This window comes from Podarcis filfolensis (genome assembly GCF_964270895.1).
Source record: "Podarcis filfolensis genome assembly, chromosome: 14".
Taxonomy (NCBI): Eukaryota; Metazoa; Chordata; class Lepidosauria; order Squamata; family Lacertidae; genus Podarcis; species Podarcis filfolensis.
In genome coordinates, this window is record NC_139616.1 from 31,125,034 (window position 1) to 31,269,212 (window position 144,179).

The 144,179-nt window shown below is 43.3% G+C and overlaps 3 protein-coding genes and 1 long non-coding RNA gene across 14 annotated transcripts in view; 2 read left to right on the top strand and 2 right to left on the bottom strand.

The window, feature by feature from the left end:
• The first annotated feature begins 4,859 nt into the window (after positions 1-4,859).
• Positions 4,860-89,625, top strand: USP7 (ubiquitin specific peptidase 7). Of its 9 annotated transcripts, XM_083584799.1 has the most exons (34): positions 4,860-5,005; positions 8,040-8,140; positions 44,338-44,489; positions 50,833-50,937; positions 56,149-56,347; positions 57,756-57,894; positions 58,430-58,518; positions 58,956-59,064; positions 64,877-65,007; positions 66,349-66,403; positions 67,944-68,024; positions 68,126-68,216; positions 68,900-68,982; positions 69,141-69,250; positions 70,951-71,107; positions 72,451-72,595; positions 72,833-72,963; positions 74,232-74,366; positions 74,483-74,584; positions 75,825-75,930; positions 76,862-76,960; positions 77,411-77,503; positions 77,727-77,794; positions 78,482-78,582; positions 79,950-80,103; positions 80,841-80,908; positions 82,159-82,267; positions 82,358-82,435; positions 83,041-83,141; positions 84,295-84,394; positions 85,000-85,119; positions 85,520-85,591; positions 87,427-87,517; positions 88,046-89,625. In XM_083584799.1, the coding sequence occupies exons 3-34, from the start codon at positions 44,456-44,458 to the stop codon at positions 88,150-88,152; spliced, it is 3,363 nt and encodes a 1,120-aa protein (XP_083440925.1). In that variant the 5' UTR covers positions 4,860-5,005; positions 8,040-8,140; positions 44,338-44,455; the 3' UTR covers positions 88,153-89,625. The 9 variants fall into 9 exon arrangements, with proteins under 9 accessions (XP_083440925.1, XP_083440929.1, XP_083440922.1 ...); XM_083584803.1 differs by lacking the exon at positions 76,862-76,960; XM_083584796.1 differs by lacking the exon at positions 44,338-44,489.
• Positions 89,626-96,481: 6,856 nt separating this feature from the next.
• On the bottom strand, positions 96,482-106,757 carry LOC310748754 (lipopolysaccharide-induced tumor necrosis factor-alpha factor homolog). 3 transcript variants are annotated; one of them, XM_083584607.1, is made up of 5 exons: positions 106,571-106,757; positions 99,358-99,549; positions 98,810-98,905; positions 97,710-97,869; positions 96,482-96,738 (listed from the first exon to the last, which is right to left on the bottom strand). In XM_083584607.1, the coding sequence occupies exons 2-5, from the start codon at positions 99,533-99,535 to the stop codon at positions 96,630-96,632; spliced, it is 543 nt and encodes a 180-aa protein (XP_083440733.1). In that variant the 5' UTR covers positions 99,536-99,549; positions 106,571-106,757; the 3' UTR covers positions 96,482-96,629. The 3 variants fall into 3 exon arrangements, with proteins under 3 accessions (XP_083440733.1, XP_083440732.1, XP_083440734.1); XM_083584606.1 differs by lacking the exon at positions 106,571-106,757 and adding an exon at positions 106,262-106,371; XM_083584608.1 differs by lacking the exon at positions 106,571-106,757 and adding an exon at positions 102,745-102,766.
• A 24,206-nt stretch (positions 106,758-130,963) lies between these two features.
• CARHSP1 (calcium regulated heat stable protein 1) overlaps positions 130,964-144,179 on the top strand; it is a 19,263-nt gene continuing 6,047 nt past the window's right edge. Inside the window, exons 1-2 of the mRNA XM_083585443.1 lie at positions 130,964-131,122; positions 142,925-143,091. Of these exons, the coding sequence (XP_083441569.1) occupies positions 142,934-143,091 (158 nt within the window). The 5' untranslated portion in view covers positions 130,964-131,122; positions 142,925-142,933. The remainder of the gene's footprint in view (positions 131,123-142,924; positions 143,092-144,179) is intronic.
• LOC310749030 overlaps positions 140,286-144,179 on the bottom strand; it is a 4,138-nt gene continuing 244 nt past the window's right edge. Inside the window, exons 1-2 of the long non-coding RNA XR_014541442.1 lie at positions 143,912-144,179; positions 140,286-141,806 (exon numbers count right to left, since the gene is read on the bottom strand). The exon at positions 143,912-144,179 is cut by the window's right edge and continues 244 nt beyond it. This is a non-coding gene — a long non-coding RNA (uncharacterized lncRNA). The remainder of the gene's footprint in view (positions 141,807-143,911) is intronic.

Here is a 144,179-nt window from a genome sequence, read left to right on the forward strand (position 1 = left end):
GTGGGGGGAACTGAGAAACAAGTGATTTGTCTAAAGGAACCGATGGAACCCATTGCAAGTTCTAACTCAGCACTTCCTGGGTCACACCGTGATCTCTTAAGACACTATGGCACCCCAGCTCCCATAGACAGCACTAATTTTTGGAGTGGGCGTGGTTACATAGGAAACTGCCTTATCCAGAATCAGACCATTGTTCCATCAAACTCAGTACTGTCTACACCGACTGGCAGCAGCTCTTGAGTTTTGCAGCTGAGGAATAATCCTATACTTGGAGAGGGCAGGGATTGAAGCTGGGACCTTTGCATGTAAATCACACACGCTACTTACAGAGCTGCAGCCCTCACTTGGCTTGGGGAAGGTCCTTCAGTGGCTCCCCCTTAATCCAGAAGATGCAGGGCTTGGAACTGAGAATTCTGCTGCCCTGCCTTTGACCTCGCTGGGTGCCTCTGGCAAAGTAAGAACAGAAGTGTTAGGGCACGGGATTTGTGCATGGGTCAGCAAACCTTTTTAGCAGGGGGCCAGTCCACTGTTCCTCAGACCTTGTGGGGGGCCGGACTATATTTTTTTGGGGTGGAATGAACGAATTCCTATGCCCCACAAACAACCCAGAGATGCATTTTAAATAAAAGCACACATTCTACTCAAGTAAAAACGCCAGGCAGGCCCCACAAATAACCCAGAGATGCATTTTAAATAAAAGGACACATTCTACTCATGTAAAAACATGCTGATTCCCAGACCGTCCACGGGCCGGATTGAGAAGGCGATTGGGCCTGATCCAGCCCCCGGGCCTTAGTTTGCCTACCTATGCTTTAGGGTGTGTTACCACCCAGCCATCCCTTGGCAGACTTACCAAGAGGTAAAGTGCCAAGTGCAAGCAAGTCCTTAAAATGGAAATAGGGAAAAGGAAGAGGGAGGTTCTGCCATATATCCACCAGAGGGCATCCTTATATCCCCAAGTAAAAACTACACTGGCAAATCACAAATTGTTAAATATTGATATAGGCGCTGGCAGGCTGGGGAGGCTGGGTGTGTACAAAACACATTTCACGTGTCACTCACCTTGAACACATGTGCATGCATTTGGGGGCCATAAAGTGGGAGTGCTGAGCTGCTCCTGACATCTAATGCAACTTGTGCATACAGGTAAGGTATTCAGTATATCATACCCTCCACCAATTCTCAGATGAAAATAGGGGTGTCTTATTCCATAATAACAACATTAATATCAACAATTTTACTATTTATACCCTGCCCATCTGACTGGGTTGCCCCAGCAACTCAGGGTGGCTTTCAACATACATAAAAACATAATAAAACATTCAATGTTTAAAAAAAAAACCTTCCCTATAAAGGGCTGCCTTCAAATGTCTTCTAAAGGTTGTATAGTTACTTATCTCCTTGGTTCGGAGGTCACATAACCCCATACCTCCCAACATTTCTCTGATGAAAATAGGGACATCTTAAGGAGAAGTGGTACATTCCGGCATCAAATCAGAAACTGGGACAGCTTCTGTAAATCTGGGACTGTACCTGGAAAATATGGACACTTGAAGGGTCTGGTATATTCCTGGGGGCAAGGAATGTTTTTAGGCAGAGGGAAACATTCCCTGACAGGCAATTTTTTGGACTGTGTGGCAGTGGTGGGTGTGGCCAGTGGTAAAGGTGGGTGGAGCAACAGAGGTCACTTTTACTTTAAAAAAACAAACAATGGGCTACATTTCAGTTGCTTAAAAGCCAGAGATTTCTACATCCACCCAATCCTCACACCCATCCAGGGAAGCAAGAGGCATTATTACAGTTCAACGACAAATTCCAGTCAGGCAAAAGCACTTGCGGAGCATGAGGAGCAGGGCTTGTGAGGGGCATGGCCTAAAAGAGTATCAGGGGCCAGATAGAGTCCGCAAGGGCCACATTCAGCCCACAAGAGCAAACAACTGTACACTCTTTATTAGAAGCGATGGATTTCCAAATACAGAGAAAATTATGCATATTTTTATTTCATAAAATTTATGTACGGCTTAATTGGTTTTTTTATATTTAAAAAACCCTCCAAGTGGTTAAAAAAAATAAAACGCTGAGCTCATCAGTTAAAAAATGGTTTTAAAAGTGAAAGATTTATACGCTCTGAAGAGAAACCAGGAGGCAGAGTTGTGGGAAGTCCTAAAGAAATAAGGTATCAATTCGTGAGTTTTTTTAGAGAATTATATCAAGGGAAATGGGGTAATTTAGATGAAATGCAAAAATATGTAGAGGGCAGTGGACTATCTGATATACCAATAGATAAAATGACAATTTTGAATGCACCAGTGACAGCGATGGAATTACAGCAAGCAATTTCACAGGCAAAACTTTTGAAAGTACCAGGACCTGATGGCCTTTCAGCAATATAGTGTAAGAAGTTGCAGGATTCTCTAATACAACCATTATGAATATGATTTTAAATACAGGTGAGCTGCCAGAATCCTGGAACACTTCTTATATAACTTTGATTTCTAAACAAGACAGGGATCCTGAGCAGCTAAAAAATTATCAACCTATATCTTTGTTGAACAATGATTATAAACTTTTTGCAAACATATTAGCAAATAAGTTGAAACTGGTATTAAAAGAGGTAATCTACCATGACCAGGCCAGATTTTTGCCAAGAAGACAAATGAAAGATAATATTAGAAATGTAATTGAGATATTAGAATACTTACAAGTGAGAAACCAAAAACAAGCGGCTTTAATGTTTTTAGACACTGAGAAAGCATTTGATAACGTTTCCTGGGATTTTTTATTTACAGTTTTAGAATATATGAGTTGTGGAGACACTTTTATAAAAGGAGTCAAGGCGACATGTGCTGACCAGTCAGCTAAGTTGATAGTAAATAATGTCCTGGTTGAGAATTGTAAAATAACTAAAGGAACAATATAAGGCTGTGCATTGTCACCTTTGTTAATAATAGTTTTAGAAGTATTGGTGCAAAGAATAATATGTAATCAAGATATTAAAGGCATATGAGTGGGACAAAGACAATATAAATTAAAAGCATTTGTAGACAACGTGGTGATAGAGTCAATTCCAAAGAACCAATAGAGTCAATTCCAAAAGTATTACAAGATACAAAAAAAATTGGTGAGGTAGCAGGTCTTAAGATTAGTAAATATAAAACCAAACTCTTGGTTAAAAATATAAATGATGAGAGTAAAAATAAATTTCAAGATGTATCTGCATTAAAGATCAAAGGAAAGGTTAAGTATTTAGCTGTATGGGTAACTACAAACAATATAAATTTGCATAAAGATAATTATTTTTAAAAAGTGGGAAGATATTAAAGGAAATTTGGAACAGAATGAATTGACTATAAAACAGAGTATCGACTATAAAAATGAATGCATTACCAAGAATATTATTTCTGTTTAAATCAATTCTGGTGATTGGCAAGACAGATTGTTTAAACACACGGCAGGCAAAAAGATATTTCTAAATATATTTGGTTGACACGCTTATTGATGGTATGAAAAGGTAAAAGTACATAAAGGATTTACCAATCATATAATTAGGAAAAAATTGTATAGCATATGGGATAAATAAATAAAAAAATAGAGGTAAAACAATCACTTAGGCTCTCACCGTTGGAAGCTATAGCAGTAAAGAAAAAGTATATGATAGAATGGTGAACAACTTATAGAAATTTGTTAAAACAAGAGAGAGGAGAGTATAAATTAGAAGAATTTAAGGAATTATCAGGAGAATTAACCACATGGATACAATATCATCATTTGAATGATTTAAGAAATATAGGATATGAGGGTTTGGGGAACAAATATCACAACTGGAGAAAGACCTGCTGGAATGTGATGTAAAAGTGCTGTCTAAAATGTATAAAATATTATTGGAATCGGAGACAAAGGATGAGCAAGTTAGATCCTCAATGATACATTGGGCAATAGATATTAGTCATAATATAGACATGGAAGCATGGGAACGATTGTGGAATATGGATATAAAATTTACAGCATGTTATGCTCTAAGAGAAAATTACAGCATATGAAAATGATATATCGATGGTATCTAACACTGAGTAAATTAGCAAAAATGTATTAATCTAAATAAAATAAGTGTTGGAAATGTAAAGAGAAAGAAGGTTATTTTTATCATATGTGGTGGTCTTGTAGTAAGGTTAACGCTTACTGGGAAATGATATATAATGAATTGAAAAGGATGTTTACAATAATGTTTGTAAAAAAACCCCAGAAACTTTCCTTTTTGGAATTACAGGGACAGAACTACCCAACAGTGGTTCAGCAGTAAATACCTCGTCACAGAGACCTGTAAGAACTGTAGTTCTCTGAGAGGGATGGGGTCCCCTAACAACTCTCAGCACCCTCAGCAAAACTACAGTTCCCAAGGACTCTTTGGGGGAAGCCTTGGCTGTTTATAGTGGTACGATACTGCTTTAAGCGTACAGTGCCGATGCGACCTAGGACTCAACAGCCAGTCTGGTTGGATTCCACATGCAGAATCTGGGGATGCCACCTTATCCTTCATTTCAGGCAGCAAAATGTGCTGGAGTGGCCCCATGAATGTATGTTGGACACAGGGCAAGTATTCAGTGAATAATGGCCGGGAAATATCTAGCAAATTTTAGACTTCACAGTTTGCAAGGGAGAATTCTAAGGAGGAAGGTTTCATGAGCCATTTCTTCCTATTCTGACCCCCTGGATGCTACAGTACATGCATGCATGCACACACACACACACATGCACATATCCACCCTATTGTCTGTTGCCATGCTCAGCATTCTGTTTACCACACTTTCCCTTTCTTAGCTGTGCCACAGCCAATGGGGAGGCAGGGCTGTGCGCTGAACATTCCGCCACATTTGTGCAGATTCCAATTTCAGAACACTGGTGGCTCACTCACCTGGGTACCTTTTCCAACTCACTTCAGCCAGCACCGAGACAGCAGTTGTAGAGGATCCTTGGCCCCACAGCCTCCCAAGTCTTTATATTCCAGGTACATGTAGACCATCAAGTCAAAGCTCTAGGGCAGGGATGGGAAACTCCAGCTCCCATCAGCCAGAGCAAGAATGGTCCATGGTCTGGGATGGTGGGAGTTGTAGTCCAACAGTGATTGGAGGCTAAGCATCCAGGCATTACACAAATTGAAATGTACAGGGCTGAGGAGCCTTTTTTCAGCATGAAGGCCACATCTTCTGAGCAGACTTCTGGGGGCCACATGCTGGTGGTGGGTAGGACCAGAGGCAAAAGTGGAAGTGGCAATGGATCTAAAATTTTACTTTTGTTCAGTAGGCTAGTTTCTATGCATTACGCATCCCTCTCTACCCTTCATCCAGTTTCAGTGGTGGCTGGTCTAATAATAATAATAATAATAATAATAATAATAATAATAATAATATATTATTTGTACTCCACCAATCTGGCTGGGTTTCCCCAGCCACTCTGGGTGGCTTCCAACAAAGATTAAAAAACATTAAAATGTCACACATTAAAAACTTTTGTTTTTTCTCTATTTTTTTAAAACTTCAATAAATATCTTAAAAAAAAAAAAAACAACTTCCCTGAACAGGGCTGCCTTAAGATGTCTTCTGAATGTCAGGTAGTTGTTTATCGCTTTGACATCTGATGGGAGGGCGTTCCACAGGGTGGGTGCCACTACTGAAAAGGCCCTCTGCCTGGTTCCCTGTAGCTTTGCTTCTTGCAGTGAGGGAACCGCCAGAAGGCCCTCAGCGCTGGACCTCAGTGTCTGGGCAGAACGATGGGGATGGAGACGCTCCTTCAGGTACACTGGGCCGAGGCCGTTTAGGGCTTTAAAGGTCAACACCAACACTTTGAATTGTGCTCGGAAATGTACTGGGAGCCAATGTAGGTCTTTCAGGACCGGTGTTATATTGTCTCGGCAGCTGCCCCTAGTCACTAGTCTAGCTGCCTCGTTCTGGACTAGTTGTAGTTTCCAGGTCACCTTCAAAGGTAGCCCCACGTAGAGCGCATTGCAGTAGTCCAAGCGGGAGATAACCAGAGCATGCATTAGGGTAAACTGGGCACAGGAGGAACAGCCTGCCTTCAGTCCTCACTTTCCTTCTTGCTCACAATTAGTCCCAGGAGTGGCTGCCTGTGTCAGCTTCCTCCTTCTTACAATCCCTCTGCACCATAAATTTAAAGCAATATTATACCACTTTAAACAGTCACAACTTTCCCCAAAGATTCCTGGGAACTGTAGTTTGGTTAGGGTACTGAGAGTCGCTAGGGGATCCCCTATTCTCTGCACAGAATTTCCAGAGTGCTTTAATTGTCAATTCCTTTCTCTCAAGGAACTCTGAGAATTGTAACTCTGTGGGTGAAATAGGGGTCTCCTAAGGCCTCTCTGCACCCCTGAAAATACTACAGTGCCTGGCATTCTTTACAAGAAGCCATGACTTACTGAAGTTGATTCTGTTCTAAATGCATAGTGTAGATGAGGCCTTAGTCTCAGTGCCATCCTGATAGAATTGAGCAGGGAGGAAGATGGGGACAAAGCTAGATTTAGCTGGTCCTGCTTGCAATTGGCTCTGGGTCTACTTGCTGTTGGGTTCCTTGCCTTCGGCCCCACCAGCCGCAACTGCCAAGTTTAGCAATTTTATGCCAGAGTCCCCTTTTAAAGATGCTGTCTGATCAAAGGACAGTAGAAACAAGAGCGTATTTCTGGACATAAATACTTTTAACACCATAACACCATGTGACGTCAACCCAGAAAGATAAACTGTATCTCTGATAACACTCAACTACATATTCCATCCTCAGTGTTCTGTAACTGCCACCTTGGCTAGAATGCCCTTTGATTCACATCCACATGGCTGAATAAGGCAAAAGCCAAAACATTTTACTTTAAGACTTCAATCTCTTTCTTAATTTATTTAATTTAATCTATTTATATTACACACAAAAAATTCCTGTCAAGATGAAATTGGTTAAGGTTAACCATAAAAGTCAGAGTAAAAACTCGCTTAGAATGCCTGCTGAATAATAATTACTTTTATCACAAATGAGACCAGGCAAATACTTTCCTTTCCTAAATTTTAAATGGGTCTTTGAGACTTCAAGGAAAATTGGATGGAGGCTAGTTTAGATTGTTGTTGTTGTTGATGATGTTGATGATGATGCGCTGGCTTTTATGTTTCTTGGATGGAATTGGATATTTTGTGTTGGGTTTATGGACTGATATTCATACATGGTTGTAAACTTTGAGGGACAACCTAAAAGCCAAAAGCAAACCAACAAAGCGCTTCAAAGTTGGAGCCAGCTTGGTTACTATTCCTTCGGCCTTTTTTTTTTTTAATGGTTTCTCAAACATGTATTAAATATAAAGTTTCAGCTTTCAAATACAGAAGACCCTAAAGATTGGCTGTAGCTTATTGGCATGCAGAAGGTCTCAGTGTTCTATCCCTCGAATCTCCAGGTGGGACTGGAAAAGCCTCCTGAAAGTCCATGTCAGTCTGTGTAGACCAGGCATAGGCAAACTCGGCCCTCCAGATGTTTTGGGACTACAATTCCCATCATCCCTGACCACTGGTCCTGCTAGCTAGGGATCATGGGAGTTATAGGCCAAAAACACCTGGAGGGCCGAGTTTGCCTATGCCTGGTGTAGACAATATTGAGCTAGATGGACTGACTCAGTTGAAGGTAGCTTCCCATGTATCTACTTTAGGGAATATAGCTGTGGATGCTCTGACACCTGAGGCCAGTCTGATAGAAAAGTATAATTTGTTTTATATCCTGCCTTTCCTCCAAAAGGAGCCCAAGGCAGCAGTATTTGGTACTGGATTATCAAGTTTATCAAATCTGAAATATTCCACCAACATCAGAAAGGTACATTTCAAACACCACCATCTCCTCCTCCTCATGCTCTGCAAAGCATCAGGGACATCAAAGGTGCTATGTGAATAAGACCTTGACAGTAATTCATACTGGGGGAAATTGAGAAGAAGGAACTCCATTTTAGTATATGTTCTTAATACATGTCATGCCCTGTATTTTGTTTTTAAATATTGCAGGGGAATTTGTGGAGGACAAGGTTATTACATACTCATGTTTGGGAAGTTAATCCATTCAGCCCTTTCTGCAGACGACTGGGACCTTAGGAGGCTATTCTCAAGTAAGTCATGCATGATGAAAGACTTCCACAAAGAATCCTGGGAACTGTAGTTTGGTGAAGGTATGGGAGATCACTAGGCTCCCATTCCAAAATAAGGGAAGAGAAGCAATGACTGTTAAACCAGCTCAATTATTATTGTTATTGTTTATTATATAGTTTAAATCTACGGAATAGAGATATACCCTCACAGTCCCAAGAAATTAAGAAAATGAAGACTGGTTTCCAAGACCCAGTGCCTTTTCTTTCTAAAAAAAATGTTTAGGGGTACTCTCATTTTCCTACTCATATTGAAATGCTGCTCCTCAATGAGGCCAAACTTAGATTCACAAAATGTTTTGGAATATGCGTCCCCCTGCGTCCCCCCAGAAAAAAGCACTGCCAAGACCCATGGGGGAAAAGCCAGATTTTGAAGGTTTATAAAACATTCATTCCATCCCTCTGGTTCTATTGTGTTACGATAATAAGCAAGGTGTAAATTTATTTCAGTTTAAACAATTTCATTTAAAAAACAGAATAGTAATAAACAAAAAGCCCTTGAGTACTAGATTAGCTTAGAAATATGCTATGACTAGGTTGCCCACAAAGGCAAAAAAATTCAGGCGACATATTTATGGTGACATAAAGTGAGGCAAATTGCACTTTTGGCTTCACAAGAGCTATCAGTGAAATAATGTAACATCTGCCTTTCAATCAAGTCTAATGTAAACAAATCTGCATACTGACAAAACCAAAGCATAGCCAGCTTTTTAAGATACCGAGGACTGTAGAATTCAATCTACAGTTACCACATATATTTTTGGAAAGATAAATATATTAAGTACTGTATGCAATGACACACCAGAATCCGTGCAATTTCGCTCCTTGAAACCGATCACCAGTTACTCAGTTACAGAGCAATCCTTACACGCAGTTACTTGAAAGTTACTCACATTGAACTCAGTAAAACACTTTCCAGCAATCCCAGTTAGGATCGGATTGATTAATCTACCAGTTAACACTTGCAGCCCTAATCCTCACGACAATAAAAAGCAGCAGGAATATGCTAAAGTGCTCTTTTTAAATTACATTTTCCCCATGAGTTGAAAAAAATTGTCATTAAGTAATTAAAAAACACAGATTTGCCTATAGCTTGGATAATTCCAGGTTGATTTTAGGGAGAAATTTCATTGGTTTCAAAAAGTGTAAATTTTAGGTGCAAAATTATGTAAGAATTTGAGAGTCCATATTAACAACTCATATTTCAGAAGTTGTTCCTTGCTGTAACTATTCTGTATTAATGGATTTTAATGCAACACTTCAGCATTTGTAAAATTCAAATTCTAGTGAAAAGAAAAATAATTTTGAAGGTCTTTGGGTTCTGGACAATCATTATTTTCAGAATGCACAATGTTGGCTGCCCTTGTAAATCTTTGCAATGAAACTGAAATTCTGGAATAATCTACAATCTGTTTATCAATGTGAATAAGGTATTTATAACAGAGTGTGACAGAAGTGCTCAAAGGCTATATTTGTAGAGGGAAATGGGGGGGTCAAAACCAGAATAACTGGGGAGAAATCACTTTAGACCAAACAGCATTCTTTGGGGAACAGGAGGCACCAGAATCAGGAAGAAGCAGCCCCAAGCCTTGTTATTTCCAGCAAGTGGAAGGCACCTTATATACAGTGGCCTTCTAGACCAAACCCTAACCACAACCTGCAGAAGTGATGGAGTTTCAGGGATTGCTTACTCATCAGCTGCACAATGTGTCTAGGGGGATGCAGAATCATATTATGTTGTTGCTCTTTGGTCTGGACCCAGATTTTTGGCACCATTGTTTTTAAGGACTGAGGTGCATCCATGTCCTTTTCTGAGAGCTCCATGGGTTGTTCAGCAAGTCTCCTCTTTGAAGGCTTCTCAAGAGGATCCTCAATACTAGTACCGGAGGGCACTGCTTGTTCCTCAAGGTCCTTGACCTGGTGTGTGTGTGTGTCTGGGTCATCCTCTGTGGACTCCTGTGTATGGTACCAGGTCAGGACTAGGGCATGCCAAACATCCCCATTAAACCCTTGATAAATATTTGCATTAAAACAAAAAATACCTTTGTTAAGATTATCTTCTTCCCATGGCAATGCTGAATGCTTAATCTCAAATGACACCTTGCTAGGAACAATAAGACTTCAGATGCAAACAGCTAGCCAGAAGAAAGGGGTTGGATCCAGTGTTACGTCATACCCAGAGTAGACTCCTTGAAATTAGTAGATATGAATAACCTATTCCTATCAATGTCAGTGGGTTTACTTTGAGTAAAACTTAGTTGGATATGTCCTACTGGGAGTATCCAAGTAGATGCATAAAGGCCCCAATCCACTTTCTCCCCTCTGAATCTGTCAAGTGAGAGCTGTGTGTTCCCAAAATTCCGAAGTAAGGTGTGTGGCTACCACAGAATCTTTTCCAGAGAGGCATGAACTATTTAACTCTTTTCTTGGGAATATTTACTGACTCTTACATTGCTATCCTTTAGGCACCAGGAATTGTCCCCAACCAATTTCTACTCAGAGCCCATAGAAACTACTAGGCTTAAATTAGTCATGTCCATTCATTTAAATGGGTCTTCTTTGAGTAGAACTTAGCTGGAGACAACTTCATGTAAAGTCTAGAGTATCTGCATTTAAAAATAATAATTCTTGGTTCTAGGTGTTGTTTTAAGCTTGCTGCTGCTGCTGCTTGTTTTGCCTTTTGTAGTTTTTACTGTATTCTAGTTTTTATTCTGCTTTTGCTATGTAAACTGTATTGTGGGTACTTGTCAAAAAGCTTGACAAATAAAGCTTGTAAATAAGAGAAGCATCAAAGCTGGAGTGCCACCACCAAGAAGGATCTCCCCAGACTGATGCTAATGGGTGGACTTGTCTATAGCAGCGTAGGTGTCCTCTTAGGTGATCAGACCCCAAGCTGTTTAGGCTTTGTACACCAGTACAAGTACCTTGAGATGGTCCCCGATAATCACCTACCTGCAGCATTTTGTGCTAGCTGCAGCTTCCACACTTACCAATGTTGTTCAGGTGTAGGGCACCTTTGGCCCTCCAGATGTTGCTGAACCACAGCCCCCCACAGCTGCACCACACATGGTCAATGGCCAGGGGTGATTGGAGCCATAGTTCAGCGGTATCTGGAGCTTTGTTCTAGAGAAACTTTGATTAATCCAACACAGAATGTCTTATGCAGAAGTATATACTCAGAATCACTTAATTGAGATTAGTTGACTGTTAAGAGATCCTGAGTATGCATTATTGCGTTGTAAACTGAAGACACATCAGTATGCTATGGGGATTCCAATAAAATGAGAGAACTGATTCTACAAGGCTGAAGGCACAATCTCAGTTCAAGTAGTACCCTACCACAGTCCCCAGAAGTATAGTCAATGCATAAGCAGGCTGATGCCAACTAAGATTCCTTCTCTATGGCAATGTCCCATTTATGGAATGTCCTCTCTTCTGATATATGGATGACACCAACATTTATTAGTTTCTATCGCCAGCCAAAGACGTATTTATTTGACATTCCCAATAGCTGGTTTTTCCAATTTTGTCATTGCTGTACCAGTTGCTGTTCTGTTACTGCCCTTGCTTTATGGCATTACCATTGAATGTTGTTGTTGATAAGGTTTTAGATTGCTTTACTGTACCCCATCCTGAGAGCACTTGCATTGAAAGGCAGGTTAAAAATATCTGTAAATAAAAATAAATTCACCGAAGGCAGTAAGAAAAAAATGACGATTTGGAAATGGCTCTTGGTGTTTAACCTCAAACTCAAGTATTTTAATTCATTGGCTCATCAGTGTCTATTCCATGACCATCAAGGTTTACAGGAGCAGCTGTAAAGGTGCTGTAAATTTAAAAAAAATGAAAATGGGGAGGAGAGTATGCTGGAAGCTGTGGGGTAGAAACTGCAACTCTCTGCAGCTGTTCCTTTGCCCAAGATCATCAACGTCACCTTCTCACAAGTACTGGCTTTTTGCCATAGGGTTCTTTTAGATTTTAGCAAAGCTATCACTTTGGGGGTTTTGTGTGTGAGGGGTTGCACAACCTTTCATGACACAGAAGTCTGTGGCTGTATCGCCATCAAATCTATAGTAAAACGTATGCATGAATGCTAGGGGTCTACAAATCTTAGCTTAACTTCGTAACCAGCCAAATTTGTTTGTGCCATGATCCTACCCTCCCTTTCAAGAAGGAGAGAACGGGGGGGTCTTCTGGCATTCCCCTGAGCTCAAGACCCAGCACAACTGTCAATAGCAAGCTCCTTCCCTTCATTTGCAAAAAAAAAAGAGGAGGAGGGGAATTCCCATAAGGCTAAAGCTCAGATATTAAAAGTAAAGCATGAAGTCTTCCAACAGCTCTCCAAGTAACTCTGAGATTCAACGCGGCATCAGGGGAAAGGTCCTTGCATTTCTCTTGTGCTTCTGAAGCAAGCCTGGTATTGCAAAGTTCTCATGTTCTTCCAGGCCTAAGAGGCCAGGGGCTCTCCTTGAAGTGGGATGTGGTAGGGTTGGCCTGTGGTCTAAGGCACTGGATTTAAGCTCATCATTCTGACTGCATATGGATGGTGTTAGTGGTAGAAAACATGCTCTACACTCATTAAAGTCCCAGGTTCAATCCCTGGTGTCTCCACAGAAGGCTGGAAAAGACTCCTGTCTGAAATCCTGACAAGCTGTTGCCAGCTAGTATAGACAATAGATGGACAAATGGTCTGACTCTCTATAAAGCAGCTTCTTTTCTATTTGTGCAAAAGTTGTCCTCACCAGCAGTGACGTTGCAAGTGTATTTGTGAATCCTTGCTAAAGGGTTAGGGCTATTTCTTCCCATGAGCTCTCTGGAACTACATTAGATGTTAAATTCTGTTGTGAGATTTCTGAGACCTGTTCCACAGAATTATGAAGCTGAAGATTATAAATTATCTGTGGCACTTTTATAGCGCATATCTACTCAGAAGGAAGCTGGGGCTTACCTAACAGTTAAGCCTCATTCAACCAGTGGAGGTTTCGTCTGAGTTGGAATGCAAACCATTGAATTGTTAAAATGAGCTGTCATCTCTGCTTGCTGCAATCCCTATCTATAATATCTCATTTTGTTCAACCTCTCTTTTTCCTTACTTCCCCAGTTCTCCTTACTCTTCCCTGTTCTGCCTGATAAAAAAAAAAATAGGGGGCAGCACATGTGCTGTTTTTTCATATGTTTCTTAGTCTTGAGCACCATAAAGATCAACAAATTTATAATGACATCAGTTTCCCCATCCAGAATTCACTCCGTCCACTCTAGTCCATGCGTTTTTTGCAATAATTATTAAGAGTTTAACTTTAAGGCAGATAGAAGTCTGTGACCCTCCAAACCAAATCTTTTTCCATATCAACCTGACTTTGTTTTGACATCAGATGAGGTCTCTACATGTGATGACATACCTGGTGTGAGGGGCCAGGAAGGTTTTCAGTGGTGGCTCTTTGCATGTGGAATTCTCTTCCTATTGAGGTGCAACAAACCTCATCTCTTTATAGCTTCAGGCAAATAGTCATGATGCATCTTAGAAAGAGGAAAGGCTGCTGCTATTAGTAATTGTGATTCAGTGATTTGTTGTGTTTTTTAATGCTGTTTTTATTGTTGTTATGCATTCTTATCTCCCTGGTTTTATTGCAAACTGCCATGTGGCCGGTTCAAAGGGTGATACATAAATTATCCAAACAAATAAATAATCTCTGGAGTTGAAGGGAGTCCCACAACATCCGCAGGGAAGCAGATTCCCAATTTTAAGATGCTAGAAGCCTCTGAGATGTTTTTGCTGCAGAAGAGGGACTTGGCTTGCTCTCTGGAAACAGCACTTAAGAGCAACATCTTAGAGAAAGCACTCCCCTGCTGTGAAAGAGACTCCAAGATAAATCTCTGGTGTGACTGGGAAAGATCCATCTGAAACTCTGGAGAGCTTCTTGGAGTAATGCTCTGACTTCTTATGTTTCTCCTTCTCCACATAATAGCTTGCCACCGCAAGCCATCTCCCACTCCCGCCTCTTCAAAGAGGACCTTGGGGCTATTGTCCTGCTCTTCACATATCCCACAAAGTTTTCCTTCATTTTTACCTATCTTCAGTTTCTTTCATTACAACCTCCTTAAATCTCCTGATGGTGGCGCTCTCTTCCCACCTCCCCAACACTATCCTCTCTATGCTTTTTCCCACACTAGAGTCTCATAGTTCCCCTTCTTAACTCCCGAATCAACTTCCCCAGTCCCTGTTTGAACCACACCACTCCACTATTTCCTGGTACCTTCACCAGCCCCCAGCTTCCTTTTTTACAACTCCTTCCACTTGGTTCTGCTTATCAAGATTGCCCTAAGTGGGTGAAGGCCGCATTCACACCATACATTTAAAGCGCTATGATACCACTTTAAACAGTCATGGCCTTCCCCCAAAGAATTCTGGGAGCTGTGGTTTGTTAAGGGCACAGTTTCATGTGACTGATTGTTAAACCACTCTGAAAAGTGTAGCCCCATCTGGGGAATACTCACTCTCAGCACTCTTAACAAACTACAGCTCCTAGAATTCTTGGGAGGGGGGGGGACCACGACTGTTTAAAGTGGTATTATTGAGCTTTAAATGTATGGTGTGAATGTGAACTACCTCCTCCAAACAGGAAGACCTTCCTTTTACACCTCTCCCACAACTGACTTCCCCTCCTTTCACATTCCAAACATTTCATCAGTCTTACACTGCTTCAACAGAACCCCCACCTTACCATTCTTCTCTATCCTCTGGCATGCTTTCTGCCCTGGCCATCTTCCACATCCCTCCAGCTTCTCACCCCTGACTGTTGCCCCTTTCTTCAAGGATCTCTCATTTGCATCTCTCTGTGCTCTATTTTTCTCACATCCCCCCACCCAGCCACTTCCCATTCTTCCGCTCCCCCAGGTACGCCCCTACCAGTCCTCCCTGCTCTCCCCACCCTTACCTCCCATTTCAATTTTGCCCATCGCCAGGCACCCCTGCCCCCAACCCTCCATATAAACCCCAATTCCTTCCGCTCTCCTTCATTCCTCCAAGACACCCACACCTCCCTCCCCATCCCCTCCCTGCTGTTCCCATTGCCATCTCCTCACCCCTCCACTAAGCACACCCCCAAGTACATCCCTAATGCCCCGTCGTAATATTTCCAGGGTCCCCTTTGTTTTCATCTTACAGCTCCCCAACTTTTCGCATCCCCTCCCCTCCTTCTCCGAATTACACCCTTCCTACTCCCCTCCCCCCGCCGTAGGACCCTCTGCCTTTCATCTCTCGCCTCTAACCCAACTTTCACATTCCCTCCATCTCCCTCCTCTTCCAGTCTCACCCACCGCCAGCACCCTCTAAGTGCACCTCTCTTCCTTCCCACCTTCCCTAGTTTACCTCTACCCCCCTTGTTCCCACCCCCTCTTTCAATCTCACCCACAACCACGCACCCCTCCTTCCCCCATACACCCCTCTTCCTTCCCAATCTCTCCGCCCTCCCCCATATTCTGCTCTCACTCTTTCCTTCCGACCCTCCCCCCGGGACAGCGTGTGGGTCTGTGCGTGTTGGGGGGGGTGGCGTTCCGCGCCCCGGCCGGCCGGCCTTCGCCTCAGTGGCTCCTCCTCCTCCTCTTCCCTTTCGCTGTGGCGGCGGTGGCTGCTGTTCCCGGGGCTGCCGCGGCGCTGCTCTCTCTCTCTCCCTCCCGCTTCCTTCTTTCCTTCCTTCCTTCCGTCGTCCTGAGCTCGTCCCTCGCTCCCTCCCACTCTCTCGCTCACTCTCCTCCTCCTCCTCCCGGCCGTTGCAGGCCGAGCTGAAGCAGGCGAGGCGGAGCATCTCGTCCTCCGCTGCTGCTGTTGCCGCCGCCGCGGCCACCTCCTCCTCCTCTTGCCCTCCCTGGCTAGCTCGCCAGCCACCCGGCCGGCCTTCTCTCTCTCCCTCCTCACGCCGCCGCGACACTCCGGCGGAGCCCCCATCCTCCATGCGGATGTGACATTTCGCGGCCGCCATTTTGAGAGGCAGCGAAGGCGGCGGAGGAGGAGCAGGCCCGACTCGCTCCCAACGCCGCCTGTCGCCGTCGAAGGAGCCCGCCCGCCTTGGCGCTGCCCGCGCCGCCGGGCCTCCCTCCTCACCGGAGCCGGCCCAGCCCGGGGGGAGGAGGAGGAGACCCAGCAGCAGCAGCAGCAGGGCCTAGACGTCGCCCTCCTCCTCCGCAGCCACCGCCGGACCGGGACTTTGCCTCAGCCTGCACCCGCTCTGAGGCGAGCTCGGCCCTCCATCCTCCTCCTTCCTCACTCCTCCTCCCACTCCCACCCCCGCCGCCATTGGGCGAATAGCCAGTAAATACGTGCGCGTCTCGCTGCCTCCCCCGGCGGCCGCCCGCTCCCTGCCCGCCGCCGGAGTCCAGCAGCAGCAGCAGCCCGAAGCCCAACAGCAGCAGCAGCAATTGCAGCCTCACCAGCTCCAGGCCGCGGAGCCGCCCCGCCGCCAGCCGACTCAGCCCCAGTCTCTGCCTCAGCAGCTCCTGCCTTTCCAGCGCTCATCGCCGCTCGACGCGGGGCCTCCGCAGCAGCAGCTCCTGCCGCCGCCGCCTCCTCGCCCTCCTCCCTCAGCCAAGGCCCAGGCCGCCGAGCCTGAGCTCCCGCAGCCCGACATGAACCACCACCAGCAACAGCAACAACAGCAGCAGCAGAAGCCCGGGGAGCAGCAGCTGAGCGAGCCCGAGGACATGGAGATGGAAGGTAAGGGGCAGGGGGTTTTGCGCTGTGTGTGTGTGTGTGTGTGTGTGTGTGTGTGTGTGGAGGCTGCAGCCTCCCCTGCTTCGCGGATTGCAGTCTGTATTTACTCCACCTCCCACTTTCTTTCTGCGCCCCCATTTCTCCCTCCTTTCAGCATCCTCCCCCAACCCCCTCATCTCAAGTGTCTTTTGCAATCCATTCCACTCTCCTCCCTCCCCCCAGGACGGTGACTGCTCTGATTTGGTTCTGCAGTTCCTCCAGAGACACAAACACCCGCCCCCCTCAACATCCTGGATGGCACTGGACGGTGGTAGTCCCTCTCCCCTCCTCTTGTTTTTTAAACCTTCTTTGAAATAAATAATGAGCATACACCCCTGTTCTTCCCCTTATGATTTCTCCTTCTCCAACTATGTTCCCATCCTGGCACTTACTGCCTCCTGCACCCCTACTGCAGTCCCTCCCGCATGTTGTATCTGGCTATCTTTTGCTTCTCTTGCTGACCTTAGGGGCCTCACACTTTTTTCTCAGCTTTTGTATCTTACATTTTAAGTTTCTCTGCTTTCTTCAGCATCTCCCCCTATGCACCCTCTTCTCATACACTTAGATCCATGACCTCAGTTCCAAAGCCCCCAGATTCTGTGTTTCCCCCATACATTCACTTTTCCCAAACACTTTCCCCCTTTGCATACCTTGACTCTTTTCCATATTTTCTTCTCCCTTGGCCCCTAATACTATGTAGGCTTTTGATTTCCTAACTTTATAGTACCCCCTCCCACAGTTTTCCCCTTCCTGGCATTATCTCAACTTTGTGGGAACTCCAGTCACTTTATCTTTCAAGTCTGCAGCTATCTTATCACTTTACTCTGCATGTGCCTCCACAGAGTCTTAACACGATACTCCTGCAGCACCATATCCATGTTCTTATCCATGCCATATCCGTGTAGTCATATTTTGATTCCTTTCAACTCTGTGCCTAAACTGCGCCTTCAGATCTTGCTTTCCAATTTCTCTTCCTTAGGCATATAAAAAAGCTTATACCTCTCTCTTCCAACTCAGTTGAATGCTGAAAGAGACACATAATGCACTCTGTCTCATCTCTGTATTCCATAGTTCTGCACCCATTTTACCCACCAACCTTTGGATTGCCTTGACCTTTACAGGTCTCCTGGTTCTGTGCTCTCTCCATTCTCAGTAATCCCTGCACAAGGCACTGCTTGGTCTTCTGGAAATACACCCTTAATTCCTCTCTATTCCTCATCCACTACAGGGACACGTATCTTAGTTCTGTGGCCAGCATCCTTTCCCTGTAGCCTTCCTTCCCCTTTAGGGCTGGGGCCTCCTTTTTGCCTCCTGCCCCACCGGCCATGCCTGCTTTTCCTTGAAGATACCGGCCAGATAAGGCTGCTGCTCCAGGTCCTATCCCACCAGCCAACTTGGAAAGACCTTTGGGAAATATAAGGGTTGGCTTTCTCCAGATCGGAGAGCCGCCTTTCATTTGACTCTTGTGTGCGCTGTGAGGCCGAAGTTGAAAAGTTTTAGGAAGCCGGTGAAGAAGTGGGGGTGGCGGCTCTGCTTGTTTTCCAGGCTGGGGAACGGGGTGCGCGCGCCTCTGTGTATGCGAGCTGGTTTGGCGCTCTTGGGGCGGGGCGCGGGGCGGTGTCCCGGAGGCTTGTAAATTGGGGGTGGGGAGAGAAAAGAGGTGTTTCCCATAAAGAGAAAACCCGGGGGGGGGGGGAGTTTGTCCCTGACTTCCGTGGAAGTTGGGAGTTCACTTCTTGTGGAGAGCTCTGGCGTGAACATTATGAGCAAAGCATCTTTCTCTAGATGCAAAGCTTGAGAAAGCGGCGGACACTTCGGGTGCCCCAATATTGCTTCTTTGCAGGGCTCCGAGATCGGTTGACCTCGAGCAGGAGGTGCTTCTTTGCAGTGTATTTTCGGGCTCGGGGGTTGGAGAAGGAACGGTGTCGAACTGGTTCTGGCAATGGGGGGCCTCGGTGATATCCCTTTTCTTGGGACAGATCGCTGCGCTCAGGAATGCTGCTTTTTCCCCAATCTCCCCCTCCCCTTGACTGTTGATTCCGGCAGCCGCTCGGCGTTTGGGTTTTTTTCTTTCTTTCTAAAAGCTTCCAGCCCCCTTCTATTGTATCCTGCACACAGCCAGCCACGCGAGATGCTCGCCATTTTTAATTGGGCCACTGCTCTGCTCGTACTAGGGGTTATTTACAGAAAATGCATTGAGATGGGGAAGGGCTTTCGATGCGGGATGAATCCTCTCTCTGGGTAATGCTCTTAAATATGTAGTCATAGGGCACTGACCCTGCTCAGTCATCCCAGGGTGGGGGAAGGAAGAAAACACTCCCAGGGATCATGCTCCAGGTCTTAAAGGTGCAGTCCTGTGCAGGTCTACTTGGGGCTCACTCCCATGTAATTGTGTATAAGATTGTAGCCATAGTGGTTTAAAATAAGGAAGGCTGCATCATATTTAGATATAAAAACAACAAAAAAGATTTCTTTTCTTCTATGCAGAAAGTGCTGATAACTTCTTAGAAACATTATTAAAACCCACCATCTATTCTCTCTATATCTTGATCAGAAACAAGATTAAAGACTTTGGTGATCAGAAAATCAAAAGCATCCCTGCAGAAAGGTGATCAAGATGTTGCTATCCTTAAGAATAATAAAAATATTCAGACAGGCTTTGGTGTTAGCCTAAAAGGTGATTAATCCATAAAAGTGCAGGGTGATTGGTTAAAATAGAGCTTAAATGTTGTCACTTTTGCTACTTATGGTAGAATTAAGATGGGATTGCCATGGGCACTGTGATAATAGCATGCTGAATTAGATGGGCCTTTGCGCTGATCCAGCTGGGTCTTCTGATATGAATGTACATGAAAACAAATATGTGATATGATTGTGTGTGTGTGGAGATTTTTGTGTTTCATATGCAGGAACTTCTTATTACTGTATCTTGAGAGACTTCACCTAATATCTGAAATGGTACAACCCACCTAGAGGTTTACCAATAGAGTGAGAACTAGTCATGTGTTACTTTGTGGCAAGTTAAGAGACATGTACAAATTTATTGTTGAAAGAGCTGTTTCTGTATCTGCTTGGTATCAAGGCACAGGCTCAGAGTATGTATTCTAGTTCCCTACATCAACCAGAGCATTAATAATAATAATAATAATTTTTTATTTATACCCCGCCCTCCCCAGCCAAGGCCGGGCTCAGAGCGGCTTACAAGCAATAATAAAAACAAGATGAATGATTACAACTTAAAAACAAAAATAAAATACAACATTAAAATAATGGAACATTAAAATATTAAAATGTAGCCTCATCGCAGGAGGAGAAGGAAAAGAAAAAAGAAAGAGAGGGAGTTCATTAGCTGAACTTTAATGGGTCATTCTCCTCCCCTTTCAGTGGGACTTAAGGATTGAGTATCTTGAAATGTACTGGTTAACCTTTTGCTAGCTGAAAAGTACAGAGCATATTGCAAATTCAGGTCTGGACCTTGGTTACAATGGTCAATTTGATCTTGCTTCATGCTTGAAGGTCCTGTGTCCTCTACGTACTTAGTTTTGATATTGTTGTAAAGTAAAACACCACTTTATTCATTCATTTGCCAAATTTTTACATTGCCAACATTAAAAAAAAATTCTTTGTTATTTACAACTAAGTTTGACCCCTCCCACATCAGTATGTATGAACTTAGACCTTTTTCACTTGAGCTCTATTACTGATATTTGAGAGATTTCTGATAAGTTTCCAAAGAATCCTGGAGTATTCCACCACAATGCAGTTGCTCTTATGAACATTTTCTGTTCGTAAAAGAAAAGAGGGCTGCATCTCTTTACCACAGTCAAGCTGCAGAAGAGAAGAGGAGAAAATGCACTTGACCATATGGGGATGAAGAGAGAATGTTTTGGGTTAAAAAGGTTGAACTGCCATCCACATAAAGGTGGTGCTCAAATCCATATGAGATGATCCACACATGAGGAGCCCCAGACTCCGGAGAAGCAAAGCACAGGAAGGACTTCCCCAAATGGGAATACTGAATGAAACTTAGAAAACTAGGAAGAGAACCAACTGAAGAAAAGAAGCACAGAGAAAGGGGGTCAAACAAGAGAGGGTTTTCAACTGTAGCCAAGGCACCAGGGATGTCTTGGGAGATGAGTGCTGTGTAAAGAGACCTTTGGACTTGACATGAGATCTTGGTTTCTATACCTTACTAAGGATGCTGCTCCAAGTAATAATCAGTACTGATTATATATGGGAATGGGGTCCTAGACAAAGGTTGTGAATAGATTGTCTTGGTATTTACATAAAGCTTTACTGTAAGGAAGAAGGCTGACAACATTTTCTTAGAATGTTCTAAAGCTGATGCAGACCTATTCTCTTTCTCCTCTTGACTTCTGGAAATACTGCTAAATTTTTCTTAGAATTATTCAGAAGCTTTCTCTTTTATTGCAGCAAACATGTTTTTCTTTTTGTTGTTAATGCTCTTGTGTTTAGACTCTGATATTGCCTTCAAGTCATTTATAAGTCAATTCTTTTATTGCTTCCATTGTTCTTAATTACTTTCCCTTTCTCAGTAATACCCAGTTTAAAAAACTCCAATCAATGTATTGTTGATTTTGCAATTTGATTTTACAGCACTGCAAAATAGCACACCACCACAAAAGATTATCTGTATACAGAAGAAATGTGATCAAATGCTGAACTTGTAACATCAGGCAATAGCTTATAACAAAGCTTCAGATTTTTCATTTTTTACCATACTTATTTGAGGCAGAATAAAAACAGTGAATTCAGTTCACTGTGAAGAATTTAGTAAAAATAGTTGTTGTTGTGACAGGAGCAGTTTTCATCTATTAAGCAGTCTACAATACTGTAGAGTGGATGCTGTTTCTGCCTTTTGGGTTGTTATTTACCATTATCATAATTAGTTTATTAATCAGCTTCTACACAGTTGTCTCAAGGCAATGTACAGTAATGCTGCCAGCAGCTCAGAGACATGTATGAGAGAGTCCACAGGCCTCTAATTGTACTGTGAGGGGATCAAAAACTTCTAGCTGTTTGTGAACATTAAGATATCCTAGTGCTGTTTAGGAGAAAGGAGTTTCCCCTTCTTTTCAAAGAAGCATTTCACATGACTATTTCAACTCACTTTTGGTAATTGGCTGGGTGAATGCTCCAAAATGAATCCACTGACTACCTGGATCTTGGCTTGGTGAGCCTGTATATGTCTGGGAGATGTCCAACCCTTCACAAGCCTTGTTGCCATAAAAATAGAATCCTAGTCTACCTTTGAAGCAAAATGCACTTGGTTTTGCTTGTGCTGCTGTTGCTTGTTTTAAACATGCTTTAAGCAAGATGGATTTTGATGTTGTACGCTGCTTTGATTGCCTTGTGGCAGAAATTCAGTTAACATATTTTATAAATATTTGAATATAAATTATATTTAAAGAATCAGAAACTTTTGTTTCAGACTTCTCTATAGTTTTAAGGCTTGAGAGGATGACATAGAAATGTAGGAGGACGGGGAAAGGAAGACATCCATTTATACCAAAGGGTCAATGCAAAGCTTTCTCCCTTTCCTTTCTCTTTTGAAACACTTATTTCTGTCATTAGTGCTTCTAGTAAATGCTGGACCTATATAACACTTGAGAATCAGAAGTGCTGTAAACTTTCAGGAGGGAGGTTGGTTGAAAGAGGTAAATGGTAAGCTGGCATCACTTTGGTCTTTGACAGACACACAATTTAATAGATAACAGCAATTTTATAGTAAATTGTATTAAAATATGATAATAAATAAATCTGATGTCAAACCAAATCAGTCTTGTTAACTAGGTATGCTTCATACACACTAGTTATGATGTTGGTCATTATAGTGATGCATAAGGTTTCTAGGAGAATATATTTTGGACTAGCATAAATCTCATTTCCAAGGGGAATAGTTGTCAAGATTTCTAGTGTTGTAATTGCCCCTTTGTCAGTGTGGTAAATATACATTGGATTGTATTCAGAGTTACTCATACTCAGAGTAGACCCTCTGAAATGAACTGACATGATTACTTGGGTTCATTAATTTCAGTGGGTCTTCCCTGTGTTGAATACAACCCATTGCTTGATCTTTGAAGAATGGTGGTGTGCACTTGAGGACACAGTAAATAAAAATATCATGTATAGTTTAGAAATGCATGCTGAAGTCCATAGGGATGTTTGCCTGTTTCATGCATATTGCTAAACCAAAGTTTAGTATTCCGTAGATGCAGGAGCCTTGCGTTTATGTGCTGTTTTTTCCTGTGTGACCAGAAGGAGATTAAAAGGCTCCTCCTGCTCAACTGGTTTGCTGTGTCTGAACCTGGATAAAGTGAAGTTTGTGTTAACTATGGGTTATTGAAATTAGCCAGCTTCAAACCATTGTTAATGATCTGGAACCTAGGAGTTGTCATTGGACGTAATTATGACTTGTGAAGCCTCAGCTGTTAAGATTTGTGCTTCTTCCTTGTTCTGTCAGGAAGAGTCACTAAAGATGAGCTAGTGTCTTACTGCATATGTAGTTCATCAGGAAGCACACAGGCTTTTCTTAGGTGATCATATACTTTCATTTGCAGAACTGAAACACTTGTTAAACATATTTCCACCAATTGTCTATTGCTAGACATATCCTGGCTGCTGTTGATTTTGCTCATGCCCAGTGGCAGTTTGATGTTAAATTGGAAGACCAAGCAGTAATTTCTTGTTGCTTCTTTGTATACACCCCCTCCCCCAAACCAGGCTACTTTGGAGCAGAATATTTGATTTTGGCCCTTCACTTTCTGTTCTCAAGTTGGCATCTTCCATAGACTTTACTAAGTATAAAGGAGTATAGGATAGCTACTAACTTTCTTAGCAAAACTGCTGAAGCTGTGTGTGTATATGTATCTACCTATCTGTTTTATCATGTTGTGTAGCACTTTGAGACTTTTTAAAAAAAATTAAGCAAACTATAAAGGTGGTATCCCATGAAATGTTTCCACTTAGTGTAAGGACTTCTGGCTTTGTGGTGGAACTTCTCCTTCCTTTGCCTACCTGTGTCCTAAATCTGTTCTGGATTTTTCCCCAACCTTCTGGAGCATATTTGAGAAGGGAGAGAGGAAGCTCCATTGCACAAGTGGAAATCCTTGCAGTAGTAGAAGCACTTCCGTGAATACCACCTCCCTAAGGGATTTCTAAAAATATATATGTGTGGAGTGTGTGTGTGATGGGGGGTGGAAACCCCACACATAAGTTTGGGAAAGGCAGGACCACGGCAGAAAGTCCGAAGTTACATTCTCCTCTCATTTCACTGGAAAATATTGTGAGTGTGACTTAAACTTAGCTATATACTGTTATGACTCAGGAAGGGGGACAAAGCTGTATTTTTAAACTGCTATAACCCACCCTTGGACCTTGTAGTGAAGGGAAGATAAGAAATCATGTTATACTGAAGAATAATAACAGTGATTATAAATTAAAAAATTGTCCAGTAGCACCTTAAAAGGTAAAGGACCCCTGACAGTTAAATCCAGTTGCGAACGACTTTGGGATTGCGGCACTCATCTTGCTTTACTGGCTGAGGGAGCCGACGTTTGTCCGCAGACACTTTTCCCGGGTCATGTGGTGAGCATGACTAAGCCGCTTCTGGCGAAACCAGAGCAGCACACAGAAACGCCATTTTCCTTCCTGCCGGAGTGGTACCTATTTATCTACTTGCACTTTGACGTACCCAGAACAAACTTAGGTGGTCTCTAAGGTGCTACTGGACAGTTATTTGATTAATTTTGACTGCATCAGACCAACATGGCCACCTACCTGAACAGTGATTATGTTGCTGTTTGGTCCAACAGGTCAGCCTGTACACAGTAGAAAATGGCACATCACGGCAAACATTCTGAAGCTGTGTTTATAGTTTAAAAAAAATTAAAAGCACCAACTTTCTCCAGAGCCTTCAAGGTATCTTGAAAGAATGACAGCAAAACAGGAATTTGACTTTGTTTAATTTTTTTTTGTTTAAACAGATTTTGACACTTAAGATCATGTAAGTTCATTTAAACATGAATACATTGTTCTATTTGGAAAATTAAGAAATACAATTACATAGTGTTGTGAGTTTGGTTGGGGTGGGGATGGAAGGATGTATGCCCAAGTGCCTTCCAATTCCTGGATCCAACAGGGATTCAATTCCTGTAATAGCTAGACAAGTTTCTTTGTAATGGCCACCTAAGTATGGATAGTTAAAAGGAAGTGACTGTGTGCCAGAGGACAAATGGCTATGCCCCCTCCCTCAACTGTCTGGTAGTTAGAAATACAAAAAGCCAGAGTCAGGTGTGTTAGCTGAGGTAGCTAAGAGACAGAGCCATGCCTGATTTTAGCTGGAATACAAGACTGGCTATGGGAGAAGCAAGACCTTCCTGCTTTTGGGGTGCTAATGCTATAAGCCCCTCTATCATATGCTCAGGTTTTTGTGTGTGTGTGTGTGTGTGTGTGTGTGTGAGAGAGAGAGAGAGAGAGAGAGAGAGAGAGAGAGAGAGAGAGAATAAACCATATAACATAAAGACACCACAGTCTCTACTACCCCTCATTTTGAGAAAATCAAACCTGGGTAAGTGCTTGGAACCCCTGCAATCTCACACTGCTGTGAGGTTGGTGTGGCATGCAACCATACTGTTTCCAAATGGTTCCTATAGTGGCTTAGTAACTTAGTTCATTTATATATTGTGTGTACCGGGAACACACATTACTTTATTGTAAAATAATGTTCTTCTTGAGACTGGCTTAACTTAGTACAGGGAATTAACTTACTCAAGTGAAATTGTGCTGTGCATCTAAACTGTAGCAGTTAAAGCAGTCTAGCCAGTACCTTAAATGACACAACAGGGTGTTTGGAATTGGCAGTGAAGGTGCAGAGGCAGGAGTAGACTGGTGATGAGCTGCAACTTGCCCCAACTCTCTCAAAGAGTTATTTATTAATATGCATTATTACTAGAAAAACTGGAACAATGACACAGCACTGTTCTGAAGTCCTGCAGATTGTATGTGGATGCAAAATATGTCTTGTAGAATAGAATCGAAGGATGGAACCAAATCATCCTCTTTCCTTTTCCCCAAGGAAGATCTCTTCCCTTGTTATAACATTTGCAGATTAATTCAATTTTTTACCGAGCAGAGTTAATTCTTAACATTTGTATTTATTCTTTGTATTGTATACAGTTAACCAACTTGTGTATTTGTATCAACCTTGCAAATAAATTCACAGCAGTTGCTAACTTGCTCGTCTGCACACTGCTATGTTTGTCATTGACAGTTTTGAGGAGGAGGAAATAACTCGTATCCAGTTTATGAAAAATGTTTAATCACCTGGGGGTGACTTTTACTCAGCGAGTGGATATTTACAACCTCACATGCACACATGTAGATGAGGCTTGTATCCTGCAAGTAGAGCATATGGGGCGTCTCTTGGGTCTGGTTCAGAAACTCCAGCTGGTGCAGAATGCTGCAGCCAGGTTGCTGATGGGAGCTTCTGGTCAAAAACATGTGACGGGGTTAAAACAGCTGCACGGGCTGCCCATCTACTACTGAACCAGGTTCAAGGTTCTTGTATTGATTTACAAAGCCTTGACCAACCAGGGTCCAGGATATCCCAGTGATCACCTGAACCCTTATATTCCAGCTTGATCACTGAGATCATCTGCAGGAGTGTCTTTGTTCATTCCCCAAGTTGGTGAGGTTCCATGGACAATAATGAGAGATCATCAGTCCTGTCCTGTGGAACACCCTGCCAATAGAAATTCAGCAGCCCCCTTCTGTGCCAACCTTTAAAAGCATGCTGAAAACTTTTATTCTGCCAGGCCTATGCAGACAATTAAGAATACATCCCCCACAATGGTCTGTTGAGGTTTGTTTTTAATTTATTTTTGCTTTCAACTTGTTTTTAACTTTTTATGATGTTTGGTTTTTTCTGTGGTATTTAAATATTTTTTTCTAAATAATTATGACATATGTTTTCTTGGCTGCTACTGGAAGTCCAGTTACTCCCTCCCAAACCAAGCCTGAAAAGGCAATGACATTCCACCCCATGTACTAACACAACACCCTGTACAGTACTACTCTTTATACAGTTTGACTTGCTCTGTTATTGGACTCTGTTATGAGGTAAATTGTAAAGTGTAATTTAAAAAAAACCATCCTGTTTAAGTCATATGGTGCTCAGGATTATTATTACTGTTGTTACTAATTATCCTCCCTTCACACTAAGGTGCCGGGTGGGTTACACAGTTTAAAATACAGCATTTAAAACAGTTTAAAAACCTTCTAATTACTGTCCAATAAATCCCCTGCAATCACAAAACATAGGGTGACTCCAGGGATCAAATGCATTGTGCAACTGTGATAGAATACATCTCATTGTTTTTAAGTTGGAAATTAAATTCATTCCCTCCCCCCCCCCTTTTTAAAAATAAACAACCTAGTTTTAAAGGAAAACTGAATTTATTGCAAACATACAATTTCTAACACTGAATTACGGTATTTTATCAAACGCATTGTGTCAGAAGCTGCTTTTCTATGTGAGAGAATATATTACATCAAACTTAGAAGCTTTAAGTGTTATAAAGTCTGTTGTGCATTGCGTATTTATTATGGTAACAACATTGATGTCTGAAGATTTTAGATAAGCAGATGATTAGAAAGGACCGTGAACAGTAAGACCCTTGCACAAGGTTGATTGTAAATGTGCTCCAAGGGCAGAGGCTGGTTGTGAATGTCCTTCCTCATGACTTCCTGAATGTTCATTTGAGACCATTAATCAGCATCTTAATAATCTTTATAGAAGGGAGATGGAGCAAGATTCAGATCCAGCGCTTTACTGCTGTGTAGCAGGCTACCATGCAGTACTTTTACTCTTTATTGACCATAAAGCCAGGAGGCACGGAAGCTGGTGGGGAAATTGTGTCTTTCTGTGAGCTTGCAGCAGGTCCTGGGAGTTATAAGCTGCTATGCAGTCTGTCTGTTTCAACCAAATTCATGCTACAACACTCCCTATCCATGTGCGTAAGAAACTGAATGTAAATGGTTCAGAGCAGATCTGACCTGGAAGCAGAGGTGGCTTCAATGTGTTACCAGCCCCTGTGTAAATTTTTGTGACAGCAAAAGTGATGACAACATCTTAAGCCAGCTGGGTTTCTTCATAAAATCTTGTTCACCATGCAAAGGGCCATGATAATTTTTGGGCTGTATCTTCCCCCTCCTGCTGCTTAATACTTAGCACAAATAGCATGTTAGCCACTGTTAATGTGATAAATTTAACACATTGTGTAGGACCATTGTGCTGTGAAGCATAAAATGTTGATTTTCATACAATCCTGTTGATTTTTGTAAATGCTTTTCCTATAAAACAGCCTTCACCAGCCTGGTGGCCTCCAGATGTTTTGGACTGCCAATGGTTGTCTTGACAAAAACATCTAGCGGGTGCCAGTTTTGCAAAGGTTGCTGTTAAGTTCTTCTTACTGCTATATAGTTTTATGTGCAGTCTCACCATGTAAACTGAAATGAAGACTCTTCCATAATAGAGATAGCAAGTAGAGAGTTGTGAAATATATTCATGATATAAAAGGCTGTATAGAGATATATGTGGGTTAACTTGCTTCTTTTCTAGAAAGAGACTGTTCCAGGACCTTACGGTCTACATACTCTAAGCAATGCACGTGTAGAAAAGAAAATATTTAAACTTCAGAATAATATACTGTGATTATTAGATCAACAGAATTACAGTGAAAATATTTATCTAATGAATTGGCCTCTTTGAAGTTTTTCTCTGCCCTCAATTTTTTTGTCAGCAAGAGATCCAGGTCTGTAAACAAACTCATTTGGAATTAATGTGGTAATCGATTAATTGGTGCAGTTAACCAGTTAAAAGTTCGATTGCCATCTTAAAATAGAACACAAATTGGAGTCATGCCTCTAGAGATTTTTCTATATCTCATTTGCAACACACTTCTTTGTGTTCTGCCTCTGCCTCTGCCCCCTCCCCATTTCCTTGCTACTCTGTAGGAGTCCTTGGAGTAGTTAGCAAGTGGGATCTGGGCAAGGTCATGAAAGAAATTTTGCAGAGCAATTTTCCTTCCTTTCCTGCAGGGACTTATTCCATGGCAAAAGAGAAAGGAGCGGCCCTAGGTATATTATGTGGGGTATAGCTCATGTAAAATAGGGGCCTGCTAATACATTTGCAACTCAGTGAAGTATCTACACCGAAAAAGGTTGGTTTAAGTGTCATCTTGTAGTTATATGAGCATTGAAGGACAGCCATGACAGCAGTTACAGTGGCATAAAAATAATACTAATTTGTAGGTAAGGTCTGCATGTCAGTTAAGGGCATGAGCACCTCTGAGATTCCTGATCTAGTTCTAGGATCTGGGAAGGAATTTTTCCAGATCCGTAGACTGTTATGAGTGATGGCTGGGGTTCCTAGTCTCTTCACAGTAAAGCAAATATAACACAAGGGTAGCCAATGTGGTACTCTCCAATTTCCCCCCAACTACAAATCCTGTTTTTCCTGGCTGATGGGAGTTGTAGTCCAATAACATCTATAGCAGGCATATCCAACAGGTAGATCGTGATCTACCGGTAGATCACTGGACGTCTACAGTAGATCGCTGGTAGATCATTGGCTCGCCTCAAAGAAGCTGAACAACTGTGGCTCCCCTAAAAAAAAGCTCAGCATTTTACCTCCTCCCTGAAAAAACTCAACAACTTTGACCCAAACCCCAAAAAAGGGGGTAGATCACTGCCAGTTTTTAACTCTGTGAGTAGATCACAATCTCTTGGGAGTTGGCCACCCCTGATCTATAGGATACCATGTTGACTATCCCTGATGTAAAGCGTTGCTTTGCTGTTCTCAAAAGTGTACAACTGGGCTTCAGACAGAGACGACGTTTTTGAGGGAGTATGTAGGGATGGACTCCTCACAGGTCCATAGATGATGGCACTTAAAGGACCTCAGAGGTTACGGGCACAAAGCAGTCTGAAATACAGCACCCCAAGTTATTGCCTGTGCACAGAATAGTGATTGTATCATATGCTGTCTTGGGCTACCTTACAGTTTGTCCTGAGGGTGGGCTGATTAGTTGGCCTGTCGGCCACTATGCTTCTGCTGCTTTACGCCGAAGTCTACAGAAGCAGTATGTAATAAGAACTGCGACCTTTTACAACCCAGCTTTGTTTTTGTTGTCTTCCTTTCTACCCCTGCTTGCCACTGCTGCAAACTCAACCTTAGATCTCAGACACTAGTGTTCTCCTGCAAGTACCCTCTGCACTCTGCATCAATTGTGGATGCATGAACCAACTCTGTCTATAGTATCACCAAAGAGGAACAAGCAGCTTCTTGACATTTGTAAAAAGTTTTGTCGGTTTTCAGTGTATAAACACAATTACAGAAATTCCCTCTCCATTCCAACTTGTCCCCTGCAGGACAGATCAGTCCATTAAGTTTTGCCCCAGTCCAGTTTGTAATTCCAGTGGATGCTATTCTTCAGGATTATCATTTGTCTATTTTATCAGAGGATGGCAAATTTCAGCAAAATCATCTGCATCTCTTGTATTGTTCAATGTGTGCAGTCTCTTTGTTAATTTTTTCTGATAAAGCAATTACCCATACACTCTGTTTCCAGCAAGGTGTATGCAAATATTCCATTCCTTTCCAGTTCTGTACTACTATTATGTGTGCTGCCACCAGAAGAAAAATGGTTACTGTAATTCTTTTTAATAGAGGTCAAGCTGCTCTTCTCTTAAAATGGTTAGCAGCCCCAAACTTGGGGTACTTTCCACATGTTGACCTGCAATGTGGTTTATTTCCATAAATGGACTCTGCCAGAAGGGCTGTACGTAATCACACGACCCAACATGTGGAATGTTGTTACCTATCCTGTTGCAGCCTCTCCAGCAGAGGTGGGAGTATTTTTTTTTATATAGCTACATGCCATTGATGTAGTAATTTAAATGTTTTTTAGCCCACAGATTATTCCAGTCCACCTCCTTAATTTTGATACCTGTGTCAGATTTCCATTGTTGTTATAAAGAATTGCATCGTCCAATTGTTAACTCATTATTTTTTCTATAAAGCATAGATAGAAGGTGGGGTTTTTTGCATGTCCGTTTGTGTGTAAAATTAAATTTTCAAATGGTGTCAGAGGTCTTGTGGAATGTGCATTAATTTCTGAATTTGATATAAAGTGCATTATTTGATGAACACATAGCCAATTTACATTCTGCATTCCAACTTTTTGGAAACGAGCTGCTTATGCACCATAAGGCCACTGATACTTTGAGGTTGAGGTACTTAGTCACTAAAAGTGACTAAGAGAAGCTGGTTTTGATCAGAAAGTTCAATGCTGTTGGGATTTTGTGGAATTTAAGAAGTAGGGGGGGGGTTGAGCAATAGCTTTCAGTGTGCTGTAACCTGCATTGAATCCACAGGGTAATTTCTAACTCTTTTTGATAGTATTAAGCCAGCTGGAGAATGATTGGAATTAAGGAATTTTTGTATCTTGATAACTCAAAGCATAAACAGGCCGTTAACTCCCCCCTACCTCCCGGCCTTGGATTAGTCCTCCTTATTGTATTAAATAATTCAGACACTAGACAAGGAAAAGTCAGTGCACTGTCATACCAGGTCCCCTTCACAGGACGACAAATTCTTTGATCTGAGCTGCTCATTTTTATTTTGTCAGCAATTCCTTCTCCAAGTACATTATGGCAGTGGATTTGCACTTGCCATGATCTGGGAGAGACTGCGATAAAGAGTGCTCAGCTCCCACTCTTCTCTACTTGGAAAGGATTGTGAGATCCACCTTAAAGCAAGTGCAATGGATTTTGTCAGGTGGGTGGGCATTATATATTCTTGACAGGTGGATTCTTCTACCCAGCTGTTAAAGTTAGCCTGGGAGTGGGGACAGATAAAATTTCCCCACTTATTTTAAGTTATTTCTAGCAGCAATCCTCTGGTGGGAGATTCAACATTTGCACAGTTACATTTTCAGGCTCTTCAGTATTCTGAAAGGTAGTAGCTCATGATGTTTGTGCCCAGCATTTTTATGCTGTAACTGTATTGCCGTAGCTAGTGATGAGTGTAGTCTTTAAATATGTATATTTACTGGATACAGGCTTAAGAATGGATAGGATCTCCTTGGCCCATGTTCAGTGTTCTAACTAAATTCTCAGGACTGCATTCAGATTGGGATGGGGATAGAACAAGCATGGATTGTATGCCATCATAAGCTCTTTGGAGGAAAGGCAAGGTACAAATATGACCAAAAAGAAAGATGGGGAAATGCCATCGACTGGAAAAGATCATCTGTAGCTTTTCTGATCAATAATGGTGTTGGATTTATAGCTGTCACTTTTCTTCCTGATGAATTATGCTGGTTTAGCATTCATTTCAGAGTGTACTGTATAAAGAAGGACCATAGCTCAGTGGCAGAACATCTGTGTTGCATGCAGAGTGCCCCAAGTTCAACCCTTGGCATTTCCAGGTAAGGTTGCAAGAGATGATTGTCTGAAATCCCAGAAAGCTGCTGCCAGCCAGACTCTAAGGCAGCTTTCTAGGTTCCTGTAGTTTTGACCTATTACTTTGGTGAGCAGACTAGATTTCTGTCTTCACTTGATGTTTTCAGTTGCTACATTTGGGGTGAATTCCAGAGGAATTCAGTACTTTTCAATATTTTACAGCTAAAATTAGTCTTGCTAGTCTTTAAGAGGCCACAAATGTATTTCAGGACAAACTTTCTTAGGCAGTAAGCCATTTGGTAATATGAAAGAAGTAGTCACCTGTAAGCATTTGTAACTGGATACCACAAAAACTTGTACTATAGAAAATTTACTAGACTTGAAGGTGCCATGATACAATTAAGATGAACACATATGGTCATCCAAAGCCGACTTGTGTTGAGTCAGACCTTTCATCTGTGTAGGTCAGTATGTCTTCAGTGAATCTCCAGATTTCAGACAGGAGCTTTTCACAGCCCTGCCTGCAGATACCTTCTGGTCTTTGCTCCCTAAATTCACAAAACTTCACAAAATGCAACGTGTCATTTAAGTGGGGCAAGCACTCCCTAGGACAAAGATCTCAATTCACATACAGACCACAAGCATCCATCCAACAAGAAACAATTGATAGACACACTGTACCAAGCTTATATCAAAAAGGGTACCAGTCAAGTGGTCTTATATACTAGCAGCAATGCAGTGCCACCATAAATATCCTACCCCAATAACATTCCTGTACATAGGGAGAGACAAGGGTGACAAGAAAAAGTTCTCCATAGGGATGATACCTTTAACCCAGCACCGCTCCCCAAACCCTATGGCAGGAACTTCCATCCAAGATGGAAGAAGTCTTCACCTAGGGAAGGGAATTGACATTTAGCCATTCCCATAAGAACCCAGCATCAAAAAACTATGCATCCTCAAGACCAAATGCCGGTGATATAGCCAGCCATACTGGAGCTGGTGCTACAGAGAGACCACCTGAGAGCTCTCATTTCTGACTTAGTAGACCTTAATATCCTTAATATCACCTGGAATTTGGCATGGTGGGACATCAAGAAAGGAGATTAAGATTTAACTACGTTCCTGCAGACTTTTGATATCATCTGCCTGCAAGAAACCTGGCTGCAAGATGCTGACCTCCCACATTTGCAGGGATACTCTCAGCATAGTCTCCCTGCAGTCAAGAGGCATCAAAAAGGACGAGGAAGTGGGGGACTGACCACCTTTACCTCACTGGATCTGGCTGAGGAAATTAGTGTTGTGGAGTCAGATCTCATTTATGAATATTTCTTGCTACTACAGTTTAGTGCAGTGGCAGGAGGTCCATTTTTCTGTATTAACACTTACCTCCCACCAGCACACACCCCTAGATACCAAAGAGTAGGTTTGTATTCAGTGACCAGTTGTGAGAGCAAACAACCAAGTACAGTAGTTCACTATAATTCACCTTTCCAAGATGTAGAACTATGGTTTGGAGACAGCAACTCTATCCAAGACCTTGTACTGAAGCCATATCAAAGATGGGAATTAGAACCAAGCAGGAGCTATTGGGAAGGTGCAGCTGAATTTACCTGGCCTCCTGGCACCAGCATCACTGCACATGAGTTGGAGGGGCAAGATGGTGAGAAGGTTAGTGCAGAGCAGGCACCCTAGCAGAGCCAATTGAGCACTCCTGCCAATGTATTCTCACCATGTTGACTTCCCTGTTGCCTCACTTATCTCCCTCCTGGTAGAACGATGAAAACACAGGAAGCTGTCTTATACAGAGTCAGACTAGCTCAGTATTGTCTACACTAGTGGCTTTCTAGGGTTTTAGACAGGGGTCTCTCCCAGCCTTACCTGGAAATGCCAATGGGGATTGAACCTGGACCCTTCTGGGTACAATGCGGATGCTCTGCAACAGAGCTACAGTCCTTCACCAAGTCAGTGCTGGGTGGCCAGATGTGTGCCACAATCCCTCCTTTCCAGCTATTTCCGGAACCAAGTGTTCCCAAATAAGTTTTGTCTGTTTAGGTCAGACTGGAGCAGAGGGATTTCGAGGAGTCTTTTTCCATTATTGATTTAACCCCATCAGATCCAAGGCTACTGACCATGGATGAGTATGCTGATAACATACTTGCTACCTTCAATGGAGATGGCATAAGAGAAAGGGAATTGCAGCCAAGAGATGACAAGCTGACAGGAAGGAGTAGGAAGTTTTCATACCATACGTTTCTGGCCTTTGTAGGCTCCAATAAACAAGAGGGGAAGACTAAAGAGCAACAGAAGCAGACCTCAGAACACTCTAAGCAGCCTTTGGAAGGCACAACCCGTAGAATGATTGCTACTCCCCAGAGGAGGAGGAGATGAGTGGTGGTGATAGCTGACTCCCTACTGAGGGGAATATAGGCAGTAGTGTGTGAAGAAAACAGTATGTCATGGGAGGTGTGCTGTCTTCCAGGTGCAACGATTCACGATGTGACGGAGAAGTTGCCAAGTCTTACAAAGCCCACTGACCACTACCCATTCTTTCTGATTCATGTGGGTGCAAATACAGTGGTACCTCTGGTTACGAACGTAATTCGTTCTGGAGGTCCGTTCTTAAGCCGAAACCGCTTGTAACATGAGGCGCGATTTCGCTAATGGCGCCTCCTGCTGCTGCACGACATCTGCTCGCATTCCGGGGCAAAGTTTGCAACCGGGAGCATCTACTTCCTGGTTAGCAGAGCTCAATCTGAAGCTTTCACAATGAGGATGTTACGTAACACGAGGTTCCACTGTAGCAAGGGACTATGAGACACTGGGCAGGGAGCTGAAGAGACTTGGGGCACAGGTAGTGTTTTCATCACTTCTTCCTGTTGAAGGTCGAGGCCCAAGAAGAGAGAGGAAAATACTTGAGGTAAACTACTGGCTATTGGGTGACAGAGAAAAGGCAAAACTACTCAACGTCTATTTTGCCTATTTTGCCACCCAAAAGGAAAGCGATGCCCAACCTGGTGATACCAGAGTAAATGATGTAAGGAGGAAGCTGCAGCCCAAAATAAGAAAAGAGGTAGTAATGGAACACCTAGCTACTTTAAATGAATTCAAATCTCCAGGGCCTGACGAGCTGCATCCAAGGATACTAAAGGAGCTTGTGGGTGTAATTTCAGAGCCTTTTTATTTTATCTTTGAGAATTCTTGGAGAACAGGTGAGGTCCCTACAGACTGGAGGTGGGCAAATGTTGTCCTCATCTTCCCCTCATCTTCAAAAGGGGGGGGGGGAGGAAGACCCAGGTAACTACCAACTGGTGAGGTTGACCTCGATACCAAGGAAGGTTGTAGAACAGATCATTCAGCAGTCGGTCTGTGAGCATTTAAAAAAGGATGCTGTGATTACTAAGACCCAGCATGGGTTTCTCAAAAATAAGTTATGCCAGACCAATCTGATTTCTTTTTTCTTTCTTTTTTTTGATGGAATTACAAACTTGGTGGATCAGGGAAATGCTGTGGACATCGTATATCTTAATTTCAGAAAGGCTTTTGGGAAAGTCTCCTATGATATTCTCGCAAGGAAGCTGGTAAAATGTGGGTTGAACGAGGTAACTATTAGGTGGATTTGTACCTGGTTGACCGACAGAACCCAAAGAGTACTCATTCATCATCATTCTGGAAAAAAGTGACAAGTGGGGTGCCACAAGATTCTGTCCTGGGCCCATTGTTGTTCAACATCTTTATAAATGACTTGGATGAAGGAGTTGAGGGGATGCTCATCAAACTAGCAGATGGCACCAAACTGGGAGGGGTAGCTAATGCCGCAGAAGACAGAATCAGAATTCAAAATGACCGTAACAGATTGGAGAACTGGGTGCAAGCTAACAAAATGAATTTCAATAGGGACAAATGTAAGGTTCTGCACTTAGGCAGGAAGAACCAGATGCACAAATATAGGATGCAGGAACACCTGGCTTACTAGCAGTACATATGAAAAGTATCTAGGGGTCTTGGTGAGCCACAAGCTTCATATGAGTCAACAGTGTGATTCAGCAGCAAAAAAAAAGCTAATTTTATTCTAGCCTGCATCAACAGAAGTATAGTGTCCAGATCAGTGGAAGTGATAGTACCACTCTATTCTGCCTTAGACCACACTTGAAGTCCTGTGTCCAATTCTGGGCACCACAATTTAAGAAGGATGTTGACAAGCTGGAATGTGTGCAGAGGAGGGACTGAAACTGCCTTGGTCGCGCTGGTCGATGATCCCCAGCACGCTAGGGACAAAGGTGAAAGCTATTTCCTAGTTCTGTTGGATCTCTCAGTGGCCTTTGATACCATCGACCGTAACATCCTTCTGGACCGTCTAGGGGAGCTGGGGACACTGTTATACAGTGGTTCCGCTCCTTCCTCATGGGCCGTGTCCAGAAAGTGGTGTTGGGGGATGAGTGTTCAGACGCCTGGGCTCTCACTTGTGGGGTGCCTCAGGGTTCCATCATCTCCCCCATGCTTTTTAACATCTACATGAAGCCACTGGGAGAGATCATCAGGGTGTTTGGGCTGGGTATTCATCAGTATGCGGATGATACCCAGATCTACCTCTCTTTCAAATCAGAACCAGTGAAGGTGCTGTGTGAGTGAGAGCCTGGAGGTGGTTGGAGGATAGATGGCGGCTAACGGGTTGAGGTTGAATCCTGGCAAGACAGAAGTACTGTTTTGGGGGGACAGGAGGTGGGCGGGTGTGGAGGATTCCCTGGTCCTGAATGGGGTAACTGTGCCCCTGAAGGACCTGGTGTGCAGCCTGGGAGTCATTTTGGACTCACAACTGTCCGTGGAGGTGCAGGTCAATTCTGTGTCCAGGGCAGCTGTCTACCAGCTCCATCTGGTACGCAGGCTGAGGCCCTACCTGCCCGCGGACTGTCTCGCAGGAGTAGTGCATGCTCTGGTTATCTCCCGCTTGGACTACTGCAATGCACTCTACGTGGGGCAACCTTTGAAGGTGACCTGGAAACTACAGCTAATCCAGAATGCGGCAGCTAGACTGGTGACTGGGAGCGGCCACCAAGACCACATAACACCGGTCTTGACAGACCTACATTGGCTCCCAGTATGTTTCTGAGCACAATTCAAAGTGTTGGTGTTGACCTTTAAAGCCCTAAACGGCCTTGGCCCAGTGTACCCGAAGGAGCATCTCCACCCCCATTGTTCTGCCCAGACACTGAGATCCAGTGCCGAGGGCCTTCTGGCAGTTCCCTCACTGCGAGAAGCGAAGTTACAGGGAACGAGCCAGAGGGCCTTCTCGGTATTGGTACCCACCCTGTGGAACACCCTCCCATCAGATGTCAAAGAGAAAAGCAACTACCTAATGTTAGGGAAGTTTATAATGACTGATGTTTTAATGTATTTTTAATCTTTGTTGGAAGCCGCCCAGAGTGGCTGGGGAAACCCAGCCAGATGGGTGGGATATAAATAATAAATTATTATTATGATTATGATTATTAACCAAGATAATCAAGAGTCTGGAAACTAAGCCTTGAAGGAGCTGGGCATGTTTAGCCTGGAAAAGAGGAGATATGATCGCCATCTTCAAATATCTTAAGGGCTGTCGCATGGAGGAGGGAGCATTCTTGTTTTCTTCTGCTCTGGAGGGTAGGACTCAAACCATTGGCTTCAACTACAAGAAAGGAGATTCCAATTAAACATTTGGAAGAAACTTTCTGACAGTAAGAGCTGTTCAGCAGTGGAACAGATTCCCACGAGAGGTGGTGGACTCTTCTTCCTTGGAGGGTTTTAAGCAAAGGTTGGATGGCCATCTGCCATGGATGCTTTAGCTGAGATTCCTGCATTGCAGGGAGTTGGACTAGAGGACCCTTGGGGTCACTTCCAACTCTAAGATTCTTTGATTCTATGATTCTTGTCAGGAGGAATTATGTAATAAGAGCCATAGCAGTGATGATTATGGGAGGTGCAGTGACTGTAACATATGAAAGAGGTTGGTAGGTTGTTGGTAGCATTGACAGCAGTGCTTAGAGATCACAAATTGCCACCTGTGCTACAGTGTTATTGGCATTATCTCTGGGCAAAAGAGAGCACACAGAGTGCCTCTCAATTGTTGCATGCTAAGGCTGCCAGCCAATGTAATACAGTACTGTATTTCTTTTGTCTGATTTTGAAAATTTAAACACATGTTGCAAAACCTCATTAAGGGTGGCTTTTTGAGGAGTTCACAGGAAGGCTCTCAGTCTACTTATAGTCAAATGTTAAGCAAAAGCTTTCAGTTATACTTTGAACAAGGGGTGGGAGGTTCTTGCTGTGGATGCTTATGGGCAAAGATTCATATCACCCAGGTGAGAACCTGGGTGAGGAGGACAGAGTGGGGGTGAAAGGTGTTAAATTGCTCAAAGGCCACTGAATGAGACAGTGTTGTCACAAATAGGGCCTGGGGCCTTCTTTTTGCAAGAAACAGAGGGAAAGTGAGTGGGCTTTCAAAAGTTAAAAATGTTAAAAATGAGATGGGAAGTGCTGCTAAGACCCATGGTGGTTTAAAGTCCTATGTTTATTTTTTACCAAAGTATTTGGTTAAATTGGAAACATTAGTTTTTGTCATTGTGGTTTTGCTTGTTTGCCTTATGACAGAATTGTTTATAGGATTTTGTAATTTCTATATATTGATGTCCCCCCAGTTTATTTTTACTAGTTTTTTTCTAAAAAAACTCTTATCCTGTTTATTAAAGAAATCAATGAGAGCAGACCAAATTCCATAAAATGACTATTTCCTTTTGTTGTCTTTATGCCCAAACTTTACTAGTTCAATTTTTTTGCCATCATAATTGTCTATACTTTATTATGCCATGCTTCTGACAATAAATGGTTCAAGTTCTTCCAGCATTTTGCAACTGTAAATGCACCCCTACAAATAATAATATTAAGATTTACCTTATCTCTGGGATGTCAACATTTTGCTCACTATTTTTTTAAAAAATCCATCTGTGTTTCCTTTTACCATAAGACTATATTGTTTTATTTTTATTTGTATTGTTTTGTTCCCCTGTGAATAAAATAAATAAGATGAAAAACCATCTTTTAATGTTTCCTTCATCATCAATAGTAGAGAAATAATATGGAGTGTTCTGTTATTTCCTAAAACAGTAGTCTTCAGCTTTTCAAACCTGCGATCCACCTTTAACTCAAACATGCATTTGGGGAACCCATTTCTTACCATATGTTTATATGGTGGTAGTGCTGCTGTTACTATCCACCTTAGATCAGGCCTTTGACCTGGTAATAGATTCTGACCCACCAGGTGTAGACCAGTGTGCTAACACATTGGAGTTAAAATAACTTCAAGTCCATCAATCCTGTGGAAGATCCAGGTTTAAAAGACAGAATAATGTTTATTTCAGTTATTGTGAATCCATTGATTAAATTGATTGATGCTTGTAGACTTAGATACAACTTAAGCTGCACTGAGGGGAGAGTCATTAAAAGTTCATCTTCATTAATAGTTTATATTTGTGTACTTTTAGTGTTTGAGTTTGAAGATACAGCATCTTGGTTATAACCATACTCCCAAATAGGCAGTAAGTTGTGCTGAAATTAATGAAAGTCATGTATGAATGAATGAGGGAGGGAGCGAGGGAGCGAGCTGCATCTAACTTAATTGCTCCAAAGCACCTTGAACAAAGTTCTAACTGCAAATGACAAAATTAGGAACTGCAAATGAAAGAATACAACAAATAAGTTGTTTTGTCCAGAGGCAGGACTAGGTGGGGTTGAGGTAGACTGTAAATGCATCTCTAATGTATCATAGGGTGTGTGTGCTTAAAGCAGCCATATACTTAAGCACTCACCTGGTAGCCATTGGTGGCAAGGAATCTCATCTGATAGGTGAGAGGGAGGCAGCAGTTTGGTCCCAGTGTGAAGCACATTTCGTGTTCTCCATAATAAAGTTAGGGGAGAATGGAATTGATTATAAAAAATAGTTATTTCAGTGTGATGGGTTTGTGGGTTTGTTTGTTTGTTATTTCTCACAGCCGAATTCTGTGGTACTGGTACTATATTCAGAAAGTTCAGTTTTCTACCATTGTTACTGCCAAGAGAGCACCACATAGTGCTCTGTGTAGTGCAGAGAAATGTATTTTGAGATAGGGAGACAGGCCCCAGAAAATACAATGTGTGCTTTGGCTGATCTGATTACAATTATAATTTTGTATAACTTTTTGTTATTAGAACAACTTACAAGTCTGTCCCTCTTTTTTTCTTAAAATTGAATTCAGACTTTTAATTCCAATTTCACTTTGCAGTAGGACTAATTTCCCCAGAATGGTCAACAAGGACAATATCATTTAATGCAGAAAATTACCCAGTGACCATGTTGTTTTGCTCACAAAAGGTTGTTAAAAGTAACCAAGTGATTTCCTTCCCTCTTCCAATATACACTTATGAATCAAGTGAGGATTCTTAGCCAGGTTAGCAATTATGAGGCGGTGTCTTAATTCTGGATTAATTATTGTGGGATATAATTTCCAGTTGTGTTGGAAGGGTGATTGGCAAAGCATCTCATTTTGTCTCAGCCCTATTGAACCACCACCCTAGCATGCTGACTTGTATCCAAAGAATCTGCATTGGCAGGATCCAGAACTGGTTGGAGTAGCTCTGCTTCTGCCTCTGGATGAGTTTCAGTAAAATAGATGCAGGTATGAAAGCCATGATGTAGGTCACAAGCCTTTCCTGTATTCTGTATAGTACATAAAACAATGTTACTTCATGCTCACTGCCTCCCTCACAAGAAAATGTTTTTACAGGTAATCAATGTTGCTTTTGAATAAGGTGATTCCAAAGCACCTTGAGTGAATGTAGTGTGAGGTCAAAACTTCCTTTCCAGGGAATTTGATAGCTATGGATTCTTCCCTTTATTGGCACCAAGTTCTGCTTGCTTTTCCCAGCAACCAAGCTAGATCATACTAGAATCTGATGTCTCTTACATTTTGACGCAATGCAAAACAGCATTTCCTTTTTTCACAAGCATTGCACCATTGTAGCTGTTACTACTTTATCCAGGCTCATGAGTCAATTTCAGCACCCATAGTTCATGCAGCTCATCAAAATGTGGAATAAAGGGGAGGAAATTTGTTTTGTTTTAAGCAAGTAACAATAGTAAATATTTAGCTCATGTTTTATCTGCAGAGTGTAATTACATCTGATATATAGTTTAACAACATTGTTACATTGCTTAATAGACAGAATAGTTTCTTTTTATCAGTTTCTCTGTTCCACAGTTTCATGGATTTACTAATTTTGACTTGGGTTGGAGACCTATTTTTTCAGCACCAAAACAAATCCCTATTTAGGGTGGTAAAAATGGAATTTACCCCTAACTCTTCAGTCTTGGAACTGAGTCTACAAGTTGGCCTCATTGCTGAAAGGTCAGCCTGAGTTTGTACTGTTCTCCCCTCTTTCTCCCCATACCCTGTTTGTGTTACATCTTGACTGATTAATAGCTCTGGAGAACTCAGAAGCTTCCCACACCTTTGTGGCATTTTGGGTGAGCTCCCATTGCTTGGTCCCTGCTCCTGCCAACCTAGCAGTTCGAAAGCACGTCAAAGAGCAAGTAGATAAATAGGTACCGCTCCGGCGGGAAGGTAAACAGCGTTTCCGTGCGCTGCTCTGGTTTGCCAGAAGCAGCTTAGTCATGCTAGCCGCATGACCCTGAAGCTGTACATCGGCTCCCTCGGCCAATAAAGCGAGATGAGCGCCGGAACCCCAGAGTCGGTCACGACTGGACCTAATGGTCAGGGGTTCCTTTACCTTTAATAAAGGTATTACTCAACTTTTAGGAGTGTTTTTCTTATGGATCAATGCAGCTGCATTTGCTAGATCTTTATCTACCTATCATCTATCTATCATCTATCTACTGTATTAGCAGTTGTAAGACACGTACAGAGTCAATACTCATGATCATTAACTCAGATTGGAACCTTCATTCCTTATATTCACACATTATAAAAGCTGTGGGGGTGTCCACTCTGATTGTGCATACATTAAAGAGATTAGATTATTTTTATAAGAAAGTATTATATATTAAGTAAGTATAGAAACATGCATTTGTGGACGTTCAGAATTTCATTCCTGCTCGGAGGTGGGGTTTGTTGGTATTTTTTATGTGTGAAATAAATACCACTTTTTGGTGTACTAATTAGTTTGACTCCTGGATGGCAGTACTTCATTCAGCCCTTTGCTTTAATTCACTTAGTTTTCCTGTCATTCAAACTCTGTTAATTTCTCTGAGCCTTGCAGTAAAAATCAGCTGCTGATTTGTTAGGTTGCACTCCTTCTCTCTTAAGAATGTCCTTTTTGGCTGCAATCCTATATCTTTTCCTTGGAATGATCCCTATTGAATACAGCTGAACTTCCAAGTAAACATGTATAGGATTGTGCAGCAAATGCACTGCTTCTTTGGTTTTTCCCCCATCTGGTATAGTCTGGACTTTGTATTGTGCATTTCCCTTAGAAAGTAAATGCTATGTTTAAAACACTGTTGAAGTTAGAAATATTCAGTGCTTACTCTATGAAGTTAGATGATGAGATAGTAATTCAGATTAGTTTTCCCATTAGTGTTTTGTTTCTTTGATTTGGTATGTTTTCTTACTTGTAAATTTCATTTCCATGTCTCCTGCCCTATGGGACTTTAAAACGAAAAAAGTATGTGTGGCTGGAGATAAGAGCTTTTTAGAAACTTAGCTTCCAGCCACTGGCTGAACCAGGGACAGCAACTGTCACGGAACTCTTGGGTCCAGCATTCTGACTTACCTGCTTAAGGAATAGTAGAGCAACTACCAGTTTTTTCCATTACTCTCCAGTATTCGAAAAACCAGTTGTGCTTAGCAGAGCAAGTGATTTATAAACTTTATGGTTACTGAGCCTTATCAAATCGAATCCTCCTGAACGACAATGTGCAGCCAACACCTTTGAGAAAGTGAGCCTCCCCCTGTTCCTCCATCATCAAAATCGTCTTGAGCAGCACTGGCTTGATCAAGTTGGGTGCAGTAAAACTTTGGCTATCTCCATTCATTTAGCATACTTTTCTCTCATGTTTAGTTAGTTGTTTGAATTGTTCAGAGTTTTATGGAAGCTCTCTTGCAATTATTACAGTCCCCAAATTTGGTGATTATTTACCTAGGTGGGCAAAAAGATGCAGGCCCTGTTTCTCATAACAGCAGTAATATGCTGTTGTGTAAATGTATTGGACATAACCTCTGAGGCTCTTATAGTGGTAAAAGCATGCATTTTCTTTTAAGAGCAAAAAAACAAGTGAGTCTTAACTCATCTGAGTAATACGGATTCCCCCCCCCCCCCCATTAAAAAAACACCAACTCATGTTCCTTCATTTGGTTGATTCCATCTTTGTAGAAAAGCCATACAAATTAGCAGTCATCTGGTTATCTGAAGGTAGTGATAGCTACTTCCGGGTGCTAGGAACATACCAACTGGCAGTAGAACAGCATTTGCAGCCACTTAAACAGAACAGCAGTGTTATAGAGGCTGCTTACAGGGCTTTCTTAGTTGGGCTACAGGCTACTGGCCCCTGACTAGCACAGGAGAATGAGCCAAGCATGCAGAAAATTTCATAGCATTTACCATGTTAGTGGACAGTGCAGTACAAAGTGTCTTGGATTAAAAGGGAATGGGAAATACCTTGGATTAAAAGGGGGACTGAATAGCCCCTCCTTGAAGCTTCCATAACTAGCTACAGTAGCACTCCCTGCTATACACTTTTAGAAGAGGGCACTACATTGGTTTGACCCAATTTAGCAGAGAGCTATTGGGAAGGAGTTTGTATAATTTCAGAAGCTGTTCCTGATTAGGGAACTTTATCTTGTATCTTGAGAACCACGGACGTTGTCTGGGTGGGTTAATCGCTTCTCTTGCAACTCTCTAGGTGATGTAGCTGATCATCAAGCTGGTTGGACACAATAGATAGATGTTAGGCCACTCTTTACCACTACATTTCTGCACTGGTAGGAACGATCTCCACCTGCCGTCACTTTTAAATCATCATGAGCCTACTCGAACTCTATGTCTTCAACTCAGGTGAGATCTTAATATCTGGCTTAAGCTTTGCAGAACTTTTGTTTGCAAAAGTACATAGAAAACCACATTAAGATGCTTTAGTCCTCCAATGCAATATTTGCAAACTGTGCAATTCCTGATGCCAGAGAGAATTCTGATCAATTTTTATGCAACAGATACACCCTCTCATGAGGGGGAAAATGCCCTCCCTTCTTTTGAAGTAGAGGAGCAGCAGATTTCTTTTGGAGAAACTGAAAAAAATGCAATACTACTTTTTTAGCACTCTTTTAGATGTTGAAAGCCACACTGTTACTCTAAGAATATTAAGTGCATTATGTATCACTTGGTTTACCATAAAGTTATCATGTCTGATATTTTTAAAATACAGCTTATTCAGACAGTACTTACAGATTTAATTTATTAAGGTTTTGTTGCACCTGGATGTAGAAGCTGCTACACTGTAAGGAACCTAGCATCCCTTTGGTTTTGCCAGTTTATGAGGACAAGGCAAAAACAATAAGAATAGAAACCTTCAACGTTATAGTAAAACAAATTGTTGTGTCTCCTCCAGTCCTCCTGTCAAGCAGGTAGAAAGCATGCATTTCCATAAAAAGAACTGGGAGAAAGAGGGGAAGGGAAACAAAAATCAATGAACACTACATGATATTTAGTCTTTTTCTAAGCTATCACTATCAGTTTCTCTTTTCTCATATTTGTCATCATATTTATCATGGACTTTGAAAAACTGAAAATTTGCCCAGATCGAAACTAGCTTCTACCCTTTCATATGCCAGTTTATTTCTTGATTTGGTGCATTTCCAACATACATAAATTTCTTTCACATGCTGCAGAAGATGGAGGAATTTAAAGTAGGTAAGAAGCAAGAGGAGTCAGAGACCGTATTGTGCACAGGCCTAGCCACTATGTTGCAGGAGGGATGCGTTTGGCAGAATCCCAGACTGCATCTGTTGGCCAAATACCTGAATATGTTCTGTATTCTGCAACATCTGACAGTACCTTTCCAATATCAAGCCCTCAGTATGCTGCTTGCTTTGTAATCCACTCAAAATGCAGAAGCAGTGCTATTATAACTTCAACTTTGAGAGTTATACTCTTATTGTACAGCTCAAGGCCTACTTGTCCTCAATGTACAGGAATTGTCTTCCTGTTGCACAGTTTTGGAAATCATTTTGAGTGAGCAAATATCTGAACACCTTGTCTTAAATATTTAATAATCCAATTATTCTCAATTTATTCCAATTTTTCGGAAAAACAAAAAAGGCTTTAACAAAAATGGGAATCCCCCCCCCCCCCGCCGGCCCTCACATCTCTAGGTGAAAATGTTAATTTTAACATGATTTGCTGTACTTCACTTGAGTATATCTCTGGAGGATATATTTTTATTCCCATGACAGACATTTAAATGTAAGTGACAAGACTTTGGCACACCATTGTGAAACTAAGATAATCCTTAAGTGTCCTAGGGGATGCAAGCACATATTTTGCTGTAGATGGGCTGCTATGGTGGGAAAGGGGTTGGTAGAAATGGATATATCGGGATGAGAGGTTTTAAGTAACTAGCCTCTAGGGAGCTCTTGGCCACCATCTGGTCCTAGTTGCATGCCTATAGATTTTGGATGAGGGTCCTTTTGAAGACTCTTGTCCCCTCCCCCTTTCTGCCACACCAAAAGCTCTGTTGGTAATGCATTGGTCCATTTTCACCCTATTTACGTGTGGATCTGTATTGGACTGGTTGCAGGAGAAACTCCTGTGGCAACCATCATGTTTATAAAACTTATTTTTCAATAACAAGCTTTTCTTTTAGTAGGAAGACTTGTATCTCAGTACAACTAATTTCCAGCCCTGGAAATACAGTTCAGATTTCTAAATGATCTTGAGAGTCACATACAAGCAGGTGCCTGGGATTTTACTTGAATTCCAGTGCCGCCTTTCAATTACAGTGGTACCTCGGGTTAAGAACTTAATTCGTTCCGGAGGTCCGTTCTTAACCTGAGGTACCACTTTAGCTAATGGGGCCTCCTGCTGCCGCTGCGCTGCCAGAGCATGATTTCTGTTCTCATCCTGAAGCCAACCCGAGGTACTATTTCTGGGTTATTGGAGTCTGTAACCTGAAGTGTCTGTGACCTGAAGCATCTGTAACCCAAGGTACCACTGTATTCCTGTTACATTGCTATCCCACCTTTTCTCCAAGGAGCTCAAAGTGGTATATACCGTATTGGCCTGAGTACAAGCCTCACTTTTTTACCAAATTCAGACTGTGAAAAGTTAAAGTGCGGCTTATATTCACAACCTTACAGTATGCAGCCAGGAGCGCGGGACACATAGTCTTCTGCCCCCCCCCCCCTAGTTTGGGAAGGGAGAGAACAAGGAAGGGGAAAGGTCGCTGGCAATACAGTGTGGCCCCCCCCCAAGTATGCAGCCAGGAGCAGCGAGGAATGGAGTGGCTTATATTTGGGTATTTTTTTTCCTCCCCCTCTCCATTTTTAAAGGTGTGGCTTGTATTCTGTATTCTGATGCAGCTTATTTTCGGGCCAATATGGTACATGGATAACGGGGGGGGGGGGGATAGAGAAAAGACAAAGCAAATTTATATACAAGTGTTCACACAAAAAATTGTTGTTTGGGCCAGGCATAGCTTTGTTTAGCACCGAGCGTAAACATTTCTTTGACTATATATAGTTTTCCTTTGCCGTCTGAGTTTGAATCTGTTATGCAGAAGGCTTCAAAAGAAGGAAGATCAGGGGCAGATCCAGACCAAACACTCAAAACACATCCAATTCACGTTTAAAGCACATGACGCCTACCAAAGAATCCAGGAAACTGTTTTTCCACATTACAAATTCCCAGCATGCTTAACAAATTACAGTTTCCATGATCCTTGGGAAGGGTGTGGAAGTCATGTGCTTTAAATGTGCATTGGACATCCTTTAACTATATGGTGTGGATCTGCCCCGAGTTGACAATCCACATTTGCAGGCTGGCCTGGAGAATTTATCACTTCCACAGCCATAGACATTTGGTTTCAGTGTTGGTTTTATTACATTAGTATAGATTTGAGCTTAAAAAACTCATCTTTTTTGCTTTGCTCTGCAACAACTTGAATCTGCATGAAGAAAGTAGGCAGTGTCTGTGTGGTCAGAGAATGCATGTAACAGATCTACATTATTCAAATCTCTTAAAGCAAATCATTGGACTTGAACAACTCACCCCCAACTCCCACTGGTGTTTTGAGGGGCATGCATCAGTCTATTGAAAGGGACACTTATTCTGGCATGCCACTGAATGCGATAGTGCACACATGTTCACTACCATAATTTTGTTGCATCACACTTGGATGGTAAATACCAGTTTGGCCTTCCACTCCACTTGATTCCCATCTCTGCAAAGTGTTTTGGTCTTGCATATCGTAAAATGGCTTATTCAGAGCTCTGTGGTAGAACAATATTTGGTTTGGGTCAGGGGCAGGAGATGTTTTAAATGGGAAAGTGCCTCTGGGATATGTGAGCTTAACTATCCCCCACTTCTTTCCCAAGTCTTGTTATTTAGGCTTCTGTGGTCTCCTGATATTTCAGGGATTTATGGTGGATCTTTATTAAATTGTTGCTTTCAAAGAGTTTTCAAATACCTTTTTATTCTCACAGCTAATGCTGTGAGAAAGGTGGAGCTGTAGACATTATTGGCCTTTTGTATAGGTTTGGATGCTGAAGCTGCTGACCCAGTTGTGACCCAGAAGCCAAGCTTTTTACGCATTGAGGCCCAGAAAACATGCTCAGTCTATGCATTTTAAACTGGTTCCATTTGCTTGGTACACAAATCAGGTGAATACCTCTAGTTATTTAACCAAGCATCAAGTTTCTAGGTGTTGTTTTACGGGGAGCACATCGTCTTAAAATGAAGGTGCATGCTAAGTCATTGCAGGGCATTAAACCTGGGTGGAAGAAGAGAGGAAAGTAATCTGTCTAATTGTGACAGCAGCAATAAGTGTTCTCCCACAGGCAGGACTCAGCAACACCCATTCTGTGAGGAAATATTTCTTAAGAGTATAGATCTTGGAGTTGTGCTACCAGAGAAAAACTGACTTGAAGTGGAAACTCTTAAGAAGTAAGCTTTTAGCATTGCAGACTAACCTGGAAGCCTTTCCAGAGCAGGAAGATGCAGCAGGTGGATTGTGTAATGAGTGAGGTCTAGAGCTGGTGAAGACTTAAGTGCCAGACTACCATTCATGTTAAGCATGCATTTTTAAAAGCTGTTCGCAGAAGCTGCCTTCTCTTCAGAAAAAACAGCTGGATTGGGACTGTAGCATGAGTGCAGTAGAACTTTTACCCTTTCATCCTGTGCCATTTTATCACTAAAAATAGCCATCCCAAGGACAAACCACTCTTGATGTGTTCTGGATGTAGATCAGAGGCCTCCTTGGCTGCTTTTTCCTAAAAGCCACCTATTCTAAGCATACTTAAAGGGGGAGGCAAGCACCAATGCATCTTGTGTAAAAACAACAACACTTCTCTCTCTTTTTTTTAAATAGTATTTATTAAAATTTTAAAGATTACAAAAAGAAAAAATAAATACACCATATTAAACAAAAACAAAACAACACATCACAACACAACAAGTAATAAAAAGAAAGAAAAAGAAAAAGAAGAAAACAAAAAAATAAAGATCATTAAAAAACACAGCGAATCTTCCCATAACATATCTTTCATTTGCTTGTTTCCTTGACCTCCTCACACCTCCCTTTTTTGTATTCTAGTTCAATTAACTATTTCAGCAAATCCTTTCCATCTTTTCCAATTTTTGTCCTGTAATTTATCTTAATATTAATGTAACTTTACTTTCCTTCCTTTCACCAATTAATAGTCTGTTTTTTCCTAAACCTTTATAACATTTCTGCTAAAACCACATAACTTCATTCCAACATCCTTCTAACATTCATTAATTTTACAATATTTCTGTAGATAGTCTTTAAATTTCTTCCAATCTTCCTCCACCGACTCTTCTCCCTGGTCTCGGATTCTACCAGTCATTTCCGCCAGTTCCATGTAGTCCATCACCTTCATCTGCCATTCTTCCCGGGTGTAAAAACAACAACACTTCTCTCTCTCATTCAGACGTACAAGTTACAACAAACAGTTCATGAAAAGGAAATGGTCACAGTCCATAATTAATACAGCCTAAAAGATTTTGGCAATCTTCACAGAACTTTAGCCTAATGGTTGCCATCAATTTGAGTTGAATTAATTTTATAATGACATGATTTTAGAATGTTGTACTATCTTATTGTTGTTAGCCGCCCTGAGCCCGGCTTCGGCTGGGGAGGGCGGGATATAATAAAATTTATTATTATTATTATTATTATTATTATTATTATTATTATTATTATTATTATGATGATGAATATGTGTCCTTAGCACTGTGTGTATGTTGTCTCTAAGACTTCGTGAGAGTGCTGAAGTCAGCCTTCCTTTAATCTTGAAAATCTTTACTTGAACAGGCTTTCTCTTGTGTTAGCACTGAAGGCACCATCATTGTACCATAGACCAGTGTTAACTTTGTATAGCTCTGTCCTGGGTGCTGAATAGGCTTTGAAGGCTAAATGTGTAATATGAACTGGAGAAATGCAGCTTTTGAGACTTGTTTTGCATTTGTTGCTGGATTGCATTGCTGCGAGGAAGGAAGGAAATAATAAAAATGGAACTTGACTTTAACAGTGATTCTTGATAAAATATGGAAACATTTTTGCATAAAGTTAGATAACTTTTAGTAGCATAGTATAAACAAAGTAATGGAGTCAGAAGCCTGCTAAAGGCTAGTTCTGACAGTGTTGTGGGCACAGAAGGTTGTATCTAAACAAGCTTTATTTAAAGTAGACCCATTGAGTTTAAGGGATTTAAATTAGTTACGTTCATTTGTTTCAGTGGGGCTACTCAGAATATGGTTCACATTTGATACAACCAAATGTGAAGAACCCAAAGTAAGATCTTAATTTATTTTAGAAGAAATATTAGCTTTTTACTATATTGCATAATTTTGCTATGTTTTAGATCTGCATACAGTGGTACCTCGGGTTAAGTACTTAATTCGTTCCGGAGATCCGTTCTTAACCTGAAGCTGTTCTTAACCTGAAGCACCACTTTAGCTAATGGGGTCTCCAGCTGCCGCTGTGCTGCCAGAGCACGATTTCTGTTCCCATCCTGAAGCAAAGTTCTTAACCCGAGGTAATATTTCTGGGTTAGCGGAGTCTGTAACCTGAAGCGTATGTAACCCAAGGTACCACTGTAATTTGTCAGTACTACCGTCAAGATCCAGGTTACTGATCTACTTCTGTTTTCCTTATCCCAATAAGCTGGAGATGCTGATGATCCACCAAGAATTACTCAAAACCCAGTCATCAATGGGAATGTAGCAATGGCTGATGGTCACAACAACACAGAAGAAGACATGGAAGATGGTGAGTCATCCCTTCTACTTGCTTTGATGCGGGTGGGGAGCTCGCTTGTTTTTTGCAGTGAGTAGTATATCCATTTGATGGACCTGAAAGGCTTTTGCATCCTCATGTATGTATTTGGGAGACATGGTAGAAGTTTACAAATCAACGTGTAGTGTAGGAATAATGGATATGGAGTTTTTCCTCCTTTTCTTGTAAGACAATAACTCAGGTCATCTAATGAAACAGGACAAATGAAAGATTTTCTGCACACTGTTCATTATTTTTTATGGAACTCATTGCCACAGGATGTGCTGCTGATGGCTAGTGGGTAAGAGGGCTTTAAATTATGGCAGATTCATGGAGGAGAAAAAGGCTGTCTCTGTGGTTTTGCCTGATGATGGCTACATGGGACCCCTGAATTTAGAGGAAGCATTCTTTGGAATACCAATTTCTGGGGAGCAGCGGCAGGGGTGTGTTTCTGTGTGTGGCCTTCCTGAAGACTCAGATTGGCCAGTGTGGGAACTGGGGTGCTGGACTAAATGGACATTTGCTGTGATCCAACTCACTTTATGGCCTGTTCATTCACAAGTTGTTAAAAGTATTGCTCTTTTTGCCTAAGATAGGCAAAAGGGCTTTGCCTTCCAGTAAAGTATGGCTCACTGGGCGGGGCAGGGTGGGGTGGGGTTAACTAGCCGTGGCTTATTGTCTGTTTTGTGGGCCTTAATCATGTGAGCAATACAATGCAGGAAGCCATAGCTCTGTCAATACTTTAAGCATCTGCGGGAATCTCCAGATGCCTTCCTAGATTACTTTGCAACTGCACCTATGTTTTAACTGTAACCCAGTACCATAGGAATAAGTCAGTACAGTGGTCAGACTGTCTTTTGCACCATTCAAATAAATGTATAATAACAAAGCTTCCTGTTTTCGGAAGCATTCCTTGTGGGCTGGGCCTGCCATATATGCTCTTTGTAGTCTGCATTTATTATATATATTTTGTATTAAATTTAATATTTCATCTAGCAAGACTCTGAAGTGGTTAATAGGTGGCTACATCAGTCTTGTATTAAAGCCTTTGTCTGGTAGTCATAGGTGACAAAGAATTGTATGCAGGTGAGCACACAAAATTATATGCAGGTGAGTGAGCAGGTTAGTGTAGAAACTAAGTGGGCTGCCAGAGGACAAGGCAAAGGAGCTCTCTGATCATTTTCTTCGAGTCCCCAGTAAAGTTGCCAATGTATGGGCAACCATGGCATGGCTATCCTTGTCTGGCACACCAGCTGAGGTTAGTAAAGGTCACTGAGGCTTCTTGTGACAGAAGTGGATCTAGGAGTACCCCCAAACTGTCCACCAGCTCCTTCAGATGGAGTGCAACTCCATCCAGAGGTGGTTCAAAACCCAGTTCCCAGATCTGGGAATCACCCATCCATAGGGTTTCCATCTTGTGGGGATTCAGACACATTTTTAGTCCACTTTGAACTACGTGCAGTGTAATTTTGGTCATTCCTGGCCATCCCACCATTCAGCTTAACTGAATGTCTCTAGGTTCTAGTTTTATGTGAGATGTTGCTTCTTCAAAGTATCAGACCTCTGCAAGGCTTTTAATGGGACCCTTCTAGGCTGCCTGGCTGAGAAAGTGGTCTTGATTATGTTGTTGCATGCCACCCCAATCCCCAAGAGGTGCAAGGTTCCAGGAGCACCTATGGTTTGTTTTATTTGTAATGAGGGACAGCAGAGACTGTGGTAGCTTTAGGATATATAATTTAATTACACATGGTATATACATGAACCTATGATGGAGGGACTCACAGCATTAACACCCCAAGAAGTTATTGCCCCCCCTTCCCTCTGGCTTTTGTCTTTCTACCAGACAGTTGAGGAAGGGGGCCCACCTATTTGCCCTCTGGCACAGAGCCACTTCCTTTTGCCTTAACAACCCCTACTTAGGGGGCTATTAGCAAGAAAATTGTCTGGCTATTCCAGCAGTTGAATTCCTCTTGGATCTAGGAATTGGAAGGAACTCCAGCATACAGCCTGTCCCCTCTCCCCACAAAAAACTTGCTAAGATGATGTTTAGTTGTTCTTATTTTTTTTTATTCCAGATAGAACAATGTATTCATATTTAAATGAATTCACATAAAATTAAGTACCAAAATCTGCTTTAAAAAAACCTTATAACCAATTTAAATTCTTGCTTTACTGTCCTTCCTTCAAGTTGTCTTGAAGGCTCTATGGAGAAATTTGGTGTGGGTTTTTTTTATGATAAATGCAACTTCAGGAAGTTTGCCTCTAAAGCCCGGGCTCATTGCTTGTGGTGTACAGTTTCCTAACATGGACCAGATAGCATCATAATCATAATCATTATTATTCAGTATAACTTGATTTCTTATCTTCCCTTCACCACAAGGTCCAAGGGTGGGTTACAGCAATTTTAAAATGCAATTTTAAAATCAGTTTAAAACAAATTACAGTCAACAGAATAGGAGGATTATTATTATGGGGTCAATAACATATTAAGTGGATGGGCTGTGCCCTTCCTTGAGGTCACTCTCACTGCTATGCATAGAGAATGAAAGCGAATCATATAGAGTTAAAATGATCACTAACAATCCTGGGTGAGGTATGTGCCCTTCCCCATCACTTGTGACTTGGCTTAATTTACTTGGGTCACTTGGAATGATTAGCTGCATGGGAGCTTTCAGCCAGTTCATTTCAGTTCATTCCTTGTGAAGCACATAAATAGGTTGGTCTAGACTCTAGAGCTAGTGGAATTGGGATGTATGGACTTCAACTGTTTGGCCTTTAAAATCTCCTTCTGGTTGTTATAATTTGATAACTTTTAAAATGGCTGTTGCTGCTTAATCAGAGGTTAAGCCACCATACTGAGGACAGCCATCACAAATGCCAGATGTGAATGGGCCATTACTCCCTCTGAAATAACTTATGTGAGGCTTGAGAGTACTCCTTGATCCACCACTGTGGAGGGCACTTTGCTAGTGTTGGCTGGTATACCAGCTACAACTACTCCAGTGTTGGCCACTGTGAGAACAGAATGCTGGATTAGATTCTGGGCCATTGGCCTGATCTAGCAGGCTCTTCTTAGGTTCTTATATAGTTCTGGACCAGGGTTTTATCAAAAGCCACCTCTCCCATTTCACCCTGGTCACTTTGATCTATGAATGAAGGTTGATTGATGGTGCCACACACCTCCGTGTCAAGCCTTATGACTCAAATGCATGCTTTCAGTGTTGTGGCACCTGTTCTCTGAAGTTCTTTTCCTTAGCAGTGAAGGAAGCCCCAATAAACATTATGTTTTTGACATTAGATGAAAACATTTATTTTTTCCAAAGCCTTCCAAGATCAGTCCATTTTAAAACTTCAGCTTTTGATTCATGTTGACTTCCAAGTTTTTTTAAAAAAAACATTGGTTCATTATTTGTATTACATGTTATAAACTGTTTTTGTGCACTGCTCAGGTATTTTTTTGAATGTAGAGCTTTTTATAGATTCTGAAATAAATTTTAAAAATGGGAATTTTGAGAGGGAGGCTTTCAGAAGATGTTCATGGTCACATAACAGCTTTGGTTTCACAAGTAAAAATCTGGCCTGGGGGAGTAACTGTGCCTTTACTAATTGAAATTCATTTGGGAGTGTGTGTGTGTGTGTGTGTGTGTGTGAAAGAGAAAGAGGGAGATCCCAGAGGCAGGGAGGAAGAGCGAGATTGAAAAGCTATGTAACAAAAGCTTGTCGTTTGAAATACTTCTATTTGACTGCTTTGTTTTTCTGTGGCAAAAGACCATAATGGAATGCTGAGTTGGCTGTTGAAAATGCAAAAATGCACATTGATTTCATTTTGTGGCTGCTTATTGCATTTTTTTCAAATAACTTGAAACGAAGCTTCTTCTTTTAATGTGAAATGCCATTCAGTTCACCTCCAAACTGAACTCTGTCAAGAATGGATCAATGTTTACATTAAAAAGATAGAGCTGTGTTTATTTTATTATCAGGGGATCTGTGACTTTACATTTTGATGTTTTGAATCTGAAACTGAAGATCCCTCCCCCTGACTTTTTAGCAGCTTCTTTGTGTGAGAAGAATAAATGTTGCACAGTTTTTCATCACTGAACATACACAATACAGTGGTACCTCGGGTTACTGTATTCTCCTTGCAGGTGCTGTCAGCTACTATTAGGTACTGATTATCTAGTAACAGTAGTTATGCGGGTTCCTCTTTATGCTGTTTTTTAAAAAAATATTTTGTACCAGAGGTTTCCCCATGTCTGATTATGTCACAGTTTAAAACCTTATGCATCCTGTATTTTATGCCCCCCCTTATGCTTTGTTGCATAATTGCACTGATGATGGTTTTTTTGTTTTGCTGAGGTTGTATACTTCTTTGCATGGGTTGTATATATTTCATTGGGCTATTTCAAGCCACATTTGGCTTACAGTTCAATCGTTATAAGCAAAGAAGTAGTGAAGTGTATGGGGTTTTTTTTGGTGTTTTTTTTTGCAGGGGGCGTTATATGCACAGTCCAACCATAAACTAGATACGTAGACTTGTTAATATAAAGCATTCCATAGCAGGGGGAGGCACATTTCCCATGGCAGGAAGTTCCAGAGTCTGGGTCCCACACTACAAAGAAGTCCCTCTTTTGTATCCACGGCAACTGATGGTGGTGGGGAATTAATGATAATCTTAGTGGGCAGACAACTCACACAGGGAGGAGATGAACTTCTAGCATTTGAACTTGGAACCAGCCTGTAAGCCACTGAGGTTGGCATGATAACAGAGGTGCATGATTCAAGTATCTGGCCCTGGTCAAAACTGCAGTTGGTACAAATTGCTGCAACTAAAATTTTCAGCTTTCAAAGGAAGCTGGTGGTACAGTGTACTTTTTCTACTGCTTCCTTAGAATATGATGTTGGAAAGGGGACAAAGAAAGTTAGGTGTCAACTGCATACTGGTACAGTGCTCTCCAAATCTCTGCACAATAAATTCGCTTGGTAACTAAAAATCAGAAATAAAATATACAGTCTATTAAAGACTTTATCCTTGCTCTGCAGTGTTCTTACTGTTTCTACATCTGACTTGTTCAATGCATATGGGGTGTTTTGCTTCTTAGATGAAATGCCACACGGTGAGTGGAGGCCGAGCACCTTTGGCCTTGCGTGGGGACTAAAAGATCAGGCTGATTAATTTGCATTTAATTGATCTTTGGTATTTTGCAGACACAAGCTGGCGGTCGGAAGCAACTTTCCAGTTCACTGTTGAACGTTTCAACAGGCTGAATGAATCAGTCCTAAGTCCCCCCTGCTTTGTACGGAACCTGCCATGGAAGATTATGGTGATGCCACGACTCTACCCAGACAGGCCGCACCAAAAAAGTGTAGGATTCTTTCTTCAGTGCAATGCTGAGTCTGATTCCACGTAAGATATTTTATACACTATACATTTCTGTATAGCACCATCTTAACCTCTTGCATTTTCTGACTATAACTTCTGTGTCGATTGATAGGACAGCATGAGGAATGGGGCTTCGGCATTCAGGAAGGGTGTATAGGGGCATGTGCTTAGATGTGGAGGAAAAAGGCAGAAAGTCGCATTAGAGAGGCCTGATCAGTCTGATTTAGTCTTCCTTGTTGTCTGCTGTATATTGAGTATAGTATGTTGAGTTTGACATAACTTAATTTGGGATGAATGCAATGTATGTTAGTTCTCAGATATATATTGACCAAATGAATAAGCTATTCAGGCTGGTATTTAATAGTTTTGAATAGTTAATAGGTTAATTACCAAATACATGAACCAGATGAGGATGCAGACTATTTGACCTTTCCCAACAAGAAGATAGCAGCACGTGCTCAGTGAATCTATATACAGAGCTGATTTATTGAAGCATAAATTGGCTGCACTGTTGCATACTTACTGCTGCTTCCTTCTGGTGAGGTGCTGCCTGTTTGAATTCCCTCATGCATGAGCACAAAATGATCTGAGCATGTTGGAATGCTCAGTTGCTGCTATTTTGTTTTGTTTTTTTGTAAACAAAGAAAAGCTCAATGCAGAAAGGCCTCCCATAGGAAAAGACTAGAGCCTGTCAATTGATTAAAAAATGGGTAAATCAGCTAATTTTAATTAATAAACTTGAATATTAACAAAGCTGCTAGGCAGGGGTCCATTTGAAAAAGTGAACACAGGTTGAGAATTGTACGTTTCTTAAAAGTTGGTTTTAACATCTAAAGCTGATGTTGGCTGACTCAGTTTACGTTGTTAAAAATCAAAGCTTACAGCCTTAACAAAACAGGGAATGGAAATAAGGTGACTACAGCAGATTTTTGTATACATGGGATTGGAGCACATCACTAAGAACTAGAAGCCACAATCTTGACTGAGTGGGAGGCACAGTGGAGTTCATGTGTAACCTTTTGAAGGAGTTTCCTAACCCTCAAGTTGAGAATGCAAGCAAATAAACATTCAGAGAACAGTGGCATCTCCATTTGCTGTTTCTTAACCTGTAGTAGCAGAAGTCTTTTTAAAGTATTCCTGCCTGCTTTAGAGGAGTTGTAGCATTCTTAGATATCTATAGAAGAAAATGCACCGAGCTGGAAAAATTCCATGGTGAGTGAACACATAAAAACAGCTCTGTGAGAAACTGAGCCTCTACTCAAACGCTTTCCATGATGTTAATAGTTTGTAATAGCTCTGAGAGCATTGAAGCAAAGTTTTTTTTATCCAGAGGTGGCAAGAAGTAAGGTAGGCCTGTTCAGTAAAGCACAGTTTATTAGCATCTTTTTTCTGCAGCTCAGCATGTCAACTGTTATCTCTTTAATTGTTGCAGGTCATGGTCTTGTCATGCACAAGCAGTGCTCAAGATAATAAATTACAAAGATGATGAGAAATCATTCAGTCGCCGTATCAGCCACTTGTTCTTTCATAAGGAAAATGACTGGGGCTTTTCCAACTTTATGTCATGGAGTGTAAGTAACAGCGTGCAGCAGCACAAGAGCCAGTGTGATGGTTATGAATAAGTTTTGGACTAGAAAATCCATGTTCAAATCCTCACTCAGCCATGAGGCTCACCAAATGATTCTGAGCAAGTCTCCTTCCTCCTCCCTTTATTTCTTCCTCTTAGCCTAACCTACCTTACTGGGTTGTGAGAATAAAACAGGTTCATAGGTTGGAGAGAACTGTGAATACCTCCTTGAGACCGTTTGAGGAAGGGTGGGATAAAGAATACAACACAGTGTAATTGACATTATAAGAAAGAAGTCCCATGTTAAGCTCTCAACTGGTGGTCCTGCTCACATAAATTGTGACGAGCAGTGATCTTCCTCTCTGAATAGCAGGAGACATTCCTGTATCATTCAGACTCACTGTTGAAAGTTAGTGTGCATTTATAGACTTCAGGTTTTAAGAAAAGAGCTTTCAAGATTGCCAGTCATCAAAGTGAAGTTAGTTTGGCCTTATATGTGATTTGATTTTTAATGTTCTTGTCAATTTTACTTTTTGTAGGAAGTTACTGATCCAGATAAAGGCTATATAGAAGATGACAAAGTAACTTTTGAAGTGTACGTTCAAGCTGATGCTCCACATGGCGTGGCGTAAGTAGCTTATGATCTTTTGACTGGAACAAGTGGTTGGATTGTGGGTCAGTAACCAAGTTTCTTAACAATCTTTGATATCCATTATGAATTTGGTAAGTGTCTTGTGTTCAGTGTTCAACAAATCACTTCACATTACTGTCAACTGCTAAGCAGCACCTGCTCATTTTGTGGTTTAGAATTCAGTCCGCCATGCAATCTTTCTTCAGAAGGTCTTTGAAGAGCATACTCAAAAGGATAAAATTTATAAACAGATTTCTGAGTACATGGAACAAAATTCTAAATATTCCACGATGGATATATCGCCTTAATGACCAGCAAGGTTGTGTTGGTGGATACAGCTTGGTTCCACAATAGTTGTCCATTGTATTCACACACTGGAAATACATTAATTTGTGTGTGTGTGGTTCTTGTAACCCAATTCATGGTTTTTATAGGTGGGATTCCAAGAAGCATACAGGATATGTAGGACTGAAGAACCAGGGAGCAACCTGCTATATGAACAGCTTATTACAGACATTATTTTTCACAAATCAGCTACGAAAGGTAAACCAAAGTTTTTGTGACTTCCTTGTTTATATGCTGCTGAATTGCTATGGGGATAGTAGGAGCGACCCTCCATAGCTGTGCAGCCTAACATTATTGCACTGGAGATGTGCAGGATGCTATAGGCAATAATCCATGTTACGAATGCAGCTGGTAAATTATTGTGTAGTAGCTGCTTGTCCTACCCTGCATCTACAACTTGCTGCCTGAACCAGCACCCACAACCACACCAAGGAAACAGCACCACAGAGCTATTCCAGGTGCTGGGAAGCAGCCTTGGCAGCAGAGAAGACGATAGAGATGGCAGGCCAGTGGAAGGAAACGGTAGAGTAACTTGATCTCTTAGTTGGCGGTAGTTGCCATGGAGTTCATCCTTGTGGCAGAGAAAACCTCTGAGCTAGCAAATGCCAGTTGCCGTTTTGAAGTTCGGGGCAGCCTCAACTTCAAGCATTCTCTAAATGTAAATCCATCTGGTAGGTCACCTGCATTCTGTTTCTTTGTAACTTGTGCCTTCGGACTCCTCAGTATTTATTCTACATGCCCCACCCTAGCTGATACCTATCCATCTGAACATTATTCTATCCAATGGTTATGTGTGCATGAGATTTTACCAAAAGGTAATAGTCACTAGCTATCTCCATTGCTGTTGCGAACAGCTGCTTCTTGTGTGCAAAACCTGCCTGAGGTACCATCGATCTTTTTGGCAATGAAGAGACACTCGAAGGGTTTTCTTCTAGAACCCCAGCAGTCCTTGAAGAAGAGGAGAAAACTTGCTGCTGCTTACTGTAGGTTATAGGAATTAAATGAAGCCATGTTCTCATTAAATGTACAGTGGAGGCCTGATGCAAGAGTGGATCAAATGCCCCATGAAATCACCAGGTTGTATACAGCTTAGTTAGTTATGCCCATTAATTTAAGTGGCTCTACTCTGAGTAGGACTAGTACTGGATACAGCTCCTTGTCTGTGCCCATTATCTCTCTTTTTCTTCCTTCTGCCTACAAAAAAGGGCCCTGCTGGATCAGAATAAGGCCTATCTAGTCCAGTATTTTGTTCTATGGGGCCAGCCCCCCACTCTGGGGTTATGCATGCAGCTGATTCTAACAAATTTCTAATGTCTATGGTGTCTAGGAGATGAGTGGTTCATTCTGGAAGTAGCACTATCTGCTATGATCCTTCAGGAGTGTAGCGAGCATAGTGTTTGGCTTTTCGCTTGACCTGATTGCTCAATACATAGTCTTGCAATAAGCTTAATTTTTTTTAAGTAACTTCCCCACCACCCAGCTATTCAACTTCCTTGTCACAGTGTTTTAGTTGAGCAATGAATGTGCTTTTCTTAGGCTTTTATGCAAACAACCACCACCTGTCACTGCAAAGAGTGGTATCTTTTGTCTCTTCCTGTCTTTCTGGTTCTTTTATGGTCATTCCCTAAGGGAGGCTTCTCTGATATTAATACATTCCTGATTATGATTTCCTTTTAGGTTGGTCAAAGAAAAGAACTCTTGCTTTCTCACTTTTGCTTTTCCTTGCCACTCTCAATTTGTATCAGTCCCTACTTTGTGTACCCATGTTTAGGGTTCTGCAGGGTGTGAATGAATGAATCTTTATTTGCATCAACCATCAGCCATAGCCATAAAACAACAATACGATATACAAATAATAGAAATAATTATATAAAATTATATAAAATACATTTTAGGATTTTGAATCAATAGTCAAATAATGGATCTTATTCTGATGGCCCCAGCTAAAAACCTTGCAGCCTTTGCTGTCACCTGCTCATCTTGATCTGCCAAGAGAAAGGACACTGTAGCCTTTCTCAGAATGGACAATAAAAGAGGGGTGATATTCTCATTCCTCAAGTCTTTATAAAGAGTTTAAGCCAGAAGGGCATGCACAACCGATTCAGTACTGCCATCTCCACAGGCACACAAGTGTTTTTCATGTGGAATCTGTTGGAATCATCCCTCAAGTACAGCCGAGGACAATACATTCAATCTTGCAAGAGTAAAAGCCCGTCTGTATTTTAGAATTGCTAGGTTATGTAGATAGGGTGCCAGAGAGTCGAAATGGGAAGGTGGAAAATATTCATACCATGGGCAAAATGTCCTTATTGTGGCCAAGTTGTTCTGACACTCAGTATCATTTAGGCGCTGACAAATTAGACTGTTTTCTTTACTCACCCAAAGTGAGTAGCTGTTGTGGTGATAAAGCGCAAGAGTGAAGTTTTTGATAGACAGTTTTCGTCCAGGCACTCTTGTGACAATCTTGAAGCCCTAGGGGTATTAGACTGGGGGGATTTGAGTTTACGCGAAGCCAATAGTTAAGTGTCCTACGCCAGATCTGCAATTCTACCGAGGGAAGATTAGCCTCTAGGCGCAATGATGCGTTTGGGACACAGGATGGCACAGAGAAAATTTGCCTTAAATACTTTGATTGGACAGCTTCCATAGATACAAGGTGAGTGCCTGTCCAAATCTGAGCCCCATATAATAACTCTACTAAGGGTTTAGGTTCTGCAGGGTGTGATGTTGGCCCAGTTTACTGAGGACCACAACTCTTTTAAAAGCAAGTTTTTAACAAAGAGCTGTGTGAGGATACTGAAGCTCACCTGGCAATTTTACTCTTGCCACCCAGAGAGAGAATTGAGACTTTGCAAACTCAGTTCCATATGCATTCTGTGTTTTTCCCCCTGATCCGATATAAAATTGTGAATGACATACAGTCCAAGTTGCCTAGAGAAGTTGCAGATTCAGAACCTCCTTTTTTGACAACCCTGCCAAATAAATTATTTTGTTACTTTGCATTTATGCAGTGACTTCAGTTGCTTTTCTTCCCCAACCCCAAACCCTTTCTTTGTACCATGCTAAATTCAGTCGCCTACTTTGTATTGTTTAGGATTTCCATTCATAATCTGCTAGTTATAGAAGCAGATTTGTTTTATCACCTAAACCAGCTCTTAAAGTTTTTCAACTCCTGTTAACTTCCCAGCTTCTCTCTACTTCAGTGGTTTAATTTCGCTATGTAGCAGGGGGTTCAGAACTACTCTTCATCTCCCTCCTCTTCCTATGGCCTCCTTTGTCTCTATTGATACCAGCCATTTAAAAAAAAACTTTCTCAACTTCCTACCATTGATGTTGTCTTGTTAGCTGGGTGTGCCCCTTCCCCCTTTTCCCTAGGGACATCAGCCTGGCATATTACTTTGCCTGCTGAAATATCAGCAGGCTTTGTACTGAGGTATTGAGGTGGAACCACAGCTTAGTGGTAGAGTGTTTTGCTTGCAGATGATCCCAGGTTGAATCCTCACCATCTCTAGGTAGGACTGGGAATGTTCCCAGTATGAAATCCTGGAAAGCCACTGCCAGTAAGTGTAGACAACACATAGCTAGATATACCAGTGATCCTGGCCCGTAAGTTTCCTATTTGATTCCCTTTTATTGACTGCTTGTCTTCATTCTTCAAGGGTGTATTTCTATTTTTTTTCTTTTACGTGCTTGTAATATGCCTTGCTATTCCTGTTCTTAGTCTCTCCTCATCCTAATCTTGTATTAATCCCCCAGAGTTCTACTTTCCTTTCTTGTGGTCTACTCATTTGTCACTAGCAGCCTTTAACCCAGTGTTGTTTGTTGTTCTAAGAAACCAAAGAGACTGTGCAGTTTTCGAGTCAGTGGTTAAAATCAGGATAGTATTGAAAGGTTAATTTTGCCGCCTTGAGCAGCCAACCCTGCTCCTTGATCTCAGAAACCTTCATGCGAACTTTGGTTAAAATAAGCAGGGTCCAAATGCATATCAAACACACATTTCCAAAATACTTAGTACAGTCTCTAGCCATTAAGTGTACTGTTTATTTATTGCATTTAATTCTTTCGGGATGCAGTCCTTCCAAGGGAGTTTAGCAGCATAACATGGCCCTTGTGATGACAACATTTTCTGCACAGCCTTGGATTGCATTAGTCTCCTTTTCAGACTTTTCTACACAAGCTGCTCTCCTAATTCCCTCTCTTGTGCATTCTGTGTTTTTAGTTTTCTCCCTCACTCCTGTGTCACCAGTGAATAGTTGGAACTATTCCCCTGCTCTTCGATTAAGTCACCCACACAATGCAGCCTTTTGCCATGTCACATTTTAATCCCTTTAGGGCCCTTTGTCTAAATTCACTGGTGTTCTCAGTCCTTCCCAGTTGAATGTAATCTGAGAATTGAATTGGTGTATGTTTCCTCCCTCTTTCTGGCGATTAACAGATAAGTAAAACCCATCTGACCCCTTTCTTGCATGCTTTTAAATGGGCATACTGTCAGTCACGTAGGAAGCTGCCTCATACCAGCTCAGACCATTTAACTTAGCATGGTCAACACTAGCTGGCAGTGGCTCTCCAGGATTCCAGGCAGTTTTTCCCAGTTCTTCCTGGAGATGCCGAGGATTGAACCTGCGACCTTCTATGTGTAAAGCAGGTGCTCCATTACTGAGCCACTGCCCTTCCCTTCAGGAACATAGGAAGCTGCCTTGTACTGAGCCAGGTGAGAATGTCTCCTCAATGACTAGAAGATTGCGTCTGTTTTCTGCAATGTGAAAATACCTAGTCTTGAAATTTTAATTATGCATTCTCTTAGCCCTAGCTAAGAGCGATGCAGTATTATCTATGGCAAATGTTTCCCTAGATTTATACAGTCCGATATGTAGCTGGATCCTCGGGTACTTGAACCTCCATCATTGGGAGCTGGAATATTTCCCTGGTGTAGGGAAATGCCCAAGATGTTGGATGTGTGTATTGAATTGAGACAATACAGCAATAAAAATTGTGCTGTTGTGCATAATTCCAGTTCTGCAAGGTGCTGAACATGATTTAGAGGAAACTTTACTGTGTTGTGTGTCTGGTAGCAGATTGATTAGAGTCAGGCAGGACAGGACCTAGGACAGTTCCCATTACATGCTCCCACTCTCACTGTAAATTGATCTGATAAGGGTCTGAACTGAGATGGGTGCAAAAATAGTAAAGCCGTCCTGCCAAGTGTTGACCAAGACCAGCCTACCCTTATCTGCCCAGCTTGGTGCCTTGCACTCCAGCATCACTTGATGGTCTTCAGTTAAATTTCCTCTCCTCTCCTCAGAACTTTACAGGTGAGAGTTCACCTGTGGAGATATGATGAGGCTGTGCATTCTGGTTCCTTGTTTGAGAGGTCTGAACTCACCTGTAATTTTCAGAGGGTTAATCTGGTGCCAAGATTAATTCTTCCTGCAGATTGTTCTTCCTCAGGCTAGCTTGGGGTCCATGCCATCCCTGAGGGAGAGTTGTGCTGTATAGTGGTCACCTCTGTGTCAGAATTGCTCTCTGACACATCTGGAGTTCTGGGCATGACAAATTTCAGATATGTTTGGAAAGGATTGGGGGGGGGGAAGAGAAGAGAATACTAAAGGCACTCTTTTTCAGGGACACCCCTCCCTCCAAATAATCTGGTGCAATGTCATAATGGAAGGTTCATTTAAATAAGCATCAAATGCCAAGGCCCAACAAGAATGTAGGATAGCAGTTAGCTTGCTGTGATGCAGCAATAGTTTGGGCATCTTGAAAATTAAGCTGTCAGTCTGATTTGAGCAACTGTTCCACTGTAAGCAATATGATGAAACTGCTGGATATTGCAGGGCCTTCCCCTTCCCTTTAGTGTCAGCAGAGTACATGGGCAGATTATTCAAATAAGTTTTACTGATGTTGGCCTGTCTGACAGATTTTTGATCACGATGAAATGGATTAATAAATACAACCATGTGAGCTATGAGACCCTTTTCTGTAGTCCTAATTAAATTGGTTTCTTTTTTAGGCTGTGTACATGATGCCCACAGAAGGAGATGACTCATCAAAAAGTGTTCCTTTAGCATTGCAGAGGGTGTTCTATGAGCTTCAGCATAGCGACAAACCAGTAGGAACTAAGAAGCTGACAAAATCCTTTGGGTAAGTGCTGCCAATATATCAGATGGCTCTTCATGGCTGGCCAGTTTCTTAACCAAAGATTCTCAGCCTACTTCTTCTCAGAAGTGGCTTTGACCATCTGTTAAATGAACCAAGACTGAGTATGTTAATTGTGGTGAAGCCCTCTGTTCCTGACAGGCTCTTGCTGAAGGGGATCCTGCCATTGTTTGCATGCCTCAACGGATCCTTTTAGTATAGCAAACCCTTCCATGTGCATTTTGCCCACCATTTTGTCAGGAATCTATGGGGAGGGATCATAGCCCAGTGGTAGAACACTGAAGCCCTCAAGTTCTGCCCTTGGCACCTGCAGTTAAAAGTATCTCAAGAGGTGGTTCATACTCTTTATATGCTGCCCAGTAACAGAAGATCTCTAGCCAACTTAGAGTTTAGGAAAACCATTGTAATTGAGAAGACTCTCTGACTGACACCCTGGAGAGATGCTCCCTGTTGGGGTGGACCAGGCAGGAGTGGGGAACTGGATCTGGCTGGCATGCCAGATCCGTGAGCCTCCTCCACACCCAAGGTCAAGTTTATGACAACTGGGTGGGAACACCCACCCACCTGTCAGTCTCCTGATGTCATACTGATGTCAGGCGATAAACACCTTTTGATGTTTGAAGTAGATTACTAGGCAGTTACAGCAACCTCCTTTGAAGGTGCGCTCCCAGTACCAGTCAGCGCCAGTGTGCCTTCAAAGGGGATTGCCCCATTAGTGCAAAACAGTTTGCATTGAAACCCCTTGCTAAAATGGGTGGTGGTGGTTCAGAATGGGGAGCCCCGGTTTCAATGCATACCTCTTATGGCGCAAGCCTGTTTGGAAGTGCTCTCCCACCAACAGTCAGGTGATTTTTCACAGGGAAATCAGGATCAATTTTTCTTTGAAAGAAAAGTTTGTGCCAGTTGTGCTAAGCCTTTAAGCCCAAGGGCTGCATTAGCTATTAGGCAATCTCCCCACTGCAGTACTGGGCTTGCTTGAGATATATGCAGATGCACTACACACACACACACACACACACACACAAGCACTGAGATGCGAAGAGAGGAAACTGCACCAAGCCCGGTTCTGTAATGAGCAAGATATGGAGTGGCAGGCCATTTGAAATGGTAGGCGTGATCTAGGTCGCAGGTTTTCTGCTCATGCTTTATGCACTTACGTGTCCACACATGATGAGAATGGTTCATTCTGGGATTTCAAAGGTTGCACAGTCTTTCTTAGCTGGGCTTTTTGTTGGTGTACGGCACGAGGTATATTTTTAATAACTTCACAATTGTTTTCCAATGTGGCCATTTTATAAGTGCCTTTTTCCCCACTATTTAATAAAGATGGGAGACGTTAGACAGCTTCATGCAACATGACGTTCAGGAACTATGTCGAGTGGTATGTATTTCCCCTTTTTCTGTTCAAGATTAGCATACAGTTTTGTTGCAGTTATGCATATCATGTCACTCACAGGGTAATCCAGAGGGAGGCTGTTCCACACAAGCCCCACTGAAATGAACTGAAGTTGCAGAATATCTCCTGGTTTGATTAGACTGTGCAAAATTGCTTCTTGCTAGATTGCACCCTAAATCATCTTTTACTTATACTCCAGGTTTAGTTAGAGCCAGTGATCAAATTTAATTTAATTGTTGAAATCTCAGCCCTGGAATTTGTGTAGACATTATTAGTGTCCTGCCCTATATGTGCAGAGTTGTGTTTCCTGCACATAGAGGAGGAATATCTGACGGGGAAAACCTTAACTTTTAGAACTCCTCTAAGTAGGGTCTCTTTATATTTCTGTGTTAAGAAAGTGCCACCCAGGACCTTTATTCAGGACCTTTAGCTAGAATTAAAACTAAACAAATAATTTTCTGTTAGGAAAGCAGAAGTAGCTTGAAGTGTTGAGAGGGTGATCTGAAAGCACTGTAGTTTGGAGGCAGTAATGGCCTGGATGAGGACCAGTACACTGAAGTTGAAATCCCACTTGGGTAACACTGTGGATTGGTGGTTCCTCCAGTCTTGGAATTAAGTGGATAGCCTGTCTTGGGTGGGATTCTTCTCCCTTTGAAGGGACAGGTTCATAGCTTGGGGGCACTCTTGGCTCTAGATCTGCCTTTGGCTTCAGTGGCGCAGAGACCCTATATTGGGATACAGTTGTTGCTGGCTAGAACAGCTCTGGATGACGGCAGTGAGGTTTACCTAAGGCTACCATTGAAGACTGCTTGGAAGCTGCAGTTAGAGCATAATATGGCTGCCAGAATTTTGACTGGCATAGCCAGCAGGTATCTCATAATACCAATTCTGACATCCTTGATTTGTTGCCTGTATGCTACAGAGCACAATTCAGTGTGTTTGTATATAAAGATTTAAATGACTTAGGATCCCAAGTACCCGAAGGAACACTTTTCCCTATTGCAACCAGCCTGTGTTTAAGAACTGTAGCAGAGGCCCAGCCTATCACTGGGTGAAATAAAAAGTTCCAAGATGTGGCACCTCAATTACAGAACCCCTACCTTCCATAGTGCAACAAATGCCAGTGCTGTTGACCTTTCAGCACCAGTTAAAGTTGTACCCAGAATTTTTAAGGATTTTGTTTTACTCCCAATTAGCTATATCTGAGTTATTAACTCGCTGCTCTGTGAACAAGTCAGTTGGATTTTAATTCATGTTTTAATTGCTATATTTGTATTATTTTTGTATGTCATGGTGTTTTTTGGTCGTGTTGTAACCCGCCCTGGGAGTCATGACCTGATGGATGGATGGAACAGAAATGGAACAAAATAAAATAAATGTTGCAGTGTTGCTGGAACTGAGGGGAGGTGGGCCAGATCTGGATGGGAGAGCAATGGGAGCCCCCATGCCCCACCCAGCTTCTTTTAAAGGGTATATAAATTAAATAGATGTGTGTTTCCAATGCAAACTTTCTGCTTTATTTCAGTTGCTTGATAATGTTGAAAATAAAATGAAAGGCACCTGTGTAGAAGGCACTATCCCTAAATTATTCAGGGGGAAAATGGTGGTATGTATTTGGTTTAAAAGCTAACTTTGAGACACTGTTTGTGTGTGCTACTTTTGTTGTTGGTATGCACTGATATCTCTTTACCCTATTTTTGTTCACAGTCTTATATCCAGTGCAAACACGTAGACTATCGTTCTGAACGAATAGAGGATTATTACGACATTCAGCTAAGTATAAAGGGAAAGAAAAGCAGTAAGTATATAGTTTATAAATCCATGTGATTTAGATAAGCCCTTTTTCCCTGAGATATTCAGTGCCTGCTATATATTGTCTTCTTGAGAATCAACCCTAACCCACCCCCCAAAAGCATCAAGTTCAAAGAACCTGAGGGGCATTCCCCTTCCCTCTGGGCTTTGGCTTGGTTGAATCTATTGCCCTACAAGCACCTTTTGTGCTGGTGCACCTAGTCTCTGCTGCGAGGCATGGGACTGGACAGTGGCATCTGGGTAACTTCTAAATGTCTGATTCTCTAGAACTTTTCAACCTGACAAGCATGTTTGCTACACTCATTTTTCCTTGGGGATATGTTGACACCTGAACCAGGTTGTACCAATTCAGTTAATGCAGCCTTTCTCTTGCCCATGTTAATAGTCTCCCCACATGAGCAGGGTATGAGTCTGCAACCAAGGCTCCTGGCTGAGATTTTTTCCAGTTACTAATGCCTGGATAGGTCTGGCTTCCACTGGCTGATTGTGGCAGATACAGAGTTGAGCAGGGCTGTTCATCCTGGATCTTAATTTTCTTTAACCTGCACTAGTGTCACTGTACAACTAGGGTCTGGGGACTGTGCTGGGTTCTTGAATGTGGTATTTCTCATGGAGCCTCTGTGTGTGATTGGTAACACCTCCTTTCTTTATACCCCTTCTCTTTTTCAGTATTTGAGTCCTTCATTGATTATGTTGCCGTGGAACAGCTGGATGGGGATAATAAATACGATGCAGGAGAACATGGTTTGCAGGTATGCTACTCCTCATCTGTGTGATAACAAACGTTTTCAGGATAGTCCTGCATGCTAAGTGTCACGTTGGTAACCTCAGTTCTGTAAGTAAAATTATTGTTTCAGAGAGTGATGTCAATTCCACCGTTAATGCAGATGTTTCTTCCTTTAACATGCAGGAGGCAGAAAAAGGTGTAAAGTTCTTAACGCTGCCACCAGTGTTGCATCTACAGCTCATGAGGTTCATGTATGATCCCCAGACTGACCAGAACATCAAGATAAATGATAGGTAATCAATATTGTGTTGTATTAAAGCCAAAAATTAGATACCTGGAAATGCTAAATCCTTATCAGAATTCTAGCTTGCCACATTTAAAATTTATTCTGAAAAGCCAAAGAACAGCAGCAACACACAGCCCAAGGTAATGATGATTCCAGAACACTGACTTAATTTTGCAGTCTTGTTAATCATTGATTGTAATCTAATCATTGTGTGTAAAAGGATTTATCTTCAGGAAGCATGGAGATAAATCCTTTTTGCCCAGCATTTTGTCCAAATTCCTGTTGTGTACAACACTTGGACACATGGAAATTAGTGGACATGACTAACTGAGGCCCATGAACGTAAACTGGTCTACTTTGAGGAGAACTTAAATCAAGAACAATGCATAAGTACAACACATAGATGTTATATAGTGCACAGTGATATTTGCACTGATGTTATGAAACTACCGGTTTCAGATGGAATATGTCAGCCGCAATTCTGTTCATAGTTACACATACATAGATAGGTCTAGAATGAGTTGAGGACTCCCAGTGCTGGCACAAGGTGTGTCTTGCCATCTTGTGCCCCTCCATGTTTTATGAAGAGAGATAGCTGAGTGGCAGCATACATGTTTTGCATGCTGAGGGCCCAAAGCTCAATCCTTGGCATTTCTAGGTAGGGCTGGAAAGCTCCTTTGTCTGAAACCTTAAAGAGCTGCTGCAAGTCACTATATACCAGGGTTGGGGAACCTGTGAGCCTCCAAATGTTGCTTGACTCCCAGCTCACATCATCCCTGGTCATTAGTCATGCTAGCTACAGGGAACTGGAATCCAACCTCATCTGGAGGGCCACAACTTAGACACTCCCCCCCCAATATGTAATAGTGAACTTGATGGACTTGTTACAGATAGGTAGCCGTGTTGGTCTGCCATAGTCAAAACAAAAAATTTTTTTTCCTTCCAGTAGCATCTTAAAGACCAACTAAGTTAGTTCTTGGTATGAGCTTTCGTGTGCATGCACACTTCTTCAGATGAAGAAGTGTGCATGCACACGAAAGCTCATACCAAGAACTAACTTAGTTGGTCTTTAAGGTGCTACTGGAAGGAAAAAATTTTTTTTGATGGACTTGCTTGTTTTGGTATAAAACATCTTCCTACACCTGTCTTTCTCACCTTTGTCAAATGGGGTAAAGATATTCAGCTTCACTCTGCATGCCTTCTACAGGCTGCTGCTTTAGCTGTTGCAACGCTAGCAGAAGCTAATACAGTAACAGCTAAAGGTTGGGACGGGGCAGAAATCAGCACAAATGGACACGGAATTAGAGCCACTGTGGGGAAACATCCCTGCAGCATTGTGTCTATGCATTTTTGCAACGCTGAATAAAAAGTCATTCATCTGCTCTTGGTTCTCCACTCCATCTTTGCATGCAGTTATTGGAAACAAGAGTCTAGTCTCAGAACCTACGAAACTACTCCTTGAACCATGACCTTTGGCAGCAGCCCATAGGATTCTTCCTTTGATTGCAGAAAGTTTTGTGCCAGTGAAATGTAGCACCTATGAGCCCAGTCAGTGCAATTGATGTCAGAGACGATGTACTTACAATTTTTCAACCTTTTCTTGTTCCAAGAGTTGTTTGTCAGCATTCATTCACAAAAATAGTTATTTCTAAAAATAAAAAATAGCCACATGTAACACACTCTTTTTTTTTCAAAAATGAAAAACAGGTTTGAGTTTCCAGATCAGCTGCCTCTTGATGAATTTTTGCAAAAAACAGACCCTAAGGATGCTGCAAACTACATACTTCATGCAGTGCTAGTTCACAGTGGAGATAACCATGGTGGACATTATGTCGTTTACTTGAACCCTAAAGGGGATGGAAAAGTAAGTAATGGAAAAACAGCCAACCTTTTAAGTATAGCTCCATGAAGATATTGTAGTATCCTTTTAAAAGCCTGCTGAAAATCCTTTAATAAAGCAACTTTGAAACCTTAGCTTAAGGTTTTTGTTACAATATAGGCTTCTAAGAAGGAGAGCCTACTCCAGAGAAAATGTACAGGCCAAGTTCCACAAATACATGGCATGGTTGGCTCACCTTTACTTCTGCTGGTGGCCCCTCCTGCCTCATAGCGTGTTACTCTGGAGGGCCCCTTATCTTTGGGCAGGGAGGTTGCGCTGTCAAAGACAGTGGGAAACTGCAAAATCTCTGTGTATGCCTGAGCATTTTGCTTCCACACTTACCTCTCTCCAGAAAATACTGCTTACTGCGTTTTGTATTCTGGTACGGCCTATGACTAATATAGAAATAAGATTGGTCTGGAGCTTTAGGACAGGAATGGGGAACCTGTTTCTCTCCAGATACAACTGGACTCAAACTCCCATCATCCCTGATAACTGAAGCTTATAGGAGTTGGAGTCCAACAACACCTGGAGCCACAAGTTCCCCCATTTCCTCTTTAAGATAACTAACTGCACATTGGTAGCATTTGATTGCAGTAAGCTGAGAGGAGGACCAGGGTTATGCTTGTTGCAATACGAAGTTAATCTTGAAGGCATATTTATGTACCAGCAAGTCAGCTAAAGGAAGCCCAGCCTAGCATTTTTTAGACTTCATATCACCCACCTGCGTTCTGTGTATCAGCTGAAGAACCACAGTGAAAGAAACGCTACTTAAATTTGTGTTTTTAGAATCTCAAGTTATATTTCTCTTCTGCTTCATTAAATTCAACTTAAAGCTATGCTTCTGGGGGTGATTTGGGGGAAATTGCAGCTTAGTACTTTGGAGAAAACAATGATGGCTTTTGATGTAAGATGGCACATTAACTTATATTTCTCATTTAAAGAAAACTTTAACTGTTTTGTTTTCCATTTGACCAGTTCTGTGAGGTATGCCACATTTACCATTTTAAAAGTGGGAAACTTGAGCTAGGAAGGAGACTTTACTGTCCGACAGAAGCAAGGCCAGCTCTCTTGACTGGACCACATCACATATAAGCTGATTTCTCTTAATTAAGATTTAAGGTTGACTGAGGTTTCATGAAAGTTTTGTAATTTGAATGACTATTTTAATAGTTCATTTTTTGTACTGTCAGTTTTTAATATTGCATCCAAATCAATATCATGTTCTTCCAAGAAGATAGATATGCAATTTTTAAAGTCATTTTAGGTTAAATTATACATATGATGCTTAACTCTGTCAAATCTTGTTTGTTTGTTTTCCTTTACAGTGGTGTAAATTTGATGATGACGTTGTATCTAGATGTACAAAAGAAGAAGCAATTGAGCATAACTATGGAGGCCACGATGATGACCTATCTGTACGGCACTGTACCAATGCGTATATGTTGGTTTATATCAGGGAGTCAAAATTAAGTACGTATCTTTTCTTCAGTTCTGGGTAGCACTAGGGATCATCTTTCAAAACATACAGCAGACATTCACAATGAAACTCCCAAGTCTGTATGCATGCAAAGCAGTGGGGTGCAGGAAGGATAATGTTTGCATGAATATTACATATCAAAAAATCAGGGTTTTCATCGTGCTTGCTGCTTTTGTTTGGATGACAGTATTTGAAAAGGCGCAATAATTGTCACACTTCATATGTTCTAGGTGAGGTTTTGCAAGCAGTCACTGATCATGATATTCCTCAGCAACTAGTAGAACGGCTGCAAGAAGAAAAAAGAATAGAGGCTCAGAAGAGAAAGGAGAGGCAAGAAGCCCACCTCTACATGCAAGTACAGGTAAGCTACATGCAAATATAGGATCCTTTGCCTGGAAATACATACCAGTTCATTTTGCATTATTTGTTGATAATGTTCACATTTGTATCCCACTGCATATGGATGTGAGTTAGGTTAGTCTGAACGAGAGAAGCCCAAGGTCAGCTTCATGGTGTTTAACCTTGGAGCTCTCCAGTCAAAGTCCAGCACTCAGCTCTGGTGTCTTGTGCTGATAACCACTTAGAATCCTATTTTGGCATTAAGTGTTTTATAATTAATAAGAAACTGTGTCCAACTAAGTTATACTCAAATAGTAGAACCATTGAAATGAATGAACCTTAGTTAGTATTGTCCATTAATTTCAGTGGCTACGCTCTGAGTAGGACTAGCAATGAATGCCACCTTCTGCTCCAAACTGACCAGTGTTGTTGGGTTTAAATTGTGGCATGGCCAAGAACTTATCCTGTTTTGTGTACTTGCCATTTACAATGACTAATTGTACATGGCACTCTTTTTCCAAGTTCCCCAAACAATGTGTATAGGTTCCCTCTCAATTCCTTGTGATAATTTTTATTAATATAAGTTAACATTATTACTCCATCTTACGCATGTGGAGCTGCGGCTGAAAGAGAATGACTTGCCTATAAGAGCTTAGATGTCAGCCAGGGACCTCTAGGTCACAGTTCATGCGTCGAACCACAGTAGTACCCCAGTTTTCACTGCAGATGTTTGTACACTAGCTTGCATTGCTGCAACTGTAGGATGTCTGAAAATTTCAGCAGAACTGCCTTGGCAGGGAATCCTTATGTTTGCTACAAGAAATAACCACTTTGTGGGCTGGCCTTCACTGCATACATCCATAGGATTCTTAGACTGAGCAGTGTAGGAGCCCCTTGCTTGAGCCTTCTGTACCAAGCAGGTCATTGAAATCACATGAGCACAGCTGTGATGCTGGAACCCAAACTGGGCATTAATGTTGGCACAGTGAAACCTGGTCCTTTTGTGCCACTGCTCGGATCCTCACACTGGGATTTACATGGGTCGGGGGCATGCCATGATCCTATAAGTCAGGTGTGGAGAAACTTTGGCCCTCCAAATGTTCAACTCTGCAACTCCCATCAGCCTCAGGAAGGGATGATAGGACTTGTAGCTGAGCTACATCTGGAGGGCCAAAAGGTTCCTCAACCCTGTGGTGTGGTAAGGCCTAAAGGAAAAGAGGCTAAGCTTCAATTGTGAACTGCTGCAGTTGCTTGGTGATTTCCATAACAAATCATGCTTTGTAATTTCAGATAGTAACAGAGGACCAGTTCTGTGGCCATCAAGGCAACGACATGTATGATGAAGAAAAAGTGAAATACACTGTGTTCAAAGTGCTGAAAAATTCAACACTAGCAGAATTCGTTCAAAACTTGTCTCAAACAATGGTGAGCTTTCTGTGAGAGATCTTATCCAATCAGTTGTGTTGCCTTTTATGGAACATTTGTAATTCTGTAATGTCTGACCTCTTTCTAAATGTCACCCCCCACCATCACCTTTGTAGGGCTTTCCACAAGATCAAATACGGTTGTGGCCAATGCAAGCCCGAAGTAATGGGACAAAAAGGCCAGCCATGTTAGACAACGAAGCTGATGGCAATAAAACTGTGAGTGTGCCGTGGTAGAGGGAATATTAATTCTAAATTTTGTTGTAGCACTTATGCATTGAGCAGTAAAACATGCACCAGTGAAATAAGAGATTCTTTTTCTTAATGTAGCGCTTCAGATTAGGGCATCCATCTTGTGTATGCTTAATCACAATTGTTCATTGCACATGTCAGTGAAGTCCTGGTTGAATGTTTAATTCTTTTGTAACTCAGGTCCTCCAGAAAGTTAATAATCATTTTATAGCCTCTGGATAATAGGGCAGCGTTTCCAGAACTTCAGTAGAAGTGGGATGTAAGGAATTGTCTCATCTGGAGGTTGGCAAGATTGCTGTTCAGATGCTAGAAAGGCATGGCTTGTTTTGAAATGTTAGAACACCTATTCTTGCCTCAGTGCATTCTGATATAGGGGAGAGGGTAGAGGTGGATATGCAGCAGGATCTAAACAGAGCCAAAACATGGATCTCATTGTAGAGATGTACTTCACTAGGAAAATGCTTTATCACTGCCCCTTTAGATGGATGTAGTGAATGGCGACAACTTCTATAGCTTTAAAAGGGGGTTAGATAACTTCACAGATTAAAAGTTACTAGCCACATTGACTGTGTTCTATCTTCACTGTGGGAGGCAATATGCCTGTGAATACAGGCAGGGCCTCCCCACTTGTGTGTGATCAGCACACGCACTACCGCTGACAGACGCACCATCTTTAATGCCAAAAAGAGGCGGGGGCAGAACAGGGGAATCCCTACTCATGCACGTCCAGATATAGAACCTCTGCATAAATGGGGATTCCCCTGTACCAGTTGCTGGGGATGTTAGTTGGAAGAGAGTTGTGGCATGAGAAGGGGTGTGTGATTGCGCACTTCCCATAGGTATCTGTTTGGCCACTGTGAGACCAAGGTGGTAGACTAGATGGGCCATTGGCCTGATCCAGCAGCCAGGCTCTTGTTATGTTCTGTCACATCTCTATATTTCAGGGCACCTTGATCAATGACTCCAGCAACCTATATGTCCAAAAGAGATTATTATTTTCTCTTAAGCAGCTGTGGGGCTGATGTAGGCATGTTTGTTGTTTGTCATATTTTTATCTCGCCCCTCCTCTAAGTAACCCACAGCAGTATTTCACACTTTCAAACAACCTGATGCCGCCATAACAAATATATACTGAAGAAAGCCTTTCTTCACAGTGTGACCTCTTCCCCTCCCCACCCCAATCTGGTGTCTTTCCTTAACTTCACAGATGATTGAGCTCAGTGACAATGAAAATCCATGGACAATATTCCTAGAAACTGTAGATCCAGAAATGGCTGCTACAGGAGCAACATTACCTAAGTTTGACAAAGACCGTAAGCATACATTTAAGATGTTGACCTGAGTCCTAAGATCCTTGTGGCTACCTTCCCATATATCCAAGTTATTTTTTGTGTATTTGTTATCACCGATAAAATCACTCCCCTCTCCCCGCAAAATAGCAGTTCCCTGTACCACATGGCAAGCCTCTTTTAAACCTGAGGGAAGTTTCGCATGTAGTGTCCATTATGCTCTGGGAATCTTCCATTTAAGGCGAAGAAGTCAAAAATTCCACTAGGTATATCCAAGCCATTTGGATCCCAGCCATTGGAATGTACGGAAGCTTATGACTTTTGTATCCATTTTGCTTGGAAGTGGAGTGTACAAGTTTTCAGGTGACACAAAGTTGTTCTGAGAGTGAATAAATAGCTGTCACTTTGAAATTACAGCACAGACTGCAAATTTGCATTTTAGAAATCCCTTTAGGTAGATAAGAGCCTGATAATAAAAACTCTTTAATACCTAGGATAGTGTTCAATGAAGTAGTTCTATTATCTCAAGGACTTCTGGCTGTGCAACAGAACTGCCCATCCTCCCAACCCTCTCATCATCCTGTGCCTCTTTCTAAATCTGTTTTGTGGTTCTCCCCAACCCTCCAGAACAGATTTGGTAGGGCATGGAGAAATGAAAGGGAAGAGTTCTGTTGCACTAAGGCAAGGATGTGGAACCTTTTTTTCAGTCTGAGGACCACATTCCCTTCTGGACAACCTTCTGAGGGCCATGGTTGGCATGTGTCTGTTTCTGGAGACAACGGAGGAGTGCACCTTTGGGGGGTGAAGTCAAACTGTTGGAAGGTTACAGCGCCTGCTGTGGCTGTAGACACTGATATGGAAGAGACATGTTTTGTTGCAGCTGGGGCATGTGAAGGTGTCCGGTTGTGCTGCTGCAGAAGTACCATGGCGTTTCTTCTCTCTGCTCTCCTCCTAGTGGTCATTCCTCCTGTGGTCACTGGTACGGATGCACGAACTGTCTGTCTGTCTCCAGGCACTGTCTGCAGTCATCTCCAAGGGATTCCCACACGGCAGGGTAGATATTGCCAGCCTTCATGTCATATTTGCAGACGTCTTTGTAACGCAGAATTGGTCTGCCAGTGGGCCTGGTGCACCTGGGTGGAAGAGTGAATGTAAATTTTACCTTTGTGTACAGTAGGTTCATTTCTGCAGGTACACACCCCTCTCTATCGTCCATTCAGAGAAAAATGGTATTATCAGAGTTTAAGGACTCATTCCAACTGGGCAAACCATTTTGGATGAAAAGCAAGACCAGTGAGGGGTGGGGCCTGAAGGACCATATTTGGCCCTTGGGCTAGAGGTTGTCCACCCCTGTGCTAATGGAACTACTTCATTGGATAACGAAGTATCCATACCATTTCCCCTCTTCTTGATTTAAATAAAATGTTCCTTAACCTGCACAAAAGTAACTTGTCCTCAATTGGAGGCTTTCTTCTGCTACAAACTTTTGTTTCTCAATTTGTAGATGATGTAATGCTGTTCCTGAAGATGTATGATCCAAAGACACGGAGTTTGAATTATTGTGGACATATCTACACACCTATATCCTGCAAAATACGTAAGTCCGCAAGGTTATAGTTGAAAAATGTTGTAGAACTACATATGTTAGTGCTACAGCCTACCTGAACTCAGCTGGTTGAGTAGCTTCATCATTTTATCTTTGTTGTGTTATAAACTTGAAGATGGGATGTTTAAAAAGCAGGATGTTGTAAGAGATGTCTGTCCCCTCCCAAATTTGGAGTAGTAAATGGTAAATACTCTTTCTTTCCTTTTCCTTAAAGGTGACTTGCTGCCGGTTATGTGTGAAAGAGCAGGATTTCCCCAAGAATCTAATCTTATCCTCTATGAGGTTTGGATCACTTACTATTCCTTAAGCTAGGTCACAATGTTATGGTTGTTCGTTTAGAAACTTTTGCTGAAGTACTGCATATCATTACAACAAAGGAGTCTCAAAATTCCTTGATTGCAAGATAGACACATTGCAACCTGAACTAAGGAATTTATTGAAAAATTGAATTTCTGCAAAATTACTTTCTTTAAAATGAAAAGCTCACATCTAACAAAAACTACACTGTTTCAGACTTTACGAAATTGTTCTCTGGTGTCAATAATGTGATCATACCCCCCCCCCCTAAAATATACCATTTGAATCATAAATTTCACCCAGCTTAAAAATACTTTGTGGAATCCAGTGTTGCTCTGTTATAAACATCATTAGGTGAATGTGCTGCTCAGAGTAGACCCATTGAAATTAATGAACCTTCCTGGTTTGCTTCCTCTCTTGTGTAAAAGGGCTGTGTGTAATCAAAATGATGCTTCATGTTTTGGCTTATGAAGCTGAGATGTCATTGTCTGCACTTTGTCTTTGGAGTGTTTGGTGTGTGTACTATTGATACCTCTCCTTGTGGCTGCTGTCACAGTGCACTGTGTATGTATGAATGGAAAAAACACAAACATTTTAAAGTTTGGATAGGAAGGAAATTTGTTCCTCCTTGATGATAACTGTCTTGTGATATCTCTTTCCTTTCTGCCTCAGGAAGTTAAGCCGAATTTAACGGAGAGAATTCAGGACTATGATGTTTCCCTTGACAAAGCTCTTGATGAACTCATGGATGGTGACATCATTGTGTTTCAAAAGTAGGTTATCACTGAGGCTTACTACAATCATTCACCACACAAGCTTTGCAGTGCTTTTTTTATTATTAATAGAATTGGTATAGAAGTCTGCTTGATAGCTTGAACCAGTGGTCAGGAACTACCAACCCCTCCTTGTCCCTGCACCCACCTGTCCTAGATAGGCTAAAGTGGAGAAATCTCCCAGGCAAATTTGATTATTGTTGTGTTCAGGGCAGGGGAGCGTGGCTTTGGCGGGTTTGGGGGCAGCTGGAAGAAAGATGGAAGAGAATAAAGTGGGGAGAGAAACAGTTAGCAAAAAAGGAAAATACGTGGCTCACCATCAGCTCCAGTACTACTCACTGCTGATTCTGGCCTCACTCACCCTGGTTTGTGGAATGCAATCCTTGACATAAGGTTCCCAATGCTGGTTTGAACCTATAAAGACTCTGTTTAGATTATGTAATTTTCACCATAAATGGTTGATTTGGAGGGATCAATGTGTCAACCCCCTGTTTCCTAGAGAAATAGGCTCATATATGTTCATATAGATCAGTGGTTGCCAAAGTGGGCAGTTCTTTCCCCAGGCAGGCAGTGGGATTACCTGAGGGGGGCACTAAGAGTCATAGGGGGCAGCAGGGGTGTTGAAGTTGGGCCCCTCCAAGTGTGTGGATTGATTTTATGACTGACCAGTCTAGAGCCTAGAGCAAACAAGCTTCCTTGCTTCATGTTTAAACCTGCTGCTCTTAATCACTTTCAAAATGATTTCCTTTAGTCATGTTTGTTTGTTTGTTTGTTTGCATTTATTATTCTGAGTTGTCACAAGTCACAAGATGGCCAATTATTGGTAATAGCTATTGATATTCCTATAAATTAGTTACAGTAGGTGGAGGTTTGGTAAGAGGTTATATATAAATATTTTAAGCTAATTTTCTTCACACTTACGTTTTCATTAGTAAGAATGTGTAAAGATGCTTTTCATGCAATATCATCTGTGGATCAAGTTCATAAATTTTGTTGAATTAATTAAACTAAATCGTTTCAAACTGGATTTTTAATAAATGTGCAATTCATTGTTACGGGTTTGAATTTTATTGTGTTATTATCTTCCTTAGTGTGTTGTGCAAACAGCTATTCTGAATAATGCTTTTTTATAGGGTAAGGGACACTGGGGATAAGTTTGCTGAACCCCCAGGCAGGGCTGGGGAATGGCCCAAAAAGTTTGGGAACCACTGATCTAGACCTGTCTGTGCTTTGTTTAGAAACTCCCTTTATGCAGCACAGATCTATTCAGCTGCTTTGGATTATTTCTGAAGGCCGTGCAAAAAGCTTCAAGGCTTTAAAAACAACCTTTGTGTAGTTAAACCAGCTGCAATCTTTTCTGTTAACAGGGATGACCCTGAGAACGATAGCAGTGAGCTACCAACAGCAAAAGAGTACTTCAGAGACCTTTACCACCGAGTTGATGTCATCTTCTGTGACAAGACCATCCCCAATGATCCCGGTTTTGTTGTCACATTATCCAACAGAATGAATTATTTTCAGGTACAGTAAGCCCTCAACTTACACAGGGGTTATCTTTGGGGAACTTGCCTAAAGCTAAAACCGTGTATAGTCAAAAAACATTGGGTTCCCTAGTGGGTGGGATTGCCAAAGCCTTTTTTCCTGGACGCCTGTCTCCTTTCTGCCTCTTTTCTGCCATATATATACACACACACACACACTTTTTTTTTTTTTTTTGCCGAGCTCATAAAGCTGAATGTGCGTAAGTTGCGGGTATACTGTATTAAATATACTCCCTTACGTTTCCATCAATGAAATTAGGTGCAAAACCATCAGATTGGCGAACATCTTTGAAAATAATGCCCCTTTATTCCAGATTGTAGTAGTCACATAAAATATGTCTGGAATGAGACATATGAAACTTGCCTTAAACCAGGCCAGACAGTTGCTTCATTTAGCTCAGTGTACTGTACCTGGTGGGGTATTCTGACAGTGCACCACCCTTCTCCAACTTGACATGTTATAGTCACCTCTTCCACTTTGTTCTCTCCTGCACGTGTACTGTAACTTTGTTCTTCCTTAAAATTAAAGCAAACCATGAGCCCCTTCATGTACTAAAAGGGCTCCAATGCTCATTAGCAGCACGTATCTTTCAGACAAAAGTGAGAAAACCTAAGCATTGTGGACTGTTCCCAGTGCAATCTCAAATTCACTGTCTTACCTTTACCAAATACTGGGCTTCTTTCTATTCTGATTTTTTAAAACATTTATTTTCCTAGGTTGCAAAGACAGTCGCCCAAAGGCTGAATACAGACCCTATGCTACTACAGTTTTTCAAGTCCCAAGGGTAAGAAGCAATCATCTGAATTAATATTTCAGCTGTAGTGCCTTTTATGCAGTTTTAGCACAGTACAGTGGTACCTCTGGGTACGAACGGGATCTGTTCCGGAGCCCCGTTCGCATCCTGAAGGAAACGTAACATGCGTCTGCGCATGCACGGGTTGCATTTCACTGCTTCCGCGCATGCGCATGATGTCATTATTTGAGCATCTGTGCATGCGTGAGGGGTGAATCCCGGAAATAACGTGCTCCGTTACTTCCGGGTCGCCGTGGAGCGCAACCTGAAAATACTTAACTTGAAGCTACTTCAACCCGAGGTATGACTGTAGTAGTCTTTGGGGTAAGTTGCTAATGCCCTAAATCTAAGTTATAGTTCCTGTGGTAGATGTGCCTGCTGATTACAAACATTTACACATGAGAACCCAGGTCCTAAGCATTGTCAGTGCTAGGTCTGAGAGAATTGGAGAGGTCTTAAGTCTAGGCACAGGGAACTAACTTGTGGCAGGGAATCCAATGGGATTGAAAAGCAGGCTAAAATTAACTACCTCAGGATAAATAGAGTCAAAAAGGTAACATCTGCATAACTGCTTCTGCACCGTTCCTTAGAGCAGTGTTTCCCAACCGGGGGTCCCCAGGATATTCAAAGGGGGGCACCCCCCCAAGTGTCTCTATTTTCAGTCCCTTTCCGGTATGATGGTGGTGGTGGAGCTCAGGAAGGAAAAAAAGTTCGGAACAGGGCCATGGTTGAGAAAAGTTTGGGAAACACTGCCCTAGAGTAACCTGGTTCTGTGCCCTCTCCCTCAAATCTCTAATCTTTTGTCATATATAGAAAGAACATAATGAGAGGGAACCTTGCACAGACTGAAAGCTTGGAACAAAGCACAGTATCACAATTGCATCAATTAAAACACAAGACAGTGATGCAGCTTTTGACTCTTTCTCAAGTTTTATAGTCAATATGACTCTTTCTCAAGTTTTATAGTCAATATGGTAAAAGTTATAGCAGCAGCACTGACAGTAATATGTCAATCTTAAGATGATGGTCCAAGAAACTCTCTGCAGATGAATATGGGCCTGCCTAAGCCCTTCGTTTCTCATTGGAAGCCCTCTTCTGGGCCTTATGGCTATCTAAAGTTTAGTGGATAGTGACTGGGGTAGGGTAGGGGTTTTCTCAGTTGTGTCGCCCAACTGTACAGATTGTGAGCACTGAACTAACTTTGTGTTTCAAAAATCTTCTTTCCTGGCTTCCTTGTTCAGTTACAGAGATGGCCCAGGTAACCCTCTTAGACATAATTATGATGGAACTTTAAGAGATCTCCTGCAGTTCTTCAAGCCTAGACAGCCCAAGAAACTTTACTATCAGCAGGTAGGAGACTTTCTTGTCCATATATGGAGGAAGATTCTTTGGTTCATCTGCATAATGACAACACTTCTTTCCCCCCTCTCTCCTCCCTAGCTTAAAATGAAAATCACAGACTTTGAAAACAGGAGAAGTTTTAAGTGCATATGGTTAAACAGCCAGTTTAGAGAAGAGGTAAGTTGTTTTTCCTTGAAAATATCGAACCTAGCCTTCAATCAAAGAAATAGGATTGGAGGATTAGTTTAAATGCATTCGCAGATTAAAATTTGCCCCACAATTGTTTCCTGTGAGGCAGTGATTGCAAAATATTGGTTAGTTACAAAATTCAAATTCTGACATCCGTTTTTCTCATAATGCAAAAATACAATGCCTTGATATTTCCAAAACTGAGAATGAGTTTTTTCTGTCTAAAGTATTGGTCTTTCATGTCATTACTCAGTGCCATAAAATTGTGGTTTCCCTGTGTGAACTTCTACCTGAGTAATTGCACAACAGGGTTCCAATTTGTCCAATTATGTGTCACATAAAGGGTGTAATTAATAGACAAGCTGTACGTGTTTTGGAGGGAAGTTGCCTATGTTGCAAGCCCCATGTTGAAAGTCATGGAAACAGATGTGCTCATTCATTTTGGTTCAGGGGAGTCCCTGGGCAGGTCTTGACCCTTGCCTGTAGCAACAAGAACTTTTTATATTTTATGCTTCATTTCCTCGTGTTTCCCATAGCATTTTATTTCTTGACTGATTCCCTTCTCTCTCCCTGCCCCTTTATTGTTTGTTTAGGAAATAACACTATATCCAGACAAGCATGGGTGTGTACGGGACTTATTAGATGAATGTAAAAAAGCTGTAGAACTTGCTGAGAGAGGTTCAGGGAAATTAAGGCAAGTACTTGTTCATTTACTTTCATATCACTTCTTGAGAGGGCTGTGTGGGTAGCCCTTATTGCATGTCACTCTCATGAAGGTATTCCATAAAGAAGCTACACTTCTCAGCCTGCTCCAAGCAGATCACTGCACTAGTCCTGCCCTGGACACCAGTTCCCTGCTTGTGCATATAGGGAGTTCTTTGGACGAGGGGAGGGCAGGAACAGCACAGGGTTGCAATGTATGGGCTGGGTGAGAAGGCCAGCCATAATCCCTGAGAGCCAGTGTGGTGTAGTGGTTAAGAGCGGTAGTCTCACAATCTGGGGAACCGGGTTTGCGTCTCCACTCCTCCACATGCAGCTGCTGGGTGACCTTGGGCCAGTCACACTTCTCTGAAGTCTCTCAGCCCCACTCACCTCACAGAGTGTTTGTTGTGGGGGAGGAAGGAGAAGAAGAATGTTAGCCGCTTGGAGACTCCTTAGGGTAGTGATAAAGCGGGATATCAAATCCAAACTCCTCTTCTTCTTTTCCCTTTGCGACTGCTGTACATGTAAGTAAGGCTGATGTGTGTACCTCAGTGCTTTTTTCAGGAGGGGGGGATGCAGGGGTACGCATACCGCTAAACATTTTGTGAATCTAAGTTTGGCCTCATTGAGGGACTTTATTTCAATATGAGTAGGGAAATGAGACCACTCTTAAACATTTTTTTAAAGAAAAAAGCACTGGTATACCTAAACATCTTTGTTTTGTTGTAAACCTGGAATGTTTTCCCATATTCTTGAATGAATTCTTCCACAGTTCACCTAATAACATTCCAAATGTCAAATAAAGTATCTCCAGCATCAGACATTAACCAAAACTCCCTAAAGAAGTGGGAAACTTTTGGTTCTCCATGTGTTGTTGGACTACAACTTCCATCGGTCTTGAGACCAAAGCTGGCAGGGGTTGATGGGAGATGTTGTTTAGCAACATCTGGAGGGCAAAAGAACTAGCTCAGCTGAACTCGATGTTTGCTCCACTTAAGACATTGGGTACCATGTGCTGGGAACTGCTTTTGCACAAGCCCAGTCAGTGCAAAAGGAAATTTGCCCCATGACACTGTTGGTTTATATAGACCATTAACCCTAATACTTAGTGTTCTTACGTAATCTATTTCTCTTCCTTTGTTAAGGCTGCTAGAAATTGTAAGTTACAAAATAATTGGTGTCCATCAGGAAGATGAATTGTTAGAGTGTTTATCACCAGCAACAAGTCGAACGTTTCGAATAGAGGTCAGTGTGGTGTGGTGTGAAATGTGAATATTTGAACTGTCATAGTTAATAGCTCAAACTTTCAGTTATTGAGGCCACTGGCAGACATAATGTGTCTAGAGCAGGATTCTAGGTTAGTTTAGTTAACTATGTCCATTTTTAAATTTCTGCTCCATTTTTTCGCTCTCTGTATGTGTTTTAATTTTTTTTTATTTTAGCTGTGTTTTGTGCCCAATTTCATTATGTAAGCACCATGTTTGGTTAAGCAATTTATAAATCTTTCTAAATAAAAAATCAAATATATAAAATAGCAACAATGGATAGTGGTCATTCTACCTCATTAGCATTTGCAGCAACCTTCCCCAACTAAGTTCCAGGTGGGTGGGGCTTACTTCTTCCTACCCCAATGAAGAGGAACCAGGAAGTCTCCTTATCAGGGCCCAATTCATCTCTAGACACACAGAGAATATTGAAGAAGTTGTGCTGCTGCTGTGGCTTTCATTATTTCATGAGTTTCATTTTTTAAAAACTCCGTTTCCATTGCTGTTGTTTCTGCCTGTGTCTTCTTTTGTTTCTGGTGGTACATCTGCCTGATGCGCAACGTGTGCTGCTGTCTTTGAATGCAGGAAATCCCCCTGGACCAGGTAGATCTAGATAAGGAGAATGAGATGCTCATCACAGTGGCTCATTTCCAGAAAGAGGTTTTTGGGACGTTTGGCACTCCTTTCTTGCTAAGGATACACCAGGTGAGAGTCCTGTTTCTCTTAACTATGTACTATTGCAACACAGGTGGTAGCCTTCACCAATGTTGTACCCTCCTGGTTTGCTGCAGGGCACCACATTGGAGAAGACGTGTTGCTAGAAGGGAAAGTTTGTTGCATTAAATCGTGGATTATCCAGGAGTAGCAATAGTCACCTGCGGCCATTGTTTCTTGTGTGCAGTTTATATTCAGCTTCTGTGATTTGGGTGGCCTTACATAAATTGGTCATCTAGTTCCTTTTGTCTGTATTTAGAGGTTCGCTGATACCCAAGTTTGGCCAAGTACATTTTACTACATGTTCAGTGGCATCTTTAGCCACATAGGTTTCAGAACTTTGGTTGGCATTAATTTTTTTGTACGGCTGGGATTGTGCTTTTCTGCCTAGGGTGAACACTTTCGAGAGGTGATGAAGAGGATTCAGACAGTGCTGGACATCCAGGAGAAGGAATTTGAAAAGGTATTGCCTCAGCAGATCACTCAGGAAGATTTTGCTCAGCATAGCATAGCTTCTGAAGGGACCTGCGTCTTTTAGACCTGCCAACATGTTAGCCCTGCCAACATGAATGTCTCTTATAATTCTGCAAGTGCTCCTCTTCCCCCTGCGTCCCCACACAGGAAGTCGCTCTCTGCATATTTTGATGCTCTGCAATTTCAGGGTGGGATTTTAGGAAGTCCTGCCCGGTTTGGCATCAGCATCTGTGTATCGGAACCACCTTTGTGGAAGTTGTTAATGTTTGACATTTTATTATGTTTTTATATTGTGCTGGAAGCCACCCAGAGTGACTGGGGAAACCTAGCCAGATGGGCAGGGTATTATTATTATTATTATTATTATTATTATTATTATTATTATTACAGTGGTACCTCGGGTTACATACACTTCAGGTTACATACGCTTCAGGTTACAGACTCCGCTAACCCAGAAATAGTACCTCGGGTTAAGAACTTTGCTTCAGGATGAGAACAGAAATTGTGCAGTGGTGGCGCAGCAGCAGCGGGAGACCCCATTAGCTAAAGCGGTGCTTCAGGTTAAGAACAGACCAGCGGAACGAATTAAGTACTTAACCCGAGATACCACTGTATTATTACTACTACTACAGTTGTACCTTGGTTTTCAAAGAGCTTAGTTGTCAAACATTTTGGCTCCCGAACACCGTAAACCCGGAAGTGAGTGTTCCAGTTTGCGAACTATTTTTGGAAGCCGAATGTCCAACAGGGCTTCCGATTGGTTGCAGGAGCTTCCTTCAGCCAATCAGAAGCCGAGTTTGGTTTCCAAACATTTTGGAAATCAAACGGAATTCTGGAACGGATTCCATTCGTCTTCCAGCGTATGACTGTAGTATCATCATCATCATTATTATATTTTGCATATATCAATAGCTGGTAGAGCCCGGCCTCCCCACCCCCTGCCAGTCCCTGCACAGATGGTGAGAACCACTGAGCGAGCCCCCTCCAAAATTAACCCCACCAAACACTTCCCATCAGTCCTGTATCACCTCTATCTTAATTCCCCATAATTCTGCCGGGGGGGCTCCACGGCATTGTATTGCGGGACATTAAAGATAGTGAATGCCTCAATCCAAGCAGCCACTGGGCTCCGCTAGGAAACGCAGTGGCACTGCGAGGTAAGGTAAAGTGTGAGTCAGTTGACAGCCACCTCAGTCATGGTGGCACAAGGAGGGGCAACACCAGGGGGCCATCTCCACTGGTGCTAGAATAGTGGGATCCTGCTTGTAATGTAATAGGAGATCAAATTTTACTGTCCTGGCAATGGGAAAGGCAAGAAGCCCAGCACAGCTGAACCCCCTGTGCCCTCCAGATGTTGTTGGATTCCAGCTGCTGTCAGCCCCAGCTGCCAGCATGGCCAGTGGAGGTCGCCAGGTTGCCCACCTTGGGAATTGGCACTTGTCTACGGTGTGTGTGTGTGTGGGGGGTGCTGATAGTAAACAACTAAATGGGAACACTAGCTTTGGCCTGTTTCCATGCTGTTGGTTAGAATCACAGATTTCGAAGGGACTCAAGTGTTGGATTCTAGTCCAACCCCCTGCAATGCAGGAATCTCTGCTAAAGCATCCATGACGGAGGGCCACCAACCTCTGCTTAAAAACCTCCAATGAAAGAGAGTCCACCACCTTCCAAGGGAGACTGGGTTGAGAGATGAGAGCCAAGGAAATGCAAGCACAAGACAGGGAGGCTTTGAAGTCTACGAAATTAATTTTCTTAACAATACTCCTTGAGAAATTAACATTTGAGCTCTGACGTTTTTTATTTATTTATTTGTTCTTTCTGAAGTTTAAGTTTGCCATTGTAATGATGGGTCGACACCAGTATCTAAATGAAGATGAATATGAAGTGAACTTGAAAGATTTTGAGCCCCAACCTGGTGAGTGTCCATTTATTTACTTTGCTTCTAGGAGGGGTTTGTGGGGTTTTTTGGCTCCTTGAAGATCAATGGGGCAGACTTCCATGTGTGGCATTTATTCTCTCACCCGCTCAATGTCTTGCCCTCCAAGGTGAACACAGCCCACCAGCTCCGTATATTTGCATACGTTTTGTCATAGAAGCCTGTGTTAGAGTGACAACTTTACTCAGTGCAGCATCCAATGAAGTTGTTCCATTAGTGCTAGGACTTGGCTGTGCAACAGAACTTCCTCTCTTTCTCTTCTTCCCATGGGCCCCCTAAATCTATTTGGGGGTTCCCCTGTTGCTGGCAGAGCTGAATCAGGGAGGACACACTAAGGGAGAGAGGACAGGAAGGGGAAGTCCTTTTGCACTGACAGAACCACGTCACTGAATGCCACCCTCAGTTCTTGACATTCTAAATTTTGTACAAAACAATCTGAAAGTGTGTTCATTCTCCCTCTCCCTCTTTCTCGCTTCTTTTTTCTTTGTTTTTCTTCTTCCCTTCCAGGCAACATGTCTCATCCCAGGCCATGGCTAGGGCTTGACCATTTCAACAAAGCCCCAAAGAGAAGTCGCTACACGTACCTTGAAAAAGCTATTAAAATCCATAACTGACTTACCCTCTCCAGTTTGTTCGAGGCAAAAGGGGCAACAATGTGTGTGTGTGCGTGTGTGTGTGTGCGTGTGTGTGTGTGCGCACCTTTTTAACAACTGTAGGACTTTTGGTACACGTGCACTCGATCGGAAGTCTCCAGCAAGAGGATTTGCTGCTGATTTATTAATTTTATTTTGAGGCTGTTCAGTTTGGCTTCTCTGTATCTATTATTGACTGCCCTTTCTTTTTTTTTCTTTTTGAGCAAAAATGAAGGTGTTTTATAAAAGCTTGGGTGCCAATGAGAGTTTTTATGGGAAATGTAAACAAAGCGAGATTGTCAGCATAAGAAGGAAAGGGTTGAGTTAGAGCAGTTGACATTGGCGAAATATTGTCTGTAGTACGTTAACTGGACAGCCTTTTCTGGCTGACCTCCCCCTCCCTTGCCCTCCCCTCCTTCCTCCCCCACTTCCCAAATGCGTGGTACCTGCCATCACTGCAGCTAGTTGGCGCTATGGTTAGGCTCACGCCCAATTTATTTCCTTCAGTTATATACTTTAAATGACATTTTTGTGCATTTGTAAATGCAAAGAGAAACTCACATCATCAATAAATAGCAATCTCTACTTCATTGTGTACACTGTTGGCACTTATTCGAGGGGGGGAGATTTTGTCTCTTCAATCAGCCTAGAATTTCTCTTTTTATTATTATAATATTATTATTATTATAAATAAATGGATTTTGAGTCAAATTTGTTTTTCTCACATCACCTTTTGCCAAGGAAGAAGTTGGGGAACCCCCCCGAAGGAGGTGCAGTGTATTTGTATCCCTTTAGAAACGGTTTGAGAGTAAAATCCCTTGGTTGCAGTGAGATTTACAAGCATAGTACCAACTTCCCAGAGAATTTGAAGAAGGAAAAGGCATCTGTTTTATAATTAATTTAGTTAATCTGGGAAGACATAGGAAGACAAAACAAAATAGCCTTTTAGCACTGAGGGCATGTTCACTAGCATTTAGTAAGCTGTTGACTTTGTAAAAAATGCGGGGGTGGGGCTTGGGAGGGGGAAGAAAACAAATTGTATATTTAACAGAGGAACATGTACAATTTAACATTTGGGGTTCCTTTGGGGGGGCGGCTGGGGGGCAGGGTGAGTCTGCAAGTGAATTTCACAGATGTCAATATTCATTGTGTGTAGTTTTATTTCAGTCCCCAGACTGCTTTTCCATTTTAGTTTGGAGCTACAAGCAGCACCATGTGTCTCTCCTAAGTTTTTGAGTGCGGTAAAAATATAGAAGCAGCAATTTACACTCCCCCGCCCAACATTATTTCTCATTCTTTCTCTTCTTCCCCCCTCCTCCATTCCCTCCTGCCAATATTTTATTTTGTTTCTGTAGCTGCGGTGTGCAACAATTCTTCCTGTATATTGCCTTTTTTTTTCTTTTTTTGCTGGAAAAAAATGTTGTATGTTGAATAAAAATTTTCTATAAAATTTTACTTCAGTGAGTGATGGCCTGGACGTTGAAGAAGATTTCCACTCTCCTTGCAAGTTTTCTGAAGATTTTGTTTAGACAGAATCTTCTATTTTTATTTTGCCCGTTAATCCACACTTGAAATCTGGCCTTAATTTAGGGATAAGGGTAAGTGTCATCCATTCATCATATTTGAACTTTGAGCAGCATCAGTTATCTAATCCTCAAAATGAAAGGCACTGCTCCAGAGGCATTGCTGTATCTGGGTTCATACTGACAGGCAATAAAATGACTATGCAGAGCTGTGTCCGTAGCACGAAAGAGATGCGGTCGTGGACTCCATAGAGGACTGTCAAACCTCTGCTGCCAAATAGTTCAAACTGCACTTGGGTAAATTCCAGAAACTCGGTGGGAACACTGGTCAGTTAACCACATTCATACTGAGAACTTAATCCTGTTGTGGTGCCATTTCCACTGATTCCACCTGCTTTCTTTGCCCTCTAAACACATTTCCATGGTGACTCATAGAATTGTACAGTTGGAAGGGACACCAAGGTCATCTAGTACAGCCCCCCGCAATGCAGGAATCACAGCTGATTGCTGATGCTGTGCCAGGCAGCACTCACAGACAGCATCAACTAGTAGACCTGCTTCCCAGTTTGAGAGGATGCCCAAGCTACCCTCCACTCTCTGGGCTTCTGTCCCCATTTCCACAAACTGGCCAGCCCTGCAGGGGTGCCCCTCTACACCTCTCTTTCTCCCCTAAACATCTGGATCAGAGGAGGCACTCCCACACTAGTTTATGCACCTGGCACTATCAACTCGTAATTCCTTTTCTCAGTACCGCCTTCCTGCCAGCACACATCGAAAGGGACTTCCTTCTGCCTTGCCTTCTCTCTGCTTTGATAGTTCAATGGTTTTGGAGTGGGAGCGGCATATGGAATGCTTTCCACAGCCCAAGTCTTACAGCAGGAGTGGTGGGGAGCCTTTTTTCCACTCTAGGGGCCAGATCCTTTTTGGTCCCCACCTCTGTGAGCCAGTTTTGACAAGCAGGTGGTACAATACAGCTACCAGTCATTTTATGGCAGGTGGACTAGGTGCCTGGGATCCACAGTGCAAAGGGACTTTTCGAGCCCTGTGCTGGGGGCTTCCAGACAGTAAGCATGGAACTCCGTTGGGAAACTCAGTTACACAGTCAATCCCTGCAGAAAGCAGCTTTCCCAACCCCATTCCAGATGTCACATATGACAAGTGGATGCCATATGGGGTAAACTGCATTGTGGGCCACATTGGCCAGATGTTCTCCATTTCTGCATCACTGGTTTGCACCATTATTTATGTGGTATATTTCCTGAGCGCCTCTTTTTCTTTTGCAATTCTCCCACCCACATATGATTTATGCCATATGAAGGGCTTGACTTCTTTATCACATCTCTGTGCCCCTGGCCATGGATTTGAAAACTGGTATTTCTGGGGTGCTTTTCTTTTGTTCTGTATTTCTTTTCAAGAGGCACTCTTATTTCCCTGATCTTTTTTTAAAAAGAAGAAGAAGAAGAAAAGGAAGAATGTTCCCTCTCGGTTCCCATGTACATGTTCATGTGTATGTAACACTATGTGCAGTTCAGACCTATCCAGTCCTCTTCAGGGACAGCGGAAGGCCTGTGTCCATGCTGTGCCTCAACTGACACCACTCCCTGGGCTGTGAGAGTCTTGAAATGGTCTTGGCAGAGCAGGGGGGTGGGGAACTATTTTCCATTCACCTCTTACTGGTGGCGGATGGAGCAATAGGTTTGATTTAAACTTTGTACAGAGCCTAGGGCTTGCCGATCAGAAGGTTGGCGGTTTGAATCCCTGCGACGGGGTGAGCTCCCGTTCCTCGGTCCCTGCTCCTCCCAACCTAGCAGATCGAAAGCACATCAAAGTGCAAGTAGATAAATAGGTACCACTCCCGCAGGAAGGTAAACGCCGTTTCCGTGCACTGCTCTGGTTCACCAGAAGCAGCTTAGTCATGCTGGCCACATGACCCCAAAAAACTGGGCAAACGCCGGCTCCCTTGGTCAGTAAAGCGAGATGAGCGCCGCAACCCCAGAGTCGTTCGCGGCTGGACTTAACGGTTGGGGGTACCTTTACAGTAAGCTACCTTCCAGCCATGCAAAAGCCAGAGGTTTCTAACACACAAAGAGAATCTCTTCCATCTCATCCCTCCATCAAAGTAATAAAGAGCCATTATCACAGGTCAAAGCCCATTCCAGTGAGGTCTGTGACCTGGGGAGGGTGGAGCGGGGGGAGTCAAGAGAAGCTCGGAAGGCTACTTTTGGCCTGAGATGCCCCATCCTTGTGGTTAGAGTTCCAAGTGGCGACATTTTGGAGCTTTACAAAGTTGTGTGTTTCCGCATTAGATGACGTTTAATTGTGACAAAGATATTCCAGGTATCAAAAACATCTCTGGCACAGAGGCATTGTGGAGTTCTAGGCCCTCCTTGCAATGTTGTCCTTATGTTCATAACCAGTTGTTTAAAATTCAAGCTTCTGCAATAGAAATTTAATAAAAGTGCCTATAGGTGCACTTGTGGAAACATGTAAATTTGTATTGATTCAGAATTTAGTTATCCCAAGATAAATCAGGTTTCTAGCCCTTAAGGTTGTAAAATAGGCTTGGAAGTGTGTGTGGACAACACCTGCAAAATCTCAAAAACGTCTCATAAGGAGGGGAACACCTGACCACAAGCACTGCTTAGAACATGAGTTTTGCAATATTAACATGGTCTTAATCTCAGAGTACAGGCAGCCCTGTAGGTAAACTCTGCCAACTTTTACAAGGCCTTTCTTCTTTGGTCTTTCTGTGGTTATTTCCAGAACCATAAAGAAACCCCTTGTGGTGTGTGTTAATACCCTCTTTTCATACCAGATGAAACATCCATGCTGCTTAGCAGTTTTATACTGCCCAAGATAGTTTTGTTTTTTTAATGCTCTTTTCATTTCCCAAGAATTAAAATATTTTCCCATCAGTGTTCAGTTTAGTATTTGACTCTTAGCAGGTGTGTTCCAAAGCAGTTGTGTTTAAAGAGATTTGAGCACTTTATCAAAAATCAAGATGTGCCTATATGAACTTTTCTTTGAACCCCACCCCACTTACCCCAAAAATCCAGCCAGGCAGTGCTAACCTAGGAAGAAGTATCAATTCATATTTAGAAAGGAATAATGGGATATTTCGACACAGGTGGAACAGTGTACTGTATTGCTATAAGACACCCTGTTTGGGGACACTTGTTCAAAACTAGATTAGGGTGGAGGAGTGGACACTGGTGTTAAAGATTCTCTTTTATACATTGAGCCAACCAAAATGAAAAATGCAGCATGCAGAGATTTAACATGGGGTAGGATTTTTGCAACAGATAAGAACATAAGCTGAACTTTCTGAATCGGGCCAGTGGTGCATTTAATCCACGATTCTGCTCTCACAGTGGCCAACTGGATGTCTCTGGGAAGCCTGCAAAGGACATGAGCACAGCAGCACTTCCTCCCCTCCTTTGGGCTGCAGCAACTGGTATTCAGAAGCATTGCTACCTCTGACTGTGGATGCAGAGCATAGCCATCATGACTAGTAGCTGTAGGTAGCCTTCCATTTCATGAATTTGTCCAATTTTCTATAAAGCAGGCTTCCTCAACCTCAGCCCTCCAGATGTTTTTGGCCTACAACTCCCATGATCCCTAGCTAGCAGGACCAGTGGTCTGGGATGATGGGAATTGTAGTCTCAAAACACCTGGAAGGCTGAGGTTGAGGAACCCGGCTTAAAAGTCATCAAGCTTGGTAGCCATCACTGCCTTTTTGGGGAGAGAGTTCGGTATTTTAACTGCACTGCATGAGGAAGGGCTTCCTTTTATCTGTCCTGAAGAACCACACGTGGTTGGGTGCCATTTTGAGCAGCTCATAATCCAGGCATAGGCAAACTTGGCCCTCCAGAGGTCCTGTTAGCTAGGGATGATGGGAGTTGTAGTCCCAAAACATCTGGAGGGCCGAGTTTGCCTATGCCTGTGACATCATCTCTCCCTAACCCACCCTGAACTGCAGGGTTCCACCTCTTGAGCACCTAAAATTTATCTGCTAGTAACAGACTGATGGCTGCAAAAATATAAATGTAGCAAAAAGAAAAGAAAAAGTGGGCATCTTAGGAATCGTACTCAAGAGTTACACATGCACACACAAATGAACTAGAAAAATAATTGAGTTAACCACAGAATCGGAATTGGAAGGGATCAAGAAGGCAATCTAGTCCAACCCTCCTGCAATACAGGAGTATCTTGCTCAGTGTGGGGCTCTAACCCATGACCCTGAGTTTAAGAGTCCCATGCTCTACTAGCTGAACCATCTCAGCTGAAACTGAATGATTTTTAAAACATCTGATTAGAATTTAGGAAATTTCATGAATAATATATCCCAGTCAAGATGGGCTACCTCTATTAGAATTCCTGAAATACTGGCTTTAGATAGCGGTGAATACAGGAGTCAGCTGTTTGCTCCACCAAATAGGATCAGTCAGGAAAAGGTCCAACGGGACCATGTCTGGGCCGGGGGCCTTATTCCTTCGCATGGACATTATGATGTTGAAGATGCGAGTTGAGGTAAAGTTTATTGAAGAAGTGGGACTAAGAGAACAGGAACAGAAGTCCGACGGGGGGTGAAGGAGATCTGTAAGATGATTTGGAGAAGCGAAACTGGTTGAATAATAGGCAATCCATTCATCAGCGGAAATCTGAGTAGCTGAATTGAGTGGTGCCGAAGGTCTAACTAAGCGCCAAAAGGAGCGGGGGTCATGCCTCTCTACAGCCGAACGAAGAGTGGACCAAGCCTCTAGGATGTGCTGCTGTTTGAACTGAATGATTTTTAAAACATCTGATTAGAATTTAGGAAATTTCATGAATAATTTATCCCAGTCAAGATGGGCTACCTCTATTAGAATTCCTGAAATACTGGCTTTAGCTGACTGTTCAGTGATGCTTTCCCCCCCAAATTAAGCTTGCAATATTGTCAATTGTGCTGCAAAAATCCAGTACGCACTATACTGAAAATAATGAGGTGTATTGAAAACTGAAGCCTGTGGCATTGCCACTAGATGGCGCACACTCTCTTGTTCAATGACGTTCAGGAAATTGGTGGGATTTGATGTCTCTCACAAAGGTACAGGAGTTGATGGTTTGGGCGTGCTAATTTATTAGCTAGCTGATGCTAAAAAGTAGCCAACTCAATCACTTGACCAAGAATCTTGCCCTAGTTTGTACTCCTGCGAATAAGGTAAGTACACCCACACCCTGTTAATCAGATCTCTGAACTATTTTCCTGTTTTTTATCATATGAGATGAACAGGTAGGGGCAAGTTGTTCTGTAGTAGACCATGCTTTGCAATGAAGAGCTGGTGTCATACTCAAAAGAGATTTGGCATGGAAAGTCTGGTTAGCTGGTTGCTCTGCTTTTTCTTTTTTTATAATGTTTCCAGTTTTGGCTCCTGCCAGACTAACAACAACAACAACATACTTTATTTTGCATGTCAAAACAAGTCCTGTTGCTATAAAGTTTTCACACAGTTTTGTTGGGAAGTGTTGTATAGTTAAAAATGTTGGCAAGTTCAGATTTATGCAAAGTTAATTTCTGCTGCTTCTAACTTTGCAGTCGTACATTGTTTTAGGCTTTTTCAAGGCATGTCATGAATGGTATCAGTAATCTGCACAACAGACCAGCAGAGCAGGTCCTGCATAGCAATCCCTATATTCCAGGAAGGGTGAGGCATTAAGACAAAGCTGCTTTGTCTGAGTCAAGTTTGAGCTACAGAGGAAAGCTCCATTACCACCACTGATTTTAACAACATATCATTTTTTTTAATGGTTTCTTATAATTTCTGAATAATGCAAAGGCTGCACACAGGAAAATGAAGTGCCATGGAGGTACAAAAGATGATCCAGAAACATTTCTCTTTTTTTCTAAACAATGTAATATTTCTCCTGCATAAATTACACAAAGATCTAAAGCTTTGGTGTGCATCAAAGTAAGGAGCTCTATAAATAGTCACAACTTGTTATAAACTTCCTAAAACCTTTCACCATCCATTTCCAAAATGCAAACAGGCTGGGAGAGAATGAAAGAAAAGTGATTTGCTAAGCTCAGACCCTTTTCAGCCAAAGGGCCACATTCCTTCTGAGACAACCTCGTAAGGGCCACATGGCAGCAGTGGCTAGGACCAGAGGCAAAACTGGCAGATCAACAGGTGTAACCTTTGTACAGTAGTCTGTACAGTACAGTAAAAATTATAAACCCACACCCCTCTCTGATCCATTCAGGCAAATAAATATAGGATTTCAAGGACATATTCCAGCCAGGCAAAAAACAAAAACAAAAGGGGAATGAAGCAATGCTGGTGAAAGGTGTGGTCTGGGGAGAGTCTCAAGGGGCAGATGGAGAGACCTGGAGGGCTGCAAAACAACTTACAGTCACAGAAATAGGTGTGTTCTAAAGGAACTTTGGGAAAATGGGAGCAAAAGGTTCTTGTGCAATTTCTGAATTGGGAGTTTGTGCATGATCAACCAGGCCATAGGCTAAGAATGGCTGTGCTTGGTTCAGGGAATAAGGCTAACAAGGATGCGAGGCAAGTATGAAATCAAGGGGTGCCTGATTCCAAAGCCCAGGCAAAAAGCCAAGAGGTTCCGTACACAAGCTGTTGACCAACCTACCAACAGCCTCTTCCTGCTTCATCCTTCTGGGGTCAGCAGGGGCAAAGAGACTGCAGCAACCCATTCCAGGAAAGCTTAACTGAAAATTTGATGTTAGCCGCTCTGAGCCCGGCTTCGGCTGGGGAGGGCGGAATATAAATAAAATTTATTATTATTATTAAAAGCTGGCAGGAGTGGGAAATTGCTGAGCAATTCTGCACCCGGAACAGTCCCAAGAGTCAATGCATGATTTCACCGAAGGAAAGGAGATTCTCTTCCAGCTTGATTTCCTGCGAGTTGGCCTCAAATGGCTTTTCTTCCAGGCATCTATAGTCTCTTGTATCGGTAGATGTGGTACCTGCATTTAGGGCAGTAATGGTCTACGTCCTTGCAACAATTCGTCATGAAAGGTATGAGGCAGCAGCCCATGCAGCCTCTGGGAGAGAGGGCAGAAAGTTTTAAAGAGGATTGTTTTTATTATTTCATCAAAAATTTGATTTCAGGACAGTTTGCAATAGTTTGACAGTTTTAAAAATATAGCCCCAATAACACTAATAAAACACAAGAGAGAAAATCTCAGCAATAGAATGCTCTTTAAAAGACTGGGCAAATGAAAGGTGTTTGGTGCCTACAAGATAACTAGGTGGATGTCAGGCAAGACTCACTAGGATCTGAAAAGGCCCTCTTAAGAACAGAGGAAGCAGTCTTCTGAGTCAATGTATGTATGGTCAATGTATGTTAATATTGTCTACACTAACTGGCAGTGGCTTTGCAGAGTTTCAGGAGGTGGTGGTGGTGCGGTGTCTCCCAGCCCTACCTGGGAGATGCTTGGGATTGAACCTAAGACCTTCTGCATGCAAAGCAGGTGATTTACCTGTAGTCCTTTCCTTTAGGAAGTTAGGATGCTGTCATACAGAGACAGAAATTTTTATCTCCCCTTTCTGATATCTGCCTTGCCTTTGAAGGAGGAGGCACTCTTCTGTGTGTGTTGCGTGTGCATGCATTTTGCAAGGAACGAAATCTCACAAGGCTTCAAATTCAAGCAAGATTACTTATGTTTTCCCAAATACTGCCAAATGCCAAATGTGGAGTGTATTCTTTAGCATTCAAGAGCATCCATCCATTTGGACCATGAGGAACGGCCTCTTTCCTGCTTTCAATGGGAGAAATATATATCTGCATTCCCAGACAGACCGTGCCTAGTGTCAAAAGAGCAGGGTCTTTCCAGGAGGACAACCAAGGACTCCCAGTGTGTTGCAGTTGTTTGCCCATGCCCACCCCTGTTTGCTGGCACCAGGCAAGCTTCTCTGCAGGGCAAGAGGACATTCACATTTCATCTAGCACTGGCTTTAATTGTGGAATAACATTCTGTCTACGTACATCTCTTTGTATAGAAAAAGCACTCACCCCATCACACACACAGCACTGCAAGCTATGTATGTCAGAGTTCCCACACGATAGACGACCTCCGTCGTAATGATCTGGCGGCAGCAAGGGCAGATGGTGGACGCTGGCTTGCTTGAGAAGATTCCCGCAACCACCACCGGAGGACCAGAGTCCATTTCAACTAGGAGTTGCAAAAACAAAATTGTTCTGTCTGAGCATTTACCTTTGTTCCACTATCACTTCCCAGCTGCAGCCCATCCATCGAGAATACCTCCCCATGGCGTTTGTGATATAGCAGCCACTCGGAGTTGTTGGACTAGAAGGGTTTAATTCTTTCCTTCACATCAAGCTCACTGGGCCAGTTACTGTCTCTCAGCCAAACCTACCCCACTGAGTGGGTGTGAGGATAAATGAGGACAGTTGGGGGACAGTTTACGCTACCTTGAGTTGCTTGGAGAAAACAATAACTTAGGCTTCAAAAACCCCTTCTATTGGCACCCATGTGATGTGGATGTTTTCAAGTCTAAACGTGGTGCTGGGTAGAGGCTTTGGCAAGGGAAAGAAGCTGTGGGGTGGGTGTGGAGCCCTATATTGCCCACAGACCAGCAGTTACTCACCTCTGGGCAGAAGGTCATTAAAACAACTGGAATATAAATGTCAACACACTGGTCTGGGTAGGTTTGCCTACCCAGGTTTTAATCTGTTACTGAAAAGAGGACAGTGATGGTACCTGCCTAATGCCAATGGGCAGAGAGTTCCAGTTGCCAAAGATCAATTTCCTACAAGTGATGCTTTAAAAGGAAATCCGAGCTCCACAGGTTATAATGGTTAAGTGGGCATATATGGTACAAGGTGAGCCTTCAAGTTAACTGATCTCAAGCAGTTACAGGTTTGTTTGTTTTTTAAAAAAATATGCTAACACCTTGAATCTGGCTCAGTAAAAAATTGGCAGCCAGTGCAGATGACTGAGCCAGGAGTGTTATATTCTGATGGGATCTTGATCTGGTCAGCAACTGTGCTGCAGCATTTTGCACTAACTGCAGTTTCCGGATCAAGCCCATGGAAATCCGCCCCCCCAGCACATCACAGTAATCCGATCTGTATAGGTTTCTAACACATACTTGGTCCTACTTGATCACAAGGGACATCTTGACATGAATATGGTGGTGGAGATGGACAGTCGTAGCCATCACCGCTTTTTCCATAGCCATAGCCACCTGCACCAAAAGAAAAATAAAAAAACAAGCAGAAGAACCTTTAGTTGCATAGGATTTCCCAGGCAGCTTCAGCTGAGAACGTACAAAGAGCCCTGCTAAATAATTGCAATATAACCCATCTGTTATTGTTGGCATCTGTCTTGAGAGACAATGAATGCACCTTCAGTGAAGTCACCTCCCCTGCTCAGCCTCACTGATGTGGTCCATAGGAAAGTGGAGCAATACGTTTGGCGCCAGCTTGGCTGCTGGAGTTGCCAGAAGGAGGCGTACAAGGGAATAACCCATCTAGTGCCTGGGATAGAGTGTGGGTCATAGCTTCTGTTAGTAGTATTGAACGTGGGGCTGGCAAGTGACCAACCTTCCTAATTTAGTTTGGACTAAAGCTGCCCACTTGTGAGTGTGTTTCTGTGCATCCTATAACATTTGCCACTTGTGCATTTATGGCTGCCTACCTGATGAAGTAGAAGGTTCTGGCCAGAATGGATCTGGTGCATAGGGTTCCTGGGCGTAAGGTTCCGGATTATATGATGACTGTTGTGGGTATGGTGATGAATATCCTGGTGCAAATGGTTCCGGCTGCTGTGCCAGGGGCATCATGGGGATCGAGACGGTCTTTTTTTGTTGCTCCATTTCTGGTGGTTTGTCTGCAAGTGATACAACAAAGGCAAGGTAAGGGGTGGAAGCTAATATTTCACTGAATTAGGGAGAGAGGCAACATACACATAGGTTTCTAACAAGGAGATCAGTGTAAAATCAGGACATCACCAATGTCAGATTACCCAGTGTGAACATCTTTGAAACTATTGTGGTGGTTCCATAAAGTATTTCTGAAATGACACATAGGAAGTTGCTTTGTACCAAATGTGACCAATGGTTCATCTAGCTACAGTGACTGGCAGTGGCTGCCTCCAAGATTTCCATCTGGAGTCTGATGGGAGTTGGAGTCCAACATCTGGAGAGTCGCAGGTTTTCTATCCCTCCCCTAGAGCAGCCAATGCTTGGGTCCCCGGATGTTTTTGGACTACAACTCCCATCATTCATAGCAAGCAGGACCAGTGGCTGGTCTAGGGTGTGCAGCCTCAGGCATCTGACTTCCATGATGTCTGGGTACCCCATCATTATCTGTTCCAGAGCAGGGGGTCATTGTACAAAAAGCAGGCCTGCCAGTAAGGAAATGCTCTCTCTTCCTCCCACCCCCTACACCAACATACAATGTAGCAAAAAATCAAAGACTCTTGTGGCATCCTAATGACATGGTTGTTGGACGATGCAACTCATTTGCAGTGCTGATGCAACTGAGAACAAGCTGCAGCTCAAGAAGCCTGTGGTTTGGACCTTGCATCTGTCCTGAACGCACTATGTAGCCTTGCACCTGAGCTAAATCACCTGTGTGTGATGCAATTGTTTCTTCATGCCAGCAATCTCTAAGTTAATCTATGCATGCTTATGTAGCAACTTGACGATGGAGATTGTCAATACCAGGGAAGGTCCTAGGATGGAAGAAGGGACCTTCTATATGCAGAGCAGATGCTCTGCCGCAGCTACATCTGAGGCATCTCCATCTAGCTCAGTATTGTCAACATCACTGGTCTTCAGCATCACTGGCTATGGCATGATACAAGGTGGGTCACAACAGGAGTACTACCACAGTGCAAATATATGGTAAAGGTTTAAGAAATGTGCAGTGAAAAGTTAAGCCTGGGAGCTGCAGCCCTTCCTCAGTATGTAGGTTGATGAATCTAAAGCTGAATGTAAGAACATTACAAAGATCTCTGCTAGATCAGGTCAGTGGCCCATCTAGTCCAGTATGCCCTGTTCTCACAGTGGTCAAACAACGTCCCAACAGGAACCCCACAGGCAGGACCTGAGTGTTCCACATATAGAGACAGCCTAGTTCTTGAACATTTTGGCTCCTGAACAATCGAAACCCAGGAGTGACTTCCGGTTTTTGAATGTTCTTTCGGAAGCCAAACATCTGATGGGGCTTCCACAGCTTCCAATTGGCTGCAAGAACTTCCTGCAGCCAATCAGAAGCTGTGCTTTGGTTTCTGAAAGCTTTGGAAGTCGAACAGATGTCCGGAACGGATTTTGTTTGACTTCCAAGGTATGGCTGTAGCTTGCTTTTACGTAACTGGGGCTTCTCTATAGGACTTATATATTGATCGTTTGCCAATATTGGCTTGCCCAAGGCTTACATGGAGTTAATAATAATAATAATAATAATAATAATAATAATAATAATAATATATTATTTATACCCCGCCCATCTGGCTGGTTTTCCCAAGCCACTCTGGGCGGCTTCTAACAAAGTATTAAAATACAGTTTAGATTATGAGCCTCTCCCAACATCCTTTTTATTGCACATTTGGCAAGGTTTATGCTCATGATGTTATCGCAGTGGTTGCACAAGATCATGCATTCAATACCATTTGTACCTACAAAAGTTTTGGGGCTCCCACACTACTTCGTTTGCAAAAGATGCGTGTCCTGCTAAATTCCTGTAGCTTTTCAAACCACAAATATTTGTGGCGTGGGCAAGGGCCTTTTAGATGGCAATAATGCAGGAACAGTGAGGAAGAATCACAGAACCACTAATGTGCTGTGATTAAGGCAATCATATGATGCAGAAGGCAAGGCATTATTGAACATTCATTCTGATTTGTTTGTGGGGTGGTTATAAAACAGTAGGCGATCGCCCCAAGTTCCTCACAGGCTGTTTATGCAAGTCTTCATCTTATTCATTTTTTCAATACATTTCCCTGTCACTTTCTTAACCACAAAACTCTGTTTATTTTTAAGTGCAGATTTGTTGTGCTAGGATATGGCAGGATGCATAAATTTGTTGAATGTTTTATTTAAATACTAAGGTTCATCATTGTTTCACAAGATGTGTATCTCTTTAAAGGCCAGAGCAAATATTATGACCTCGTTTTACAACTGTAAAGCAGTATAGCAGGTGCTGTTAAGTTGTGTTAATTAAGCTGTGTCAGCAGTTGGGTACAGTATGTAAAGAGCAGCATGTACCTCTCTCAGTACCCTGGTGAATGGGTTGATGGATGGGTCATACTTATAGATGTAATGTAATTTAATGTAAGAGGAGTTTTTGTTTTTGTAATTAAAGCCAAGCAAAAGTTATTTTTGCTTTTCTTTGTTGTTTCCTGAACGTATGGTCTCCCCAGCACTCTTTCCGCAGTGCAAGTAATCTGCTAAATACGCAACAAATTTAGCAAAACCTAAATTTTCCTGGATATGCTTGAATTCCGCTCACAGAAATGCTGACAGTCCAGAGACAGCCCACTTAAAGAGAAATTAGTGAGTAATTATTCATTTAAGAAAAAATCCCTCCAGCTAGATCAGGCTAGAGGTAAAGGGACCGGTGACCATTAGGTCCAGTTGTGGCTGACTCTGGGGTTGCGGCGCTCATCTCGCGTTATTGGCCGAGGGAGCCGGCGTACAGCTTCCGGGTCATGTGGCCAGCATGACGAAGGCGCTTGACGAAGCCGCTTCTGGTGAACCAGAGCAGCACACGGAAACGCCGTTTACCTTCCTGCCAGAGCGGTACCTATTTATCTACTTGCACTTTGACGTGCTTTCGAACTGCTAGGTTGGCAGGAGCAGGGACCGAGCAACAGGAGCTCACCTCATCGAGGGGATTCGAACCGCCAACCTTCTGATCGGCAAGTCCTAGGCTCTGTGGTTTAACCCACAGCGCCACCCGCGTCCCTCTAGAACAGGCTAGCTAGAGGCTTATCTAACCCAGCATGCTCTTTCCAAAATGACCAACTGGATGGCTCTGGGAAGTACAAAAGCAAGACTGAAGGAGCATTTCCCCCACTTACGGTTCACAGCAAGCAGTATTTAGAGATATACCACCTCTGATCCTGAAGGTTCTATACAGCCACTATGGACATAAGAAGAGCCTTGTTGGGGCAAACCTATGCAGTCTGGAATCCTGCCCCCCCGTCATGGCCAACCAGATGATCCTAAAGCAAAGCCAACAGGCAGGACATGCATGAAACAGTAGCTCTCCCACTTGGGATTGCCAGCAACTGGTCTTCAAAGGCACCATCATAATCATTAATACAGGGGGAAATAATTCTACATAACCTCAACGCAGAGCAAATGCATGCAGCACTGGTTCACATGCCTTTCCCCCTGCACCTGTGAGAAAACAAGCCAAGGCACTGGTCCCCACTGCCCCAAGGGCAGGCTTCCTCAACCTCAGCCCTCCAGATGTTTTTGGCCTACAACTCCCATGATCCCTAGCTAACAGGACCAGTGGTCAGGAATGATGGGAATTGTAGACTCAAAACATCTGGAGGGCTGAGGTTGAGAAAGCCTGGCTTAGGGCTACCTGCCTAGATGAAAGGGGAGGGGCAGGACAGAGAGGCAAGAGGCTCTGAGCCCGGCTTCGGCTGGGGAGGGCGGGACATAATTAAAATTTTATTATTTATTATTATATTGCCCCATGAGATCACTATGTGCAATGAAGCCAGAAATAGACTTGCCTGTCATTACAGATACCTCTCCTCCTCCAGTGGGAGGAGAACATCACTCAGGCCCCATATGCACTATGCATTAAAAGCAATATCATACCACTTTGAACCGTCACGGCTTCTGCCCAATTATACCACTGTAGGTGCTGAAAGGTGTTGATGCCCATTCTCCCAGAGCTTCAGTTCCCGGAATGGTTTAGCAATCAATCCATCTTCCCAGGAAACTCTGGGAAATGGAGCTAGCTGCCTGTAGGGAACAGGAGTCCTCTAGCAACTTTCAGCATCCTAAGCAAACTACAGTTCCCAAGATTCTTTGAGGAAGCCATGGTGGTTTAAAGTGGTACAATGATGCTTTAAATGTAAGGCTCAGATGGGGCCTTAGTGGAGGGGCATGTGCTTTGCACAGGTATGAACCTTGTTCTGTCCTGTCTTCTCCAGTTAAGGAACCCCCAGCAGCAAAGAGATGGGGTGAAACCTCTGTGGGAGGTCTTGGAGAGTCATTTTCAGTTAGGGTGGACAATACTGAGCTGGATGGACCAATGGCATGACTCTGCAGAAGGCAGCTTGTGTCAATACATTCCTGCAACTAGGGATGTGAGGAGTAGCAGCTATTCTCATCCCATCGAGTGTTCACCGCTATCAGCACTGCTTCCATTTCACTGCGGTTTGTTTCCGCTAAAAGTAGTCTGTTAGCCTCACAATTCGCTATGGCCAAAGCTGGCATAATTAATAACTGTGTAATCAATTTCAATGCATTTCAGTGGAATGTATTGTCAATGCAGACAACGACACACAATTATTTACATAAAATTTGTGGACTTAAAAAAGCAGCAGTAAAAAACACCACTTGTATTTGCTTGCATAATTTCCATTCCTGACCTCCAAACATGGAACCCGTAGCAATTTCTACTCCTCTTTCCGCTTCTAATGGAGTTCTCCAATAGTCTTACCTCCAAACCACCAATCAGGGTGCCCTTTCAGTTCTCTCTCTGTCTCTATTGGATGACTACCAGTTTCTACTGTTTCCAAATGGAGAAAAATATTTCTATGTCGAATTTCTCAGATTTGATACACCTTTCTTCATGTCCTTCTTTCCTGCCTTTTTTCCAAACTGAAAAGCCCCAAACGCTGTCCAGCTTTCTTCATAGGGAAGTTGCTCCTACCCCTTGATAAATTTGGTTGCCTTTTTCAGAACCTTTTCAATCTATTTTTCTCCAAGGAGCTCAAAGCGCTACATGGTTCTCCCCTTCCTCATTTAATCCCCACAGTCCTGTGAGGTAAGTTAGGCTGAGAGGCACTGACTAGCCCTAGGTCACCCACTGAGCTTTATGGCTGAGTGATGATTTGAGTCCTGGTCTCCCAGGCCTAGTCCATACCCCAGCTCAGACCTTTCCAAACTGTGTGTCTTGACACATTAGTGTGTCGGCTGCCGTGTGTAGGTGTGTTGAGCAAATGCTCCCTGTGCTCCTCCCGGGGCTGGAAAGAAATTAATTTAACCTCTGGTTTGCTAGTAAAAATGAATTACTGTGTCACAAAATGAAGCATGTCTAAAAGGTGTCACCAGCATGAAAAGTTTGTAGCTCTAAACACTACAACACCACTTTTGAGGTGAGGCATCCAGCACTGTCCATCGTTATTTCAAGTGTGGCTGCACCATAGATTCATATCAGAAGTTAAAAGCCAAGTTTAAGAATTCTCATTAATCCTCCACCATCCGTTCCAGTTTTAAGTCTTTTCAAATTTGACTTTATAAGCTGGTAAAGCTGGTATCTTTTTCTTTTTCAAAGAAAGACTTAAGCTTAAGTCTTCGTGACAATTTAAGTTAGGGTTGCCATATTTCAAAAAGTGAAAATCCCCCCCATATTTCCGCCCGGACACTGTTTCTGATGGACAATGGCCGGCTATGTCCAGGAGATCTGTAATGTATGGCAACCCTAAATTAAGCCATTATGGAGCTGGTTGAATCACCATGTCTCAGCTTTGTAAGATATGAATGAATCTTTTCCCTGCACAGGCAGACTCTTCTCTCTTTGTGTGAGCCACGATTTAATCAGAAAAGCCTTTAATAAATCGTAGTTTCCAGTTTCATCCAAACTGGGAAATTCTGGTTACCAGCTTTGGAACAAGTCAGGCTATTAAACCAACTTCAACTTTTGGCTTTAACATCCTGACTTGTTCTGAAGCTGGTAACCTAAGTCTCCCAATTTGGGCAAAACGGGGGAAACTGTATTTAATTGACAACTTTCTTGGTTCTTCAAAAGGTAGGTGCACAGGGACTGCAGGCAGGCACAGAAAAGTCTTGTACATATCTTGGCTGAATAAACTGAGATATGGTCATCCAAACATAGTTTGGGAATAAAATCCCATCCTAGCAAAGTCTTGCACTGCTGCTGTTAGCCCACACGTCATAAGCCAAGGATGGGGAACCCTGTGTCCCTCTCCTCCCAGTATGGCCAATGCTCATGGGAGCTGTAGACCAAGAGCTCCTCTTGGGAATTCCAGTGTGAACCACCTGGAGTTTCATCACAGAACTTTATTCAGCCAAGATCTGAATGAGAGATTTTCTCACGCATACACCCCTATGTGGCAGGAGCAAAGAAGCCAGGAAGCTGCCAGTTTTTCCCATTTCACCCAAACTGGGAAACTATGATTGCCAGTTTCGGAACAAGCCAGGATGTAAAGCCATAAGCTGAAGTTGGTTTAATATCCTGACTTGTTCTAGATCTGTTGACCATAGTTTCCCAGTTTGGATGAAACTGCAAACTATGGCTTATTAGAGGCTTTTCTGATTCAATATAAATATATTAAAATAAACAAAACACAGCCCTAATATATACAGATATAAAGAACTAACATTTACCCTCATCCAGCATTTAGAAGAGACTCATCTATGTTTTGCTTAGGAATCTCTGCCAAGTGGCCGATCTGTTGATGGTGTTGTATCAATTCTGACAAACCTCGCACCTTGGGGGGGATTGTATCCAATGCTAGTCCTATTCAGAGTAGACCCACTGAAGTGAATGGACAAGGTTAGCTTTGCTCCATTCCTTTCAGGGGATCTACTCAGAGTAAAACATAGTTAACTATTGCTTTCATTGCTGCAACTTCTGTTTCATTTCCCCACCAACTCAACGGAACAGCAAACTTAACTACCAAGGAAATTCCATACCTCAGTAGACTGTGAACAAGATGAGACGACCGGTTTCCCCTCCCAAAATTTCCAATCACTTTATCCTCAGGTTGGATGCTGTCGTTGTCCCAGGGAAGGGGAAGAGCATGGTGTTGCCCTTGTAGAGATGAGGATGCTGACAGATGGCTTATCCCAGTTTAAAATGACAGGAAGGGACTGTTGGCAGGTAGGTAGGCAGGTAGCATTTAATTACCCCCCCAGGTTAGCCAAGTGCTCCAGCCTCCTCCATACACTTGGCTTGTTGCAAACATCCAATTAAGGAATGTCGGGGAACGAGTTTGCTGGGAGGGCTGGGATGTGGCTCATTCATCCCATGCCAGCTATTTGGGTTCATGCTTGACATGGAAGGTAATTGAAGATAATCCCCAGAGCATTTGCTCAAGGCTTTCTTTAAACAGAAGAACCACAACACGGAAAGGTGTTCACTATTATTAGATCAACACAGGCACAAGTCCAAGGCCTGACCCGCTTGCACTTCCACCCTCCTGGGCAAATTCCATTTCAAAGTTCACTCATGTAGAAAGCATCTTCTTTAGCTTAAAGAGTGGCCATGGCTCCTCAAAACTTCGAAACAGAACACCCAGTGGAGAACGGGTTTTCTTTTTTAATGACATCTCGTGATACAACATAGGTAAAGGTAAAGGGACCCCTGACCATTAGGTCCAGTCGTGGCCGACTCTGGGGTTGCGGCGCTCATCTCGCTTTATTGGCTGAGGGAGCCGGCGTACAGCTTCCGGGTCATGTGGCCAGCATGACTAAGCCGCTTCTGGTGAACCAGAGCAGCGTACGGAAATGCCGTTTACCTTCCCACCGGAGTGGTACCTATTTATCTACTTGTACTTTGACGTGCTTTCGAACTGCTAGGTTGGCAGGCGCAGGGTCCGAGGAACGGGAGCTCACACCATCACGGGGATTCGAACCGCTGACCTTCTGATCGGCAAGTCCTAGGCTCTGTGGTTTAACCCACAGCGCCACCCTACAGAGGTGTAAATGTGTCACTTGATTGGTTTTACAGTTTTGAAGTTAACTTTTCATGGCCCTGACACACAAATGGCTTACTTTCGAAGTCCCCATCCCCCCCCCAAGAGATATCCCCCTCCAGTGGAAAAACTGTCAACCAATTCAGATTCTGTGCAATGGAAGCTGCTGAAATCTGCCAGGACCACAGTTATATAGAAGCATAGAACTGTAGATCTGGAAGGGACCCAAAGGGCTGTGAAGATCTTCTCTATTTGCAACTCTTTTCACTGCAAGAAAATCCAGACCCACCAAGTGTCCCTATTTTTCAGGGACAGTTCTGGATTTACAGCAGCTGTCCCAGTTTCTGATTTGATACTGGAATGTCCCGCTTTTCCTTAGGACGTCCCTATTTTCATCAGAGAAATGTTGAATGTTATGGAAAATCATGTTTCGTATGTAAGGTCGCCTTGCTGTCCTTTACAGAGGACTGTCCTCTATTTGAAGGAATCCTTTGAAGGGCTCTCTCATCACAATGCTATTCCTCCCCTATATGTATAAAACAGTATACAATGCAGTCTTTAATGTATTGTGCAGATGCGGCACAAATCTGATTTTAAGGTTAAGAACTATAAGAAGGAAGCACCCTGAAGCTGGAGGAGTGGGGAGGGCTTGAAGTTGCCCACCAACAGTTTTAGCACCTTGACAGCTGACTGAGCAGGAATACTAGTCACCTCGGCCACATTGACTGGAAACATTTAAAACACTTTGATACCCCTTTAAACACCCATGGCTTCCCCTAATGAATTCTGGGAAGTGTAGTTTGTTAAGGGTGCTTGGAGTTCTTAGGAGACCCGCTATTCCCCTCCAAGAACTACCATTTCCAGAGTGGTTCAGCAGTCACTCCCTCTTCTCACAAAACCCTGGGAATTGTGAGAGGGGAGCAGAGGTCTCCTAACCATTCTCAGCACCCTTTAACAAACTACAGGTCCCAATTTTTGGAGGGGAGGGCAACTGTGACTGCTTAAAGTGGTGTTGCAGTGCATTAAATGCCTTGTTCCTCACTCTGCTGAGGTGCATTATCTTTCCATTCAAATAATAGTAATTGAGATGGATCATATTGAGTCATATGCAGAAGAGACTCATTAAAATGTATGGACATGGATGACTTAGATCTGTTAATGGGCTTATTCTAAGCAGAACTTAGCTGAATGCAACCTATTATTAGGGTTAGGGTTAGGATTTGGACAAAGCACAAACCAAATCAGCTTGATTCAGGCAGAACAGGACTTTTGTCGAGTTGGGTCAAGAAAGCTACAGGTCGGGTCAGGTTGCTCAGAGTAATCCAAGGCTATCAAGGGACAGGGTCTTGGGTGTGAGGTGAGAAGAAGATGGAGCATAGAATAATAGAATTGTAAGGGACCCTGAGGGTCGTCTAGTCCAGCCCCCTGAAATGAAGGAATCTTTTTGCCGAACGTGGAGCTTGAACTCCTGACCTTGAGATTACGAGTCTCGTGCTCTACTGACTGAGCTATCCCAAATGTGCAGAAGCAGGTTGAGTCCTGCTCTCTTCAGTGAGGACATGGGGATGCAGCCTCCCCTTCTTTACTCTCTCAGCCACATAGTTAATTAGACTTTTTAAAAAAAGATACTAATGAAACATTAGCTTCAGCCTCTGAATCAATTTGGGACTGGATCTGAGTCAAGTAAGCTCCAGATTGTGTGTGCTTGTGTGTTTGGAGGGCAGGGTTGAATTTCCAAACACTTTTCAGCCACAACTGGTGCTATGGGATTCATACAAGGTTGGGGAATCCAAGCTATAATTCCCACAGAGGAGCCTGATTAAAGCTCATCTATGGGTGTAGGAGTCCAATGCGTCCAGGTGGAAGCAAAGTCCCAGGAAACCGATGAGCTTTTGTTGGGAGAGCAACTCCCAATAAAGAAACGACAGAACAAAGAAACAGGAAACCAGTGAACATCACATCCAGTCTCCCTTTCCCGTGGGAATCCAACAGTAACTGAACTGTGGAATGAAAACATAGTCCCATGACTTGCAGCTGCTGCTCAGTGAGGGAAACAGAAACTAACATTCTCAACCGGGCTTCCAGCTCCCAAAGCAAATCCTAACTCCTGGCAAACCGTTAAAACTTCATCCTCACTGGATATGAGATAAAGAAGGGATTAAGATCTTCAGTTTCTATCTTATTAATCAATGAAAGCCAGTGTGGCTTAGTGGTTAAAGTGTCAGATTAGGGCCTGGGAAAGACCAGGGTTCAAATCCTCACTTGGCCATGAAGTTCACTGGGTGGCCTTGGCCCATTCGCTGCCTCTCAGCCTAACCTACCTCACAGGGTTGTTGTGGGGACTAAATGAGGATGGAGAGAATCACGTATGCCATCTTGAGCTCTTTGGAGGAAAACAGTGGGGTATAAAGGCAATAAAATAAATAAATGGCCGCAAATATCATTTCTGTCAGAATGTTCATGAGCCACTGCCTGTTCATGTAAAAGCGCTAAACTGGCAATAATGGACAAACTGACAGTTGCAGCTTTGAAGAAACAGGGCTGGACTAGATGATTCCTTGGTTCCCTTCTGTGATGAGGAAACAATATATTTTCAGGGAGATGTTTTGTGGGCTATTGGAATGAGCCATATGGAAACTAAACACCGGAGAGACTATTTAGCAAACAATTACTTCACTTTTGTTCACTATTATATTATATGTTTTTGAGCAAATATGATTATGATTGTGATTATTTATTGAATTTATGTACCACCCTATACACAGAGGGGGATCTTTCCTCCATAATGAATCATAGACTCATAGAATCATCAAGTTTTTTTCACAGCCTGCTCACTGTGGCTTGTTGCTCACCCGCAACAACTTGCCAGGAATCTTCCAGAAAGCTTCCTCGTTCCTGACTCCTGTTGCTCAGATGTGTTTGTATCACAAATGATGGTTTTATGGGAGGTTGTATTTGCTCAAACTCACCCATCCAGAGGCAGGCTATGCCTTTACTGTAGCAGCTTGATTATATCCAGGCTTGGAAAGTTTTGGCTGTCTTTAATTAATGTGGGTTTTCTGATGGCTTTGAAAGGAACAACCTGAGTTTCACCCTCTCAGGTACATGCACCTTTGTGGGAAACCCTGTTTTGTTTTGAACTTGTTGGGAGTTTTCAACACCAAGAAGTCATCTGTTATCTTTTGGCTGGGGCTCCTATCAAGAAGGGCTTGCATGGGCTTTGGTGTGGGTTCTTGCTTCTTATCTCATGGGCTGCAAAAAGATTTATTGTTCAAGCAATTAGGTGGTTGCAACACTGCTGTCTGTCCTGTTTACAGACCAATAAAAAGGCTTAAAGAAAGCTTACGCCCATTGTGGAAAAACAAAGCAGGTGGAAGCCCTCTACATCATGGATAGGCAAACTAAGGCCCAATTGCATTCTAAATCCAGCCCACAGATGGTCTGGGAATCAGTGTGTTTTTATGAGTAGAATGTGTCCTTTTATTTAAAATGCATCTCTGGGTTATTTGTGGGGCATAGGACTTTGTTCATTTCTCCCCCCTTCAAAATATAGTCTGGCCCCCCACAAGGTCTGAGGGACAGTGGACTGGCCCCCTGCTGAAAATTTTGCTGACCCCTGCCTACATGTTTAAAGGCACATCTGTGTGTACATTTAATTTTTTTTTTAAAGCATTTGTTATGGTAAGTTTGGATCTTGGGACCTATGCTAATATGGCAGATTTTGTAATGGGGAAGCTCAGTCATAGGACATCTGCTTTGCATGCAGAAGGTCCCTGGTTCAATCACCAACATCTCTTGGTAGAGGTGGGAAGAAGCTCTGCCTGAAACTGTAGAGGGCTGCTGCCAGCCAGGGTAGACATTACTGAACTAAATGGTCTGACAGCTTTCAGTGTTTTTAACTCCAAATCAACCTCTCAGTATCCCATACTAGTCCTGCTCAGAGTAGACCCACTTAATGGACATAGCTAACTTAGGTCCATTAATTTCAATGGGGTTTCTCTGAGTAGAACTTAGTTGGCTGCACCCCATCATTTATCAGGTCTGGGAAAAGCACAACTCAAAGGTCAAGTGTTGTGAAAACTATGTGGATCTTCAGATGCCATAATTCCTGACCTTTAGCTATGCTGGCTGCCTGTATCTGGGACCCAGTGACACCTGAAGGGACACAGATGTTCTCCACTCCTGACAAAAAGCTACTTGGTTAAGAGGGCAAAGCACCCATCAATGCATAATGTCAGTCACAGTCTTCTCCTTGTTGAAGGAAGGTCAACAAAAGCCAGGCATTGCTGTTCCATTGGGCCACCTTGGGTGGGTTTATGAATCAGCTGGAAGATCGCAGATTGATTTATTGTGCTTTTCCTTTCCTGGAACCATGCTTGGACTTCTTGAAAATTGTTATTGGAATTAGTTTAGACCAACCGGTCTAAAAAGAAATCAATATAAAGTTCTGAAGCAACAGCAGGTAAACAAATTGGGCTATAATTAATGCTCATGATGATTATTGTCCTTTTCCAATTTTATCATCCCTCTGGAATCTTTACTGCGGGTGCTTGCACAAGATGGCCATTTCATGTCCACGAGAGCTCACCAGTCCGTGCCTCGTTCAAGAAGTTTTCTCAGCGCTGGTCCCTGGAACGGGAGGCAGAGACCATCTCACCTTTTGCCCCAGCCAGCAGCAAACCATGTTAGGAGAGCTTTGCTAGGGTGAGGTTCAGATCACCCTCCAAGAGTGTTGAAATTTTAAGCCCTAGAGCTGAAATTCGAGCTTCAGGTAGCTGTGCATTGTGTATTAATGTTGTGTATCTATAACATCAACAAGTTGTCGGGTCATGTACGGATTATACTTCTCACAAATTGTTACTGCGGCCAACCCTACCATTTAGATGACGTGGAATGAGGTGAGCGGCAGCAACCTGGCTGTTTATTAAGGACATCAGAAGAGCATGGCTGCTGGATCAGGCCAATGGTCCATCAAGTTCACAGGTGCCCCTGTGATTAGTAGTTATTGATATGCTTCATCAAAGTGCTCTAATTCTCACTTAATGCCACCCAGGTTGGTGGCCGTCACTCCCTCTTGTGGTATTGAATTCCATAGTTTGGTTACGCATTGCGCAAAGGACCACACTGAAAGACCATGCAGGGCTTAGCTTCATTGGATGACCCTGTTAGGTTCTAGGCCTGTGAGAGAGGGAGAAAAAACGGTGGAATGGCTCAGTCAGTAGAGCTTGAGACTCTTCATCTCATGATCATGGGTTCGAGCCCAGTGTTGGGCAAAAAAATATTCCTGCATTGCACTAGATTGTTAGATTTCTGTTATGCCACTGTGCAGGTTTTGGAGTCACAAGACTCTGTTGACATTCCAGACTGTTGGAAGCCTCACGGGAGACAGATGTTGATGTTACTGGTTTCCTGTTTCTTTGTTTCCTGTTGTTCTCTGTCTCTCACAGAGAGCAGATGCATATTCTTTTCTGTCCTGAGTAGTTAGAAATAAACATAGCAATGTAGCACACATTTCTCACTCTTCTGCTGCTGTTCGGGTACTCTGCGGAATGGGGAGTGTGCCTGAAGCCTCATTAAGGGCTTAGGTCGTTAATCACTGTCGGAGCAGAGGTCGATGGATTCCAAAGTTACGACGGTCGTATGGAAGTATAGATGACACTCAAGATCCCTCCCAACTCTACAGTTCTATGATTCTAACTTCTCTCTCTCTGTCTGTCTCTCTGTCTTTCTTCACACATGTAACCACAAAAGCACGGTTTAAACATCTCCCCATTCTTTTGGAAAAGCTCTTGAGCCCCACCCAGCCATTCCCAACTGCTGGAAGATAGAGCCAATCTGGCTATTTAGCTTGTCCACCCCCCAACACTATTCCCCCCAAAACTAGCTTTCTGTTTTGGATGCAGAGGAGGATTCTGTCCCCTTGCCAGTGTTGGAATCAGATTCATCTGCCCATCTGAATGGGGAAGGGGGACCATTTGGTTCTTCTGCTTAGGCAGAATAATGTCATAAGCCAATCCTGAAAACCTTTGACAGTTGGGAAAGAGTGACCCCACATTGGCTCTCACATGCGGCCAAAAAACCCTGTTCCTGTGCATCCTTCTTATGTGATATCAAATGCCTCACAGGATTGTTGGCACGGTTGTAGTGGTAGCGACAGGACATTTTCCAGATTTGAGTGGGAATGCCCACTGGCAATTTTGGACTGATGTTTTTGAGGAAATATTTTTTGAAAATTAAATGCCCCATTCCAGCCTCCCCACAACTTGTCCTTTTTGAACTTACGGGATGATCAAACAGTAATTCTCTGATCTAAGGAATTTATCATTTGGATGTTGGCTGCAGCAAGATCTTCTTTGCAATAGAAAACACTGCAGAACTTAAGTTTTCTGTAGTACAAGAATATGTGGACTCTGGCTATTGCAGAGAAAATAACTCACCAATGATGCATTTCTAAGGTTAAGGAAGATCCAGAACATTCCTACGCCATTTGGTGGGATTTCATTTCTTATGTGTCAGATTCAAATATCCACATATCTCTTCCCCCACCAATGGATTTAATGATGAGTCTTGCTGCTTTTATTTTCCTACATAATCTGCTGTCTATTTATTTGTACGGATCCTACGTTTTGTAGCTTTGATTATGCTATTTTTGTTCGTCTCTATTTCTCAATTTACTAAAAAAAAAAAATAAACTTTAAAGAAAGTTTTACAAAATGATTACGCTTTCTCCTTCCACCACCTCTGCCTGAAATGGTGCTAATGATTACTTTCTGACAGTGTGTGGTGTGTAATGGTTGCACTTTAGGAATCTGCCGCAAGAAGCAATCCCTTCCCTCCATGGAATCATGGAATTGTGGAGAAGGAAGGAACCGAAAGGGTCATGAACCCCCTGCAATGCAGGAATCACAGCATGATAAATGCCAGCCTAGCTGTAGCTGAGATTTGAAGTGGAAGCCTGCAAGCTGGAAGCTCTGAAGTATGCTTGGGCCCTGGCTCCACTCTGTTCAGAGTGTTTTCCCTGGTAATAGGATGAGTGCATCTACTTCTGAAGTCCTCGTTTTACTAGCAGATGATGGGGAGGTCACCCTGGATGGAAATAATGGACAAATTGGTGGGTCAGATTTAATCCGGGCCTCCTCTAGACTGTCATTAATTTGTGTGAGTGATTCACGTGCGTACCGGAAATATAGGTCTCTGCAATTGCAGTAGATTGCAGTTTGTGTTACTTTAGTGCAACAAAACCCCTCCTAAAAGGAAATGGATTTTTTGTTTGTGTGTGGTTAGGAAAATGACAGAAGAATGCACTGGAAAGTATGGGAAGATGTAGAAATCTGGGTAAATGCTCATTGTTGCATCACCTCCCCACAAACAAATCAAAATAAATGCTCAATAAATACTGGACAGAGTCTTCATCCAGATAAGTTCTGAGCGAGACAGTAAGGATGGATGGTCAATAAGCAGGGCATTTGAAAGATTCCCCAGGAAATAACCACTGTAGGGCATCTGCATTGATTGAAAGTCCTGAGACTTTTGACTTTGTATATATATATTTAACACGAATCCTAATAAATTAATAATAAAAATAAAAATAATAATACATTATTTTTACCCCGCCCATCTGGCTGGGTTTACCCAGCCACTCTGGGCGTCTCCCAACAGAATATTAAAAACACAATAAAGCATCAAACATTAAAAACTTCCCTAAACAGGCTGCCTTTAGATGTCTTCTAAATGTCAGGTAGTTGTTTATCTCTTTGACATCTGGTGGGAGGGCGTTCCACAGGGCGGGTGCCTCTACTGAGAAGGCCCTCTGCCTGGTTCCCTGTAGCCTCACTTCTCACAGTCCTGAACCTCAGTGTCCAGGCTGAACGATGGGGGTCCAGCTCAGTTCAGTCACTCCAACACCCATCATCCTGCAGTGATTTTCTGTCCTGGTGACTCAAGCAGTGGATGTTGATATGCACACAGTAGCCTGCTGTGCCTGCACAGGTCCCCAAACAGGTTCAGTCATCATCACTTCTGGCTAAAATACAATTCTATGTTTTGGCGTCATCTCCTTCGGGTGTTGTTGGACTCCAACTCCCATCAACCCTAGCAATCCTAGCCCAATGAGCAGGCATGATGGGAGTTGTGGTCCAGCAGACTCCCCATCCTTGCCTTGGAAGACCACCTCATTAGCATGTACTAAGTCTCAGCAAGACATCAGGAACCCGAGAAAGGATGGTGGATGCAAATACACCTGGGTGTTGGTAATATGACAGGCTGCAACCTAGCTTGCCCTGGGCTCTCCTCTGCGGAGTACTTAGCTGAATGCTTAATCTAACTTAAACACAGCTGAAGCAAACCACACATAACAACCACCTGTTTCAATTGTGACTCTCTTCAGATCTTTTAATCTTCCATCTTAGAACAACGCATCTTGTTTTCTTGGCCACTTTGCTGCATAATGCAGTTGCCAGCAACTAATTCATGCAATTATAGGTCTGCAACCACTTTGAAGACTAACTGGTCCAGATCTTTGTCTTGACGTGGTGGATGCTGCAGCTGCCAAAGTAGCCTACGTAATTATGTAGATTATTACAGACAATGTATGCTGAGAAGGTAAGTAGAGCCAAAGTCCCACCTAGTCCAGAATTCTGTTACCTAAGAAATCCCCCCTCCTGTCCTTTCCAGCAATTGGTATTTGGGGGGGGGGGCTCAACCTGTGGAGGCAGCACATAGCCACCAGAATTGGTAGTCACTGATAACTTTGTTCCCCATGAATTTGCCTAATCCTATTTCAAAGCCATTCAAGTTGTGTCCATCACTACTTATTGGAGCAGTGAATTCCATAGTTTAACTATGTGCTGTGCTTTTATCTGTCCTGAATCTTAAGAACTTAAGAAGGGGCAGGCTGCTGGGAGAGACGAAGCGGAGATTTTGCCAGCATTAAAACATAAGAATAGCCCTGCCAGTGGCCTCTCTTGTCCAGCATCCTGTTCTCACAGTGCTTTCACCAGATGCCCCAATGGAAAGCCCAAAAGCCAACAATTGGCATTCTGTAGCATTACTACTTCCAACCATGGAGGCAGAGCATAGCCACTGTGGGTAGTATTGGTAGCCGCTGGTAGCCTTTGTCTCCATGAATTTGTCTAATCCTCTTTTACAGTAATTTCTCAAATCCTGGTGTCAGAGTGGCCAGCCAGTTTCCCATTGGAAGCAGGACATGATTGTAGGACTTGAGTACATTATGGCATCCTCATCGTGTTAGATTTAGGATAGCACAGGCTGGGCAAAAACACACGTGTGGATACTCTTTGGTCTTTGCAAGCCACTCTTTCTCAGCCTCATCCACCCCATACATTGATCGAAGTGTTGTGGGTGCTGGCACAAAATGGCTGCCGAGGGCAGTGTCACGGACTGGCTGAATGCAGAGGAGCGGGGGAGGGGGAGCCCCCAAGGGAGGAAGACTCAGAGCCAGGGGATTGGTGGTGGGGTGATGAGGAGTCAGTCATCAGAAGGAGAAGAGGGGGTAGACTGGGGGTAGGAGGTGTCAGAAGCTGAAGAGGCACCAGGGTTTAGGGAGCAGGAAGAGGCTGGTCCAGAAGCAGAGGAGGTAAGAAGGCTGAGAGAAGGCAGTCTGCTGAAGAATCCAGGGAGTTTCCCCTTCCTGCAGCAACCAACACCCAGGGGTGTAGCAAGGGGGGGTGGTAGTTGTGGTGCGCCCCAGGTGTCCCCACTGAGGGGAGTGACAAAATGGCGGGCAGCACTCACCGTGGGGCCTGCAGCGCGCCTGAGCCACTCATCTCTGGCACCAGCAGGCTCCACGCTGTCTGCCTGCTGCCTCCCCCTCAGCTGTAGGGTGGCTGAGGCCCCGCGGCATGCCCCGTCCCATCCCTATGGGTGCCATGCGCCCCATCCCATCCCTCCCTAAGGGTGCTGCCACCCCGCCCCATGGGTGCTGCGTGCCCTGTCCCTCCCTAAGGGCGCTGTTGCCCCGCCCCGCCCCGCCCCACCCCTATGGGTGGTTTGCCCCGCCCCTGGGCGCGCCACCCCAGGTGCCCAAGAGGCTTCCTTCACCGCTGCCAGCACTCCACCCCCTCGGTCTCTCAGAACATGCAGAGAAATGCAAAGAGCAGAGGAGAGATTGGCTGCACACTGTTGCAGTCTCTGATTGCTTGGGGAAAATCCTGCAGAGGAGGGGACCTTCAGTCCTTGCAACTACCTCATTGGGGCAAGACCTACTGGGATCACTGGGCCTGCACTGTTTTAGTTTCTTTGAATAAAGAGTTAACTTCACTGACACTGGTGTGTTTTTTATTGCTGACTTTCACCTGACTCTGGCTTCTGACAGGCAGCAAACAAAGCAGTGACAGCACTCCATACTGGCATAGGAAGCTGTCTTATACTGTCAGACCATTGTTCTATCTAGCTCAGTTTTGCCTACACAGACTGGCAGAGACACTCTAGACTCTTGGAGATGCCGCTGGGGATTGAACCTGGGACCTTCTGCATGTGAAGCAGCTGCTCTGCCACTGAACTACAGCCCTTCCTCCTGCAGGCAGAACTTTCCTATTCTCCCCAATAGGAAATGCTTTTGCCTTCAACAACAAGCCATCAGGCACCACGGAATGCTGTATGCAACCTATTGCAAACCAGTCCCATCAGAAGAGGGTGGGTCCAGTCATCTAAGATGTCCTGATCACTTTATTGTTCCACCTGGAAGTGTGAATCACCTCCCAGTAGCTGTGAAGTAGTCCTTTGTGTTTCCTGATGAAACACTGCCTAGTCTGCCAGTCATCTCTGATGGAGGTGCGTGGCATTGGCTGTCACTGGGACCCTGGCCCTCTGAGCACAGCACGGGCACTTTGGCAATGTATGAATGGCTTCACCCGGTTGCATTTCCTCTCCATTCATATTTGTGATCCATTGCAGATGACAATGCGCTGAGTCATCTCTTCATCACTTCATTTCTGAATGAGAGAAGCAGCCAGCCAGTATCTCTCTTTGTGTACAGGTGGGGGTGGGTGGGGGAACACATCACTACATCTTGCCAATAAAATACATGAAACTGAGTCACAGTGTTGATCCATCTAGTCCAGACTAGGGATGGGAGCATGGTGCCCTCCATATGTTGCTGGATCACAATTTGCCCATATCATTGGCCCTGCTGACTGAGGCTGCTAGGAGCCCAGTTAATTGATTGGTTAATCAATTAATCAATTAGACCCCCCAATCTCTGAGTGGTAAGAGCATGGGTAGGCAAACTAAGGCCTGGGGGCCAGATCCGGCCCAACTGCCTTCTAAATCTGGGAATCAGCATGTTTTTACATGAGTACAATTGTGCTTTTATTTAAAATGCATCTCTGGGTTGTTGGTGGGGCCTGCTTGTTTTTACATGAGTACAATTGTGCTTTTACGGTGGTACCTCAGGTTACATACGCTTCAGGTTACAGACTCCGCTAACCCAGAAATAGTACCTCGGGCTAAGAACTTTGCTTCAGGATGAGAACAGAAATCGTGCAGCAACGGCGCAGCGGGAGGCCCCATTAGCTCAAGTGGTGCTTCAGGTTAAGAACAGTTTCAGGTTAAGAACGGACCTCCGGAACAAATTAAGTACTTAACCCGAGGTACCACTGTATTTAAAATGCATCTCTGGGTTGTTTGTGGGGCATAGGAATTCGTTCATCCCCCCCCCCAAATATAGTCCAGCCCCCAACAAGGTCTGAGGGACAGTGGACTGCCCCCCTGCTGAAAAAGTTTGCTGACCCCTGGGTAAGAGATTCCAGGGGTTCCAAGTGCTCACGCAGGGTTCAGTTTCCCCAGAATGAGGGTGACTGTGGCATCTCTAAGACATATGGTTTACTTTGGCATATATTTACACAGTATATACAACCTGAGCCTAGAGGGGCTCGGAGCATTAACACACCAACAGCCTGTGCTTTCCCCCTTAGTCACAGCCTTCAGTGGTGGAAGAAGGGGGTGTGGGGAGTGCGGTGCGCTCCGGGTGTCATCACTTGGGGGGAGATGACAAAACAGGTGTTGTTGTTTTTTAAAAAAATGGGCTCATGAAACTTTTTAGGAGTGAAATGGTGGCTTAGGTGCCTGCCAGTTCCATGCTGCCTACTGCCTCTCCCTCAGCTGCCCTACAGCTGAGGGGGAGGCAGTGGAGAGGCTCCAAGTGGCGGAGAGGCTCGCCCCGCCCCGCCCCCATGGGCAGCTAGCCCCACCCCTGGCTGCAGGACACGCCCCGCACCAGGCACCTGAGTGGCTAGCTATGCCGCTGCAGCCTTGGATTCCAGTCCAAATCAAGCATGGCTCTGTCTCCAGCTTTTCAACCCGCCTTCTTGCTCGACTCTCACACACCTTCCCTGCCTGTTGTCCTTCAAACTACCAGCCAGGTGAGGAGAGGGGAAGGCCGACCCATTTTTCTAGAGGGCACTGTCAGTTGTAGTGCTGATCATGGCGCTTAACTACTCAGCCAGCAGCCATTAACTAGACAAAGGGACTGATTTAGCAAGCTTAGAATCATAGAATTGTAGAGTTGGAAGGGACCTGAGAGTCATTTGGACCAGCAATGCAGGAATCTCAGCTAAAGCATCAATGACAACTAAAGGTTACTCTCATAACTTTCTACCAGGTACAGGAACCCAACAAATGGAAGGGACTCAGGCATCATGCTGACCGAGCCCCCAAAACATACAACAATACATTTTATTTACTGATAATTATTTTATATTTATATCCTGCTGCTCCTTTGTCAAAGCAACACCGACCTTGGTCAGACCACACTTGGAGTACAGTTGTACCTCGGAAGTCGAACGGAGTCTGTTCTGGAAGTTCATTCAATTTCCAAAATGTTCGGAAACCAAGGCGCGGCTTCCAATAGGCAGCAGGAAGCTCCTGCAGCCAATCAGAAGCTGTGGAAACCGCGTTGGATGTTCAGGTTCCAAAGAACGTTCACAAACCGGAACACTCACTTCCGGGTTTCCGGCGTTCAGGAGCCAAAACATTCGACTCGCAAAGAGTTCAGGATCCAAGGTATGACTGTACTGTGTCCAGTTCTGGGCACAATTTAAGAAGCAGGCTTAGAGCTAGGGTTGGTAAGCAATACAAACAGGGGCAGCAACCCAACCCCTAGCAGAGTGCATGTCATAGAGGACGGTCGCCTTCTCATTATTATCTCTATTGAGATAGGGAAAAACTAGTGCCACAGAATTCCAGCTGCCTTTTGCAAAACACAAGAAGCTGCTAACACTCCTTTATCTCTGTGTTGACTTGCCCTGTTGGCGTGACTTTGGGTGGACCTACACACAGCTGTGTTCTGTTGGTGATCAGCCTACAGTCCATTGTCTTGCAAGTCCTGTTCTTCTTATCTTTATGACTGGAATACCCAGTATAAGTAAGAGCAGAAGTCTAGCTGTAGCTTAGTGGTAGAACATTTCCTTTGTGTGCAAAAGGTCCCAGGTTCAATCCTTGACATCTCCAGGTAAGGCTGGGAAAGACCACTTTGTAATCCTGCAAAGCTGCTGGAATTCTGATGTGGCTGCACCAAGGGTCTCATTTGGTATGAGACAGCTTCCCATGTTCTCTATAAGAGCTATAAAGAAGAGACGCAACCCCTTGCAGATCTGTCCTGGTGTTTACACCTAATTTAACCTATCTTTCTATGTGCAAGGTAAAGGTAAAGGTACCCCTGCCCGTACGGGCCAGTCTTGACAGACTCTAGGGTTGTGCGCTCATCTCACTCTAGAGGCTGGGAGCCAGCGCTGTCCGCAGACACTTCCGTGTCACATGGCCAGCGTGACAAGCTGCATCTGGCGAGCCAGTGCAGCACACGGAACGCCGTTTACCTTCCCACTAGCAAGCGGTCCCTATTTATCTACTTGCACCCGGGGGTGCTTTCGAACTGCTAGGTTGGCAGGCGCTGGGACCAAGCGACGGGAGCGCACCCCGCCGCGGGGATTCGAACCGCCGACCTTTCGATCGGCAAGTCCTAGGCACTGAGGCTTTTACCCACAGTGCCACCCGCGTCCCCCCTTTCTATGTGCAAAGTCACAGCCAAAGTTTAGGAAGCTTGCTAGAATGCATAGTAGATTACAGCAGATTCCTAATATACAAGGCTAGATTAGTCTTCCCCAACTGGGTGCCCTCCAGATGCTGTTAGACTCCAAGAGCTTGTGTGAAGGGCCAGGGCAGTGTGGTGGCTAGGACCTGAGAGAGACCAGGGTTCAAGTCCTCACTTGGCCGTGAAGCTCGCTGGGTGACGTTGAACCAGTCCCTGCCTCATCCCACTCTCTTGCTTCCACTTCTGCTTCTGAGTCTGGACTGCTGTCTGCCACAGACTCTTCCTGCTCACTCAGCCCTGTTACCTCTGTTTCCAACACCTCCTTCTCCCAGTCTTCTCCCCCTTCTCCTTCTGACTGGTCATCATCATCCCACCACCAATCCCCAGGCTTTGAACCTTCTCCTCCTGAGAGTTCCCGAGCTGGTTCCTACCACCATTCCTCTGCTTCCAGCCATCCAGAGGTTGTTAGACTGCAACTCCCAGCAGACAGTGAATGGGAGTTGTAGTCCAATACATTTCTAGGACATCAGGTTGGCTGCCCCATAGTTTGAAGGTACACAGGAACTGATCTGTGGTGTAATTCAGAAAGTCAAGAGAGAAAGAAAGCCTGACAACCCTTTACTGAGGAAACTGAACAAAACACAAGAAGGAGAAAGGAACAGAGAGGGTTTATCTTTCTGACAGTCAGGCCTTGTACACAGCAGGGAGACATTCAAACAAACATACAAAGGGGGGAAAAAACTCTCTTAGAACTACACTGCTGAGAGACTTACTGATAACGGAATTAAATCTTAAGTTGCAAACTGAATGATCCCTGCTGTTGGGGCTTCCAACATTCCATGTGAGCAGTGTGAATAAAGGATTGTGTGAGGGACAGCAAAGGGGAATGAGCATAGTCAATATATTACACACAGACGCAGAATCAGGCAAACACCTCTGGCAATTTATGTGGGACTCCACCCAGATAGATTAATTGCTTTGCTACTCGTCAATGGCACAAGCACATAAATTAAACTAAAGGAGAGGAGTTGTCCCTCTGCGGCTTTGCCTCATACGGAGATATCTTGAGTAAGTGCTCATACTCTCCCACACACCCCAACACAATACAACAGGGGTGGGGAATCTTTTTCAGTCTGAGGGCCACATTCCCTTTGTGGGGAAACCTCCAGGGGCTGTATGCCGTCGGTGGGCAAGGCCAGAGACAAGAGTGGGCAGTGCAATAAACGTGGTTCTTACCTGTGTGCAGCAGCTGCTCACACACCTGTCCACACAAACCTGCACACATTGTGCACCTTTCAGCCAGGCAAAAGAGCTCAAGGAAGGTGTGAAGCAGGGCGGTGAGGGGTCAGAACCTTGGGAGAGCCTGGACAAGGAGAGACCTGGGAAAACAACAACCAGAACAGCAACAGCAACTTCAATGCCCCCTAATAATCCACATCTGGTTTACCACAAAGGCCAGTTGTCTGAGGTGATTTGTATGCATCGTTCATTTAAATCAGGGGTCAGCAAACTTTTTCAGCAGGGGGCCGGTCCACTGTCCCTCAGACCTTGAGGAGGGTCAGACTATATTTTGAAAAATAATAATGAATGAATTCCTATGTCCCACAAATAACCCAGAGATGCATTTTAAATAAAGTCACACATTCTACTCATGTAAAAACACCAGGCAGGCCCCACAAATAACCCAGAGATGCATTTTGAATAAAAGGACATATTCTACTCATGTAAAAACACACCGGTTCCCAGATTGTCCGCAGGCCAGGTTAAGAAGGCGATTGGGCCATATCCGGCCCCCGGGCCTTAGTTTGCCTACCCATCAGTGCCTGAATCAGCTAAACTGCCCAATGTTTATGAAGAGGTATCAGTCCTACTTGTTTGCTTATGGTTGGCATCTGCTCTGAGGGGAAAAAGGGGGGAGGGGACACTGAAATAATCCTGATGACAAAGATTTCCATCTCAGGCAGTGACTCGGTCTGGATTGTCAAGTCCCAAAATGGAGATGCTGGCCTGGAGCATACCTGCGTAGCAGGTTCATCCCAAGTGCCATGACTCAGATCTGTTTGGGAAAGCTGCGAGTCACAAGATCCTTATTCACTCCCGAGCAACATGACTGGTTACCTGGTGCTTCAGAGAAGTGCTCTGCCCCAAAGAGCCTGCTGGTCGACTTTTCCACAACGTGGTGGAAATGTGGGCAGGAAGGGAGAGGTGTGAATACCAATTAGCACCCATTTACCTTCTGGACAGTTACTGAGGTCGGATGATGACCCTGATTAGTTCCTGGAATGGCTCTGGCTATCCTCTCTCCACTTCCAGGAGGTGGATCCGAGGGAGGATCCCGTCAGAGACTGAAGCTCTTTCCCAATAAATGTTGAGAGGATGTCTAAGAGTGTTTTGGAGCAAGGCCAGAAAAAATGAGCATCATTTTTCTGGGCACGGTACCAATACAATGGCCGTGTGCAGGTTTGCTTTGTTGCTTTGATCTGAAGAACAGGCACCATTCTAGGTGTCATGTAATACTCATTCTGCATTTGTAAGGAATCAATCTTTCAGGGCGTCACCAGAACCTACATTTGGGAACTCCTACCTGTTGACACCAGACAGGTGCCTTCGCTGTTCCTTTTCTGCCACCTGCTTAAAACATTTAGGCAAGCCTGTCCAGACATGTGGAATGTGTTTTAACCTCTTTTTAGCTTACTGTAGATTTTAATTCTCTTTTGAATGATTTTAAATACTTGTTTTAGCTGACTTTTACTGATAATTGTAATGTTGCTGCTCTTTTTGTAAACCACTTAGAAGTTTTCTTACAATCTAGCAGGATATAAATTCTGTTGGGGGAAATAAAATAAATGCAGCCTACTTCTCACTCAGGACTGGCCCTACTAATAGACAGAGTGAGGCAGCTGCCTCAGGAGGCAAGTGCCCCACAGTGGTTGTAGTGATCTTACCCCATATTGCCTTGAGGAGTCGATGGAAACATGGCTGGAAGGTGTGACCCTGCCTGCCCGCACCCCCCAATTTGTGAATGCTTGAGCATGTTAGTAGCTTCAAGAACACTGTCCAACCATCTCGTCCTTTGTCGTCCCCTTCTCCTTGTGCTCTCAACATCTTTCCCAACATCAGGGTCTTTTCCAGAGAGTCTTCTCTTCTCATGAGGAGGCCAAAGTATGGAAGCCTCAGCTTCAGGATCTGTCCTTCCAGTGAGCACTCAGGGCTGATTTCCTTAAGAATGCAGTCTATGGGACTTTCAAGAGTCTCCTCCAGCACCATAATTCAAAAGCATCAATTCTTCGGCGATCAGCCTTCTTTATGGTCCAGCTCTCACTTCCATACATCACTACTGGGAAAACCATGGCTTTAACTATTCGGACCTTTGCTGGCAAGGTGATGTCTCTGCTTTTTAAGATGCTGTCTAGGTTTGTCATCGCTTTTCTCCCAAGAAGTAGGTGTCTTTTAATTTCGTGACTGCTGTTACCACCTGCAGTGATCATGGAGCCCAAGAAAGTAAAATCTCTCACTGTCTCCATTTCTTCCCCTTCTATTTGCCAGGAGGTGATGGACCCAGTGGCCATGATCTTCGTTTTTTTGATGTTGAGCTTCAGACCATATTTTGCGCTCTCCTCCTCCACCCTCATTAAGAGGTTCTTTAATTTGGGATCAGCCTACAAATAAAATCAGCAAAGCAGGTCATGTTTCTATGGGTCCATATGGGCTTGCGCAGAATTCCCAATCCTATATCAGTCTCCTAAAAAGTAATTATAATGATGGGGTTACACTATGCGGGAATACAGAGGATTTATTTTCATTTTATCTTATAGTGCAGCAGATCAATACAGCTAATGGTCTGGAAAGCAAGTTAACTAAACACGCACAAAATTGAGCCCTTCCAGACAGTCAGGTGAACATCTTATTTTCCTTCAAGCAATATAGTTGTAAGTTTTTTTAAAAACAAAAACAAAGCAAAAGCACAGCAATTTATTTTGTGGCTGGGGCAAGCAACCCAGCCAGATGGGTGGCTATAAATAATAAAATCATCATCATCATCAAATCATCATCATCAACATCATTATCATCAAATAAAACATTATCCCTTTTGATTGTTCTAAACTACATAGAAAGAAGGAAGCATTTCCTAGCATGGCATGGATAAGGTAGTTATTGGCTTGTTAATCAGTCTTGTAGAGGCCACCTCTGGTGATTCATGGGAAAGCACTCTGCACGTATTCAGAGGCCACCTTTTTACCTTGGCACTGGGAACTGGTTTGATTGCATTTCCCCATTTCAGTGGAACCGCTCTTAATTTAGGTTGTGCTACACACTTCGCTGCCACCTGGAGGTTTGGTGAGGTATTATGTTGATTGTGTGTTTTCAGCTTGTTTTCACTGGAAGGGAAAACAACAGACGCCATCCAAGGCAGCCTCCCACGGAAAGAGTAAGCTCTAAACTCCACCACCACTGAAGTTCTAAGGAAATTCCAAAGTGTTCTGAGAAGGAGGCATAAGAAAAGGAAGGGCCTTCGGTAAGGAAAGGCACGTTTCGCAACAGACCAAGGACCACAGAGGAACAAGTCCGTGGCGCAGGGCACAGGAGCTGTCTGCCTGGAAAATAAAGACCATTAAGTCCAGGGATTAAAATAACCTGCCACATGTGAAGCTGTGTGTCTGTATATGGGTGAGGCCGGTTCGGTCTGAGCCTTTCCACCCCAGCCTCTGAGATACCTTGGCCTGGCCTTCATTCAAAATGATCCACAGCTTGTGACCATTATCTGTTGTCCACCAACCTGTTGCTTGGGGATGAGGGCTTTGTCAGCAAAACTAGCACAATGGGGGCACTGCAACGAATGGGCGAGATTTATCCCCGCTCGTAGCTTCTGCCGGTGTGTGGTGAAAGCAGAGCGGTTCTTGAATTTTGCTGACTGTCAGTTTCAGGAGGGGTTAAAAGGCCCTCATTCTCCCTGCCCTGTGTCATGAGGGGAGATTTTATTCATACTTGCTCTTTCATCTGCAGATTTTGTAAACTGCGTCTCAGGGCCGGCCCAATACATTTTGGCACCTGAGGCAAACCACAAAATGGTGTCTCTCGCCCCCCCCCCCCACTCCAAAGGAGGGAGTGAAGATCTACAACCCCAACAAATGGGGAATAAAGATCTACATTGGGATCTGCTGCCCAAGGCTTTTTTTTCTTCATCTGGAACTCGCTGGAACTCAGTTCTGGCACCTCTCAGGCAGGTGCCATTGCCATTATAAGAGACGAGGGAGGAGTTTGTGGTGAGTTCCGGCACTTCTTTTCCTAGAAAAATAGCAGTGCTGTAGATCACCTCACCTTGTCTCATGGATGGGATGGCCCAAAGTGGTGTATCATAAGATAATATGCAAATGATTAAATGATCAGTAAAGCTAAAAGGATCATGACACCCCATAGAAATTGTGTCTTAGTTTAATTGTGATGTCCAAAGCATATTGGACTGGTAGTTTCTAAATCTGAAAGCACAAACACAGGCTTAAGCTGTGTAAGCCAAGCGAAATCTGACATATTTAGGCTTAGAGAGCAGTGGGATGCAAACTTTCTGCAAGGAGGGAGGGAGCACTTTTGCTGCAAGGCAGCCTGTCTCCCATAATCAAGAATGTGTGATTAAGCATTGCCAGAAGCCATTAAGACATGAAGCTGAGCAATTTGCGTTTGGATCCTGTGAATGACAGGCGGGCATTGACTCAGAAGCTTCAGCTAGGCAGGGGAGTTGTTACTAGGGATCTATAAATCTACAAATGTAGCTTTCTCTCAGTTTTTCAGTTTCTTCTGTCTTCAGTTCTACACATTTCCACATCAGTTTGCTAAACATTTTTTTTAAGAACTCCTGAAAATTCACCAGCAGTTTAATGGAACTCATCACACACATTTTTATATGCATTTTTGCATAATATATACATTTTTGCAACATACTGCATTTGTTAAACTTATATTTACTCACATATGGAATTATAGGCACATTTTACCCTAATGTAGGCATTTTGTATACATTACCTAGAGAACCCCACTGCACAATATCAAATTTTGAAGGAGGGCTGCATTTTGGTTTTGTTTATTTTTTCAGAAAGTGTGGCTTAGGTAAATTTGCCTTTAACTGCAATGAGACTCAGAGCGGCTAAGTCTTGAGGCACAGGGCCTTGAAACGGTGGGATAACCAGTCTCATATAACCAACATGCTTAAGCCTAATTATTGCGTGAAGGGGTTAATACCATAGATCAGTGGTTTTCAACCAGTGTGCCGTGGCACCCTGGGGTAAATTGAGGAACATTCAGGGGTGCCCTCCCTCTTTTGTTAACTTGCAGCCCATTATCTTCCTGCATATATACATATCTCCCCAGGGGCAGAATAGGGAATTTCCCACTATCAGTGTGTCCTGTAATGGAACCCCAGTGTAATGCTGTAGAAAGAATATGGTTGGCCAAGGGAGACATGGACTCAGAAAGGTTGAAAACTGCTTCCCCTCACCTTGGAAAGAACTAAAACTCGTGATTATTGTTAAACTCCCACCCCTGTCCATCTGAGCAGCTCAGCATGTGAAGAGGTTTGAGTTGGTTGCTCCAGCTCAGACCACATGGCTCTCACAAGCCACTCTTGAGTGCCTACAAGAGTGGCAAGCATAGTTCTCCCCCACCCCCATTCCCATTTAATCCCCACAACAACACTGTGAGGTAGGATAAGCTCAGAGTGAGTGACAGGACCAAGGCTACCCAGTGAGCTACATAGCTGAGTGGGGATTTGAAACATGGTCTCCTAGGTCCTAACACACGCTTTTCCCCTCGGCCACACTTTCAGAATAAAAATTTGCTCGCGCCACACCAAATATTTTTTATTGATAAGAAATACATAGGAAAACAAAAAGAAACGACTCCTATCAGTGCTTGGTTTTGAATAGATACCTATCCACATTCTGCAAAGAAAAACAATATTTGGATACTATACTGTACTGAAATATTTTCTCTGAGTGTCCTTGAATCTTCCTGCCACACTTGCCATCTTTTCATGCCACACCAGTGTGGAGTGTTGCATCCTTTGAGAGCCACTGCTCTAACTGCTACATCTTCCGCTGCCTCACTTCAAAAGGTGTTTCCTGCAACACTCTGCCTAAAACCCCTCTGAACATTTCATCCTATTTTTTGTTGTTGAACAGAAGCAACACTAATTTCACGCGACCTTCTTTTTCTGCCCTGCAGACAAAAGGCACTGTGTAGCACCACAGCTCAGGACAACGCTGTGTTCTGGCTCTTTCGAAAATAAAGGGCTTCTTTGTTTGGCTGGCCAGGCTTGGTGCAGGCTTTGAGTGAGCCTGGGCTTCTCCTGAAAATGGGTTCAGGGGAGGAAAAAGCCCCCTTCACAATTCCAGGCCCAGATTTCCAAAACAGCTTATTGGAACGAAAATTCCTTCAACATGGAGGTGTACAAACAAACTAAATATATAAATACAAAATGCAAGGGGAAAACATTCCACTGCCTAATATGTTAGATAATACAGTGGTACCTCAGGTTAAGAACTTAATTTGTTCTGGAGGTCTGTTCTTAACCTGAAACTGTTCTTAACCTGAGGTACCACTTTAGCTAATGGGGCCTCCTGCTGCCGCTGCGCGATTTCTGTTCTCATCCTGAAGCAAAGTTCTTAACCCGAGGTACTATTTCTGGGTTAGCGGAGTCTGTAACCTGAAGCGTTTGTAACCTGAAGCGTCTGTAACCCGAGGTACCACTGTACATGTCATGAGAAATCTGTGTTCAGTGACCACATCTTCACCAAGTGTAGTACTGCTGCTCAAAAGATGTTTACTATTATTATTAAATCTTGTTCTTCCTCCCCAAGGAGCCTAGGGTAAATAGATACATGATTTAAAAACAAACCAGAAGCAGTTGAAACATTCCAAAAAATAAACAAATTACAATTAAAAACAGCTAGTTCCAAACATCAATTTGCAGAAAACCCAGTCGATGTTTGCTCTGATTCAGCTGTAAAGATTGGGTTTCCTCAAAGCGAAGCATCAAGTCTGGTTGAGCCCAAAGTGCTTTTTTTTTAATTAACAAGCATTCTTCATACTGCTTTTCGTTGCACAAGTGAGTCACTCCTGACACCAATAAAGCATTAGTTGGGGCCCATGAGGTAGACTGAGGCAGCTGCCTCAGGCAGCAGAAGTCCAAGGAGCAGTGACTCTGTGGAGAAGCCGTACCAGCTGCAGCAGCGGTGTCTTCTGGTGAGATCTTGCGAGATCTCACCAAAATCTCACGAGACCTTGCAGAGCACACAAAATAATGTGCAGCACACAAGATCTCACCAGAACCCACCGTTGCTACCACTGCTTTGCAGGCGCCACTGTGCAATGCAGGTAAGAGAGAGGCTTTGATGGGGGCCTGTTTTGCATCAATGGCAAGTTTAGTATTTGCTTATTGCATTTGTATCCCACCATTCCCCTCCAAGGGATAGATAGAATCTTTATTTGCATCAGCCACAAGCCCTAGCAATAAACAAAACCTCCGAGGGAGCTCAAGGTTGATTGACTGATTAATTTCTATAGCACTAGTCACTTAAAACATTAAAAAATACCAGTATTTCGGTTTCGGAGATTGAAATACAGACACTTAAACCCCCTTCAAAATCTTTTATTTTATAGACGTATGGTATAAGTTTTTGTCCTGTGTTAACTCATCCACTAAACCTCCTGCTCCACGGTTAAATATGTGGACAAGCTTTATTGAAAAGTAATCTGACTCAGCTTTTTCGTCTGTGATAATTGTATGCGGCACTGCACTCTGTTATTTCTTAGTCCCCCACATTGTCTTTTTATTTATTTTTATTTGTTACATTCAATATTCTTACTACATTCTGTATGTACTTGTCAATAACCATTCTGTATGAAAAATGACAATAATAATAATAATGGCACTATGATGGCCATTCAAAGCACATAAATGCAGTTTGTCCCAAATTTTACCCCTGAAAAAGAGGACGTGTCCTGGAAAAAGAGGACACATGGCAACCCTATGTCCAGATCTCTAGCTGCGATTCCTGTATTGCATAGGGTTGGACTACATGACTCTTTAGTCCCCTTCCAACTCGGCAATTCTACGGTTCTGAACTCCCTGTAAACCAACAAACCACCAATCTCTACCCCAAGCCTTGGGCAAACCACCTTATCTTCGTTCCTCGTTTTCCTCCGCGTTCTCCAGATTGCAAGCTCCTTCGGGGCAGAGACCTGTCCTCTTGGGGCGAAGCCCCGGGACCCCGAGAAACCTCCGCGCTTAGACCATGCAACCAGCCGGCTGCGTAAGCGCACCTCCTGCAGCGGCGCAGGAGTCCCCGCCCCGAGGGGCCTCCCTAGCCGGGGGCTGGCCTTTCCGAAGCCGCTCCCCCTCCCGACTGGGGCCCGGGGAAGCGCAGAGGCGCGCGCACTGAACGGCAGCAAGTAAGCAAAGGTGGCAGCAGCTTCTGGCGAGCCCCGGAACCTCTTCGCAGGGGAAGATAGGTGAGGGGTTTTTTTGGATTTTATTTTTGTTCTTTTATTTTTTGCGCGGAAGGGAGGCTGCAAAGTTGATGGATGCGTGTGCAACTTTAAAAAAAGAGGAAGTAGCGCGCGGGTCTACTCGGAAGTAAGCCCCGCTCTTTTAAACGGGGCTTTACTCCAGGGAAAGCGTGCCCGGGGTCGTGGTCGTAGCCTTAGCTGGGCGCTTGGAGGATGGAGTGAAACTTGCAAGCCGTGGGGGTCGAGAATGTGGGGAGTTGAGAGTAAGGGTGGATCTATTGAAGTTTGCAACAAAGAGAAAAGGGGGAGGCAACAGCCCTGGGGGTCTGCAGGGGGGCAAGATGGGGGCAGAGACCCCAACTTCGCCCCCGAATATAATCTCCAGATCCCCAGCTTCCATTTGTTTGAAAAGAGCAAGTTTCTAGCATTTGTGGAACCTGAGATATGGGGCGAAATGTGTAAGCGCTATTCTTCTCGTTTTGGGGAGGTGGAGGAAGTGGCCTCGGTGCTTTACTCCTCTTTGCCGCTCCCGCCCCGCAACACCCGGAAAATTTGCTGCAGGTTCCCCCCCCCCCGGACAATCCCACCAAAGGACACAACGAGAATTGTAAGGTAAGAGAAGCAAATCACCAATGGGAAATGATACCAGACGTTGAAACTTGGGGATTCACTCGTGTTGTGTGCGTGTGTGAAGTTACTTGTGAGTTGCGTGCCCCCCTCATTTTTATGGGGGGTGTGCAGACAAAGGGTAAAGGCTTTCATTGATTTGGGGGGGGGCGTGTATGGAGATGTGCAGGACTTCCCAAACTAATTTAACCCTGGAAGAGTTGATATAAGGGTGGGGAGATGGTCTCTTTGTTTGTGGGGTGAGGTTGGAAGATATTAAAAAGTGTCTTTTTAATCAAAACAACCTTGTGGCACCTTAAAAAATTCAAGGTGTGGTCTCCTTTCTGAAAATTAAAGGGTTCCACCCCCACCTTCAAGGGGAGGAGGGAATGAAAGGGTTTTTTTTTAAAAAAAGGGACATACTAAAGCTGATGGGGTAAAACATGTTCAGTTAGAATAGCAGTGCTGCCCTAATTATGTCTACTCAGAAGTAAGCCCTATTGAACTCAATGGGACTTGCTCCCAAGTAAGTGGGGTTTAGGATTGCTGCTTCTCTGTTAAAATGGGAGTTTTTATTCCATAGACATGGGACAACTCCATGCATGTTTGCAGAGAGATAGTCCTGCTGTGTTGGATGAGGCCTGATCTTTTGTAAATAAAGTTTAGGATTGCTGAATCTGCAAAAATCCTATGCTGCTTACTGGAGAGTAAGCCCCACTGAATTCCACAGGACCTACTTCTGAGAAGACATGGTTAGGATTGCAGCATTAAAGGTATTTGGATTCAGGGAAAAACATGTTTGATGGGGAAGGGAGCAATAACACAAAGCTGGTATGTTGCATTTTTTAAAAGTAGTATTTTGTGTGCGCATGTGTAACCTCTTTGCCACTTCAGTTGTGGGAGTGTGAGACAACCTGACTTGCAGTTGGGCAAAACTGAAGGTGAGGAGGCCACAGTTTTCCAGGAAGGAGCTTGGCATCCGGTCTGGGGTTCCAGAAACAATTGGCCAGCCTGATTGTGCAAGTCCAAGGAAGAAGAGGCAAGCCTGCTATTTCCTCCCAGCCCTACTCCCAAGAGAATTGCTACTTATATTTTCTTTTCTCTTGTGGTGCTTTGCCTTTCAATAGCTGCCTAGCAGGCAGGAATTCTACGACTCACCATTCCTTCAAGCAAAGGGACCGCACCTGTTGAGTTTCTGGCTGCAGGAAACTTAACCCAGAAGGTGGCAGCCTTCAGAAGATCATTGTTTCTTCTCCTTGTATCCCGTCCTTCCTCCCAAGGAGGTTCCATGTGTCCCCACCCACATTTAATTCTAACAAAAACAATAATACGAAGCAGGTTACGTTGCACCGTGGTTCAGCTGCAATAATTGAGGGTGGATTTGAACTCTGATCTCCTTGATCAAAAAGTCTTCTGCATGCTGCCAGCTCTGTTTTATAATCATTCACGTTTAAAGTTGTGGATTTCAAGTTTTCAAAACGGCTTCACCCACAGTAGCTTGGCAATTTGGACACCAGCCCTGTAATATTGACCAGTCCTGTATATGCAGGGTGTGATGAGAGAGAGAAATATAACATACCCAGGACCACTGAGTTTGTGACTGATGTGAAATTTGAACCGGAGGTTTATTTTACACTTTCTTGCATTTATGCCCATCTCCCAAGTGTCCTGCATCCATTTTATCATTGCAACCACCCTGTGAGTTAGGCCTAGGCAGATTACAGCCCAGTGTGTACACTGTTATGGAGCCTTATGATGCGTAGTTTCAAGAAGTAGAGACTTAAGTTGCTCTTTTAGACCAACAAAAAATACTAATCATTTATGCCAGGGATGGGGAGACGAGACCAGTGGCAGGTGTCAAACGTGGCCCTCTAGAACTCTTTTTCCGGCCCTCAGAACCTTCACCAGGCCACACACTCCTATATACCCTCCAACGTTTCTCCGGTGAAAATAGGGACATCCCATTCCATAAGGATAATTTTACTATTCACACCCCACACATCTTACTGGGTTGCCCCAGCCACTCTGGGAGGCTTCCAACATATATAAAAACATAATAAAAACATTAAACAAACTTCCCTACACAGGATAGCCTTCAGATGGCTTGGGGGTCGGATAACTCCATACTCTCCAACATAGGGACGTCCTAAGGAAAAGTGGGACATTCCAGGATCAAATCAGAAACTGGGACGGCTTCTCTAAATCAGGGATGTCCCTGGAAAATAGAGAAACTGGAAGGGTCTGCTCCTACAGGCCTTGCTTTGCACTCTCCTTGAGTGTTTTCCCCTGGCTGGAAGGTGTACCTGAACTCTTATCTTGCCTCTTGTTTGCATGTATGGAAGATAGAGAGAGCTCTCTGTGTGTGCATGGGTACAAACCGGTTTATTGCACCATATATATTGAGTGATCCGCCCACTTTTGCCTTGCCTCCCCAAACATGCAGCCCTTTGTAAAGTTACCCCGGCAAGGAATGTGGCCCTTGAACTGAAAAAGGTCCCCGCCCCCCAGTACTGGAGTTAGATTCAGCAGATGCCTAAGCATGTCTACTCAGAAGTAAATCCTATTGAAATCAGTGGAGCTTAATCCCAGGTTAGTAGGGGGTTAGGATTGCGGCCTTCCGTAAGGACTTATTTACAGGCCTCTTTTGGGAGATAGCTCAAGCAGGGGAAGCTTTTGTCTCATGAAAGCACAATACAGTGGTACCTTGGAAGTCGAACTAAATCCTTTCCGGAAGTCCATTCGGTTTCTAAAACGTTCGAAAACCAAGGTGCAGCATCTGATTGGTTGCAGGAAGCTCCTGCAGCCAATCGGAATCTGCGTTGGATGTTTGGGTTCCAAAGAACGGTTGCAAACCGGAACACTCACTTCTAGGTTTGCGTCGTTCAGGAACCAAAACATTCGACTCGCAAGGCGTTCAGGATCCAAGGTACGACTGTAGAATGGAAAACGAAAGCAGGCAACTCATATGGCAATGGTACAAAACTCTTCAGAATGTTAGGCTGGGTAAAAATAAATAATTCTATATAAGGAAAAAAGCAGCCCAAAACAAAATCTGGCTAAGATCCATTTCTTCCAAGTGATCTTCCTGTTTTTGTTTTTTTTAAGCCCCCTAACAAAAGTTGAAGCTTGGGAGTAAGATGTCAATTAAAATATGCAGTAAAAAGTCATAAAAAGCAGTAAAATAGCATTCTGTGATAGGAAATGCAGAATGCAGCAACATCCACTCAAACAGGGGTTTCAGCCTGAGGGCCAGAGGTAAAAATGGGTTCAGCAATGAATGAAAATGATACTTTTGTACTGCAGGATGGTTTCTTCACACACTTGCAATCTCTTCCCAGTTCTCTGTCCAGGGAAGCAGAGGGGCACAGTCAGCATTCAAGGACACTATCCAGCCAGGCAAGAACACTCAAGTGGGTATGAATGAGTAGTGGGCTGTGGGGCCTGGACAGGCAGGGAGGGAGGGCCCGGCAGAGAGGCCTGGGGGACTGCGTTTGGCTCCTGGGTCCAGGATTTCCCAGCTCCACATTAGCTAGAGAGAATAAAGCAGCCTTCTCTGGGACATGAAAGCTAACAGCACTGAAGTCTTTGCAACCAGGGTGCCACCACAAAGAAGTCCCTGCACCAGAAGAGCAGTTGACTGACTGCCTATGCAGCTGGCCTTTCATATATATCCTTGCTCCTGAAAGGTTACTAGAATGCAGTGGTGATCTTTAAAACGTTTGCAAAATACGGTTGGGCTTGGCAAGTCCCAGGAAATATGGTAATCTGTCCTGAACCTGATTAAGACTTCTGAATAGTCTTCAAGGGTAGCCCCAATGTACACCCCCGACCCAACTTCAGTAGTCAAGCCTCGATGTGACCAGGCGGTGGATATCTGTGTCTAGACTTTCTCCCAATGCAAGAATAACTGTCAAGTCAGTATATTAACATAGGTGTAGGAAAAGGGGCTGGATTAATTGATGGGCCACACATGCAGTGTTGATGGTAAAGATGAGTGGTTTTGGCTTTTCAAAAAGTGGGTGAGGATCCTTCGGGTTGCGAGGTGCGTTGAGCGTGGGCCGCTTTTCTGACAACGCAATGAAATGTATCTTAATTGCTAGGTGGAAAAATCTCGTGACAGCTTGTTTGATGAATTGCTGTTGAATCATCGGCATCCGTGCTGAAAGCCTTGTTATTATTGGTATTGTAATAAAGTTATCTCCATCCCCAGGGACTTGGAGTGGGAAGCAATATTTCCCAAGGCCTCAAAGCTTAGTGGCTGGAGCGCACACTATGCCTGCAGAAGGTTGGAAGATTCAGGACAGATAAAAGAAAGGACAAGCACATAGTTACACTGTGGAACTCGAGGCCACAGGATGGCCACCAACTTGAATAGCTTTTTTTAAAAAGGGACAAATTAATGGAGGAGAAGGCTATCAATGGCTTCCAGCCATGATGGCTATGTTCTTTCTCCACTTTTGGGAAAGCAGGATGCCTCTGGATAGCAGTTGCTGGAAGCCAGTTTCGGGAGAGGCGGGAATACTCTTCCTGAGGGATTTCCCCAGGCATCTGGATGGCCTTCCTTCCTGTTACAGCTTGGGCTGGAGCAAAGGTCTGATTCAGTACGAGGCAGCTGTCTATGCTCATGGGTGAAATAGTGTTGGATATACAGTGGTACCTCGGGGTAAGAACTTAATTCGTTCTGAAGGCCCATTCTTAACCTGAAACTGTTCTTAACCTGAGGTAGCACTTTAGCTAATGGGGCCTCCCGTTGCCGCCACGCGATTTCTGTTCTCATCCTGAAGCAAAATTCTTAACCTGAGGTACTATTTCTGGGTTAGCGGAGTCTGTAACCTGAAGCGCCTGTAACCTGAAGCCCCTGTGACCTGAGGTACAACTGTATGAGGAGCAGATGCAACGCGCCTCAGGCCCACACGCGTATCTTTTAAGTGCACCAAATGGCAGAGCCGGCCGGAAATGTTTTGCTGCTGGCGGAGACAACGGTTGGAAGATTCAGGACAGCTAAATTATTCATGCGGTACATAAACAGTGGAACTCCCTCCCACAGGAGGCAGTGATGTCTGCCAACTTGGATGTCTTTAAAAGAGGATTGGACAGATTTATGTAGCCAGATACGTGCATCAGTGGCTATGTTCTGCTGAGACAGTGCTGTTGTGCTCAAGTCCTGCTTGCAGGTCTCTCAGAAGAGCCACATAAGGCCATGAGACCAGGGTGCTGGGCTGGGTGAGCCTTTGGTCTGGACCTTCAGGGCTGCTCTTGTATGTTCTTCTGTTGGATCACTTGTCCTGTGTCAGGATAGCCACATTCAGGCATTTTTCTGAGCACACAAGTTCTGTATCCCTGGACAGCAGCAGCGGGTATTTAGAGGCACTGAGAGGAGAGGCCCTTTTGGCTAGTAGTCATTGATAGCCTCCTTGTACAGGAATTTGCCTAATTTTCTAGGAAAGACCCCCAAGTTAGTATCCATCACTTCCCCTTGTGGGAGTGAAATCCCATAGTTAAACTATGCGCTGCATAATGAAGGCCTTCCTTTTGCTTGACCTAAATCTCTAGCATTCAGCTCCATCAGATGCGTCTGAGTTCTCGCGTTACGCGAGAGGGAGAAACAACTTTTCTGTGTCCATTTTCTCCTCTGTCGTGTTTCCTCTTGCTCGCCTTTTCTCTGAACTTAAAAGCATGATGGGACTTGGAGTGCGGCAACATCCGGAGATCGCCCAAGTTGAGGATGTTCTGTTTTCAATCACGATTACAAGACAGTGCGATGCTATAGTAATACATTTTGCCCTTTCGCCTGCTTTGTGTTCCTGTCTCAAGGTCTAGAGAAGCATCTCTTTTTACCAAGGCAAGGTTGTGGCTGACATACTACTAGATAATGCAAGGAGGGGCCAATGGGGTCTCTTTTTCCCTTCACAGAGCTGCTGGGCCATGTTGCAGCCAGCCCTCTGTTCATGTTATGATTCTGTGCAGAAAAGCCCGCTAATGAGGGCAGGACTCAAGTTTCCTGAGAATCACTGCTTCCATTAAATAATAAAAAAAGATACTAGGTGCTGCTTCCCCTGTCTACCAACCCACCAAGCCCCACACTGCAGCTACAGTTTTTCTTACAGAAATAGTATAGAGAGACAATCAAGTTTCTAGACCTTATGGTTGTAAAATATATGCTGGAATGTAAATGGGCTATGTCAGAAGCCAGAGAGATGGGTGGATAATCTTCTCATATTTGGTGGGCAGTGTAGCCCTCGCCTTTGAGCCATGACTCTGGCCCAGAAACCTGTCTTAATTTCAAAGGAAAACATGTTCCACAATGGTCCAACTTGGTATAAGGGCAGCTTCTTGCGTTCCAAACTTCTTTGGAGGTCCTGCTTTGGGTGCCCCCTGTCAAATAAAGTAGGGTGGGTAACAAGGGTTTTTTGTGTGCAGGGGCTTCTTAGTGGTGGCCCCCACCAAGTACAGAGCTTCACCTCACACCATCTTTGTGGTCTTTTGCTCCAGCACTAGACCTTTCTGATCATGCAAGGCATTTATGTTAGCAAATTAACATACCGCTTGATTGTAAAAAAAAGCAAATGAACCTCAAGTGGTTTACAAAAAGAAGAAAACAATGAAATAAATAAAAACAGTTAAAAACACTCATGCAGAATGTTTTTCAAAACATAATTGAAAACAATGGTAAGCAAAAACCCAGATCGAAACACATGCAAACACATGTCTTTTGTTTAGACAAGCCTGTACGGAACATATAGACATGAGTTGTCAGCACGTGTTTTAATCTAGTTTATCACTGATTTTAGCATATCGCTGATGGCATTACTCACCTTCAGGTGTTCTTGACATGTTCCTGGCTGGGATTGCACCTTTCTCACATCTGGAGTTGTAGGCTAAGCCAGTGGAGATTGATTTTAAGGTTTTTTGCCTATCCTTTGTGCACACATATAATTTTTGTTTCATGTTTTCTGTTTCAAAGCACATCTACCTGTTTTAAGCCTGTACACATGTTGATCTATAAATATGGTCCCTATTACCAATGTTTCCTGGCACGCCTCTTCATCTTGCTTTGCCCATCTCAATTTGAGCAAGAGTCAGGGGTGTGGTTTTGCCACCCGGCCAAGTGGCTTCCCAAACTCCACAGATGTTTCTCTCCAGTATTGTCAGATGGGGTGATATTGTGAGTTCTGAATCAGTTTGCAAGGGAAGACAAAAAGGGATAGAAAAGACTACTTCTGCTATGATCCTAACCCTGCTTACCTGGGAGTAAGCCCCATTGAATTCAGGAGGGCTTCCCTTCTGAGTAGATACGGTTAGAATTACCTGGGAGCAATTTATCATTGTTTTCAGCGGGGCTGATTTCCAAGTTGCCGGAATTTGCATTGTTAATATGGCACGTTAATTAGCCAGATCAAGACCTGCACTATGCAAGCAGCACAATGAGATGGTAGAGTCCCGGGATGGTAGAGTGCACTGTACTACCTCAGACTGCATAGGTGGGAGATATCATTTGGAGAACTCCCTCTACATAAAAAATAACCTCTCTGCAAGGAGAAAGTTTGCTCGCCAAGGAGGGCTGGAAGCATTCTTCCTGATGTGCTAATTTTCTCAGTGAAGAGATGCCTGTCGGTTTCACGAAGGGGAGCTTTGAATAATGTTATTTCCGAGCTTCAGTCTAGGTCCATCCTGGCACATTGAGATATTCTTAATTACTTCATCCAGCTGCTGTATGTAGATTTGGCAAGAGGGCTTCTACTGGAAGGAAGGAAGTAGGGTTGTGTCTGTTTCTGACTTTGAAAGCATTAAGCAGAGCAAGGGTTGCTTTTTAATTATTATTTTTTTATGTAGTCAGATTTGTTGTTAGACTGCTTCTAGAGTCATGAGATTACAGCATGCCTCAGTTAGCAGAATTGGAATTTGCAAATGCAAAGCGCTTAAGCCATAGCTTTGTCTGAGTTTTTATTCATAGATGCTATATAGCAGCCTTCACCAACCTGTTGCGCTCCAGATCTTTCAGGCAGCGACTGCTATAGTCTGAAACATCTGAAGGATACCCAGTTGGGAAGGCTGATCTGTTTCCTACGCAGCATTCTCCTCCTCCTCTGATGTTGAAACAGTTTGCTGTGTATTATTCCTCTCCCTGTGACCGTCCTGTGACAAATGACAGAAATCTGTTTTCTTGGTCTGGCCTCAGGGGATCTGGCTGGGAGGGAGACAAAGGCTTCGTTTCCGCTGAACTGCTGCTTGTGTTTTGTGTTCTGAGCAAGCAGGGCAGAGAGCAAGGGAATTGGATAAGCGTTGGCAATTAAGTGAGTCAGCCCAATGCCTCTGTTGTGTTTGCCGTGATGTGTAAACTGAAGGGCGACAGCCCTGCTGTGGAGACGAAAGAGTAAAACTATGGCTGTTGGGTTTGCGACGCGTGGTTTGTAGAAATCCAGAAGCCCTGTGGCAAGAATCGGACTGATGTCGTGTGCTGGAAGCCGCAGGCTGGGCTTTAGCTCATTCATGTTCATGTTTTGCTCTGGGGTGGCCAGAATTTGGTTATTGTTTTGCATCAACAGAAGATCATCCCTGCTTGCCCAGCCAGCCATCCTTATTTATTCGGAACATTTGTAGCCGGCTCTTCATTCAAAAGGGCTCCCAGAGCAGCTTATATACAGGACAGTTCCTGCCTGCAGGTTTCTGGGCAAAAAGCCACACACATAAAAGAAAAAGGGGACTGGGAGGGCAGAGGAAGAATGCAAACTCAGGTAGCGAGTCTGACAGGTTAAATAGTAGTCCATGACCTGCTGGGGTAGAAATTGTTCAGGGGCAAGATGACTGCGGGTGTGTGGAATTCACAGAGCTATACGGCTACTGAACATGGGGGCTTCAGGAAGGCCAACCTGGCTAATGCTTAAAAATATAAATAAATATTGGAGTATATACTTTTTGCCCCTCTTGAATAAATACACTACTCAGCTCCCACCCTTCATAATTGCTTCAGTTTGTGTATCAAATCTGCCAAGTGAAGCACTGTGGAACTTTCCCATAATTGCCCTAGTGGATCAGGCAAACTGCTTGCCTAGAAGGCTCTGGAAATTTATGAGCACAGCATGGATATTCTTTCTCTTTCCCCTGTTGTTTGTCTCTGACATCTGGTACAGTGCCCCTGATAATGCAGGTTCTATTGAGAGCTCTCACCTCCAGCAGCTGTTCGGGATAACTTTTCTTCTTAAAAGCCTCTCCCCTGGCCATACATTTAAAGCAGGCACACACTAGTTTGTTAAGGGTGCTGGGAATTGCAGGTCTGTGAGGGGTAAACTACAGTTCCCAGAATTGTTTAGGCAGGGAGGTGGGGAATGTGCTTTAAATGTATGGTGTATTCACAGAGACAGTATTGCTTAATTTGCGTCAGTTGCTCTTCCCCTTTTCAACTGCCTTACGCCAACTTCCCACTGAGTTTGGACCTTTGGAATCTTAAAGCCATATAAAATATCAAATACTCAATGTTTGGTCTTCTTTAATTTATGGCACTTGCGATTTTGAACATTATTTACGTATTTAACCATTTTGACAATTATTAACAATAATCAATGAAACCCTGCTTCAGATAAAATTCCTTCAAATCATAAATATTCCTGCAAGAAAATATAACATAAATTAACATTTGCTTTAAAAACAAACCTCAAAACCTACTTGAATTTGCTTTTGCGGGAGATAATTGTTTTCTGGGCCACACTGCCAAGAGGGAGTCTAGTTTTCCCAAAATTTATTTCTGCATTTGCTTGCATATCTCGCTTTTAGATAATATGTTATTTTTGCCATTATGGAGATGGCCCAAACTCTATTAAGCCATTCCTTTCAATGAGGGAATAACTTAACTTTCCAGTTTTGAGCCATCAACATTTTATCTTTTTAACACGCTCTGACTGCTATTTGGTTCTAAGTGTGTGTGTGTTTACCTAGTTAACACGAAGTGTGAGAAATTCCTTGTTTCCAGCAGCGTGATGATACTCTCTGGAATTTGATAGTGGGTGGGAGTGAATGCATATTATTCCTCATGGGATCTTGACTTCATTTGTTTTGTTTTTTAAAAGTTATAACCTCTTCATACCTGGAGCAATTAAACAGAGGATGAGGAGGGGGGGGGGAGAGAGAGAGAGAGAGAGAGAGAGAGAGAGAGAGAGAGAGTCTGTTCCTGGATGCTCTTCTACTAATAAGCCATAAATTTTTGTTCTTTCCACTATTGTTACAAGGGGTGGAAAACTGTCGCATTGACATGAGATGTCAGGCAAGGATCCTCTGCATAATTCATGCAGTCGTCTGTGTGGGAGCTTCATTGATGTTGGATCTGAACTCTCTGTGTTGAATTGGTTTCCTGTTGTGTTTTAGGGCATTTTCAGTTCTGTCATTATTTATTATTATCATTATTTAGGATAATTATTTGTCGCTTACTACCAAAAATTTCTTTTTGGTCTCAAAGTGATTTATAGGTTTGTTTGTTTTTAAAGAAGCATATAATACCAGAATAAAATACAACAAAAGATTGCAAAGCATGATTAGCTAAAAGTTCTCAGCCTGCAGTAAGGTAATAAAGGACACATTCTGCTCTACCCAAAGATGGGCATTAGGGCTGGGCAATATGGTGATATATTGTCCAAAACTGGTTTGAAGTCCATATTGTGATATCAGTTTCATAATTTTTGACCTGGCAATATAATTGTGAATCCATGTTGTGTGTGTGTTTGTGCACATGCTATGCAAAAATCACAATGTGGGAAAAACAGTGAAGCCAGCTAATCGCACAATGTTTAGCTGGTAATACATCACAATGTTGAAAACCAGATACAGTGGTACCTCGGTTTTCGAATGTAATCCATTCTGGAAGACCGTTCAACTTCCGAAACGTTCAAAAACTGAAGCATTTACTTCTGGAAAACTCAATACAGAAGCCGCGTGGCATGTTCAGGTTCTGAAAAGTGTTCGAAAACCGAAGTAGTTACTTCCAGGTTTTTGGTGTTTGAAAGTCGAAACGTTTGACTTCTGAGGTGTTCGAAAACTGAGGTACCACTGTATCGCCCAGCCTTAATGGACACCACCTCAGAGCATCATTGTAATGGATAGCTGAGAGAGAGCGGCTGACATTCAACTTGCAAGAGCCAAAACTAAATTAATGAGAAGATTGGTCAACTAAACTCCTGCTTCTAAAACAAGACCTCCTCTCCTGTTTAGGTCTTTGAAATGTCTTCAGAATCTGCTTCCTCTCACGAGCAGCCTCCGTCTCCACGCAGCCTCCGACTCCCAGAAGGGCGGAGGACGAGAGAGCGTTCCCCGTCTCCGATGAGAGGCTACCTCATCCCAAGCCCGCTTCCGACGCGGAGGACACGCACATTTTCAGCGTGAGTATCAAGGGGAGCAGGTGGAATGGGGTTCTTTCGGTGCTCATTTAAAACAATGTTGCTTAGGCAAGCCTAACCAGGCATACTGATGTTGCTGTGTTTTAATCTCCTTTACTGTTAATTTCAATCTTCTAAAACATTTTTTCATTGTTTTCGTCTGTTTTTTATTGTTAATGTTAATATTTATTTATTTATTTATTGTTAATATTTCTTGTTAAGCCCCTTAGAGGTTTTGCTACCATAAAGTGGTATATAAATTTTGTTAGGTAGATAGGGATAATTTGCTTCTTACCTGACTCTGAATTGCTGGTACCACAATGAACATTTCAAACTTTTTTGCTTTTAACTTGTTTTTAACTTTTATGGTTTTATGTGTTTATTGCTGTGAATCGCTTCAACATACATTTTTATGATATAGCAGTATACAAATATTTTTAATAAATTAATAACAAACAAAACAAACGCTGGTGTTGTCCCTGGTTAAAAAAGAAAAAGTGGTATGAACACCGACAACTGGGAAACACTGGCCTGCAAGTGCACCAATTGGAGAATAGCCTTTACCAAAGGTGTCATGGACTTTGAAGACGCTTGAACTCAGGACGAAAGGGAGACATGTAATAAGAGGAAGGCACGCTTGGCAAACCCTCGCCATGATCAACTCCTGCCTGGAGACCTATGTTCCTACTGTGGAAAGGACGTGTGGATCCAGAATTGGCCTCCGCAGTCACTTATGGACACACTGTTGAAACCGTGTTTATGGAAGGCAATCTTACTCGGCTATGAGTGACTGCCAAAGAAGAAGACAACGCTGGTCACTCACCTTTGCAAGCCTCACCCTGCCTGGTTCCTTCTGTGATCACCTCCATACAGCCCACCCAGGAAGGAATGACTCTGGCCGTAGATGTTTGAGAGGTCACTGTAGATTTACACTGAGAGTTGGTCTTGCTGAGACAAATCCCTGATATGCAACCCCCTCCCCCATCCTGCAAAATACCGAATTGAGCAGCAGAGTGTAATCTCTCAGCTGTAAGTTGGGTGTGTCACTGACTGAATCCCCTGGGGCTCTGAAGGTTAGCTCAGCTTGCAGC

Excerpts from the sequence above, each read along its gene's own strand:
- USP7 (XM_083584798.1), top strand. The coding sequence starts at position 16,799 with ATGAACCACCACCAGCAACAGCAACAACAGCAGCAGCAGAAGCCCGGG. Across the intron at positions 68,983-69,140 it reads CAGGAGAACATGGTTTGCAG|GAGGCAGAAAAAGGTGTAAA; the intron begins GTATGCTACTCC and ends TTTAACATGCAG. Across the intron at positions 77,504-77,726 it reads ACCTATATCCTGCAAAATAC|GTGACTTGCTGCCGGTTATG; the intron begins GTAAGTCCGCAA and ends TTTTCCTTAAAG.
- LOC310748754 (XM_083584606.1), bottom strand. Across the intron at positions 98,906-99,357 it reads AGAACCTTCTACTTCATCAG|GTGGCTATGGCTATGGAAAA; the intron begins GTAGGCAGCCAT and ends CTTTTGGTGCAG. Across the intron at positions 96,739-97,709 it reads AGTGCTGTGTGTGTGATGGG|AGGCTGCATGGGCTGCTGCC; the intron begins GTGAGTGCTTTT and ends CCTCTCTCCCAG.